The 144,179-nt window shown below is 39.2% G+C and overlaps 1 protein-coding gene and 2 long non-coding RNA genes across 7 annotated transcripts; 1 reads left to right on the top strand and 2 right to left on the bottom strand.

Annotated features, from left to right (window-relative positions):
- Window positions 1-30,326: 30,326 nt before the first annotated feature.
- Window positions 30,327-35,750, bottom strand: LOC119149302. The gene is made up of 2 exons (XR_005104645.1): window positions 31,864-35,750; window positions 30,327-30,771 (listed from the first exon to the last, which is right to left on the bottom strand). It is a non-coding gene; the product is annotated as an uncharacterized LOC119149302 (long non-coding RNA).
- A 380-nt stretch (window positions 35,751-36,130) lies between these two features.
- LGR5 (leucine rich repeat containing G protein-coupled receptor 5) lies at window positions 36,131-129,315 on the top strand. 3 transcript variants are annotated; one of them, XM_037389391.1, is made up of 18 exons: window positions 36,132-36,562; window positions 74,578-74,649; window positions 88,047-88,118; window positions 89,712-89,783; window positions 100,553-100,768; window positions 103,521-103,592; window positions 106,191-106,259; window positions 109,537-109,608; window positions 110,391-110,462; window positions 110,571-110,639; window positions 110,784-110,855; window positions 113,762-113,827; window positions 114,039-114,110; window positions 114,746-114,817; window positions 117,331-117,456; window positions 122,280-122,425; window positions 123,426-123,509; window positions 125,327-129,315. In XM_037389391.1, the coding sequence occupies exons 1-18, from the start codon at window positions 36,339-36,341 to the stop codon at window positions 126,415-126,417; spliced, it is 2,739 nt and encodes a 912-aa protein (XP_037245288.1). In that variant the 5' UTR covers window positions 36,132-36,338; the 3' UTR covers window positions 126,418-129,315. The 3 variants fall into 3 exon arrangements, with proteins under 3 accessions (XP_037245290.1, XP_037245289.1, XP_037245288.1); XM_037389393.1 differs by lacking the exon at window positions 100,553-100,768 and having other exon boundaries at window positions 36,131-36,562; XM_037389392.1 differs by lacking the exon at window positions 109,537-109,608 and having other exon boundaries at window positions 36,131-36,562.
- Window positions 117,467-135,349, bottom strand: LOC119148820. Of its 3 annotated transcripts, XR_005104498.1 has the most exons (6): window positions 134,925-135,349; window positions 133,053-133,180; window positions 132,860-132,959; window positions 129,363-129,432; window positions 121,671-121,881; window positions 117,467-119,763 (listed from the first exon to the last, which is right to left on the bottom strand). It is a non-coding gene; the product is annotated as an uncharacterized LOC119148820 (long non-coding RNA). The 3 variants fall into 3 exon arrangements; XR_005104497.1 differs by lacking the exon at window positions 117,467-119,763 and having other exon boundaries at window positions 119,770-121,881; window positions 132,746-132,959; XR_005104496.1 differs by lacking the exon at window positions 117,467-119,763 and having other exon boundaries at window positions 119,770-121,881.
- Between the last annotated feature and the right edge of the window lie 8,830 nt (window positions 135,350-144,179).

Here is a 144,179-nt window from a genome sequence, read left to right as displayed (position 1 = left end):
GAAGTGACGTATTTAGGGAGAAATGTATGAACCATGGACATGCTGAACCATGGACGCAGACGATACAGTGGCATTTGGTTGACAGTAAGCTGGTTGGTTAGATGTGCCTCCTTGTCTGGCATGAAACATAAGCCCTTCATTTCTGACTTCCATGTGACAGTCTTTTTTCTCCAGATGCTCTTTTAATGGTTGTTTCCCCCTTTCTTTTGTAACCTATGGTGTGTTTTGTTTAAGTTGATGCCACTTGCCTAGGAAAAATGTTAGGCACAGATCATGCAGATCTGCTGTATATGGCATCAGTTGCAGGGAGTGCTATTCAGCTGCAGCCTTACTGTTTACCTTCTTCATATACCCAGGAGGAGCTGGGGCAGTGGGAAACATCCGGGCAGAGAAAATCACTTTGTTTCCTCTGCCAGCAAGGAGATCTGTAAACTCCCAATGGCTCTACCACTGCTATCTATCTCAGCTTGCTTCCGCTCCCCTTTGGAGCAGCAAACAGCAAAGGTGTCTACATTTCTCAGGTACTCTGGGCACTGTGGCAAAAGGTATTCCAAGCCAATGCTCGCCTTGTTACACTGTTAAGTACATTTTGCCTTCCTCTCATTTTCCATTTCATCTGTCTCCAGAGCCTTTCATTTGTAATTATGTTTTGGCCACTGGTTTAAGTGCGCCTGCCTATATAGAGCTAGCTTACAGCTACAGTTTATAAAGAAGTGGAGTTCAGATAGCAGCAGCTTGATATGTCTTCAAGTTGCAGTTCCATACAGTAAAACAGCTTTTACAATGGTGTTAAGTATACAGGATGTTATTTTGAAGGCAAGGTTTCTATTTCTACATGGTGTATGTTTCTTGCTATTCTAGCCTTAAGTTCAGTTCATAGTAACTTACTGTTCCTTTTTTCAATTCACATAGAACTAACTTACAGTAATTATTTGTTAAGGACCTACTAAATAATTTCATTATTCATAGTGCTAGAAATTTACTAATAAACAAGATCAAATTATCTTAATCTTGGTGCTTTATAATGGGGGTAACTGTATGAAGACTTACACACACCGGTGCTGGTTTTTTTAATGATGTATGCATAAAATACATAAATACATAGCTATATATGTCCTCCAGAGATATATATACATGTACATATACATATACGTATATATATATATGTATACAAAAGAAAGTGATAGATATAGATATATAGTTAATTGGTACATAAACATTTTCTTATTGAAATGATATATCTAAACCCCCCGCCCAAAAAAAAGTGTCTGTAAACAGGGATCCTCACTTCATCACTGGTAGGGTCAACTTCTAACAAAGCCAAGAAAATTCCCCCTATATTTAAGGTGGTATTTTATTTATCACATATATTTGTAGACAACCTCCTGCTTGTTACAGGAATAACAGATAAAAGTAGTTTAAAAAACCCACACCTATACAGGCTGGTCTTTATTGCTTGGTAAAGAAACAAGTTATTTAGTATGACTAAACACAAGGACAGAGATAATTAGGAATGAAGACAGCAAGTCAAATTCAGAACAATGAGGATACTATCCTAAACCACAGCATCACTGGAAAACTTGTCAAAATCATAATTATTAACTACTATATGTTTTCTATATGGTATAGACAGAGAATATAATCCTTGAACAGAGAGATGTGTCTCAGGAATAGTAAATTCTTAGTAATATGGTATTAATGAGGTTATTGCTGAAACACACTGCTGCCTGCACTTTTAAAGGGATTTTGATGGCAGGGACTCAGAAAGAATAGCTAGGGGTCTGGGAATCATTCTTTTGTAGCCAGAGAGGTGACAAAAGCTCTATTCCTTTAGTTAATTAAGGAAGTGACTGGATCATGTTCTACAAGTACCCATGTGGGGAAGACATTTTTGATAAATTGATTTTTAGCGCAGCAGAGGAAGGCATAGTAAGACCCAAAGTTCATACTTAAAATGAGTGGTGTTTTCTAGCCATCTAATAATCAGGCCTCTCATAATCTCTGGTTTCAGCTGACGAGTCCTCAGCTCACAAGATTTTGTATTTTCTCTATTGTATCTTTCTGCAATGATTTGCAATTCTTACTGCTGATTCTCATGTTTGGTTCCCCAGTCCTCAAGGCAGTGCAGCTCTTTTCATCAGCTATCCTGAGCCTTTTCTCAGTTACCTGTTTCCCAATACTGTACTATCAGGAAGTTTCAATCCCACTTCTTTTAAGACTACCAGTGAAAAGATTTCTCCTAATACACCTTCTTAAGGATCAGTCATAACTACCTACCCCCCCAGCCTAATGGTTCTTTTTTCAATATTGCCCTAAATCACCTACCATGGTCATCTTACTGTTGCACTCTTAAATTCCACTTTCTCCAAGCAAGTAAGTAGTTTTCTTTTCAACAGCATAATGAGTGCATTGTAGAAGGACAGGCAGAATATATCCCTTTCATTTCCTTTCTCTAGAGAATTAAGTCATCCTATTGAAAAGAAAAGAAAAGAGGGAAGATCAAGTTAGTTTAGCGTATCCTGCTTTGGTAAGCCGATATTCCACTTCCCTTTATCTATAGCTTTAATGGTCTTTCCCTTCAAAACCTATTTTAAAACTAGATGTATTAATGAGCCAGACTCACAAGTCTGCAGTTGCATACAGTAGTTTCCTCTCCTTACACAAATATATGCAAAACGCTTGTCTTCAGTTCTAGTACTATCACTAACTCAGTAGGATTGATTTCAAATAATTACTATTAGACCTGTATTTCAGTGCAAATCTGAAAGAGGACAGCCACTGTTGAGTCTGTTACCCTTTCAGTAAAATCACTTGTAATATTTTTTTACCTGTTATAGTTATTTCCATTATGTCATTCCCAGTTATACTTTACTTTTGTAGCTAGTATTAGTCAACTTACTATGAAAAAAGCAGAGCAAATAATTTTTTCTTTTTGTGTCAATAGCTATAGTTTCTTTAACCTCTTTACCATTCAGCTACTTATTTTAGGTCTTTAGCTTCTGTCTTCATCCCTAGGTAGCTCTATCCTTGTGTTTAATGCATCAACACAGTGATTAATTGTTGCAGAGTAATCACCATCTTAACCTATACTTTGTCAGCTGCTTCCCTGTGGCCATCTATGCCCGTCAAATGCAAGGCAACAGACTGCTTCCAGTGAGGTTTGAGATAATGTCTTTTTTCATGATTGAGGTTTGCTTACAGGTAATTTCTGTACATCAGCTTACATGTGGTCACTTGTAAAGCTGTTACTATTCATCACAGGCATGTACCTGTACTTGTAACTCAGTAAAGTCTGGCCTTTTGAAATTCTAAGTCCATTTACAGGTCTGAATCTCTGCATCCTCTAACTGAACTTCCAATTGCCCAGTCCAAGGTTACTTTCTACAATGTCTTCCTTAAATAAAGACTGCTTCAACTACTTATAAGCTTATAAGCCTTTCTAGTGCCCTCCAGTCATGTCAGAAATTGTTGGTGAAGAAATGCGTGTGCCATAACAGCATAGAGATTTAACTCTGACTTCAGAATGATGTTTCCTAAAATACAGCTGCAAAATAAAAGCCTGTCATAATGGCATATTCCACTTTTTTTTTTTTTTTCTCTAGTATAAGCAATGAACCAGATTATTTCAGTAAGCAATTATATTTTTCTGCATGTAAGAGTGGGGGAAAATGAGATTCCTTGCACTTTTGTTTAAAATTGTGGGAAATATGAAAAAAGAAAATCAGGCTTCTGGGGAGATGTTTGACTTAAATTCAGTTTTCTAAATGTTTTGACACCAGCAGTGTCCAGGAAGTATCACATTGCACGGAATAAAGCACAGCCCATACACCAGCGTAGAAGCTGCCTCCTTACAGCAATTATTCTCTTTTGTCACCTTTGCATGCTTATGCATGAAGTCTGTGGAAACCAAAACTCATAAGTTGTGAACTAAAATTCCTGCCTCTTAATGTGATCCTATAATGGGATGTCTCCCTGCCTTTCATTTAAGTGAAGCGATTTCAGCCCAAAAGCTGATCGAACTTTGTCCACTTTTTAACTGTGGAAGGTGAAACACATATTTTAGGCTGTAACTTTTAAGCATAACCTTGATACTGACTCCTGTTTTTTCCAGAACTAAAAGAGCTTTCAAGAAAATGAACTATAAAATTTTATTACTTTCCTCTCAGTTATTGGCTAATACTCTCCCCAGGCATATGTTTTCTTGTATTTTGACAGAACTACCTACCTGAGTGAAACCATGGCCCTTTTGACGTCAAAGGTAAAACTCAATTTCATGACTGGATTTTACCCTCTGGGATATATATTTCAAAGTACACATTTCAACAGTATAAAATGTCCTGTAAGCCCCATGCCAACACCACCAGTACCACACATAGTAGGACATTTTTTCATTGGCATGAACAATCCTGGCACCTCCCTTCCTGTGGTTTTGCTTTTTCTGTACATAGGCATTTAGATTTAATTTTTGGGAGAAAATGTTATTTATACATATATCTACATAACATTTCCATCACTGCTGGTACAATATAAATAACACTGTTAAGAAATAACAATAAATTTATGCTCATTTGGGGTTTTACATCGCTTTTATGTTAACCCTAAACAATTTTGTATTGATTTTACATTTATTAAATGCTTTTCTATTTTAAAGTCCATGGCAGTGTGGGGCCTCTATTATAGCAGAGCGGTTCTTGATCCTCATCGTAATGGGTATATTTTCAATAGTGGTAACCTTTCTGGCACTCTCACCAGATTACTCATGATACACTTACTACAGTGCAGTGAGTAATACACATTTAGAAACTGTTTTTCTCCATTCTATTTCATATCACTCTGAAAACCACCAGACAATACATTGTATTGTTTCTATAATGTCAATTTTTCTTGATAATACATTGTTTCTTTACCCCGTTAGGTTGAAGGATTCCTTCTGATGGGAATCCACTCCCGATTTGACTTAGAGACCCGTACTCACCGGAAATTCTCATTTGCTTGGTTCTCCAGGATGTCAGAGAACATAAACCTTCCCCAATACATTAAAGATGCAGTAGCACAAGGAATAATCAAAAGTATATGTTTTCAGAGAGGAAATTCAGAGAGGAAAATTTACAGGCTTTAACACAAAGATCACATAAAAATAGCCCCAGAGATTTAGGGATGATGGACCAATGCTCTTTCTCCAGTCGTTTTTGATAGAATCCTTGTACTTAGCAACAGCTATACCTATTTTATGAAAAAGTGCTTTTATTCTATCAGAATGATTATATTTTCATAAATAGAAGTTGAATCACACATAACTATGCTTCTTTAACAAAATCAGCATTTGAAAATTATTCTAAAATAACCGTCTCTGGTAGAAGACCTCTGCAAAACTACAAGTGAGTAACAGGCACAAGAACTTTTGGCATAGACAGAGCATACTTACAGGAACAGAGTTGAAAGGGCTACTTGGCTTTTGAGAAAACTTGTCCCTTGCAAGCGTATATAATCCTCACCAGAACTGAATAATAGGAAAGTTTATTTAATATATAATCCATGGTTCATAGGTTTGAAAATGTTTTCTTTTATCACAATCACCTTGTCTGAGCATGAATATATGAAAAAGTTTACATGAAAAACGTAAAAACTGAAACTGAAGATCAAAATTATCCAGCCCTTTATAACAAACAAACAAACAAAAATTATACATGGGATTTAAACAGATGTCTTCCATGTACAGGCTGCTCATATTTTCCTGCTCACTGTAGTGTTTCTGTATACAGTTATACTGCATGACATACAATTTTAAAATGCCAGAGAACTGTCATACACTACACTTGTTTTCATTGGGTGAACAACCTGTGCCAGAGCTCCTTGATCAAACACATGCAAGAGTCACACAAAATTCTATTAAATAGAACAGAAAAAACTTCTATCAACACTCACACTTATTGTAAATATTATTTTCCTACTCAACTGATCTGCTTCCTCTCTGATTATTAGGTTTGTATCTACTGACTTTATTGACATAATAACCTTTGCTTAACTTTATTTCTATAAGCCCCATAGAACCATCACTAAAAAGTGCTTATGTTTAGATTTACTCCTATTTGTGGAAAACTGCAGAGCTGTTTGCTAATTCTAAATAGCCTTTTTTTTTTTTTCGCCCTACTGAAGAAAACAGAATTTCATGGAAACCACCAAGAGACCAACTCACCATCCCCAAACCTTTATAACTGGTGAGAAAATGTAGTCAGGAAAAATCTCATTTTCATTATTTGCTCTCACAGGGTATTTGCAGCATTGGCACTTTACACAACACATTTTTTTTCTCTGTAAACTGAGCTTTTTTACCTTTTGAATTGTTGCGAGTCAGCAAACATGGCACATAGTGATATCAGTTTTATTCAGTTTTCAGATTAAAAGTAAGCTTTAACTGTTCTTGAAAATCCCTTCTCAATTCTATGGTTCACAAAGCACAAACTGCCCCACCATGTGAGCTGTGCCTTCAGGTACACCTGACTGACTCCAGTTTTCTGGCCTATCTTCACAGCTCAAAGAGAATTATAGAAGATAAGTTCTGAAGCAGTCGAGTGGCTACAGGGTACTAAAAGCGACATTAAATAAATGAACTATTGTTAGCTATCAGTTTGACTCTCTGCCAACCAGTTAAATGAATCACTTTGAAAAATTAAACAAAAAGAGGTTTAATTTGACATGACTGTTGTTTGACTTTCCGCTTTATTGTTTTAGTAGGAACCCAATGCCGATGCCATGCCATGCCAGCCAGAGAATAAGCACCACATATCTGTCCACTGCCAACCCATAACTAAGGCATTAAACCCCTTCATTTTTCACTTCCATCATTTGCTATTAGGAGTGAGTAATGTGGACCCGTAAGTCTACAATAAAGCTCCTGGATATTTCACAATTAAAATTTCTCTATCCTTTTAAAATGTTTAGCTGTTTTTATTTTCTCTTTATGTAATAAATAAGCCTGGAGGGATACCAAATACAGATAGCTAAACAACTTCAGTTCTTCTAGCAGTTTATATGTGCCCTTCAATCTCTTGGAAAAGGCAAAGGGCAGGGGAGGCAGGATTGTTGCAGTAAAATGATTTATGCAGTGAGTTTGGCTTGGTTGTATAAAAAGTTAATATTGGTATAAATCATCAGTTTGGCAAGTAAAGTTAGCAAGAGGCCTGCTGCCTGACCATTTACAGTTTTTTGTTTCTTCTCTTCAATAGGTTTCTTCTCCTTATTGCTACTTACAGTAAACACTCTGGGCCAAATTTTCCACCCTGTTACAGCATGCGACCGCACTGGCATTCATTCAGTAACACTGGTGTAACCCGGGCAGAAGAATTTGCTCTTCACATTTATAGGCTGACTTTCATCTAAGGATATCAAAGAACAAGCCTGACCAAAATCAAGTTCCAAGATCTAAACACTCCCAAACTTTGGGAAAGTACAGAGCCAGCCTTTGCAGCCAGATCCTTTTCTGATCCTTATTTAAGGCACTTCTGCCTTGAACTGAGAGGTGCAAATTAGTTACAACACTCCCCACACAGGGAACATTGTGAGTTATTAAAACCTGTGGTTTGTTTCAAAATCAATTTCTCATTTAGAGACGTAATTGTGGTTCTAGTGAGCATAAGCCCAAAACCAGTTCTGAATATTTTATTTTCTGCTTAGTGCTAACTCAATTGCATCAATAGTTTTGCCTCACAGAAAAAAAAAACTATCTAAGGAACTCGAAAGCTTAGTTCAAGTTGGCTGCAGGAAGTATTAAACAAAATGAACCTTTACTATGATACACGATATTTCATGTCTTCTGATCACAACAGCAGAACACCATTTCAGTTTCTTAAGTCAATCAATCAATTCAGTCAATGCAATATACTTCATGCAGTATTCAGAAACTGAAAAGTGAAAAATACAAAATTTTCATCACTACGGAAATGAGAAATAAATCATTATTTTAAAAGAACCTGCAGTAGGGGTCATTTGTATGGATGACAATTGGCTTCTGCTACAAGAGTTGCTCTAGGCATGCCCTTGCTTGCTTATGGACGCTGCCAGGTACTGAACTCACCTGGGTGAAGGGCCGGGCTGTGGCAAAGACACCACAGCCTGCTTCAGCGTGCGGTGGTGGGAACAACGGGCACAGGTCTTCTTCCCTCCCCGCAGAGGAAGCAAGGTCATGAAGCTCCCTATGACTTTGTCAATGAGCAGACACTAAAAGAACGACTTGGTAGAAGTAAATCCTAAACTTAATTAATTGCCTTCAATTTTTTCTCATTGTTTTCTAAAAACTATCAGGGCGGGAAGGAGGAGGAAGAATAATTAAATAGAAAGTACACAGCCAGGAAATTGAAACGCTCCAGCCTTGGCATGGGACAACACCCTCTCTCTACACAGAACTCTGTGGAGCAGATTTAGATGAGAGCGAAACAATGTTTCCAAAAGCTCTAAGTCTGCCCATGTTGTCCTAAAATATGACCAGAATGCTAATGTAGCCGAGTCAAGCTCTGTTTCATGGACCTCCCACTGAGTTCATGCTTCATGCACTCCACAAAAAGAAAAGTTTTGCATGTTAGGCTAAAATTAACTCTTCCTTTTCTCCCCTCAGAATGGAGAGGCACTACACATGGCACTGTGGGCCAGGGAATCCGATTCCCTCAACTGCTGTCAACACCACTGGGCAGACTGTGAGGAGCAGTGCAACTACCAACAGCAGATTCTCTGCCATCAGTGCTGCACGTTGGGTAGTCCTTCCAGCAAAAGGATTGTCAGTCACAGGATTTCTGTCTGCCCAGATCAACCCCGTGAGCTGCTGAAAAGCTGTGTCAGAGCTGACTTCTCTGGCACATGGTTTTATGGATATCCATCTGATGAATCCTCTTGACAGACTGACCTCAACATTTAAGTGAGTTTTAATTTGGGGTTAGAAATGAATGGATGGTAAACAGTGTAAAAATCAGACACGCTCCTCTCTCAAAATGAGGGACTAAACCCAAGCCACCTATCTATCTGCAGTCTTTTCTATGCCTCAAATATCTGTTCCCTTACCACTCATATTTTACAGGCTGAAATTATTCACTCAATATTTAACAGCAGACAACATCTACTTCTTTATTTTCTGTGGGCAAGAGTTTTATAAAGTGAATCTGAGCTGTAAGCTCTTAAACCTCAAATCAACTACTTTCATGTTTTCTAGTGTTTAGCATCAGAGAGCAACCAAAAAAGTCAATAATAGCTGTTTAATGCTTTAATGATCTTGACAGACTAACTGTAAGTTCTGTTTTGAAAGGAGAGAGAGATTTACAGGAAAATTTAAAAGCAGGAATATTATTTGCAAATTACTGAATGTACCACTTTTTCCATTTTAATGTATACCAATATAATTTTGAATAGTAGAAATATGATTACTTGAAGTTTCCCCTGAGAAAATATAGAACTATTGTATTCACTTTTTAGAACATTCCTTCTAACAAAAGAAATATGTTTACACAGCTTCTAGGTCAACATTCTTCAGAAGAAAGTCCCTGTGTATTTTTGTAACAATTGCCTTTTCTTTCCCTTTCATTCCTGCTACAAATCTCAGATTAGTATGCGCTAAAAGTGGGGATTTTGTGGGGTTTGAGATTAGATTTATTAGCTTTGCAAAATCTAATTAACATGCACAGAAACACGTATGTTACAGTCTACTAACTTATACCTTATTTCACAAAAGTAATAACAAGACCTTAACAAAATCACACCGAAGAAATCAAAAAAACCCAAACCCTTTGTTTAGAGTATCTGAGCCCTGAGAGCAGGGAGAGAAGAAAGTTACATTTGAGATCTGTACACACCATCATGAACCTATACATTTTGTTTACTCAAAGGTGAAAAAGAGACAACACACACCATAGTATGGAGTCTGACGAAGACTAAAGAGTATCATCTTTTCCACAGGGGCTCCATGCAAAAGCACACTTGAACAAAGGCACTAGCATTCGCTAAAGATTTTGTGCTGTATCCAGAAAGGATGCAGGCATTTAAAGCAGGACTGAAGCTGGAACTGAGACCCTTAGATCAAAATTGGGATCCAAATACAACCCACCAGTTGTTGCCCAATCTTGAAGTTGCTTAAATTCACTCAGTATATATGAGTCAGTGCTTTCTCTGCCATTGCCAGCCTAGATATGGTCAGGATCAAGAAAAAAACGTGTTCCACTAGCTTAAAATTTCTGAGTAACTGAACAGACATTCAGGGAGACATTTAACACATATTCATGGAATTGGACTTTCTAGGTGCAGCAGTTGTGAGCCATCAAGTTTATTTTTTTTTTAATAGCCAGAGGTGGGAGCACCCGATTTTACAGATCTAATAGCATTTACCCATGAAGTGAGAAATGCAAATTTAACAGCTTAAGGACAAATTTTGAGAGGACTCAGATTCTACCTCTGATGGCTAATATGGAGGCTTATAATGCAAAAAAGATCAGTTGTGATGCAGCAGTTTACAGCAGAGAGTATTTTTCTGAATGGGAGCAATACAGGCCGCTTGTTAACCAGATGGGGTATTCTAGGTTCTGGTGCTTGCTCCTGAGGCTGGAATAGAGACAACAATCAAGTCATCACTATGAGGTATGTGTCCTAAACAGAAGGTACAGAAACAGGTTTCTTCTTGGCCTTTTTGGATCAATGAATTTTGAATGCTTTTCTGGATGGTGTCCCAACTTCAATAGTATGGGCAGGGTGTAATTTAAAGGCATCTTTTGGGAAGTAAGAAATGTGCATTTCCTGCCCTTGGTTATATGAGACTCATGAATCTTAGTAAGTGCCCCTGCCACATCACATGACATCTCAATTTGGAACAACATGCAGGTCTGCACCATCACCACCACAGCACCCTGGGAGAATGAAACTGAAGTACGCAGCCTGAACTTGGAGCCTCAATGTGTTATGGCCAAGTCCCTGTTGTGATCTTCAAGAGACCAAGGCTGTGATGCTCACTTCAGAGTCCACTTTCCTGCATCCAGATTTGCCCCTCAAGCCAATAGCAGTGATCCCAGCTCTTTCAAGTCCTCAGATTGTTAGTCCTCAAGTTGTCAGTCTATTAAGAGAAGCAGAAGGCTGTTGCACTATCAGCAGATGTGTAATCAAAGTAACACACTGAACTTTGAGGGTCTCCCACAAAAAGTATTCTAGACCAGGCATCCAAAGGTAGAAGGATACATCTTTTGCAGCTGTAAGTCAAACTGACTCCTTCAGGAGAGAATCAAGATTCATAAGATGTCCTTCTGGCCCTGTGTGGAAAGTCCCCTGCACAGGCCTTTTGCAGATGTTCTTGGTTCATCCTCTCCCCCCATGCTCAGCACAGCTAACACTACCACTCTCCTCAGGATGTGGGATCCAGTCTAGGGGCATATTGCCAATTTTTTAAACAGCCTTCAGTAGGGCTGGTCCTTAGGCTCTGAACTGGACAAATTGCTCAACTCTTATGAGAGTAGAAGTGTGTTCAAAGACACTTTTTAAATAACAGTCTGTGAATAAATTCTATGCTTTTCTTTTAGGCTCAGCTTGGTAGTACTGACAGTACTCTGGGAGGCTTCTTATACAAAAAGCATTGCAAACCTTGCCACTTCAGGTCAGTTAGTCAGGAATCTATCTAACACTTAAACTAAGGGAGCCATGTCCTCACAGGGTGTTTAACTGAAATCTATTTAAACTTTTAAGTTAAACCAATGCAACTTGCTTCTGCAGGCAAACTCAGGGCATGCTGCCCTGTATTTATTCTGCATATGCAGATCCTCCAAACAGAGTACAGGGTGTAAGTTCACAGGTTTCAGAATAGTCCGTTCCATATAATCCTGAATTAACTTGCAAAAAAAAGGCCAGCTTGTGTTTGTTAATGCCATTCCGGCTATAAGTTTAGTACACGTTGTTCCCTCTAATACCCTCATTGTTCCACATTCTTACTCCACTTGAGCACTGTGCTCACTTTTGGTGCAACGTTTATATCTCACCTATCATGCAAAACTCCTCATGCCATCACTAGCAGACCTACCAGGAGATCTAGAGACATTATAGCCCTTATACAGACCTCTAAAAAAAAGGCTTCTTCATTTATTGCTCTTTCCATAGCAAAACCTTTTCACTCAAAGCCAGTACAAGCCAGAGAGCATGAGCAAAGCTGACTATCTTTATTTGTTATAGCTGCTAAAAACCAAAGAGTAGGGTTGTTGTATGAGGAGGGAAGTGAACTGAGGTAGATACAGCAAAGATTGCCTGTCCTCTTGTACGTGTCACTAGTCAGTTATGCTTCCAAGACCTGAAACCCAAATTTTAAGAAAGATGAATATTTAAAAATTAAAAATCTGGTCACTTTTTAACTGAAACTTAACTCGTGTTTCATGTGTGGAATTAGGAGACCTTCACAAAACCTCTTGTCTGGCCTTGGATGATTCTGAGGTATTTTTGTTGGGCCCCAACCTCTATAAACTAGCCACTACTAACAACTTCCTTCTGTGAGAGGCTCTGTTTCAAGCTACAGCAAAACTCAAAGGTTGAGTCCAAAATAAACAGTTCCTGTAAAAGTAAATTGATAAATAGCTCCCCTGTAATCATATAATTAGTGGTACAATGTGTTAACCACTTTTGTGAAAGCAATTTAAATGCCCACTATTCACATTGTTAAAAATACCATTGACCCAGTTGCTTAAAAACAATTGATGAAATGAATGTTGGGCTTTGTTGTGGTTATTAATGTTGGGGCAGATCTTGCTGTGTACGAAATTTGGAGGTTGGGGCAGGGTAGCAAGGATCCACATGTGGCCTACTCACTTATCCCCAGTCATCGAATCCACTAGCCAAACTTCCAATATACTCTTTTCAGTGGAGCCCAGTGACAGAACAAGGGGCAACAGGCACAAACGGCCACACAGAAAGTTCCATCTGAATATGAGGAAAAACTTCTTTACTTTGAGGGTGATGGAGCACTGGAACAGGCTGCCCAGAGACGCTGTGGAGTCTCCTTCCCTGGAGACATTCGAAACCCACCTGGACATGATCCTGTGCAACCTGCCCTAGGGGAGCCTGCTTTAGCAGGGGGTTGGACTAGATCTCCAGAAGCCACTTCCAACCCCAACCATTCTGTGATTCTGTGATACCAAGCATCTGTAGCTATTAGGAAAAATTGTACCTCAACAAATTCAAAACATTTGATATCTAAAGCTTTAGTAATACAATCATACTTCATAGAACATGAACACCCAAGTCCAGTGATTTGGTCCTTGAAGGCTTTCACATCAGAGAACCCTGAAAAAAACCACAGAGTCTATCTCTTATGTTTGCAAACCAAGCAAAACTCAAGGTGACAACAGGGGGTTTAAGGTAATTTTCCACCTCTCCTTGGGAAACAGAGATCAAGATGATTAGGGTTAAGTATGATTAGGTCTAAATTAATATTGGAAATCAGTCAACAGAAACAAATACCCTCATTTTAACCTTACCCAAGATTGTCACCAAGACTGCAAAAATTCTGCAGTCCACAAAATGTTTTGTCTTTGTAAAAGGTCTAGTCCTTATGTGTGAAAACAGTTTTCCACTTGCCTTATGTAAAGCTAGTTATTATAGAATAACATTTCTCAATATGTAGAACATTCATTAAAATATGGACATACTTTGGTGGGCAACTCTCCTAAACAGAGGCTGAGCTGCCATTATTAAAAATCAAAGCTCTAACTCTTGTGCTTGTGAAAGGTGCCCACAAACAATGGAGCAATTGGTTCAGAAGGGTCTACCTGCAACTTATACTCTTAGACATGCACGAAATCCACTGATTACAAGAGGTGCTAATGCCAATACTGCTCACTATTCACTATTGATGCATGTACAAAGCACTTCAGTAGGAATCCTTAACCCAGTGTTTCTGAGAGTAAGCAGGAAAAATGGCATGTAATAAGGATAAACTAGAATATACATATGCTAAGGTGTTTGACTTTAAAAGCTCGTGGAAAAGCAATGGGTTTGATTGATTTCATTTTGAAAGTGAGCTCAGCTTCTAAAAGACTGAGAAGTACTGTTACAGGAAGTTGTAATATTTTACAGTAACAGCAGATATCCAAACAGCAACTAACCACTGCACACAAAATGCCTGACTTGCTAGTAACAGCTGTGCAGCCCATGCCTGTTTTTCTAAATTTTCAATTTTCAATTCTTTGCCTCATGGTCTTAGAGGAAGATTCTTTACCAACAAACAAATAAACCTACCTATATATTATCTTCCACTCAAATGTCATTTAACAATAGTTTGACCCAGATGAGCTGCTCCCAAGCTTTTATATCAGCACATGTAGTTTCAGGAACATAACCCCACTTCTGGCTGATGACCTCCTCATGAATGTTACAGCCCCCCTGCCTGTGAAACACTAACCTTGATTGTTAGTCACTAACTGTGATTCCACAGGAGAATAAGCAGAAATGTCAGCACCTTCACAAATAAATGTATAGTCAATATACTTTTCACTATGAGTTCTCAGTATGAATACAGACACAATCACGTACACAGGTATACAAATGTCCATTCAGGCAAGCCATTAGCTAACGAAGATATTTTTCCTACACCCTGGACAAAGAAAAAGGAAAAAAGAGAAGCTTATATTGTTACAGATATTTCTGTTTTTAAATACTCCAGAAAAGCTTTGAAACTCCAGTAATGGGCCAGTTCCTAGATGGACTATACAAATAATTGTGCAAAGAATCATATCCAGGGCAACAGTGTCAGAGTTTGATGTCTACATAAAGCAGTATTCTGGCACACATGGCTCCTATGATAGACTTGGAAGCAGACAAACTTTTTTTTGAGGAAATAGCAAGCCAAAGCTATTAAATAATAGACATGGTGTTGAAGCCAGTCATTCAGTCCCCACTGATTCAAATGTTCTTCCATACTAACAGTGCTTGGAACACAAGTCATACGGAAGAATGTCTTTTAGCGTCAGTGATGAAAATAATGAAAATTTAGACTGGAGCTGTAAAAGCAAGTGGAAAATCTTGATGTAGGATCAGTGTTGCCAACTACTGTTTGTTGTGGAAAATACCTAGAAAGCGACTTTGTCTATAAAATGGACAATGTATATACTTTTACCAGGAGGACATGATAGAAAAAAAATAGCTCTAGATCAACAGGAAACACTGAGAAGGCTGGAATTTGGACTTTAGGAATTCAGCCTTTTGATGAATTCCATTCTACAATTACTCTTGTTCAGAACACCTCCTTTTCTACAAGTCCTTACTATTAAAAAGAACAATCACTTCAAAAGACCATCACCTGTTTGCCGGGTGCTAGCTCCCCTCACGGACTGTATAGTGCAAACACAGTGATTTCTGCCCAGCCTAGAGAAACGCAGCTTAGCACAGACCTAGGAAGAGATGCTAAAGGCAAAACCAACACACTGTTACATCAAGCAGGTAATATTTCTGTTCATTTGCTTTCCGCTCCTTTTCTCACTTTGAGCGTGTATTTCCTTTTAGAAAATGGAATCAGGATGTACTCGATGTTCATATTTTTGTACTTTTAACAGAAAACAAAAGTTAAATCCTTCCATGACAGCTGCAAAGAACAGAGTAGAAGAAAACTTCAGCATGTTGGGAGAGGCATGGGGGGAAGGGGAGGCAATAGAGTTTCATTGCGTTGTTCCGGACACGCAGGAAGAAAGACAAGATGCAAGGGATGTGGTTTATTTTGGCTGCAGCTTTATTAACTCAACTCCTCTGGGAACAACCATCAATAACTTGTACAGTACAGGCCGTCATTCTTTTCATAATCATTCCCACCTGCTGGAGAGCTGCAGTTGGCCTCCTTTCTCCCATCACTCCTCCCATCCCTGCTCCCCCCTCCACAGCTGGTCACCAGCTCACTACTGACCACCGTATCCCCTAAAAAAGGGTAAAGGGGCTGGAAGAGGCAATTGTCTCCTCGCTGTTACAAACTTTAACAATTCCTACACCCCCTCAGCTTCTTACCTTTCTCTAAGTCCTGCTCCAGTTCATTTATCAGACATTCAGATCTTCATGGAGCAAATACCTGTATTGCACATCTGCCTTAGGGAGGGCAGAGCAATTAGCTCAGCTGAGCTTCTCCATCCCTCTGCCCTTTTTCCCAGAGAGTTAACAGTTCACATTTGCTGCTACACATAAAACTGTTATCAAACTCTGTGTATACAGACTCAGCAAAGTGCCTCAAATAGAAATAAATGCCATTTATCCAGAATGCTGATTATCATGATGTTTAAGATTGCTATAACAATGTTTACTTAGATCATTATTTGAAAATAACCATTTTAAATAGCAAAGGAAGTGGGTTTTTACACTGGTCAGAGAAAGTGAGAAGCAGAGAGGAATCTAATTTCCATGGGGTTTATATATGCATCAGATGATCTGCTGACCTCACTTTCTCAACTTTGTTTTTCAGCTCTAAGAATGGGCATGCATGATAGCAGCAAAGAGAGAGCGTTGAGGGCCTGGAATGAGAGGGACAATGTGTTTCATGAGAGCTGTGACAGTATGGAAGTGGGGATGCACCTACTGACTATCTGCACATACAACCAACCCCTTGGGTTGCTCACACATGGAATTTATATGAAATGTGTGCCTGCATGTATACCTGCTTCCCATCTTCCCCGGCAGAAAGATGGGCCTTACGTGTGCAAATCACGTGTGGAGGAACGAAGTATGAACAAATACAGCAAGAATTACAGTCCTATCAAAAGTCTGTCATTTAAGAAAATAGCAAATACACAATCAAAAGCATGCACAGAAAAAGTTTTACAATATAATGCCAGCCATTTATCAGGTAAGAGGCACAGAAGTGCTGTGGAAAATTCCATCTGGTATTCCAACGGTATGACCACTGCACCTTAAAAAGTGATCAGTTTATTTTTATACTTCTGGTCCTCTAACATTTTTTTATTTGTTTTGGCAATGTATCTACATTTTCTAAGAATTATCAGTGAACATAGGAAAGGCTTTCTAGGATCTTCAGTGCAACAAATGTGTTTGGAAATACTTAAATTTCTTAAGCCATTAAAAAGCAGTTGTATGCAGTAGCTATGCTAACATTGTCGTGTCATTTCAGGTAATTACCGCCCTTCTATAAACAACAGCTAATGCAGATCCAGTGACCCTTCCCCCTTCTAAACTGATTCTCTTTTCTCTCTTCTTATTGCTTCAGTAAACAAATTAAAATAATTAAAAACTATACCAGTTGCAGATGCAGTGGTGTAAGACCAGAAATGGGTCCATTCCCATAGACTTCAGAGAAAATGGGTCATTGGTATTCATGATGCTGGCTCCAGGAATACAAAATTAGGAGGACTTTGCATTTCTGTTTTGGTATTTATTTTTTTTTTCGCACCCAATTAATAAGTAAAGTCAATTGCATAAAGGAAAAATGCATGTATCAAAATGGAACACATTTTCATCTGGCTTTCATATTTTTTAAATGAATTCCCTTGAAAATGAAGTATATAATTGAAACAGAAATTATATATTTATTGCTCATAAAAATCTATCATGTGCAAGATGTTGAATGTTGAACTACTTAGAGAAATTTACTCCTTTGCAGTTTTCACAAGAAGTTCCATTATGGGAACTGATGGATCTTTTCTGGAATCAGGGATATTTGTCTCCATTCCCAAATGCAGAAGAATAGAAATATGGTATTCTATCATTTTGCTGCACTTGGTCCAGGTCCATTCAATTTTTTTCCTAATGTTTTGGAAACATACAGACATGAAAACCAATGTCTGCCTGGCCCAGCAGGAGACAGTAAAATACTTCACAAACACCAGATGGGATTTTAACAATGTTTGTAAAATATAAAATGCTTGAAGCGTTCTCTGCAAACTTAAAACTGAACGTTTCATCTCATTATAAGTCTTTTTTTCACCTAGTGAATTCCTTTACATTTTGTGTTAGAAGACTGACACTAACAGACCTCTGACATTTAAAAAAAAAAATAGAAAAACACCTCTTTGGAAACTAATATTGATACATATGATAAAACACTCGTGTGATGTCACCAGTGTAAATCCTATGTGATCGTCATAAAGTGACTGCATGGTGTCTCAATGCTGGGAAAAAACATAATGACATTTTTTGCTTCATTCTTCTATTAAATAACTAAGGCATTCGTGGGTTTTAAGATATTGTATTATGTTTATGTTTCTAACCATCGGATAACACTTTAAAAGTAAAAAAGCAGACTGCCTATCCATCATCACATTGAAAGAACTAATGAGTCCCTACTCCTCCAGGATTAGGAATGCTGTTGAATGGAAAATTTTAAGAAATCTACATTTGCCACAAGATACAAAATGATTTAAACTGAAATTGTTTGGGGAAGATGAGCCAGCTGCACTGAATTTCTTATAAAAAAAAGGGAAACATTTCAAAAGTATTAAGAAGAGTTATTTAGATGGTTTTCTGACTAATTCTCTCTTTAATCAGTTTTCCTTTCAAAACTTTACTTTCAAAATGTAAGGCAGTAGCAGCTGAAATAATACGCCTTAAAAATGGAATTATACATTTATAAAAAATAGAAAAGAATAATTCATGTCAAACCCATAGTCAAATTCACAACCATTCTGAAACTTCAACGTATTGCCCTGGCAAGGGATGGACAGAATCATCAAAATCTTGAAAGCTTTCCCAGGAAGAAAAGTAATTTTAAACTCTGAAAAAATGAAGTTAATTTACATGCAATAAAATATAATGGTCTAGAAGGAAAACCTGTCTATGTACAATCAGCCTTGTAGCCTACTTGTTCTGTTAAATCCAAGCAGTATCTGAATCAACTGAATATTTTGAAGTGTATTGTACAGAACTGTTCTTATTTCCCTACGAAACATTTCTGCTTATAGGATACCTGCACTTTCCCAAACAAAGGATACACAACTCGCACACAGTGTGATAATTTTCTGCCGCCATCAGACAAAGCAGTTACTCCGAGGTTAGATCTGTAGCTGGCATTAGTAGGCATAGGTGTGTGCTTGCCTGATCCAGGAGCCCTGGCCTCCCTGACTTGGTAAGCTGCAAAGTCAAAGTTTATGGTTTCCTTTTGACAGCAACCTCTTGTGTTCCCAGCAGCCTCTTCTGGGCATGCACACAGCTGGAGCTGCCACCATCTTAGGGCAAGTGACAGCCAGTGACACCAGAGCGCCTGGAGCTCCTTCTCGCTTCCTGGCAGAATACCGTGGTGCCAACGGGACAGTGGCACCGGCATTGCCCTAGAAGGTGGGTGGTCAGGGCCTCACTACTGAGTGCAAATACGAGCTTGGCTTTGGATGGGGGGCAGTATTCCAAACCCCTGCAACCCAGCAGAACTCAGGTGGGAGAAGAGGGGCCTCTCACCCACCCGGGGGCACTTCTGCATGGGCCTGGGGACAGCTTCAAGGCCAATCAGGATCACACTTGAAAGAATTTTAGGCAGCACCAGATGCAGGTAATGGTGGAAAATAGCTTTTTTGGCTGCTGCTTCTTCAGGAATTAGGTAACTCAGTTCAATGCAGTTTCAGCAATCTTCAACTTCAGCTTAGGGAGCTAAGTGGTAGTAATGCAAAATAGCTTGGTTTAGAAAGATTTAATTCCAGAAATGCCTATTAGCATCTGAAGGTACTTAGTAGAGTCTAGATATTTTTGCATCAGGTTTACCAGATTCTCTCAGTTGCGACTTGTATTTAACTTTAAAGAGGTGTCAAAGGAATTGTGGCCCCCTAGAATATGCCCCTTTTAGTTGTGACTCTTGGATGACTTTATGCACAGAAGTGCAGGGTGTCGACTGAAGTAAAGCCACAAATGAGTTATGCATGGCCATCTTTAAATCAGAACAGTATTAAGTGCCTTTAATTTTCCCTGTCCCTTTGCATTGTAGGCCAGGTTTTCACAGGGTGAAGCCTGATAGCCATATATTTTATGAGCCTAAATTTTTCACCAGCAAGTGCTGCAATTGCATCCTCAAGCACAGCCTTATTTTGAGAAAAAAGACAGTGATATTTGGTATGACTGAGGAACTGGTGAGGACCTACTGAATTCAGTGTAAACTATTCCACCAGCTTCAGTGGGATTCATGTTAACAGTAGAATTATAATTTTACTAAGAAATGAAAGATTTCTTTAGCTAATTGCATACAAGAAATAGCAAAAGGATGGAGTCAGGTATGACCTCTGGCTTGCTTTGTGAAAATCCCACATCAAAGGTCATCCAAGGAAGATTTCAGGAGAGCCAGTGGTGGTATAATATTTTTGTTATGCTTTCTGTAAAGTTGCTTGTTCTATTAATTTAGTAGCAGATATTACCATATCTACTGAAATGCTATGAATTATTAATTAATGATTTTTAGTCTCTTCTCCTGTGGTGTATTATTGCACTTCCTGAGGGTTTCATGTGAATTATAGTTTGTGCTTTTGAGTTAAATATTTTTAAAACAGTAACACTGTCAGGATAAAGAAAAGCCAAAATAAATTCTACTCATGAAAATTTTATTTTGGTTAAGTAATGTATATGCATTGCCTACACATTTGGCTGCATCCATTTACAGACAAAATCTGCCTTCATAGAAATTTATGTGCAGAAACAAGGGACAAACTTTAAAAGCTGAAACACTTCAGTAGAGATCTTTTTACAAGAGTACTATAATTTGAGTTACTGAGTTCCACATGTGGCACCCCCTTGAAAACTACAGTAATTGTGAGTGTACAGTCACAGAAGAACTGGGTCCTATATATTCCTTAGTGAGAAAGATATAAAAAGTCAGTGTCCTGAGGGAATTCACAGATTTAAACCTATCTCACTATGCAGTTGTATACTAAAATACTCCTCTATGAAAGGGTGGTCTTTCAGTACTTTTATTTTCCAGTGATGTCATAGATTTTGTATCAATTTTACTCAGTTTACAAGTTAAAATACGCTTGTTCTTCCTCCTGTAAATGCCAACCCTCCAAACTAGGCCTGAAATGTAAAAGTCAGGATAGGTTCTCTCAATTTTATGCTCACCAGCATCACCAGTAAAAGATGCTCCACAGCTGGAGCTCCATTAGAAATGCTATTGTGCAAGACTGACAATAAACCAAACCACTCTCGCTGAATTTGCTGGCTCTCCAGAAAGAGAAAAGCAGCTATAACATACCGGCAAGGGCTCTGCCACCTTTGCAAGAGCTGCAAGCACTGTGTGCTCCAGCTCCCGTCTGCCTGCTGCTCATACACAAGTGCTGAAGGACAGGCTGCAGGCTGCTTCCTAAGGCCCGACTAGTGGTACATCAGTTTGTATTTCGGCCTGCACTGGCTCGCTTTCTGTTTGATTTTACGCTTCAGGGTTTCTTACCCTGAAGGCTTGAGTGCCTTCATGAACTCTGAAGGAGCCCATAACTATAGCCCATGAGTCCTGTATCTCTCCAGGTTACATGAGAACTGCCATCTAGGGACTCCACTCATCGCTAGACTCACCACAGTAAGCTGGCAAAGGTCAGCACACAGTGGAAGCAAACAATAGAAGGATAAATGTGCCATTTTGAGTGGGCACCCTGCCTTTATTCACAGTAATTGTCCTTAGAGTCACCTACAAGGTGAGGAGTTGTCTCTGAATTCCAGTGGGAAATAGGAAGGTGAATCTCCCTTCATCTCCTTTGAAAATAGTAACCTGCATGTCAGGTTTGATGCTGCAAGAAAAAAGTCTGATGGAGAGAATTTTTTTTCCAATTTCTTTTTGGCCATGGAATAAAACTGTCAGTAATTTGTGCTGGTGCGCATGTGTCCAGATGCTGCTATTCAAGTAACACATCCTACCCAAGCTCCATGTTATGGCTCCATCCGTGTCTAGTGCCTTCGGCTGCACTAGGTTCTCATTCCTGTCTTCCTCTTCTCATCCAAGGGGAAGTATATGAGGTTGAATGAGTCCTGAATTATACTGCTTTTAATGGACCCAAATGCTAACAGCCTTTTCTGCGTTTCAAAATTTACATCTGGAAACAATAATAGAGCCACTTTGCCTATAAGTAACTTTATCCATGCTACTTACAACTTCACATTTTCTTTGTATTTCTATTTTAATAATTTGACAAAGAGATCTCTCAGATGCTGGCTAATTCTCCTTGTCTTGGCTAAAGGGTGCAGTGCACCCTTTCAGCCTCCAAATGTGATCTTTCTGTCTTTTCTGGAAAAAAAAGAATTTTCCTTTGAAGTTACTGAGGCAAGCCAGTGGTGCTGGTTCACCCGCCTGCTCCATAAAACCTATTATTCATAAACTGGAACACCTACTTGATGACTGCAAAGGCACAAGCTACAGGCTGGGATTCAGTACATTTCAGTAAACATTCTCCCATGTTATTATTACAGAAGACAAACATAATGTGTAGAAGAAATTATTTTAAAAGAATTTGTGCTTGTACAACAAATACACCTAATATAAAATGAAGATATAAAAAAAATAGATTTCATAGACTATAGACTGTATTTTAATGAACAATGCATGCTTCTCCTAGGATTTTTTAGGCAGCATATGGAAGATTTTTTTTCTTTTGCATTTTGTGATAGGATCAAATAGGCTAGAACTCAGACCGAAATGAGAGTAGGGTAATCATATTCATATTTTTACATCTTGAAAATTCACACATCCATATCAACAGCATAATCTGTTGGCCAATATATTGAAAATGTGCTAGAAAATAAAAAGCCTAATAAACCTAATGGCTAAAGCCATGCCCTTTTTTGGTTTCAGAAAGCAATTTCTGTTTAGCAATGGCCTTGATTCTTCAAGTGCATCTGTGCTGTGCAGTACCATCTCATGCAGCCACTTGGCTATTCACACGACTTGGGCTAGATCAGCTTTGCCTTTGTCCTGGAAGATGTATCCACTGTCTCAAAGCCAGGTCAGCTATATCAATACTCATATATAAAGGCATGTAAAAAACCCTGTTTTGTGTCATGATATAGCTCTTGTGAGTCAAAATTTCCGCTGACTTAAATTAAAATTAGCAAAATAAGAGTAAGAACTGAAAGATTAGTCCCTACAGCTATAGAGTTAAGATAACCGTGGAAGGGAGTGAGTCCCTGAACTTATATTCAGCTCAATGTGAGCTGGTGCCTCTACCATTCATAACTACATCCTAGCTCAACTAACAGACTTTTTTTTTTTTCTCTTGTGGCAGAAAAAACAAGTCTTGAAACCTCACCCCTCAAAGCCCAGTATTCTCCATCATGTGTTTCAAAGCCAGGTATAAAGGACAGAGAAGTTCTTAATGTAGGAATGCTTGCAAAGCAGGTTTTTTGCTCCATTCATTTGCATGCATAGAGTTTAGAGTGGTAAACAGTGTCTACTGAGAGTCCCTTAACAGGGAATGTAAGTGAATTGTGCACAGCCATCTAATAAATGTTATTATATGGGGTGCTCCTAAAGTAATCACATAAAAGCAGCTATTTTTAAAAATCACCAGTTTATTGACTCTGTATATGTATCATACAAAGTCTAACTCTATCTGCATTCTGTTGTCCTGGCAACCTCTGTGTGACTGCTGAAACACTGAAGAGACAGATTGTTCACAAACCTGAAGGACTATTTTCCTGTTTCTGTGTATTACTACTGTCAAGCTCATTTAAGTATCAAAAGAATAAAAAAGTTACAGATGTGTTATTATAACTGAAATTATGTTAAGTAAATGTACAACATGCTACAAAGCCAATCTAAGCTCTATTGTGACAAATATTACAACAGCACCTGGAAAGAATGGCAATATCAGCTACACACCTTCCTTCACTCTTCTGACAGGCTCAGTCAGGGGCACATGCCAGTACTACAATTAATCCCTTGGACTACACCATTGATTCAGCATTTTCAGCAAGTATCACCGAACCAAACCTGTAAAATACACACTGACTTCAAAGCCAGTTTTGCCAAAGACACTGTCAATGCCAGTTCCTCCTGGTAAAATAGAGGGGCAACGTATAAAAAGAATCACAAGGCTTCTCCAGGTTATGTCTGTAGCTTCTGACTATGATTTTTTTCTATTTCTTGAAAAACTGCCTAGTAAATCAAGGGTATTTTGACCAGGGAGGACTAACTGTGAATACAGTGTCCTCATCAGGACTATCATCATAGAATTACCGGAGTGCTTTTTAACCTTCCTCCTTATATCAACTTACATTGTAGCTGGGGTCATCACTGCTAACATATGATTTATGTGGTCACCCTGTTTTTTAAAATTTCAGATTGTTCTTTCAGAATTGCCCTTTGTATATTGGGCTGTAGTAATGCCAGAAAAAAAGTCCATCCTGAAATATGTCTCATAATAATTCTGGTATCATGTTTGTAAAGGCAGTTTTCCAGAAGATTATTAGAAAAAGCATAGTCCCTTTTTTCTGATAGCTACCTTTAACTGAAATCACAACACAGGCCTCAAACAAATCTTTCATCTGGCACGTTCATGGCAGGGTGATGGGAATCTGTTGCAGCAAATCCATCTCACCACTTTTTCACATACCATTCAAACTGATCGGATAAAAAGCAAACTCCATGTCCATCCATGGCCTAAAGAGCTGAGAAAATCAGACTGGAGACCGGAGTGAGGGAAGGAAGTATTCACAAAGGCTATGTTTAACCTTCAAAGACCAGACTTGCTAGGCTACTTTAATTGTTGATAGAAGGAGATAAGCTCTACTGGGGGAAAAAGTCAAGAACGCCTAGATTGTGGCTTATACTCCGAATCATCTTCTAAAACAGCTTCTGTCTCTCGTGCATATTGTATGTTTCCCTGTTTTCCTCTGGCATTTAAACTTCTCTTTCATATGACACATGTTCTGCCGTTCAGGACTTTGGGGAAGGACGGAGAGTTCACATTCATCCACTCTCTCTCCCGTGAATGGTTGTGCCAAACAGCTCTGTGGTAGCTGTTGGTCACAACACAGAGAGGGTGTTAAAAGCATTCCTTACTTTCATATAGCCGGTGCGGCCTTCCCTCATTGTACAGGCATGTCAGAGGTGATCACGTGAGCCCTCAATCTAAGAGATGATGTCCAGGATTCCTTTTGAAATCATTTGTATGTGGGTTTCCACAGCTTTATTAATAGCTATCGGTACAGGGGACATTCAGTCATTTTCCTCACTTCCTGAGGAGCTCCCTAATCTGCAGCCTTGTACTTTGCACCTGTATCACAACACTTCTCCTGCAAAGGCCTGGCGGTATGCCAAGGGTGAAACTGCAGAAGGTGGATCCAGGTCCCTTTCTTTATACAGGTAGAATGCCATTTTTTACCTTGGAATATAAAAGACCTTTCAAGATGAACATGGGGTTAAAGGCTATATTATACAAACTCTTTTTCACAACTTTAACCTTTCTCTCACATTTAGGACAGAAACAGAACAATGTACGCTGGAAGGACTTACAGAGGTTATCTGGTTCAACCTCCAGCTCAAGGACCAACTCCAGATCAGGTTGCTCAAGACCTTATCCAGTTGAGATCTGACAAGAAACCAAAGTATCTTGAAATAAATCATGCCCCAGGCTCCAGAGATAGCCAAGAAGAATTGAGACATGGAATATGAAGTATACTGGAATAGTGAAATGTCTAGATAACAAGACTTATGAGGAGTGGCTGAGGGAACTGGGGTTGTTTAGCCTGAAGGAGACTCAGGGGGGACCTTATCACTTATCTGTAACTACCTGAAAGGAGACTGTAGGCAGGTGGAGGTCGTTCTCTTCTCCCAGGTAACAAGCAACTGGACAAGAGGAAATGGCCTCAAGATATGCCAGGGGAGGTTTAGATAGGATATTAGGAAAAATTTCTTCACTGAAAGAGTGGTCAAGCATTGGAACAGGCTGCCCAAGGAAGTGGTAGAATCATCACCCCTGGAGGTATTTAAAAACGTGTAGATGCAGGGCTTAGTGACATGGTTTAGTGGTGGACTTGGCAGTCCTGGCTCTAACGGTTGGAACTGATGATCTCAAAGGTCTTTTCTAAGCTAAATGATTCTGTGACTCCATGATTCTATAGTAGTTTTCTGTTGAGTTTTACACAGGATCTAGGATTGGTTAGACTGCACCCTTGCTTTTCCACTCCCTCTATCTCTTTTCGTACCTGAAATCACAGAAAGCAAAACTTGTTCCTGCCTAGTATTTTCTTTTCTGGTCTGTCTGATGCCCTTTCATGATAAAACTATGAGTACTTCAGAGTGCCTGGACATTTCAAATGCAAGTTTTATATTGCTGCTCTATTTTCAAGGCTCGATTAAAACTATTTTAATAGCCACTTGGTTACATTTTTGCCTCAAAGTGTAATTGTTTGAAACAAGCTACAACTCATGTCTTCTCAGTTGCCTGGAGCGCCTGCTGACCGTGCCGGAGCAGGCTCCGAGAGCGGCAGCAGCCAGCAGAGGGAGCCCCCGCTTTTAGCTTGGTCCTCTCTTCTGGCCAGTGAGCGAAGGCAGGAAGGCAACACCACGCGTACAGCTTCCACGCAGATAAACTCAAGCGTTGATGAGAGACGGTAGCCAAGTTACTTTTTAATTCAAGCATACGCATTTATCTCTTGGATGTGCGTGCGTTTGGCAAAACAACAAATAAAATCTATACCTTCCAGTAATAAGCAGTAAAAATCCATCCTTGGTGTGAATATACAAATGCACGGGAATCCATTCAACTTCTTGACAGATCAACTTGTAGATACGCTTGGAATCTTTTAATTAACCCTTGGCCTCATATGCCTCTTTGTATGTCACTGCTTTTTCAAAAGTCAAAATGTCTTCACCTACTGCTTCATCTTCAGTTCAATCACAGCTTTAGACTCCAACCTTGCAAACAAGTATACGCGCTTTGTCCATATGAAGAGTCCCAAAGAAGCTGCGCAATGTACAGGAAATAAATTTATTATATATCTGTCACTCTTCCAAAGAGTAGTTTGCCCTTTTAATGTCTTATTGAAATTTAATTGTTTGGGTTGTTCTGGGTTGTTGTGTTTTTTTCTTAACAGCTCTGTTATAACTCATGTTAATAACTCTTGTGAAAACATTAATAAAAGGTACCATATTTTTCATGCGTTATGGATATGTTTTTACAGAAATGTCTGTAAACAGTTGCAATTCATCTGAATACAATTCTAAACTTGTTAGGTTTTACTCTGGTGAGGTACTGAGATAGAAATAAAAAGAATAACTTTGTATGCCAAACGCAATGGAACCAACAAAAAAGCCTCTATTATTTGGACAGACCGCAATAAATAAAAGCTGTACTTGAGAAACATCTATGTACCTGTTAATAAGTTTTCTTTGCATCTATCAACCCACAGCAATTGTAAGAGATGAAGCTTAGTCTTACCAGATTACTCTGAACTTCTACACCTCAAAATAATTTAATGGTAAAAGTCACTTAATGTTGAAATTAATGTTGTCTCTCAGATACATATTCTTAAGAAATATAAAGTATGAGCTCTTACTGTATGGAGGAAGGTTCTCTTAAAAATCGCAGCATAAAAAACTTTGCTGATATACTGCTGGACAACTGTAAAAGTGGAGGAAATTCTAAATGTTAAAGCTCCAAAGTAAAATATACCATAAATAATCTTTGATCACCACTGCAAATCTGAATTTAGGATTTCAAAATAGCTTACTTAGTCTAACTTTTCAAACCATTTTTAAGTTGTTCTCAATTTGTAATTAAGTTGTGCAAAGTTAGAACAGCAAAAACTACTAGTGTCTCAAAATTAGCAGTTACAGTTTGAATATGTAAATAAATAGGAATACCACATTCTGAAGATTTCTGGGCACAAATGAGCATTACTAAAGAGTAGTATCTGATTTGACTGAAATTCACCTGTGAATAATATACTCCTGCCCTAAAAAAAGTTGAATACAATGCTACTGTATACACACATACATATACATATCATAATGCATTACCTGACAAATCCTAAAACACTGTATGGAAGGGGCAGATTTTGCTCTCTGTTACAAATGGGTCAAGCTGCAAGCTGTTGAGAGGACAGAATTCTAAAGCAGAATAAGAGGACAGCTGAATTCTGCATCGCCACCCACGAGCAACGCAGCATCCCTTATGAGTTGTCTTCTCTCCCCAAATCATTGCAATTCTATTAAGCTCCCATGTTCAAAGAAATACTCTGTAAAATCATCAGACCAACAGACCTGACACATTTAACTTCTTTCCATAATAATGTTTTCTAAAATTCTGCATTAATCATTATTATTCTTAATATTAAGGGCATTAAGTGTGTATTTGTTCCACAGATGAAGTTGTGTTCCCTGAAAAGGAAAACCTATAATGGCAATTAAAGTGAAAAAAGTAAAAATACACTGGTTTTGACTTGGTTCTTTTAAATCCACTCCAAATGGTCAAACTCAGAAGTAATTATTTTTCAACACAATGTATTGCTTTCTCCTTTTGTCATTTTCTTTCATTTGTATTTTTTAAATTCCATCTGTTTTTACCATAGAAATATTTAAGAGAAAAATTAAACTTGACCAAATGCTGCTTTCTATACTACTGCTGCTTCGGACCCATTCCAAGTGGCATTAGACTAAAATGATTAGCACTGATTTACTTTCAATCTTCTGTTTTACCTGTCTCATGGGCTCATATATTGAGCCAAATGCAGACCAAAAAATGTTCGTAAACAGAATATACTAAGCCTGGCCTTTTCATATTAGTCCTTGTTTGCCAGAGTTTCCTCTTTCCTGCATATAACTTCTCAAGGCTGTGCTGTACTGTAGCAGCAACTCTAATCATAATCAATGCAAGGATACTTTTGCACAGCAACCTTGATTTAACTATCCACAAATACATAAAATAATTAACATGGGTGCTTTGAATCACTTTCTAGATGAGTCTATTACTCTTAATCAGCTTCAGAGAGATGCCTGAGAGATTAAATTTGGGTGGTATGAACACTCTCCCCTCATCTCCTACTGTCTCCATTAACTACTAAACAAAAGTTGCCAAACCCTCAGAGGCCTGAGTTATTAACAGAAATAGATATATTGGCTTCCATGACCAGGTCTATGAACTATGAATTTGAACTTCAGACGCACTTTAAAAAGAAATTCCTGCAGCAACCATGCATTTGGAAATTTCAAGGTTAATGACAGCAGCTGGAGGGATATTCAAACCATCCAGGATGGGCAACTCTATTAGCCTTATAAGAATCTTCAAGGTTCCCTGTGTGATCTCCATGGGCAGAGATAAGAATACTCACAGCTTGAAGCCAGAGGCCAGCAAGTGCCTTCCGCAGGTACCTCTGTCTTCAGTGATGGAAGATGAAGCTACAAGATGCAACACCCTGCTCTCCGCTTTTGTAAAGATGTTACGTGTCATGGGTCTATGCTGACACTCTGTTAAGGCGAGGTTTATAAATATAAAACTATTTCAAATAAGTTGCTTGCCTCAAAGGCAAACAAATCCTAAAATAAACGTTCCTGCCTTCAAGCCAGCTAACCAGCCTTGCCAAGGAACAGAAGAGCAATGCAATGCATGTTACAAATATGTTAATGTTCTGTAAGTCCCCAGTTCTGACATTCAGCCCACAAATGTATCTCTGTATCTTTCAGAAACGTTTAGTGCAAATATATAGCAACTCACAGAGTATTAACACTATGAGGGGCAGTGTTTGTAGAAGAAAGGGCATATAAACTTCAGAGTTGTGTATTTCAGCTGGCTTAGTTTATTGCAGGTACCAAGGCTTCTTGCCTTTTCTCCTGCAAATTTTTTGTGTGCCACCTTCCCTCCTCTTCGCTGTAAAAAAAACTCCCTGTCATTCCCCTGCTCAAAACCTCCTATTTGTGTCCCTGTTCTCTTTGTTCAAATACAAGGGCTCCTCCAACTCAGCTGCTCTCATCCTCCTATAAACGTCTGTGCTGCAGTCATTCTTCCTTTGCTCCATGCTCCCCTGCATAAGGCTGCATAAGCTCCTTGGCAGCTGTAAGCGCACAGTTTCACTTTTCATCCCTGCTGGTTGCTCTGTCCAAATTCTTGAACAGTTCCCTTCTTCCACCTACAGCAGGGGCCCTGCGTGATTGCCAGCCACGCAGAAGAAACAGCATGTCTTGTACACCCATATAAGCATTCTACATGACCTGTGCCACTGGCAGGCTCTGGCAGAGGCTTTGTGCATGTGTTGAAGGTCACAAACCTGTATTTTGCTCCTTCCCTCCCTTTGTGTCATTTTGCATTACTGCAGAAGGGACTGTATCAACTCAAGAGAGTCAACAGAGGTGGGTAACATGTCCTGCCAGTTTATCACCATGGTACAAAGTGAGGATGAAGCACATGAGTCACAAAAACGTAAGACACTTCAGCATCTATTCTGGTTAAGTATGTACTAAAAAGCTTTATTGATTAATTTTGCCCGAGGAAATATGCAAATAGTTTTCAGAAACTTGTAGAAAAATGGAGTCCGATAAGGTATTTCCTGCTTGATTTTTCCGAAGTCCTAGTCAGGAACAGGAAAAGCACTGCTATCAAGATGATAGAGATGTTTGAAATCTTTTGGTCTTACTAACGGAAGATTCTTGACTTCCCTCTCTGCAAAGAAATCTGCTCTGTCTGTGCTTACACCTCAGAGGCCAAATACACAGACAGAAATAAAAATACAGACCCCTCCCCCCTTCTAGAGAGGAATTTACAGGAAAACAAGGTATTACACCATATTTAAAGCCTTTTGACAATTTGTTACAATTCTGTGCTTCTTAGATACATTTATTTTGCATGGCAGCTCATCCCAAAGTGACTGAAACTATTACAACCACTACAAAAAAAGAAAAAAAAATCCATTATTGTGACCTCCTTCAGACAACTACAAAACAATGCAATCACTCACTATACAGTATCATGTAAATACACTTCAAAAACCACAGGAACCCCAGGGTGTTTGCCACACAGACACAGTGAGAGAAGGAAGGATGAAAGGATTGGACAGAATTTCTACACAAACTGCTAAATTAAGAAATTATTCTATGCTTGCACGTGGTATGTATCAACTCTTGTCTTTTACCCAGAGAAGAATGCAGATCACCACAGCACATAGAGGACACAGAAACAGATCATGTGCCTCCACGCGCACACATATTCAAAGGTTTTATGTTTTACAAGTGTTAAGGAAAAAAAACCCACCTGCAGCCCTCTATGAACTGGAGTTCACTTCCTCACAGATGTGGAGGTATTGACTTTCCACAGGACTCCTGAACTTTGTTGCATTAAATGAACAATATTTTGGAGACCTTCTTCAAAGTCCCACTGACAAGCGCCACAGAATGTAGCACTGTCTGGACTTATCACTGTGCTATAATGCACAATAATGCATTTTTAAATGTTCAGCTCTGACACGTGCTATATATGGAAGAAGTAGCTATTGATTGCTTTTGTGAGGTGAGAGAGTCCCAAGAATACGCAATTCAGGAAACAGTGAAAGGGTTCATCCAACACAACATATCCTTCCAAAATTCACATCCTTCTTTCAGTCCTTCTGAGAAACAATTGAGCTCACTTGCCATTTGGGTTCAAACCTACTACGTGGCTTTCTGTGCATGTAAAATCAGGACAAATCAGTTCAGAGACCTGTTGCAATGATTTATTGATCAGCAGAAGGCACAGTTAAGACTACAATATAAATACCCGACTAGAGGAATGCTACAGGTGATTTGACCTGCCTTGCTGCCACACTCCCATGTGGTACAGTTCTTAAGAAACTGTATCGTAGCTGTACAAGTAAGAAAAACTTTGAATGTGCAGTTAGATACAGCTTGAGAAAAAAGACTGATGAGCCAAAATGAGAGCTCTTGTCTGTTTTCAAATATTAGTCTTTCTGATAAAAAGTATTATTCATCATCTAATGCCTTACCGTTCTTCATGTACCTTTAGACCTAGCTTACGCGTTCTCTTCTTTCTTCTTTTGGCTTTACGTGAGACCTACAAGGATAAGGCAACAAACCAGTAAATGTTAAAGAGTTAAAAAGCATCATTTAAAGTATTGTTTAAAGTGCCCAATTCTTATGTTGGTGAAATACCCATTTAATGCTTTTGCAGCCTGGCTGTAATTCCCTGTCACATTCACCTCAACTCAAAATAATAGAAGGTTCTCTTCACATAGTTTATTTCCACATCTTCACTTTAACACATGGATTTTATTTCCTAAACAGGGAATTGCTGTAATGCTCAGCTTTCATTCCCTCCAAACAAACATTCAGTAAATCTGCATCCTACGTATTTACATTTTTTCCTTGTTTCTTCTCCCGAATGCCTAGCTATTAAAACGTGCCTGGGCAATCCTGACTTTTCCACTAATGTTGCAAGCTTTCCTATCAGATATTTTCAGACTAAAAATAATGTTCATACCAGCATTTGCTTCAAAATTACATGGATAAGTCAACTGTCACTGTATGAATTGTGATAGTAATAAGGTTCTTCTATTTTTGTCCCTTCTTCCCATCAGCAACTTGACTACTGAATAATATTTCAGGTGAACCCAAGTAAATCTTACCTGTCAAATGTTTCATCTTGGTCACAATCGGCATACCAACTACAGAACTGTTGAGGGAAGAGTGCAGCTAGGTGGCACTGTGCCAAACAAAAGAACCAATATAAAAAGACAATTTCTAAAGATGCATGATATGGCGTGCATGAAAACCTGAACAAAAACAAGTTGATGACACATAATCCATAATATTATTGCGACTGACAAGCTGTAGCCATGTGGTAAATTGAGCAAGGGTAATTAAAACTCCTGTATTTCTTTCTGGTTCTAGAAGTGACTCTACCCTAATCATCCTACATTTCAGGTACCAGCATTTATCACTATGTAAAACAGAAATGGTGCTTGCCTTGCTCTGAAGAACATTGCATGGCTTAATACAGTGATGTACATACACATTAGGTTAAGATCCTCAGTGAAACATGATAGACACATGAAGCAAATGAATGTCAACATATATTGATAGGTAAATATGGAATCAAATGAACACAGTATATAAATACCCTTCTGCTGTATGTATAATAACCCTATATAGTGATAAATCTTAAAAGATGTGCACCATGCTGTAGGGCTAACCAGAATGAAAGGACAAATCAAGTGTCATGCAAAAAGGAAAGGATCCTTCTGCACAGATCAGTGGGCAGCTGCAGTACCACTCTACAGTAGCACAGCCTAAAGGCTACTCTTTCAATATATGACTTCAACACATCCAATGAAGAATTTCTTCTCCCAATGGGCAGAAAAAGAAATTCCACCCTGCACAAGAGCTTTATTTTCTCTGCAGCCTAACCGCATGGTTGTAGTGCCTTCTAGGAACTTACCCTTCATCCATAGCCAGAAAAGGGAAAAACAAGCTACAGTCAACTGTAAACTACCTTGTCCTTTGTTGCTATGCTTTTTACTTCAGTGCTGTATTGGACTTGCCTTAATATTTAAGCTGGTGCAGGATCTGTTAATGTTTCTGCTTCAAACTCCATTTCGGCTGGGACAACCGACCAATTCAGCATAAATTTCCATTGTTAAATCCTGTAGCCACACTCTTTTTTAAAATCAGTTCATCCAGTTTAAGCTTACAAAACAGACATAGCAGTGAATATTTTGGATACCTGATTTTCTTTTTACAGTCCATTATTTTAAAATCAGATTTCACATAACGTCTAAAATCTGTCATGCCGTAAGTAATGAACTAAAAGATGCATGTTAAATATATATCTGCTGTGCATTCTTGACATGAATTGGTACGCTTTTGTGTGCTAACAATATATAATGCAACATATCATTTTGTTTTTTCATACACAACATTCCATAAAGATATCTTTTATACTGATAAAATTTAAGCTGGAGGGTTGTCACAGTATATTTCACATTCAGAAGACAGGGTTTTTTGCCTGAGTATCCAGAAGTCAGGAAGAGATTAGAGAGCTCTCTGCTGAGATCCCTAAGGGGTTTGTTTGCTACCTTGACAAAAGCTGAAGACCACGGATGGCTGTACCATGGATGTCACTTCAAGCGACCAGGACATTATGCTGAGCTGTCAGAACCTGCAGGAAATCTTACAGTTACAGTAGCCTTTTGGAACAGTAACAGCACCTCCTAGAGATGTTACCAAACTGACAAATGTTTTTCCTTTTCTCTTTATGCAGAACCAGAGATCTATGAGAAACATGAAATGGAAATAATTGTACAGCCTAATTTAAATGTACAAAGATAGGAATTATCCATATCCATTCCTACCAAATCCTTTTAATCCTCAAGCTACTCTTCTTTCACAAAATCTTTAAGTAAAATGGAAGTACATTACACATTTCAAAGAAAGTTGCTAGCTGAACAAATGCACTTATGCAAAATAAACATTCAAAGGAGGATTTTTACAGTTAAACCCTCACTACTAATTAATCTATGTCTAACTTCAGATAACTTGCACAAGCTGATAAATTCTCAACACAAAATGAACAAACAGTATACACTTTGCTTTCTAGAACAAACAAATTAACGTGTGCAATAGTCCCAGGTTATATAAATACTGTTTCAATACAGTTATGAAAAATATTTGCTTATTTGTTAACTACAACTATTCTGACTTTTGGCAGCACACAATAAGGACTCCATCTTGCAGTACAGATGCCCAACAGAAACTATTTCACCCTAAAAGAAAGTGAAGTATTCACAATTTATCAAACCATTAGCATGTACGTATTCAGCACAGAATGAAACTTCTTAAAAACCATGAAATTCAGTGACAAAAGTATTGCTGTTTTGCAGTGATACTAGACACGAGTAAGTAACAGTCAAAGTTTTTCGGGAACAGATCTCCTTGACAGGTATCACGGTACATAATGAAAACTCCACTTCCTGCAGAATTTTTCTCCTCAGGCATTTCTTCTGGACAATCTATGCTTTCAACCATTGTTTTTATTAGCTTAGGATAAGGCGATGCTTGGGGAAAAGCTTCCCAGCAGCCCCACAGGCCTAGATATACAAAACATTCTGGCCTGTCTAACCAGCCAGACAGCAGATTCCTTTTTTATTATTTTAAATAAAGCACTTGAGCTCCAGTACAAGATCCTTCTGCAGCTCAGATTACATCAAATGATGGTCCAGAGGTGGGAATAGGGATTATAAACTGGGTAGAATATAAAAGCATGCATTTTGTCAGCCTTTTCATTAGGCTCTCATTTCAAACTTAATTGTAAATTCAAAGAGAGTGTAGCAGAAAACCTTTAACTAATGCTCTCCAATGCATACCGAGTAGCCTGACCAACAATTTAGTCACCAGTCTAAACAGGAATTGGGGCTGGGAGCGGGTTATTAAACCAGCAGCTACTCTCAAGTCTGGAGCTTGCGGTCCACTTTGTTCACACTGAAAACTGGAGGGAAACAAAAAGGTTTTAAGAAATCGGCGTCCTCACCTTTCCCTCATCATTGGCTTTGGCATACTCGGCCACAGAAGAGCAATGCGAAGGCCAGTTTTTGCATGATAAGGAGCGGAAACCTCTGACAAGACGTGGGGCGCTGGGCGAGGGACAGCTCAAGAGCTTTCAACACCAGGCGTGCTGCAAAGGCAGTTTCCCTTGGCAGCCGGGCTCCTTCCCCTCAGCAAGCCTGCGATTTAACCAAGTGGGATCCAGGGAAGCGAGTGGATCCCCATCTCCAAATGGTTCACTCTGCAGCCGGGCAGCTGCTAGCTGACGGGCGGGTTTCCTGGCGGGAATTAAGGCCTGGGTTAGAGCTCCCTTCCCGCCCGAAGGTGCACCCAAGCCTCTGCCCCAGCACCCCAGAGACACTCCGCTAACCCCACCGGCTCAGCACCGTCCCCCCTTCTCCGCCCCAACCGACGCGCTGATTTCAAATGGAATGGCGGGGGTGGTGGTAGGGGGCGTCCCGCCCGTCACGCCCGTCCCGCAGCCTTCCAGAAACGTCCACTGCGCGGCCCCCTGCCCTGAGGGGAGATCACCGCCCTGAGGCGAGACCAGAGGCGCAGCAGCCGCGGGCCGGCGGGCGGCGGGGAGGCGGGGGCGGGGGCGGGGGGGAGGGGGGAGCCCCCCCGCCTCCGCCTCCCCTCCGCCCGCCGGGCCCGCGGCCGCCCCCGCCCGCCCGCTCCTACGGCGGCGCGGGCAGGGCCCGCCGCGCTACGGCGGGCAAGGCTGGGGCGGCGTCAGCGGGCGCGCGGTGCCGGCTCCAGGGCTTTAAAGCAGCGTGTAAGCTGAGATGCTACCACAGACAGCGGCGCGGCGGCGGCGGCCGCAGCAGCTCCCCGAGCCCAGACGGGCGCCCGCCTTTCGCCCCCGCCGCGCCGCGGGGCATGAGAGCGGCCGCCCCGCAGCTCTAGGTATCCCCCGGGCCCCATGGCGACGTGCCGCGCTGCCCGCGCCCCCCCCCTCCTCCTCCTCCTCCTCCTCCTCGTCTGCCTGCCGGGGCTGCGGCGGGGGGCGCGGGGCGGCGGGCAGCGCCCGCGGGGCTGCCCGGCGCCGTGCCGCTGCGAGCAGGAGGGCGTGCTCGTCCGCGCTGACTGCTCCGACCTGGGGCTCACGGCCGTGCCCACCAACCTCAGCGTCTTCACTTCCTACCTGTAAGTGTGGGCAGCCGGCGCGGGCGGGCCGGGGAGGGGGCACCGGCGGCCGCCCCTGCGCCGGCAGCGGCGGGGCGGCCCCGCGGGAGGGCCCGGGCCGGCCCCCGGCGGTGACTGGAGGAGCGCGGGGTCGGTGCGCTGCCGCGCCGCTGCCTGGAGGCAACACCCGACTTCAAATAAGATTCTAATCGGTTTTTAATCAGCGGGCGGGTTGTAAAGCGTTTATGGGTATCTCGCTATCTCGGTGCCCGGTCCGGCGCCTGGAGGATCGCTGTGAGATGTGCCGTTTAGAGGGTAATTAAAAGCGATTGCAACAGCAGAAACTCGATTCGATCTGCAGGGACGTTATCTTCACCTTTGCTTCCCGGGACAGGGCTTTGAACTGCGGTTGCTGCCAATTTAATCTTTAACAGATCTCCCCTTGGGTTGAGGAAAGGCAATAAATAAAGCGAGCTCCCGGGAGGCGGCCGGCGCTCGGAGCACGGTGGGGAGCCCCGCGCTGCCGCCGCGGCGGGCAGGTGCCTGTGGCCGAGCCGGGCCCGGGCCGGCGCCCCCCGCCCTCTGCCTCCGAGTACCGGGCATCGCCGCCGGGCCGGGCTGCGGCGCGGGGAGCTCCGCTGCGTCTGGGCGCGCCGCATTACGTGCACCGTGTAGGGACAGTGACGGCGTGAGCGGAGTTCTGTATTAGGAAACACCCAGAATCGTGTGGAAACTTTTTCTTTGTTTCCTTCTCTTTGGCAGAAGGGTCATCGTTTAGCCTCTCTTGGGTTTGTGTGTTGAAAGTCTTGGTGCAGTACAAGTGTTATTTTAGTGCCCTCCTTGCTGATTTTATACACTTCTTTATGGTTGCATGTCCAGTAGCTTGTTAATTTCATGCTTATCTTCCATATTCAGCGTACGGTGCATCTGTTTCTGAATGTGCTTGTCCGTCTGTCTACTTTGACATGCCGTTGACACGCTTGCTGCTATGGTTACTGTAAAGATGCTTTCACGGTACTGTGTGTCTGGGGTACTGAAGTGATAATTCTGAACTCACTTATCTGTTAATACCATACTTCAAAGAACATAAAACATATGTTGTATCTGAGAAAGCAGATGAAACTAACCTAGAAATGGCCTCAGAGAAGTACAATGTGACAGGATAGGCAAAGTAGAAATGAAGTGTAACCAATAAAATCTTAACTACTAACTATATGTTAGGAGAAAGTTTAGTTTAGTGAAAGTAGCATTGGTTTAGAAAGAGGGTGTGCAGCTGACTTTTCTGAATATTATACATGTAAATACTGTTCTGAAATTACCTTAATAAGATCAGTTTTAGCTTATTTTGTCATAAACATTTCAAAGTCAAAGCTATTAGTAGTGTTACGAGGCAGGAGTCAGCATTACTGAATGACCGCTTACAGTACAGCAAAACTTCAGCTATACATAATGAAGAAAACAATATGACACATTCGAGGTCTGCCACTGGTTTCAAAAGTAGCAGGTCAGGATTTGGGGTATACACAAGACGTAATGTTTTCTGGTGCCTTGGAAAGTAATAAGCAGAGAGATAGTTAATGAAGGTATAAAGGCATACATAAGCTGTACATAGCCTGTGCCAAGAAGTAGATGCCCTAAATTCTTGGTTGCTTGCAGGAATGCTAAAAACCAAAAAAAACCCAAAAAAAACCCCCGTAAATATGCATGATGATGTCAAAAATACCGCTGCTGTGGTCTTCTGCCATTGAAAAGATACATACTTCCAGTAACCTGCTTCTCGGTAGGACTGTGATCTGGTCTGCACTTTTGTTTTTAAATCCTCTTGTCCTTCAGCAGGGGAATGTCTTTCTCCAGTCAAGAATTCCGTGTTGTTCAGTAGTTTATACCCTGAAGTAAAAAAACACCACTGGGACAGGCATACCCAGTCCGCGCACAGGCAGTATAACAGTGTAAAATACTGGTTCATACACATAGGTAGCTACACTGACCCTTTTTCTAAATTTACCATGCTGTTATCCTTGGATTGATTAGTTATTGCCTAATTATGCAGACTTGTAGCTCCTGCCTGCCTTCCAATAAAGAACTGTCAAGTCTTATTGTCTGTAGATGGCTAAGCAGTGGCAAATTTTAAAACACGCCTGCCTGTTACGGAGATGTTTACCTCCTTGAGCTTGGTAGTGGGCAACAAGATGCTCCTTAATTATTTTTTTCTGTTCTTTTCCCCAGAAAAACAGAAATGTCTTTTTGTGCTGCGACAATTTTTACTTCAGATCAAAGCAGGAGATTAAAACTGTGTACTCACATTAACTCTCTTTCCAGCAAAACCTCCATCTACTCTAGTTGATTCTGTTCTTGTACAGTAGATATATCTGATAAAAAATGGTCTGTGGTACTACCTTGTGTTACGTTTGGACTCAAAAAGTTTTTATCTAATTTTCTGTCATTTTTATCTTACCTGGACACGCATAGGAAAAAAAACCCAAAAGGTAAAGGTTTTCTTGGTATGCACTGGAAATTGTGTGAAAAGTTGAAATGTCGAGGCCATTAAGATTTGTTTTATGTTGGGACAAGTGTGTACAGAGCATGATATATTATGGTGACTGAATTTTGCATGGTTTTAATGATGGTGCTCTTGCAGCAGAGCTAAATGTAGTCTACAGATGGACCTGCTACACAATTCTTCATTCTTATTTATATTCCCAGGCAGGATATCTTGCCTCCCATCAAAAAAATCTTTTTATTTATGATTATGTGTCTGCTGCCGTAAACTGTTAGACTTCTTAAGGACAGACAAGGAAAATTCAGGAGTTTCTTTCTGTTCCTTTTTCCTCATTTACTTTTAGGCTAAATAATGTACTCAATGTATTTAATGCAATTTCTGTTGAACAAATGAGAATTCCATGTGCTGATGAAGGGCAGCACTGAGTCTCTGTTTCAAATTAAGAACATGTCATTTCCTTATCAGTACACAGTGAAAAGAAGAAGCCAGGATCTACAGGTCTTTTGCACATGGGACCCTCATTAATTCTCAAACCAAGCCTGTGAGTTGGTGAAATATTGTTACCACTTACTGTGATGTGGAAAACTGAGGCAAAGAAAGGCTTACTCAGTTAAAGTTTATGACAAAGCTGGTAATTAAAGACAGAATGCCTTATCCAAACTCCTTTCTTTAACCATAGGCCCACCTTACTTCTCCTAAATAATTATTCATTAAAGAGAATGTAAAATCTGGCAACTCCTGTTCAAGAATATTTGCTATAATGTGTATAAAACGAAATCTGTTTTCATGTCTCATGTGATGCCAGTATCAAAGATAGCTCTTGAAGATTTTGAGGGTCTCTGTTACACGCCTGGATAGCACCGAAGAGTAAATTTGTTGTAAGTGCCAGGGCTGTCTAGTAGTTCAGATGTTGTGTTCTATGTGATGAAAAACTCTCAGTTGTAAACTGAGTAGAATATGAAAACATTCTGCTTAATATTCCACTTAAAATAATGTTACTAGCTTAGATTGACATAGACATGCATGCATAAATATTGCAGCATATAGTATGTTGCCTTTTAAATTGTAGTTTACTTAGTTATTTGGGCTATGTGTTCACATTTAAGAAGTTTAATTTTGCATACACTATAAATATGCATAGTAATATTTGGGAAGATCTGATTCATATAATTTTTAATTCTTCATAGAACTAATTGAAAAAATATTTTTCTTAATCTACAATAACATTTACAGTATTACCGTAAAATCTATGAAGAAAAAATCAGTGCATATAAGGTTCCAAACATAATGGTCTTGGAATAAATTTTCTTCTGCTTCATTCATTGCCATAATATTGTATCGGGTGATAAATACTCTGTAGAGCACACTCAAAACTCTATAGGGTATCTGAAAATGTTTAAGACTACTAAACACACACAAAAAAAAGACAAATAATTTGGGAGAAAAAAATATTTACTTTTTGAAGGCTAAGAAGTATATCTCCAAAAATTAATTACACTTCTGAAATAAGACATATAGTTGTTTCTGTGTCAGAAGTACCCAAAACCGCTAAGACCAACCCTTTGAGGTAAATTTCCACTGTTTTATTTGTTCTGATCTCACAGTGCGAACTCAAGTCTTGTCTGCATCCTCATCTAAGGTATCTTGGGAAAGACCATGGTTTTTCAAAGAGATCAAACAGCAAAGTACCTTCTTATGAAGAAGTAAACTTTATGAAGTCTCTTACAACTTCCAGATCCCTTGACAAGATTTAGGTGTTAGGTAGTTAGTAAAATATCTGCTGCTTCTTTAAAAGTACTTCTTTACATAGCTACAAACTTTATAAACCATTTTTGCCTTTCTAGTTGAAAAAAAAATTGATTGCTGTGTGGTTTCTGTTAATAATCTTGTCTTATCCCAGTTGAGGATGAAGGTGAATCCAGGTTCTGGATTTAGAATTTAGTATCAAATCCCCCTTTTGGAAAGAAAACTGAGTATTTCCTCTCTACTCATGACAATGGTAGGTATACAAAGATAAAATGTACACCTATATAAATCAGAGGTACATAAAAACTGAAGAAGTAACAAACTATGTAAAGTTCATGTTTACCAGTTTTCAAGGGATTTGCTTTAAATTTCAAATCATAACTTGTCAACTGAAAGTCAGTTTCCTTGTGAAAAAATTGTATTAACAATTTTTTTAAAAGGAGAATGTCACTCTTCCCGCTTGAGAATACAGTGCTAAAAGTAACTCTTTACACTGCTTCCTAAAGAGCCTTGTGCTGCTTACAAGGGGGGGAAAGACACACACACTACCTCTGTCCTTTGTAGCATTTGCTCAGTGGAAACGCTGCATAAATTGACAGGGAAAAGGAAGCCGTCTTTAAGCTGGTAGAATATAAGGAGTTGGCAGGGTGAAGGCACCTTCAGTTTGGTTTCATATATGGAGTGCATAGGACAATTGGCAGGGCAGAGGGAGCCTGACTCCAGCTGAGAACGCGTGCACTGGGCTGACCTTCCCAGTCAGCATGCCAGCAGAGATTAGACTTTCCTCAAGTGTTCCCTTGTTAACCCAGTCTTTTGTCCGATGTCATTTCAGATGCTTAAAATTGTTACCTAATTTTGCAGCAGTCCAGATCACTTTCTTTTATTCTGTTTATTGGCTGAGATAATATTTCATCTACATGCACGGCTTTCTTAATTCCCTGTTGGTTATTTAAATGGTCTGGATTGGTACAATTTATGGTACTTTTCCCTGACTTCCTTCCTTGAACTGTCCAGCAGACCTGATCCTTTTCCCAGTAAAAATCATAGTAAATAAGGTGTGGTTCCTTTGGCTCCAAGTAAACTGGCTGAGGGCAGAACATGATGTCTTTTTGGCGTACCAAAACAGCTTTAGGCATCAGTTAGAAGAAAATGCCCTAACATCTTTAAAAAGAATGAGATGTGATCAAAGCATTCTTAGTCCTCAGAGATTTAGCAGTTCATGTGGCAAATCCTTTTGCTACATGCTCTCTACTGTTTGCTGAGAAGACTTGAGAAGCTTCTGTACAATTTTACTGATCAGATGTGATAAATCTAATGCCTAGAAAATTATAAAATAAATAAATGTAGCTGGGGAGGTGTGTGGCCTGAAATTATGTTACTGTTACTTGTTGGAGTACTGCCCTCTTCTCTCTCTCGGAATCAAGGTTGAAATGAAAAGTCCACAAAACTAAGACAATAAACAGCTTTGACTATATATGACACTGACTTATGGTACCCCTGGTTTTAGTCCCAAGAAGCATTTTTATTTTTTTTTCTGAAAGCCTATGGACAGCAGCTTGGAATTTTTGAATTACAGACCTTGGAATGAGTACTACAGCAGCAGCACCCAAATAGAAAAAACATCCTGGAATGTCTTTGCCATGGAGATGAAAAAGACCTCCATAATCTGCTGCTCAGAGAGATGTCATCACTCAAGCTGAGAGAACACAAGCCAGCTAGTATTATACTAGGTACCAGCAATACCTGGAACTCCAACCAGGCATGAAATGGGATAGCAGTGCAGATCTCCAGAAACGAGTACAGTATGTCCCCAGCCTGATACAGCCTTTGCTCAGACAATGCATTCTGTGTCACCTTCCAGTTTTATTATTTTGCTATGTTTTACTAATTTTTAGCTATGAGCTTTGGGTTTTGGGTGTGGCAGCCACAGCACTAAGGTCCATCCAAAAAGGACAACTTGTATTTTCATTGCTAGATACTGCTGCAAAAAACAATTACCTGAAGTGTAGTGTTATCCAACAATGACAGTTACAATAATCAGCCGCTCCCAAATTAACATTTTATTGGTAACAAATGGGTTCTTTGGGCTCAGTTGTGTGATTTGGCTCCAGTCCTGCAAGTACTTACCCAGATAGTAAACTTTAGTGTCAGGGGTGTTCCACTGAAATCACATGTGCAAATGTTTGTCTGATCATGGCTTTGAATAATTCTAAAACAATTGGCCTCTTCCCCACACATCAAATTGTTTGTGTGGAATAGTTTCTCTAAGATGTTCTGCTACATTGTCTCATTACACAGCCTAAAGCATTATGTATATAATAAATAGTTTAAAAGCCTTTCTTTCAAAAATTTTCAAAATCTTACATGAAATTAATATTTAGTTTAATCTGGAATGCACTGACTTTCAACAGTATTAAGTTCTATAACTGCAATTAAGTAATTTTAAGGACTTTTTTGATAAAAAATGCTAAAACTTTTTGGATTACAGCATAAAGTATAGTCTTTTGGCATGTGAGGTATGGTATTGTGCGTTTGTAGATGTGTGTGTAAGGATAGGCTTTGGACAAATAAAAAAAGTATCTGTCAGCCTAAAGCAGTACAAACTATAGCTCTCACCACACAAAATCTCTCCCCTCTTTTGCAGACACTTGAATAAATGCTTTTTTTTTCATTGAGTTTAACTATGTTTACTGAGGTTACCAAACTTAAGCATTAAGTACTTAAGTAATGCAGAAGTATTTGCTGGATTGGGACTTAATTTGTGTAATGGTTGTGTATAAAATTAACCCTTTAAGTCTTACAGGGTTTTTTTTGTGCTTGCATCATAACTTTTTCCATGAAAAGTAAATAATTTGATGCTGGTATTTATGAAGGGAAGGTAGGAGGCAGAAAATTAAAGCTGCTGTTCAGTACTACTACTTCTCTATTTTCTTCAGGTTTTTGCTGTTAGCTCCTCTACCAAACACTTCAGTCTGCCTTGCCTGAGGATGGAATAGTTACATCACTGGTATTACACAGAAATAAAACTTTCCTAGCCCTTGTTTTTGCAGCAGTAGGCATCTTATGATGCCAGTTATACCGTGTCTTCTGAATCCTGTGATAATATAAATGCTAGTCTGAGTGAATGAGAGAACAGATGTGAGATGATGTCAGCATTCAGGGAACAGTAACAGCACTGATTTGTCATTCACTGAGTTTGTAAATGAGTCTCTGTATACCCTGAGGGGAGAAGTAGGTCATAGCTGGCAAAGGAAGAGAGTAAGATAAGGCAGAGCTCCCTCTCACCCCTCACTGAAAGTTACCTGTTCTGAACTACCTTGATGAGTAACGTGCCTTTGGGCTTGATCAGTTTGGCATGGAGGCTGCCTCAGAAATTAAATCTTTTTCCTGTTGGTCTCACACGTGATGAGGTTGCAGTTATGTTTTATGGTGGAGAGCAGACCAAGTTGTCCAGTGTCCAGAAATGAGATTCGGCCTTATGAAGGCATAGAAACTAAAGTTTCTCGTGTTTCTTGAACACCTTGGTTCACAGACATTGCCATTTTGGAAGCATGAGAAAAGGGCAGGAACTACTTCTGGGAACAGGGAATATGATCAGGTAGTTGTAGGTGGGATTCAGGTAGAGAGATCTTTGAGTTCTGCTCATGGGTACAGGTGATGAAGTATTTCACACATTTAAGCAAATCGTGTAACTTTCCTGTAGTCTTGCCCTATATATGTGATGGCTGGAACAACGACCTGCGTCTGAGTTTGACTCATTTGGTAATAGCTGATAAATGCTGGAGATCTGTAGATTAAAAACACTTAATGAGGTGCTAATTTGAGTATGACATGGCAAAATAAGGTGAAATCCCAAAGGATTTTCTTCCCTTCATAAGGGTGTATGCCTACCTTTCAGTTTTGCTCATGGCTGTCTATGTGGGCTGAACTCTGTGATATATAAGATTCTTATTGGAACAAGTGAAATTTATGCAGGTGTCTGAATGCAGTATTTGACCTGCTGACAAGAAAATACAGGATCCATATGCTTGGTGCAATATGGAAGTACTGCCAGCACTCATGCTGAAGTTGTGCAAAGACAAGGATTTGGAAGAGGGCCAAAAGAAGTGCAGGTTCAACCCTGCGACCTGACAAGGGTCTCGGGGAGTAAATTCCAGTCCTACAGTTTCCCTACATAAAACCTCACTATATTGACTCTAATCTGCAACAGGCACACACAATTACAGGAAGATTAGCAGAGAAGCAAAAAGTGCATTGTGAGGAGGCGGCAGGTAGCTTGGGAATCCAGCTGTATTGGTGCTGTAGAGTAGTGAAATGTGGCTCTCATCAGGCAGCTCAACCAATTTTAAACACTCAGAAGTGGCAGTAATGCAAATCACCATTTACTTTTGTGCCGTGTGTCTGCAGTAAGACTTTGTAGGGTACGATTACCTTGGCATAGTTATTACCAGAAACGTTTGTTACTAACTGGCTCTAGTGGAGGTAACACCTAAGTATATAGTTGTGACAGGGTAAAGAGTAAGGGTTTGCAGTACTGCCGCTGTGCGCATTTAAAAATTGAGTGTGGAGCACTATGGAAGAATTATTTGTAGCAGAGTAAGGGCTTTATGTGGTGTTATTTAGGCCTAGCACTGAAAAGGAACAATGTGAAAGCTCATGACCTGAGAATAGCATCTGGGAAGTTTTGTAAGTTCCTCAACATATGGAGTCTTCACGTTGCCTCTTACTTGTTGCCTGTACACGTGCAGAATAGTGTGAACTGCCGAGTACCAGAACTTTACTTCTTTCTGGCCGAGAGGAGATGTGAAAAGAAAGGGCAGGACAAGCACCTTGGAACATCCTGCCTGTCTGAAGCCCAGAGACAGTGCGGAACATAGCTGAACATATTCTTGAAATCTTGAAGTACATGTTTTTAGAATAAAACAAATGCTTACTGAATACTGATAAGGTGAAAACCTTTCATCTGGAATAGAAAAAAAACATTGTGTGGAAACAGATATATGTGGAAGAATATTGTAGCAGACATATTTAATAGGTTGTTTGGATGGAATATTTAAAATAAATCATTACAATGAATGGAAAAAATAAGACCCAGTGCCAGGTTCATCTCTGTCTGTCATGCCATGTGTGTAATTTAATAGACATGCCAAGAAAGACTTCAGGTAGTTTTTGCTCTGCTTATACTAATGGAGCTAGCTTGATTGTGTGGAATTGGTACTGCTAAAATAAATTTAATTTGAAAAATTTGAAGATCCTGGAAAAGCATTAACTAATGTAATTAAAATGAAGTATTCACTTCAGTTTTAATATGCCAGCTCTTGACAGAAAAGCTTCTAATATGTCATTACTGTGCATGGTGGAAATGAAGTCAATATTTTTTTAGAAAAAAAAAAAAAGATGTTAGGTATACAGTCCAGTGATCATTATTGCCTTGTTTGTGTCAGGATGTAGACTCTAGCAAGAGAGTTGTGTTGTATCATGTCAGGGAGTTGTGGTCAACTGTACAGGCTTTCCAGCAGTTTGAGGAAGGAGGGATGTTCTTTTGTCTTTCAGTTTTTTTGTTGTTGTCATTGATAGCATTCAGTGAAAAGAGGTTGGTTTTTTGGTTGGTTTTTTTTTTTTGGAAGATGCTTACACAGCGCTGTGATACGTTCATTCCAAAGAACCATCACATCAAATAGAGTTATCAAAATCACATTTCTGTACATATCGGTGCCTCAGCTGTTCTGCCTTTGATGGCTGCCTCCAGTCAATCTGTGAAGAATCCCTTAAACCTGAAGCCAGATGTGGTCTGTTTTCTACATTTATCATCAATCATGGATACAGCATCTTGCAGTCATATAGCTCTGTGTTCCTGCCTGTCTTACCATAGAGCAGTGCTGTAAGAGCATCAGATTTCACAAGGGATCTGTCATGTCCAGATTCACTGGATGGTATTATTTACAGTGTTGTATCTTTGTGTGGGCAGTATATAGGGAAATGCTGCATGCTCAACATGGTGCTAGTTTAATCTCCTCTGATAAGGGTTTTTGAAAACTAATTAAGATCCAATTTGATTCCCTATGAAACTAGAACTGAGACTCCTTTTAATCATATAGATTGAGCTTCTAATATGTCACAGTTAATTTTATTGTAGAGGTGTCTGTTGGGTCGTGGTGAGTCTAAAATAAGGGAAGTTACTCTTTATTCCCCATCTATATCACTGTATGTTGAATACACAGATTTGTTTTTCATATTTGGTGAATAAATAATTACCTAAGTACACAATTATAGTAATTAGTTGTAAATGACATTCATTAGTGGTTTTGATTATCTCAGCATGAAGAGCTTCTGTTAAATTGTTCACAGCTTTTACAAGGCAGCATTAAGGTGGTTGCTGTGATGTACTGACCAAGATTAGACCAAATAAATAATGACTCTGTGTATCATCATGTAACAATATGAATTTGGTAAATGGATGGATGTCCTAGCCACAGGAGAATTATAACAGAAAGACATAAAGGGAGAGAAAAATACACCTTAGCAGCAAAGCATTATGCCTGTATTCTTTCTGTCAGTAGTATCGCTACTACGTTGAAGATAAATTAAATACATGTCTAGCTGTAACAGAATGAAACAAAAATCAGTCGTGAAATAAGCCTTCTGTTTGTTCTCCATGTGTGAAAAGGCATTGTTTATCAGAAGCAATTGCAGCAATTAAAACATTTGGTAATCTAACATTTATTAGCAGGTTCAGACGTTAATCTGAGTGTTCTTCTGTGCTATCAAGACTGTTCACAATGAAGTGCCTTGGACCAGTACTAGTCAGTGTGACTGTAGAAGATGGGTAAAAGAGTTGATAAAGCAACTAGTGTATTTGTATGCTGTTTAACTCATGGAGCAGCTCTTGGCTTGTTAGGCAAACTGTGGTCTTCAAACAGTATGACAAGCAAATGCCTGAGTCAGTCCACTTGGGTGCAATTAAAGCAGGCCTGTTGCTACTGCCGTGACCTTGGGTGCGCTTCGGGAACGCACGGATCAAGACTATATAAGCCGACCTGAAATAAACAGCCCAAGGCTGCACCAGGTAGGAAGAATGACACAGAACAAAGGGAGCTCAAAGTTTTTCTTTATGTGCTACGGCACTGTTGTTGACGAAGATAAAATATGAAATAGAATTTCTCAATAGTTAAAGTATGAGAACAAGGCTTTGAAGATGATTCTACAGTGCTACTTCAGAGCATATAATTGTTAAGTATTGTAGTGATGTCATATATATGTTTTTCACTTCTAGTAAAAAAAGACAGGTTTTGAATATTTTGTCTTGTGTCAGGGCAAGTGTAAAGAAGTAACTGTGCACAGAGATTGATCTCAGTGCACAGGGTTTTAAATGTGGAGAAAGAAACACCAATAACATTCAGGCATGTCTTTCCTTCTGTGCCGTCATTCATCAGAATAGATAATGCAGCTTACGTGAAATCAAGAGGTTTATTTCCTATTATTTTTTTATTTCTGTCATATTCGTAATAATCATGTTGACAGGTTTGTCTCCAACTGCCAAATTTAGTAAAAATACATAATTAAATGTTCTCATAGGCAAAATGATGGTTAGGTTTACTGCTGGCATGAGATCATAAACTAATTTTAAAATTGTTGTAAAGCATTCAGAGAACAGATTACATTAACATAATATATTGAGTATTAACATATTAACACCTGACACAGTATTGGTGGATAAAAATTCCAACTAGACAAATGAAAGTACAGATTAGACTATGTAATATCTTCAAACATATGACATGAAACAAACTTGCGGTTTTCTCTAAATAAATAAATAACATTTAAGCATCCTGCTGTAGAGAAAGATGTTTGAGATGTCACAGTATAAGTATATACATAAGGCTCAGTGATACTAAAATGAAAGAAAAGTTGATTTTAATACCAGTTCTGTACCTCGTGCTACTCTTTTAGTATTTCACAAAGCACATGATGCAGTTGATTTTGAAAGATACTAATTAAGCAGAATTCAGCAAGGAGTAGAGTTTATGCTGCTTCTAAAGTCCAGGGGTGGGTTGGGGTACCTTTTGTCATTTTAAAATATTTTATTTTATAGATTACTTAGGACAGCAACACTGCTCACAAAGAAAGTAGCAGAGAGTTTTAAGCCTGTTTAGAAAAGCAGTCAACTCATAGATGTCCTGGGAACTGCTCCACTAGTCAGAACTGTCATGCAGAGAATGTGAAATGTCTTTCTCTGACTCCTGAGGGTTTGCTGTATAACATTGCCTTGTCCTAGGGAGGGCTACTTAGAGGCAAGTGAGCCCCATTTGGACTGATCCACAGCTGGGTCAGTGAAGCACTGTTCCCCAGTTCTGTTAAAAATGGTGGAGATCTGTCAGAACTACCCATTTATTTCAGTAGTTGAAATCATTGGCTTTTCTGGGATCTTAAAAACCTTACATCTGTGTTCTTAAACTTTCACGTGTAGAAGACCTGACAATGTAACTACAAGCTTTGCTAGTTGTAGGTCAAGGTAAAATGATTTGGTTTATTATACATATTATGTTTTCTGGAGACATAAATATATGCAGGCTAATGCAAATGTGTGCATCTTCAGGTTAATGATTTCAGCTGCAGTGCTGTACAGTGCAGAGCCTCCATATACTCATTAAGGCTTACCTTTAAAGTGTGAAATATACTAAGATGTAAAAATAAATGTATTTTTTCTCAGTATCTGAATTTTTCATAATGTCAAAGTGGAAATACTCTTGAAGTTCTGTTATACATTAGATTTTTCCTAGGTATCCTATCTTCAAGGGAGTTTGGCAGTTACATACTTTTGGATACAGCTGCAGATCTAGCTGTTTTGTATTTGGAAGGAAAGACAGATCATGGTGTGACTGGTGTGACATCAGGAAAACAACAGGGGGAACTATCACCTCCATGTCATCTACTTAGTGCCTGGTCCCTTCCTAGTAAGCTTGTGTTTGCTGTCTGCATCTCTAAGTGCCTATACAGCTTTTAAGACCTCTATCCTTACCATATTTAACCTATTAAAGTAGGAAAGAGATGCCTTACACTGGAAAACAAAGCTTTTTGAAGCTTCTCAGCTTACTATTCCAGATCTGGGAACAAGTTTTTCATAAGATTTTTCTGGCTATTGAGTCTGAATTACATCTCTCACATTTTAAGACATTAACTGATAAAATGAAGCAGATTATTTCCTTTCTGAGTTGCAATTAGTAGAATACATACAAATATTGTGTGAGCCTGTATACTTATTTTTTACATTATTTTTTATGTGCTGTATCATGTAAATGTGCCTGGCAGCCACTTTTAAAATCTGCAAACCTATATAACTGTACTAATGAACAGCAAGAGAATGACTGGAAGTGTACAGGCATTACGGAATAAGACAGCTGTCTGAATTCAATCCTCAGATCACTGACTAGACTTCTGTTGTGTTCCTAGGTCCATCCTCTTTGTGGAAGTGGTTATTCTCAAATAAATCTGAAAAGTGAGTGGTCTTGTTATCACTGAACTGTGTAAGCTCTGATGAAATACAATCAAATTATTGAAGAGTCTACAAATTATAAAGCAATTAAAATGGGCAAAATCAGAGTTGAATTATTAGGCAACCTGTATTCTGAAGGGCAAAGTAAGAGATTGCAAAATGGGTGAGACCAAGGTGATTATATCTCATTCTAACAGCAACCGCACCTAGGTGCTTTGGAAGATATTTAACTGCTACCTTATAAATGAAAACAAATCCCTGTTCCATGCTATTTTAATATACTTGTAAAAATTCTTACTCCTGAGAGCACACTGATCTTTCCTAAATGCTGTCAAAATACCTATTTCAGCTGTCTCAAGGCAACGGTTTTTACAGGTACAGATAGAGTGCTTTTTAATAAAGCTATCAATATTTAATATTTAGTACAGGAATCTCTTTATTATGAAGAGGATTGTTTCTCATTTTGATGAAGAGATATATCTATGGTCTAACAATTGTATTCATCTTCTTTCTAAACAAAACAATCTTAATCTTTTTTTATTGTTGTTTTATGCTCTTACGGTAAGTTTTAAAAAAATCCTTTAAACTAGAGTTCTCAAATCATGGATGTTCAGTCAATACGAAATTTCTTTTTTTCCCCCCAATTCTTTGCTTACTAAAATAAAAAAATGCAGAGTAATCAAAAATCAGTGCCACTGCAGAAGCCAACTTTGAGAGCCAATTTTGTTCTTTGCTCTAATTACTGTGCCTGAAAGGACAACAGAATGAGGATGTAGTGGGCATGCTGGGTTTGATCCAAAATTGTATTTGAGGGTAGGTCATGAAATCTTATAACATTGGTGGCTTAGTGAAAAAGATGAGAAGGGGGGCAGGAAAAGCTTGATTTATATGGTTTATTTTCTGATACATTTTATCTATATGCTTTCTCTTCTGGTCCTATCGGAACAGAATCTCCTCATACAAAAGCATAGGAAACCAAAATGGACTTTTTCTCCAAGCTGTGAAAGGTAACAGATTTAGGACTTGCTAGATCTATAAGGAAAAACAATTTAGGAGAGGTAGACCACCAAAAGTGATCTTTCAAGGTGCCAGCACATGTGCTGACTCCAGGCGCTCCCAGCTGAAGCACAATTGCTGATTTCACTTAGCAGGGCAGGGCACTGGGAAAAGAACTTGCTTTCTGCAGCTGAATTCTTTGAGTAGGAGCTGCTTGTCTTTGCTAGTTAAGTTTCTGAATTCACAGAATTGGAAGAAGATAGTGCACAGAATTTTCTGGCAGATCGGAGTTGGAATAGGAAGCTCAGAAAAAATGTGCTTCCATATTAAGAGTCCCACTGCAACAGAGACAGTTTTAGATGTTAGGGCTGGCTTTCCCCCCCTCGAAGTCAGTGTTCCCACCCTCCTGCTCTAGGCTTCCTCTCTTTTTGGCTGTGCTGACTCAGCTGTTTGTTGGGCTGTGCTCCTAAGCAGATCTGTGAAATAATCCAGTTTAAAAAGAAACACATTTCTGGTCTTTGAAAAATACGTATCCTGTTTCACTGATCGGTTTTAGAATGTAGCCACATAAACAGCCAAACCAGCACAGCTGAGGGGACAGGGACAACTTGACTGGGAGTTCAGTGAGCAGCTGAAAGGGAGTGGAAAACTTTTCAAGTATCCTTGTACCATTGCAGTTTCCAATGCAAAAATGAACATACAGAAAACCACAGGGATGGAATTTTCTTATCTTTGATTTAGTTGTAGTCATATGCTCATTAGCAAAAGTCCTTTGCCTTGATTAATTGGGTGTAGTCAATAAACAGCTTTTTGTAAAAAATCTATTGAAGATACTTATAATAAGCACAATATAAATTCTTTAGACTATTCCTGATGAGTCTGAAACTCAGCAAAACTGAGCAGGTATTCTCATAGAACTTGAGTTCCTTTACTGTGGTTCAATTTATTAGTCAACCGAAAGAAACTTTTTCACCTAGACATAGCTTTCTAAAAACAATCACACAGAGCAGTCCTTGAATTTGTGAGTCAAATACAAAGTTTATGCACCAAATAATTTAAAATAATGACTGGGTAAAAATCTTTCCCAAAACTGGAGAAAAATACCCCCTCCACTCCCTGTCAAAACACCCACATGTGAAGTGTTTTGTCTGCTTAATGTAAACTTCACCCAAGGCATATGTTCTTAGCCTGTAGACCACACAAGACCATGTTTAAGAGAGTGAAAGAAGACTCGTCAAATACAAGCTTACAGTTGAAAATGCCACCTTACTCTTCAATAGCTATGAAATATATCATCCAGAGCACAGCTTCAACAAATTATTAGCAACAAGACTCTAATAATTATTATTGACCCTATGAAGAGCAGGAGAGCTTTTATGTATATACTTGACATCTTTCCACAAGAATAATTTCATTCCTTTAGACACCGTGGCACTATTATGATGCAATAACAGAAAAAAAGCATTGTAAGAAGTGATTGCAGTAGCCAATTTCAAATATATTTGCTGGTTTTACCTTATTCCGTATGTGGAAAGGGATTAGTCTCTTCTGTCTCCCAGCTGCCATTGATTGCTTTGAAAATCAAGCCACTCCGAATACCAAACCAATGCTGAACAAGTAAAACAGATAAAAATACTGCAGTCATGTTTAATAGGTTTATTATCTCATATATCACTTTATCCAAGAAATCCAAAGGCTAGACATGTTTGTGTTTTTAAAAAACCGTAAGCGTTCTCAAATTCAGGGATGGAAGAAATGGTACACTTGGAGCACTAAAGAAAATACACCTTTCTAACTATGAATCATCTCATTGTGTGTCTGTTAACAGTAGCCAAAGACTGCACTTTACATGAGACATACAATATGACATTGGTCAGAACTTTGTTTTGTTACTGAGATTTGTATTTTAACATTTTCAAGCCAGTTCAATATTTCTTGATTACCAAATAACAAATCCCCAAAATGTTTTATAATCACATTCCATACATATAGCATTAAAAGGATTTATATTAAACTTACAGCAAGAGAAACAGAATTTCATTTTAAAACATTGCTTCTCCTACACAGTATTTAAAACAAACCTGTTTTATATACTTCTGTAAAAAGTGTTTCTTAAAATTTACTTTTATTTGTTTTACAGTTTAGAAAACTCTGCAGGTAGCCTTAAGAGCCTGTTCAATTCATTATCATTAAATCAACAACCAGAGCTTCTTTCTGCCATTCCCTGGCAGGATTAATGGATTTTGGCATGATTTGTGCATTTAACAGTGAAAGCTCTTGCTGGGTAAGCTAGCAAGCTTGACTAATTCTCAGTTGTGCTAACTTAATAAACCTATTTTAAGGTTTTAACTTTGACTAAAGATTATAGGTAATGACTTCATGCTACTACTTTGAATACATGATACTCTAATATGATTATGATTCATAAGTGTAAATAAAATATTGAATATATGTTGTGTGGTACATGTGTGAAAATATGTATGTAATGGGTATTTTACAACATCTGTAAACTGTCATTTTTGTGGTTTAAAATGAGATTCTGCAAAACAATTGATGTATTAATATTAAAACCCCTGCATATATTTAAATGATTGACATATTAAATGATACACAGAATCGCAACAGGAACAGATCATTTGTATTTCGAAACAACTTAAATCAGAAAAGTGAACAGTTATGATTTGATGTGATTTAAAGCTGGCTTGCTCAGCAAAGCCATTTTAACCTGTAAAGCATTCCAGTTACTATCAGGTTTTTTACCTTTCCAGACAACCCTAGAATCAGTATTCAGAAAAGCCTAAAGGAAGGAGAAAAGAGAGGAAAAAATATTTTCGGCCTGTCTGACAAGACTACATAAAAAGCTGGTGATCAAAGGGTCTTAAATACATGTTACTGGTGTGACAAACAACATTTTTGTCCCTTTATTAGATTTATTTTTCTTCTGAAAACTGCAGTGGCTAGTGTATAGTTTGTGAAAGAAAGCTGGCAGGGTTGTATTCTTTGATTCCTAATTAACACCTTCAGCCTCAAAAGAGAAGGAACAGAAATACCATAAAATGTTGCAGCTGCATTGTTATTCCGCTTGGTTGGTTTGTTAAAAGTCGGCTGGGCATTGGCAGCTGCAATAAAGGAAAAGCTCAATGGATGTTTTGTATTGTGCCCACTGAAGTGAAAGAAGGCAACCATTTTATTTTCAAATAGGCAGCTGCATAGTGATGTTTAAATGGAGCTAAATGTGAGATTTACTGTTAATTTATAGTAATTGGTTATAAATAAAGTAGCAGTATAGCTTGGCTTTCATCTGTTAAAGCCATAGAACACAAATTGAAGGGCGATGAGTTATGAAGGGTAAAAAGCAAATAGTAAAATACTGGAGCGATAGAAAATGCTGCTCGTAGCAGTTAGGAGTAATGGTATTCAGTTTTGCAATGTAATGCAGCAGCCACCTTGGAAGCAACTAGCCTTTAGATCTGCTTTGAGAAGTAAAGGTAGACATTGCTTTGTCCCACTATAGTGAAAACCAAAATTTTAATGTTCAGATCAGAACCAAATGCAGCTCTGCCTGGAGAGCATAGGTTTGTATTTTGGGTAGTGGAATAAAGGAGGCATTTAACTCTGGTCAGATAAATCTCACTCACATTCAAAAAATGCAATTAGGGAAATATGTAAATCTAGATGTTTCATCACATGCTAGCTAAGGGGTTACCAGTTCTTTCCTTGCACAATGACTGAACTAAAGGACTTCAGTGTCTGTGTAAGAACCATTGTCCCAGCCCCAGAGCCCATTGGAAACAGAGTCCAGACTGGCCGTGGGAAATACCTACATATTTGACACAGGCCCCATTTCTGAGAGAAAAGGGGGTGGAATAGAAAGTATGGAGATTTTACTGTTGCATTCTAATCAGCCATGATCTGCCTAATTTGCTTTGATCAGGAAGATAAACTAATTTTCCTATAGGCTGGATAAAAGTAATTAGCAATCCAATGCTTTCATGTTTTTGAAAAGGGTGAAGAAAAGAAGAGCAGAAATTGTAATGGTGGGAGCAAAACACCCCTTTTCGGCTCATCTGAAAGCATTGTTAGTTGAAAATAGGATGGTGCCATAGGAGAGAGGCCCCGATTAAGGTGGTTTTATGGGCTGGGATGTCATTGTACACCATGATCTATGATACTACGCAGCTAAACATTTCTGAAGATTAATTTCATATGAGTTTTAGTATATTTAGGTTCCATTCTTTTTTATGGAAAAAACATGTCCCGTATGAACAGTGTCTGCTGTTCTCTGAGGTCCTGTTTGATTTCACAAGGTATTTTGGTATCTTTCTCCACATCGCATTAGAATAATTCCATGGTTAATTACAGTCTGGATCTGCTGCTAGCATAAGGCTTTAAGATCAGGGTTTCTAAGGCCACACAGTGAAATCAAAAATGCCAGACAAAGCCAAATTACTGGATATCCCCGTTTCCTGATTCTGTTAGGTAATAACTGTGCAGTTCTGTGGGTCTGGGCTGTGACTGTTAGCCTGATGCACGTGCCAAGGTGTGCTGTGCCTCAGCTAAGTTTTCTGGGAGCTGTTACTCCTTGGCTTTGGCCATTCCATTTAACTATAAATCAAGATGCCTTGAAAGATACAAAAGTTTCACTGTAAAACCCTTGATATACAGACATAATGAAAACGTCAGGACACAGAACTGCCACCTTTACCCAGGCAGACAGTACTCAGCCTTACTCAAGTCCATAGGCTGCAGAATCCCCCATTTTTAATCCTTGTCTTTAAAATGAAGATTGCTTTGGAAATATTTATTGGCCATCTTAACTAGTATTAAACTAAGAAGTTTTCAAATAATATGTGTCCCTGTAATTTTTTATGTTTGCTGCCGATCAGCAGTCTGGTGCTCTGTGAGTAACGTGCCTATTATCATAAGGGAACAGATCTCTAAATTGTCCATCACACATGAAGAAATTACTGGGCTGCATTGTTTAGCTTTTAGCTATCTCACTTTCACAGGCTTGACTTACAAGGATATAGAAGATATTTCAGTGGTGGCGTAGGGGCATTAAGGGCCTAAATTAACCATTCCTTACAGAGGCCAGACAGAACTTCCATGAGCATTAGCGCCTCACAATTGTACATACTTCTGTGCTATGCAGTACTAACACAGAGAAGAATCATGTAACCTTAGGCTGTACTAAATGAAGGTTAACATCTTCCCCAGTTTTCCCCATCTTTTGCATGAATTGTGTAGTTCAGCAGACAGTTACAGCTACAGTCAGCCTGCTTAATAATTCTGCCTACATAGTGCTTTGTATTTTGAAAATTATATTTAAAAAGTCAGATAAACATAAGGACTCTGTTTTATCATTTGTGTTGTGCTTGTATTGTAGTCCACAGCCATAACTGGGATTGTGCATTGACTGTGTTAGGAACAGTTAAAATACAGAGGCAGGCTCTGTAAAAGCTTTTGCAGGAAAAGAACAGCTATTTCTGATGAATGGGAAAAACATTTTATGGTGTGGATAGAGAAACAGGGGCATATGTTCTATCTCAAAGACGCTCCTATTAAAAAAAAATAATATCCTTTAAAGACTGAGTTTGGAAAATTAATTTCCCCTGCCAGCAAGATGCATTGAGTAGTATTTGGGGGACACCACCACCCCCCGCCATGTTCCTGTATGATAGCACCCTTAAACTGAAGTATGTAACAGATTTTTCAGTTGTGTATGTCCTAAAATATGTTGGCATTGTGAACATCTGCAATGTTTGTATTCCAGCCCACATGATGTCAGCTGCAAAAGCTATGTTAGTTTGAATGTGAGAACATGGTCACAAAAATAAAAATTGATGGAAGAGTTATAAAGAAAAGTAGAAGCATTCATTGTAAAACCACTGAGAGCTGCAGTTAGCCTGGGAATACTGATTTGTTTTGCCTAAGAAGGCAGCACCACCTCATAGATAAAGCATTGATTTCAGATTCAGTCCTGTATTTTCTTCCATTTCCTTATTGCATTGCTTAGTGTCACAGCAAAATTAGTTCATCTCCCACTTTACGGTCTCCTCAACTCCTCAACAGTAGTTAACTCTTTATGTTGTTGTTTGAAAAGTAGTGTATAATGGAATATTGCTGTACAAAATGTGCAGGAGGGAAAAGCCAGCAAGCACACAATCACTTCAGCCCAGAATATTATCCCTCTACACCTTGCCAAGACATATCCTTCTTGGGTATGGATGGGCAGAAGTTGCTCCCCTGGCACTCTCAAGAGCAGAGACAGTGATTCTGTCTCAGACCTTTGAATTGCATCACATTTTCTGTAGGATGTGAGCTAGAGTGCAGTTCCTACAGCTGTTATTCACAAACCTGAGGAAGGACAGGGGATTGCTTTTGTCCTTCTTCAAATTGCACGGAAATTCATTTACTAAATCCTTAGAGCTTCTCAGAATGAAAACCATGAGGAATTCAGAGTAGCCATGACTTACAGGAGGAAAACACTGACCCCAGTTATGAAAGTTGTCCTTCTTCCATAGCATTCTGTTCACTATAAACCCAAGGGTTTTAAAGATGACATTGTCATGGTAATATGGAAATAGATGACTTTCAACATAGTACAGAAAAATAGTTCTACAAGGAGTACTTCACACTTTTGTGGTATCACTCATTTCTAGTCCCAAAGGATTCAACGCACATATGAAGTCACATCTATGTAGAGCTTTTTAGGAAGACGTGTGTGAGCCCTACCCATGTTCTGAGCCATCTGGAAACCATCAGCAAAGCACTGAGCCTGACCTTACCTGATCACTAACGTTACCAAAAAGGATGGTTTTTATCTAGAGACACCTAAAAATCTGCATGGGAGAGAAACCTGCTCCATCTCATTGAACCTAGAAAAGTCTGACTACAAGATAGAAATTCGTGTGAAGCTGTGCTCCCTACGCTCTACTTTCATGAACACATCCTGAGTTACAGAGAAGAAGTATTTCAAAAGTGTTTGAAGTGTTATTACAGCCTAAAGTGCATTCACTTTCATTAGGTTTTTAGTAATTTTTAGTAAACCATACTTACTAAGTAATCTGTATTTTTAGGAAGACTTACCCATTCATATTTTATAAAAGAAAGCCCAACAATCAAGTTGCAATGCTTAACATATACTGGCAAAAGTAAAGACAGCTTCTTACTTTCCCACATAAAGAAAACTAGTTTCTTTCATTAAAATAAAAGCTTGAGTAAGCAACCAGGCATTACAGTATGCTTTGCATGTCAGAAAACTTAAATTGTATTGCTGTGGAGAAGGAATCAAGGAAGCATATTTCATCATCTCATTCCTTGCACCACCACTAGTACAATATTGTGCATACATTTTATCTTGTGATTTAGTTGCTCCTGGAGTCTGAACTACTATTCAGCTCCAGACTCACATGCTGATCTAAAATGCAGCTGTATAGAGTAAGCAATGTCTCACTCTCCCAACAGTCAGTGTAGTCCTAAGTCATTGGAGAGCATTGACCAAAAAGTCACCTATCTGAAGATTATATAAATCTTTCTAGATTTATCTGCCTACACTAGGAGCCCAGAAGCCTGTTTCACATGCAAGCAGCTAACTTAGTGGTGTTAGGAGCTGAATCACAGCATCAGAGGTCAATGCAATCACCTAAGCATAGGCATCTATCTAGTGCACCCAACTTGCCTTAGGGTGTCCTAGCTGGCGTTCAGTTGTCCCTTCAAAAGGCAGCAGGTCATGTCATAGGTCATAGTAAATACATTTGCCAGGCCCACATGGATGTCTCTGGTAACCAAGGATGTTTCAAATGACTCTAGATGCCTATGTTAAGGAAGCTAAATTGAGTCTCCATTCTTTAATGCAGCTGGAACTTCATTTAGATGCTCACACATACCAGCCTTATGCCGTTTAAGGTGCTGCGAGTTATCTGATGTGTCTCCAGGGGGTACATTTGATACAGCCTCTACAGAAAGTGCATCCCCTACTGTGTGGAGAGTTTTGGTTGGAAGCCAGGCAGGATACTCTCAGTTGTCTCAAGAAGTGGCCCACAGATAAAAAAAATCTGGCCTAGTTTACTTTTAATCAGCCAAGAACCATGGCATATTTCCCCTAGAAATCTTTAAGACACATGAAGAATTGCAGTATTATTAACACAGTAACTTGTAGTGGGGGAAAGGGGCAGAGTTGGAGTAGAAAAACTCTTCTGTTTAAACTTCTGTGATAGGCTTCATATTAGTTTTACAGTGAGTTGGGCTGAGCGTGAATGATCTGTTATGCCGTGTCCAAGCTGCGGAGAGTTTTCATATTTAAATTATGAGGTCTCTTCCATTGATAGTAAAAAATGGGTAGGACATGACCGCATAGATGGACAATAAGGCAAATGAAAGAAGCAGATGCAAGGTGTGGCCTTCAGCCATAGTTCATGTGATTTCACATATATAAATCCTTAACTAAGTTTATCCCTTTCAACAGTACTAGAGGGAAGGGTAATCTTTGTGTATCCTTGTGAGGATTGGGCATTCTTGATGTTCACAGGAAGTTGTCCAGTATGGTGGAAAGGTTCATTTGTTCAAACAATGTGATCTGTCTGGATTGGGGAAATTTGACAGGGGTCTTTTTTTAATATATTTTTAATAGTATTAAAAAATTTGCCTAGCATTGCATCAGTGGCACCTCCAAATTTGCCTAGAGTCTCCAGTATGTGATCTTGTTCTGTTTTTCTTCTTTTCTATGATGCATAAACATTTTAACCTGATATAATAATATTATTAATAATAATAATGGAATGCCTTGTGTCCTTCTAAATAGCTTATACCTTAGCTTTGATACAATAACTTACTCGATGCAAAATGCAGAGAACACAAACATTATTAGGATATAAGAACAGCCTAAAAGAAGAGTTTGTGTGTTTAAGGGGCAGAGGTTCTGAGGCTTTAAAGTCTATCCATTTGCTTTATTTGGAGAAAGGTAAAATAATACAGTGTTGGCCTAAAATACAAACACAAGGTAGTATGTAGCATATTATAAATTATTAAGCCCTCTAAGTGTGTAAAGTTTTTATAAAGTAAAATTGTTGAATAATGATTTTTATAAAATTCTTGCCTTTCAATATAAAACAAACGAAAAGTCTCCTGACATCTGATTAAAGGAAACTTTAGACTGTTTCATTAGATAAAGCAATCAGGTTGTGCTTTAATCAGTTTCATTGTTGCATTAGAAGAAACATACCTTCCACTCTTAAAATAGTAATGTAATTGTAAAGTTGTCAGTCGGGGGTTCCTTTTTGAACTGATTACACTTGATAAAAATAACAAGCCATGACAAATAGCAAGGCTAGGTTTCAGTAATTCACTGAAGAATGTCTCTACCAAGTCTTTGTGGCAAAATGTCTTGTTTGCAGGACAAATGCAGAGTTGAAATAACAACCCATGAATACCACTGGTGAAATGGCTATGTACACAAGGTGAATGCTAAAGTTTTCCCTTCTGAATGGACCTTTTAATCCAGGCATTATCTAGGCTCTGAAAAAGTCTTCAGTGGCCTTACGTACAGATTAATGGGAAAAGCTGAGACTCAGAGTTGGGCTATTTGCAGAAACAGTTTTCAAGATTTACTGATGGTTGACAAATGCCATTTAAGCTTTCAAAGCCATCAATATGCTATTGAAAGGGATTTAGAGGGAAATCCTCCCACTATAGAAGACGAGGACTTTGAAGGATCTCGGTGGAAGCCCTTGGTCTCCCCACCCCTTCAAACCTTTCACTGGCTTCCTTCAGCATATAGAGCCCTGAAACGCGTGGCTATGGGAAAGGGGGGGGAGGTCCCTTTCAAAGGCGTTTGTCTATAACTGAATGTGCCAATCTGCTTTTGTTCGGGCATGAGAACTGAATAGAAGTGTTTCCAGAAAAAGTCTCTTGTGCTCATGGTCAGCTTTTCAATAGGCTTTCTGCTAATAGATTTTTAATATCAGGGCTGGAAATGGTGAAATACAAGTTTGAAAATTTTATTGAATTGAAAAATTGCCCAGAAAAGACTCTCTGCCCTGTAGCATTTCTTAACGATGCTACCGGTTCCTTCTTTAATACTGGCTTTTAAAGGAAAGTAACCTCATACATTACACATGTGACAAGACAAATCACCTGAGCTTTGAGTTTAATTATTTAAAATAATGCCCTGTCTTTTTTCCACAGAATTTTAAATCCTGTTTCTATGTTCTTTCTTTTCTCTGGTTATTTAAAAGCTCATTTTCAAGTTGCATGCCTTTATTTAAAAATGTCCATTATGGGATTAGGTTAGAAAAAAAGACACCTTAGATGATCATGTTTTTGTTAAAGGGGTTTTAATTCAAGATCAGGATGTCTTGAAGTCCTGTTTTTTTCCTGTGCTGTGCTGAATCTGCAGGATTTAAGATGAGAATTCTGAAGGGCTTAATAAAAGTGCACAAATTAAAAAGTGGCAGAACCCACTGGATGGTTCTGGAGATGTGATCTCTCTGGAATCTCCGGTGGATCATGCAAGGATATACTGGGGCTTTATTCAGGAAGTTCCCAACAGGTTTGTGTTTTTCAGGCAGAATGAATGCCAACAAACCCCTCTTTGCCGTCCTTTTAATAGCAACAGTATTAATGCATGTAGAGCCATGTGGTGCTGTCTTCTCCAGTCTGCCACAGGTATGTGAAAGTTGAGATCCAAATGCCAACACCATGACTGAGAGGGGCATCCTTCAACTCTGTAATCCTAACATCACTCCCCACATTGGACAGGAGAACGAAGCTAGCATGTGAGCTGAGGTAGTCTCTTTATACCTTGCGTGTGGTGTGAAGAACACTAGTCTGCATCCCACCAACTTCAACCCCCCCCTGAAGGGAAAACAAGGCTGACTGGATTCTGCAGAGTGTGGAAAATAGGATAACACCTCTCAGCAGAAGATCTGCTTCTGCTTAGTGAGTGCCTTGACTATCTCTGTCCTCTATTTCATTTCCACCTGCACCATTTTCAAGCTGGCATCTGTTTTGTCACCATTTTGGGGAGGAGTTTAACAGTAGCAATATGTGGCAGGTGCTGTCTTGTGCACTCTTGTGCAAGGTGAGACTAGTGGTCATCAGCAGTTGCTGTCATGTAGGAGGTGGGTGTTGCTGTGTTCATTTGTGCGTCTTGTTCATCTCAAGACAAATTAAGCCTGTAAGAGAGATTGCCTAAGCCTTTTAGTTCCAAAATGTTGATTCATCTTTGCCTAGAAAAGAACAATCACCATCCAGATTATTGTGAGTAGTCCTTCTGGTTTCCTGATGGAGCTGACTGGAAAGCTGAACTTCATATGAAAGAAAAAATGAGCAAAGGCTATGGAAAAGAGAGGGCAAGAAAAGAAAAATGAGGAGAATCAGCACACTGCTTTGGAAGCAGGATACCAGGAGTGAAAAGTTAAATACCTGAATAATTGGAGCATGCATGACAACCAAACAGAAAAGAAAGAAAGGCTGTAACAGTGAACAATACAGAAGTAAAAGAAACTGAAATAAACCACTTCCTTAGATTTTTGAACCTACTCACTTGAAAAAAAAGGTATAAGGATGATTCTGTCGGCAGAAAATATCACACTTTCCTCTCTCAGTGACCCAAACTAATGGCATCCCACCTTTAACTCAACAGATTTTAGAAACGATGAAAGGGCTGGAAAAAATATGTAGAAATCTTTCCAGTGAACCCAGCAGTACTACATTCACGACTCCAGGCAAAATGATGTGCTGTTACATGATTTCCAGAACTGTAAAATACTGCCTATTGGGTAGAACCTGGCATTAGGCACTCATAGGCCTGGGATGACGTCCTCCTCCCATGGGAGTCAATGGGAGTTTTCCTACCGGCATCAGTGGAGCCAGGTGTTTACCCCCAGGCACTGTTCTAGTGCTGACATTGACTTGCTGTGTTACAAGTTTTAAGACATGTAAATAATAGGGCAGCTGATTCTTTCCAGCATTTTTATAGCATTTGGAATAGCTAAAGAAAAGAGATCTTGGAAAATTCATTTCATGTGCAAAAAAAGCAGAGCAGACAGGTGTAATATAGGAGATGCACTTCATCATAGGAGATCTACATATGCACACAGGTGCAATACATTTGGCAGCAACAGTTTACATTTGTTAAAGGCTTGTTTTAGTTTGTTTTAGCTACTGATGTTTTGTAATGTTGTTCAGTATTTTCTCCAGGAAGACCCAAAACTGATGTTTGAAACCTGAAACTGAGACACATCAGTGAATTTGAACAGCACCAGCTAATTGCTTGCCCTGAAGAGATTTTCAGTAACAATCACAAGAAGTGTTGGGTCACTGGCCTCAAAATGAGGTTGCCAAACAGTGGACTATGTAAACACTGTGAATAAAAGGAAGGAAACAGGGATCATTTATTCTGCATCAGAGTCTGCTGCCTCTACTCATACAAATATTAGCTTATCCTCTGAACAGTCCAGCTGATCTCAGTAGAAATAGTCCTGAAGTATTCTGCTTCCATGTATTAATTGTACAGCTCTGATCCCAGTAATTTAAGTATTGGAAAGGGAAATATTTTATACTTTTATACTAGAAGGAGCATAGCCCCTTTCACTGAAGATCGTGTTGCTATAACCACATGAAAAATACATGCCAGCCCGATCTGACACATGAGGTCTTTGCCGAAGATTTCTCCATGGTGGGGTAAGTTATCTCAATCCTGCTGCTTGACCTGAACTGTTTAAAGCTTGCTCAGGTGTTTCAGTAGTCTGCCTATCTGAAGGACAGCTATTTAGCTACAAGCAAACAAAATGTGTGGAGACCAGGTACATGTGATGTCAGTATAAGATTTAAGGATGTGGTGTTTATGTATATTGAGACTATTTCATAGCAGCCTACATGAAGATATCTCATGATGAAAGAATTTTGAAAACTTAAGCAAAATAGAATTTACCTGATGGAGAAATACAGTGTTTTTAAATGCATTATCTTTGTACGAATCAGGCTATACATATTTTCTGGTGCTTACTGTTGCAGAATTTTGGGCGTTCAATCTGTCAGTGAAAAATCTGACAGCTTTGTCATTTCTCTGAGCTCTGTAGGAGGTGTTGGAAGAGGCTGTCAGCCAGCCAAGAGCTGGCAGATCTGGAGGCCCATTGTATTTCAGCAAACAGGCTTTGTCAGGCATAAAGGGAAGATGTGTGTATAAAAATAATCTACAACTTTGTATATCTGAAGAAGATTTACAGTATTTACATCCTAGGTATAGGATCACCCTGCACTACTCTAAGCCAACTGGAAAAAATCAGTTCTACTTCACCTTCCTTGTTTGTTTCACCTCTATACTTCAGTTTGTGGTGGCACAAACAGCAACAGCTCAGGGAACTGAATTGGATTAAAACCATTTTTTTTTCCTGCTGGATTTGTTTTAATCCAGATCAGTTGCCAACTGTGGTTCAACAGCATCCTCAAAAGGAATGGGCAGTGCTGGGGTGGGGAGGAGATCAGGAGCAATTCTTTTGGTAGCAACACTGGACAAAACTAAGTGTGCTGGTAATATGACATCAGTTGGGCTGTCCATGCAATAAAGAGAAGATTCTGTAAAAAATCATTTCAGATAAGCAACAACACAAAGTTGATCAAAGTAGTAATCCAGAGTAGAGCTCTAGTAGATGTGATACAGCATCATTTTCTCTGCTGATACTCTTCAATTACTCTTCAACAACACAAGGTACAACTAAACTACAATAAAAGCTGAAGTGACACTGCTGTGTTAAAACAAGTCCAGTCATCTGTGAGTGTTGATCTGCTTGAGGGTGGGAAGGCTCTACAGAGGGATCTGGACAGGCTGGATCAGTGGGCTGAGGCCAACTGTATGAGGTTCGACAAGGCAAAGTGTCAGGTCCTGCACCTGGGTCACAACAACCCCATGCAATTCTACAGGCTTGGGGAAGAGTGGCTGGAAAGCTGCCCGGTGGGAAAGGACCCAGGGGTGTTGATCGACGGTCAGCTGAATATGAGCTGGCAGTGTGCCCAGGTGGCCAAGAAAGCCAACAGCATCCTGGCTTGTATCACAAACAGTGTGGCCAGCAGGACAAGGGCAGTGATTGTATACCTCCACTCAACACTGGTGAGGCTGCACCTTGAATCCTGTGTTCAGTTTTGGGCCCCTCAACACAAGGAAGACACGGAGGTGCTGGAGCGTGTCCAGAGACGGGCAACGAGGCTGGTGAAGGGTCTGGAGCACAAGTCCTATGAGGAGCAGCTGAGGGAGCTGGCGTTGTTTAGCGTGAAGAGGAGGAGGTTCAGGGGAGACCTTATCGCTCTCTAGAACTACCTGAAAGGCTTTAGCCAGGTGCGTGTTGGTCTCTTCTCCCAAGTAAGAACTGATAGGATAAGAGGAAGTGGCCTCAAGTTGTGTCAAGGGAGGTTTGGATTGAATATTAGGAAAAATTTCTTCACCAAATGGGTTGTCAAGCATTGGGACAGGCTGCCCAGGGAAGTGGTTGAGTCACCATCCCTGGAGGTATTTGAAAGAGATGTAGGTGTGTCGCACAGGGACATGGTTTAGTGGTGGACCTGGCAGTATTAGATTAACAGTTGGATCTGAAGATCTTAAAGGTCTTTTCCAACCTAGATGATTCTGTGAGTCTATGAATCAGCACCAATGCATAGCAAAATGGGAACCTATAGAATAAAAGTAGTGAAGAAGCTAACCAGAACTTTACTGAAAACTGTTCTGAGATAAAAAGATCAGTCGGGATTGAAGAGGTGGACTCTTGTCTTTGCTGAACCGTTTTTGCCATTTCCTTTACCAAGCCAGAATTTCCTCTACTCTAGAGTATGTGTATTTTGCAGTGAACCAATTTGGGAATACTGGGTTTATATATATGACAACTGCTACATTACATCACACAAAGCAGCACTGTGCAGAGATCCTGCACTGGGAAATTAGTACAGTCGTAGCAGCATCCTGCTGTACGTGAGATAATTAGCCTTTCTGAGGGCACCTAACATGGTAATGTAACTTCCAGCTCTGGACCCAGCGCACTCATCTGTACCTTGGGGACCTTCGCACTGTGCATTGTAGGATATATGTTTCCTGCTCTAAATGCAGGTCTCTTACGCACAGATTTCCAGATACTCAGACTTACACCATCAATGTGTTTGTAGCAGATGCTCTCAAAGCTGTTTGCTTTTTAATTCTTCAGATCCATGCTGTGGAATTGAGTTGAGGCAATTTAAGACCAGCAGAATAAATAACTCACAGTGTATCTTGTTACAAATGAAATCAAGCTGATTCATTTCCACCCTTAGCAGCCTCACTGAAGTAATATTGGATATTTTTGTGAGGATGAGTTTTAAAATTGGTTTGTGTAACAATCTGTGCTGTGCATAACTTCCCATTGGGTATTCAGCCCAGTTGGCTGTGTGACCCATAATACTTGATTTAGGAAAGTTGTATTTCATGACTTCAGGGTTGTATTTTGAGTCTTTGTCTACACTCAGATATATTTTGAATTAATTTCTGCTGTAATCAAAATTAGTATGCTAACAAGCAAACTATACTGTGCTTTTCATAGATATTCTCCTCTCATATAAATAACCATAATTTAGGAACAGCTTCATTGAGTTCAGAGGGATGAAATTGTAGACTTGGAATTAGAAGGAAATTGGACTCCCAGTTTCTAAAATGGATGAATGTGTCCATTAATTCAGAAAGAAAGATGTTTTCCTATGTTTTTGTCATTTTTGTAACAAATAGTTGCAAAAATAAGCAACTTCTAGAGCTGCAGAAAATATTCTGAAACTAAGAGAGACCAAGGGCTTTTTTTCCTAGACTTGATCACTTCTAATAAATATCTTTTCTCAATTAACCATACTGTTCTTTGTCAAAAATAAGGTAAACAGTACCTGATAAACAAACAGGTAATGATGAAGAGCAGAACAAATATTTTAGTAGTTGTCTTAATAAATTACAGTGAAAACTGATATCTTTTCTTGTTGTGGGGTGGGGGTTTTTTTGGTATTTGAACAAGATGAATCAGATATGCAGTACTCCTATATTCTATTTGAATTAGTGCAGCAGAAACAAGTAATAACTCACAAAGTGAAATAATACTAATACAATCTGTGGGCATGGGAGGAAGAGGAATTCCATTCAGTCCTCTTTTTAATTGCTCCTGCTGGCTTCTGTACTATAAAATATTCCTTTACTTATTTAAGCTTTAAAATATGGGAGTTAAGTACAGTAAATGATTGACATGTTGGAATGTTTTTGTAACTTACCCTGGTAATTATTACTTAGCAAACTGAGTCTTCAGTGCCAAATGAACAGCCATGAATCAGCTTTGAAAGTAAATGGAGAATTTCATCTAGGGAGCATTGTGAATTTGAGATACAAAAAAAGCAGAGAGCCAGAATCTTTGTACCTAAAATGAAATGTCAGGTACTTGTCAGATTAATTCAGCACTGTGTGTGCTTGATCTGATCTTTGATCTTTACTTTCTCTTTGACCCTAATTGTTTGCTCTGGCCTGCTCCCTCTGCTGGAGTCTTGGATAAACTGAATGGCAAAATTGTTTCTTGAAAAGATTAATCATGCACGTACTGTTTGCTTTACAAATGTTCTGCAGTCTAGATTTAAGTAAGTCTTTGATGGCAGTTTATATGACAGAATTGCCTACTATGTTCAAGAGTAATGCATTCTGTTTAAAATGACTGTTACAGAGCATCTGCAGTAATAGGCTGTATTTTGGTGGCTGGTGACATTAGAGGAACCACCCACTGACAGGTGTTGGGAGTGCAGAATTTTGGCTAAAGCATTTTGTTAAGTTGTGTTGAATCCAGACATGGCCTATCAGCCTGGTTTGCTGGGATCTGATGTTTAATATTCACCCAACAGGTTATGGGCCAGTATACGACAGCAGCAACGAGGTGTAGACATAGCCCTCCTGACCTTGATGAATTACCCCTGAGGCTTTCCTAAGTTCAAGGTGCTTGATCCTTCCCACAGATACCTATTTGGAATTGCAGTGGTTATATCTTCTGAAAGCAAAACACAGTGCTGGAACAAGCATCTCACTGGTGTGCCAAGGAAGGAAAGGACAGTGCAAGGGGGACAGTGGGAATACTGTCCATTTACTGGAATAAAGCTCTTTGTGAGGTGCACAAGCACACATACTGTCTTACTGCAGGGTCTTTTCTCATTAACTACAAAATGTCATTTGCTTTTTGCAGGGCATGTTTTAATACAAAGGTGTTTGGTCTCTGGAAACTATGAACTTCAATGTCAAGTAACAGAAATTTTCTGTAAAAAATAAGTAACAAGCAGTCCTTTTTAAGCCTTGCATCACTTCTGTGTTAATTTTAAAAGCATAGAATGGGATTAGTTGCTGGTAATTAGCTATTACAAATAATATGACCAAGGATAATGTTTTTTAAAATATTTAATTTTAGAACTTCAGAATCAACATGCAGAAGGGCAGAAATATCCATGCTGTTGCCACTGGTTATTTATTGTGAATACCCTGATAAGAGAGATTACCTATTCCATGTAATGTCTGTTATAACTCTTTCCCTTTACTGCTTCTTCCAGCAAAGCTACCACTTTTTTCCATAAGATTTTTCCAAACATAAAGATACGGTGCTTCAAATGTGAATTATACTAGCATCCTTCAAAGAACAACAAATTAAGTTTGAAGGTAGTTGTGAGAAGAAATGCTGATTTAATTGTCAGGAAGTGCTTACAATGCTTATTTATGTATGCTTATACTCTGCCCCGTGCTGCCCTGCATGGGTGTATTAAACATGCAAATACTTGTCTACCGATTTTCATGTTGATTTGGGAAGATAATGTAATCTAGGACCATTAAAATGAAAATATGGTCATTGTCTTCTGAGCCTATTGACAGCTCATGCATCACCATTTGGAAAACCGGTGTAAATGCCATGAGGCAGACAATATGATCTAATGAAAAGGGCACTGGACAAATAATTCATCGGTGTTTGATTCCTCCATGGCATACAACCTACTGTTTGGCTGTGAGCATGTCACTTCACCATTAGGTGTCTTAGTTTCCCTTCTGTAAAATGATGGTAATTCTTATTCTGTTTATTTATTAAAACCCTTGAATGAAACCATGTGATAGGAATTTAATTGTAAGAAATAGGATCTACTACTACTACTACTACTACAGTGTTGGCAAATAGATTTATCTCCTTTAAGTAGCTATAGCAGATTAAGTTATTTTTAATATCCATAATGAAACATTTTCATTAGTAGATGGCATGCACTTAATAGCTAGCATATTCTTCCATCATATAGTGGACTTAGTAAAGTATTCTGCCAACAGCAGAAGCAAGAGTGCTGTGTTAAAAAGATAGGCACAGCAAGGGAAGAGCAGTAGTAATTCTCACCCCTTTTCGTTCTTTTATATTATTACATGTAAGATAATGTCAAACTGTAGATGGATTAAAGAAATGGTCTTAGTTTAGGAGCTGTTAGCAGCTGGTAAAGAACTCAGGGCGTGCATTTAGTCTATTGTCAGTATTTTTATGTGAGTCCTTTCTCTTTCAAAGACTTCCATAAAAATAATCATTAATACATCTTGTTGGACTAAGGCAGGCCTAGAAGATTCATAATAATAATCCTAATAATAAGTCTTAATAATTTTATAAAAACCAAACAGGTTGCAACTTTTGGAAAAAAGATAGGCTACAAAATTAATTGTCTTTGGTATTGGATGATTCTATCAGCCCTGCAATGGGTAGACAAGTTTGTACCATTCAGTATGATAGAAGTTTAGCCTAGTAGTAGATTAACAGGTTGCTGAAAGCCAATAGAAGCCTTGCATATATCCCAAAACATATTTTTATTCTCTTTCAAAGGACATGAATGTAATATGGAAAACTGATCTTACAAGACGAATAGTCAGTGAAACATCTCATGTAATAACCACTAATAACAGGTTGATAACTTAGCCTCCAGATTCATCTATTATATGTTAAGAACTAGTTCACTCTAACTTGTTTTACTGGCTTTCGGGAATTCATTGTGAACAACTCACTTTCAAGGTGGTAACTCGATATCTTTTCAGCATTTATATGCATGGACAACAAAACAGGGGTGAAAAAAAGACCTGTTGTATTTGCCTTCTTGGAGTGTGTTTTGCAAATGCTCAAAATTTGCCCATACAGTAACCAAGAAAAAACAGATAGATGCATGGTGCAGTTCACAATATTTCCGTTCTTCAAAGATTCCGTCACAGATAGGATTCCTTCTGCAAGGCACCAGAGACACAGCGTGGTGATTGATTGGCACAGAGTATAATTAAAATAACATTATAGTGAGCTGTGTTGCCAATGCAGTCATTGAAGCAAAACTTCTTATCTTTTGGAAAGCTGGAAGTTTTGTTCGCTGTTATGTTGCTTTTGTAGTCGGCAGTTGGAAACAGGCTGCAGGAATGCTGGTGGGAGAACAGACGATGTGTTCATCTGACTGTTCAAAATAATGTATCGCTTTTCCAATACAGTACATCAGCTCATGGTGCAGGTAGTTTTTATAAATGTAGATCTGGTACTATTGCTGTTCACATTAGGAGCATTTTAAAACTCAGAATATACTCTTAGAATGCCACTTCTGCTGACATGGGTGGGGGTTGCACATGTTTTGGTGGTGAATTACAGGAGTAGTTCTGTTATACTAACTTATTTGAAGATTTTCAGTATTCTGATAATTTTAAGTTTTTCATCACTGTAGCTTGTGACAGTCTACCAGGTTTGACAAGAAACGTTTGCAGTTTCAGCTAATTTGGTTCTGCATATATGTGCACTGGCATAGAAAGGAAATTGGGGAATGGATCTGATTTAATATCAGAACCATTCTGCTGAGGATAGTTAAAGATATGGTACTTTGATTTTAATGTTTTTCACCATTACGCTACAAATCCTGATGTGCAAGCCATTTTCATCCCCTTCTCTTTTCTAGAGAGAGCAGATTGCAGATTTTGACAGGCTAGCACTGAAAGGAGAAATCAGAAAACCTCTTTGATGAACCTTTTGGAAAAAACCCATTGCAGGTGCAGGACATAAGACATACCCTATCACAATTGTTACTGTTTTTCATAGTAATAATATGTAAGCCTACCGTTTACCTACTAGCTCTCTCTGGCTGTTAGCTGTGCTTGATCTAGCTAATGGCCATAAATCTCATACTAGCTATGTCTTCTTGGCAGTATGGTCCAAAGGCTGGCAAGTTTGTTGATAACCTCCTTTATTTCTCTCTGGAGCACCGTGAGAGATTTCTGCTTCGCAGCCCAAACTTTACAGTATTACTGACCTGAGATCCAGTGACTGATTGCATTGCATTAACTCTTTTTGCTTGTTTCACATCTCCAACATGCCCCCAGAAGTAGCTCTTGGTCATGGGACTTCTCTCATAAGTCCCTTACTTAATTCAGTGAACAAAAATCGGATTAAATGCATCTGTGGTGATTCTGACCCAGAAGATTATCTAAAAAATGTAAGCACCGATGAACTACCGCTTTGCCAATCTAACCAATGTGAGGTTTTTAGACAGAAATAATGTCACCTATTTAACCAGCTGGTACAGTGGGAAGAAGTAGAGGTTTTGGATTTTTGTGCCTGAAAGTTTCTGGGTTTCCAGATGTATCAGCTAGCCTAATCAAAGATATTAACACTCCCTTCATTAGTCTCTCTTATATCCTTAAACCCTTATAGCTATAGCAATAACACATCACCAACACAGACTGGAATGGTCTGTGTGTTAGTTACTAGTGTGTTAAAAACTAGTTACGAACAATGTTATTGTTGAAATTTGGAAATAATTACTGTTACTTCCACCATCCGTAGTGGTATTGGAAATAATTTCTGTTACTTCCACCATCCCTGGTGGTATTTAAAAGATGCGTAGGCATGGTATTTAGGGACACGGTTTAGTGGTGGACTTGGTAGTGTTAGGTTAATGATTGGACTTGATCTTAAGGGTCTTTTCCAACCTAAATATTTCTATGATTCTACAAAATATGCATAGGTAATGTTTAGTAGTTCTGTTGACAAAAACATCTTTGTACTTTATGTGGCAAGAAAAGAATAATCTGGGAAAAAAAGAACCTGTCTAACAGAATTAGATTAGACTGTTAAATTTTTAAAAAGCTAACAATTGCTGCAATGTAGACTGGGGAGGTTCTCCTCCATCATGTGATGTAGGCACATACTTTACTACAGGTGGAGTTCAAAATGGAGACTAGGACATTGGAGTTCAATGTCGGTAAATCCACCTCTGGGGTTGAAAGATGTTTTTAAGAGAAGTGCAGGTATTGTTGATTTTCTCATTGTGTTTCAAAGCATGTAATGAAAGCCACCTTACATTATTCTGATCCTCTTAAGATGTTAGGGTCTGGTCTGTAGATTGCTTGTGACTGGTGTCATCATGGGGTCCTGTGGGTGATACAAGCAGACAGGTACTGCTGACTACTAATAGAAATTAATATGCTAGAAAAACAGGCTTCAGGTTTCCCTGAGCACTGTTTAGTGCTGGTTTTGCAGAATGTGTCTATCTGAAGATGAATCACTCCCATGTTCCACCAAGGCTGGCTTTTGAAGTCTAAAATGTGATACGTTGTGTTTACAAAAACCCATTAAGACACGTATTGAAAATCTCACGATCAAAATGATAATTGTTAAAATACTGGACTTACCTTGATAGTCAGTAGCATATGATTCACTACTTGGATGAGTTTTTCTTTTGCCAAATAAATCCATGTTTTTGTTCCTTTGCCAGAATAAATTCTTTGAGTCTTTATCAAAGTGAAAGGGTAATAACCTGCTAAACAGTATGAAAGAATTAGGTGATAAAGTATTACAGTAAAGAATGAATTTAATAAGTACACGGTTCTCAAATTATACCTTGATTTTGAAGTGAATGCAGAGACCTTAGCCAACAATTATTTGATAATTGTTGTAAAGTATTAACACATTTCCTTTATTTCAAAATCTCTATGTGAAGTACATTTTTAAATTATCCATTTTAAAATTCAGCAAAAGGTCAAACATCAAAATTAACAATGCTGACTAAAAGCATATATTCTGTAATGTGAAACAGACTGTGAGTAATAAGAACTAGATGGAATAGGAATAGGACGTCTACCCACCAAAGTACAGATAACTTATTTACCTTGTAAGCTCTCAACAGCTGGAAGAAATAAAGTTATGTAAATACTACCCAATGTAGCTGGAAACTATAAGCGCTGCTACAAACATATATATGTTTAAATAGTGCCCATTATTAAATTATCATGTAACATTTGCATAAAATACGTGCCTCTGATATTTTTATTTTAACAGTTAAAGGAGTTTTGGTAGGTGTGTAAGTCGCATCTTCCACACAGGATTGTATTATGCAGTCTTTTTACAGTTCTTATACTTAATGCAAAACAATTATAATGATACTGTAGGGCATGGGGAAGACAATGGAAAACAATGAAAAAGCATGTTAAGAATAAAATGGTATTATATGAAATTTAGTCTAAAACATAGCTTGAATGAACTGTGACAGAGCTGATATGGCTGGTTGTTTCCTGTGCCAGGAACTACCGTGGAACCCCATCAGGAAGTGTGCTACAGAGCAGGATCACATTACACCCTTGTTTTATGGTTCATTTCACTTATATAATGCAATTTGAGTACCTGCAAAAAAAGAGCACTCTAAAAAGGGGATGTTTATTATCTGAAAATATGTCATTTCTTTGACTCAAGTAAGTTGGATTTTGGGGACACCTGATGTGCCTAATGTAAGGCAAGGCAAATCAGTATGACCGTGCAGCAGGTTGTACAGCAAACGCAAAATGTATCCATATTCGTGAAATGTAAAGAATGATGCAGATAGATAGTTTATATCTGTATGCTTTTGCCTGTCTGCTTTAGTAAACCAAGTGTGCTACGGTGCTACAACAAAAGTCATAGTAGTTTTCTTTTACTACTCCAAGTAAATTTGTACAGTAGAGTGGTTTATTAAAATTATGTGAACTGAAAGGTTTGTTTAGTGTTCCACCTGATTTATAGAGCCTGATAAAACATTCCCAAATCTTTGGAAATTAAGAACATGCTACAGCCTGTATTTGGGTTGACAAAGCTGTGTTCATACAAAATAATGTTTAACATGCTAACTGGATAACAATTCATCAATTCTGGCAGAGGAACTATTTTTTGTTAATGTGGTACTTAAAAATGTGTGGAATGAACAGCTGGACACCACAGTTGTGGCATGCCATATTAAGTCTCTGTCTGTTTTCCCCTACAGTGATCTCAGTATGAACAACATTACTAAGCTGCCCTCAAACCCTGTGCACAATCTCCGCTTCCTGGAAGAGCTGTAAGTATCATTGTATCCTTGATGGGCATAGTCAGTACTAGACACATTCCTGTGCTTGTCTCTCATACGTACTGTGGGAACCAGATAAAACAGTGCAGGAAGGCTGTCAGCCTGACACTTTTGGCACATGCGGAAACACTTAGTTGAAAAAAAAAAAAAAACCCACCACAATTGCTTGTGATTCTGGAAATGAACTTGTAAAAAGAGTTACCGTGAGGCTACAACTTCTCTAAGCAGAGACAGAGCCAAACAAATTAAAATTTTTAAACAAGGGCTGTTTAAAAGAGCTGGATTGCTTTTTGGAAATAGTTAAGCAGCAGGATATTAAAAGTTTGAATACTGGCGCATGTTTATTAAAATGCAAGTAAAGCTATAATCAAAACCAAAACCTGCAGCCTTTTTCTGCCTGTGTCAAGGACAATTGAGTCCACATCTCATAGTATCAAGGCTTCTTGTCCTAATCACTTTTAATTACTGTTTCCTTATCGTTACATTTAGCGTCCCTGAAGGCTGACTGTAAAATGCAGAATCCTGCAAAAAGCTTAGTTGCGCTATCTAGTACGTTTACTGACAGGAAAAAGTACATTGCAACAACTAGCTAATCAAGCACAACATCAAAAGAGGAATGCTGTTTTGACGTGATGGTGACTAACCAAAAGTGAAAAGTATTGTGCATTCATGAGACCTGGATTTGGCAGTGACCCTAATTATAATGGCCCAGGCTTAAAAGAAAATTTAGGTTCCTGAGGAATGACGGAGACTCTATAACTGATGCACCGTAGATCTTGTGGGAAAAAGGTGGCACTGGCATTTGCATGAGTACCTCTACAAGCTGATTAAAAGAATTGTCTCGTTATCCAGCCTTTTCTGAAATGTGGTTTATAAGTTTTTAAAAGTGAAAGCCTCCTTTTTAAATAGTACTTCCAGCTGCTAACACACCATAAAACCCATATAAGACACACAAAGTCATGGTGCTGCTGTTCTTGCAAAGACAACAATCTTTTTAAGCTGTGACGTGTACAGTCCTCTGCAGTTTAGGTGGGTATTGCCCTGACAACTTTTGGTGTTCTTGCTAACACTCATTTGAATTTTGCCACTTGGTCTTTCCAGCTGGCATCTATGAAAAAGAAAAAGAAATTAAAACCATTTTGTAATGCTAACTTTGAACAATGCCCTATTTGCAAGCACGTTTTCCTGTCCTGCCTTATTTTTATTACTGGCAGCATTCGTATTTAGAAGGTATTATTTCTTTAAATTCTCCCTCTTCCTTTACATACATCTTTTATTTGGTTATCATTATCTATTTTGCTGTTGGTGCAACTTTCAAATAACATATAGATATGGACATAACAAGGAGAGATGTCACACACCAAGTGGTAACCGTACGTATCATGTGCGTGTGAAGTGAATCACTCCGCGAAGTCCCTGCTTGTGGATTTTTGCGTCATGTTCATGTTTGCTTGTCCAGTCTCCTGTCAACTATAATGACCCTACTGAAAACTTGCAACCCAATGATTTCTCTCCAGCCATTAATGAAAAGAAGAAAAACAAAAGTTTGGGCTTTTCCTGGAAGGAAATTCTAATACATTCAGCCAAGTTATCTTCACTCTTTCATTTTACAGTCCAAAGTTAGATGACCCAAATAGTAATACTTAGGTCATGGCAGCAATCTACTTCATCTTCCTGATCAAGACTTTTGAAAGTGTTCTTACCTTATTCTTGTGTTGGGCCTACTTTTTCCACCAGAAGTATTAAACTGTTATCCTTACAACCCTCTGTTCCAAATTAAGTAAATCCAGTCCTTCATTGCTGATAGTACCAGAAGATTATTTCTTTCTTTACTTTGTTTCATTTTACGTATACACTAGTCAGATCCTCCATTTGGTTCACAGAAGCCAATCATTTCCATTTCTTATTAATTGTGATACTGTTTTTTGAAACTCTTGCAGTTTGTATTCACTCTTCAAATAAGCATAGAAGCCTTTGAAGAGATGAGGCAACTGATTACCTCTTCTTAATGCAGATTCAAACCCATTGTGCTGAGAGATTCTTCAGTGTTCAGAGGCATGTAATACAATTCAGTCCAGTATTACACTGAAAAAAATATAGACAATGAAAGGGGAATTGGGTATTCAATTTTAAAGTAGGGGGTAGCAGCCATTGTAGTTCCCATGTTTCCCTATGTTCATTTCTGAGCAGTGATTGTACATATGAAAATTGTTTTGCCCATCCAGGCATTGCCACATGATTTTTATTGCCAGCTTATCTGGGAATTCTTTGTTTTGTTTATGTGGCTCAGTTAAATGGGAGTATTGCAAAATATAAGTTGGCCTATAAGGCAGACATTGTAAAAATAAGAATTTATGACAACTTTATACCAAAGCAATGTTTCCAAGAAGTAAAAGTACATCTTAGAAATGTCTGTCTGCTCTTTGAAATACAACAGCAGGAGCTTAAAATGAGTTTTTTATGGTTTTTTAGTGTTGAAAAAAAGCGTTACTAATCCCTTTATTAGAAGGCTGGTTCAAAAATCTGATAAAAGCTAACGACTGATCCACTGAGTTTTAGCTTGGATGTTATGTCCTAGATGCATGGTTTGGCAATACTGATAACTCAATACCCAAAAGCACTGAGATTTTTTTAAGACAGTTAAACCGATTGTTTTGACTCCAAAGCGAGGATGTATAAGCTGAGTCTGTTCAGCCAGTTCTGACCTTCTAGGCTGAATCTGACCCACTCTTCCAGCCAAGGTTAGACACCTCTGCAGGAAGAATTCTGGCAGTCCTAGTGATCATGCCTGGTATTTATCCTTAACCAAACAGTTTGATCACCGAAGTACAACATATTGAAACTATGCTGTATTTTTGAGGTGTATGGACCTTTAAAAATTGTGGGCAATATTGTGGTACTTTGAAAACTGAACTGTTCTAGCTCCTAAAAAGTTTAGTTTTGAGCAAGATTTTATTATTGTTTGGGGTTTTTTTGTGAAAATGATGGGCCTTTCAGGCCTGATTTTCTCTTAAAGTGCATGTGATAGAACTCCCACCAAGAAAGAAATATGCTTTGGCTGCTTGATTATCAGCAAGTTGCTCTGCATGAACTTGTACAACACCATTAAGTTAAATTCTTCATTATAAATTCAAAATAACTGCAGATATTTATCAGTCTGACTGAGTCCAAGACTCAATCTTATGCAGAGTATTTCTAGACACATGTCATTCTACAATGTGTAAAATGCCCATATTAATAAAGCAGTAAGTTAGAGTAATGCATGAAAACAAGGGTTTTTTAAAAGTGTAAAAAATTACCTATGATGGGTTTCTTAAGAGTTTAAGAGGCAGCTCCATCTGAGTGTAGACATAGCATTTTGTCATTAGTAACACTTCAAAGCAGTGCCTGAATCTGTTTTATCTTATAAATTAACGTCTCTATGAAGAGTGAGGAAGAAAGCCAATAATAATTTAACTATTTGAATCAGACCTAAGTACAAATATCTCCAGCTAGATATATCTCCATACATACATACATATGCATATGCATATGCCTAAATATGTGAACCCACACCCACATATGCACATATATGAGGCTTTTATTTTAAACACTGGAACATTCCACAGGTAAGCAAAACTCCAAGTGATTTGTAGTACATCACTATTTTTACTTAAAATAGGGGTTTTATTAAAACAGCAACAAAGGACTGATTTATTACAATTATTTTACCTACAGAGTAAGACAGTTCCAAATAAGTTCCATTTCACAAAATCAAGCAACGAATCTACCTTAAACTAATTGCAGCCTTCATACAGGTGCAAGAAAGTTTAGTCACACCTGTGATACTTCTTAAAATAACCTTGAAGGGAATTAAATATATTTACAAAGTTTTTGAGATTGATCATGGTGTTAATACAGTGGTTACTCAGGCAAAAGTGCCTTTAAAAATGCATTTATTGCAATACTGAAGTGCAGAATTACAGATACGATAAAAACCAGACGTATTATGTGAATCTCACCATGATTTATGTGGAAATCCCTTTACACTGCAGAAGTGGTCAGGAGGCCTCTGTATACATGAAAATTTAGTCCTAAATTACCAGGCACAATCCATTACCATCTGTTCCTATATATTGTTTTCCCTTTACTTCTCTCTCTGTTTGTTCTTCCTTCCTGCAAAGAGGTTTTCAAAACCGTTAATGGGAGTTAGGTGTTCTTTTCCCCACTGACTTTGAGTGGTGGGACTGAGCTCTCCGGTCATTTACATGTTTGAAAACTGAGAGCATTAGCTCCTGGGGTCTTTCACGGTCTTTTATTTTTGTGCTGGTGCAGGCACATTGTGGCCAGCACTGAAGACTGATTCTGTACATTTTTACTATTATGTAAGCTAGTAGAAAACATGAAAGTGCTGCAGCCATAGTGCAAAGCATTAAAGTGAGGGAATCTTGTAATTTACTTCAGCAATCTTTGGACAGGATGCTTAAATACTAAAATCATTCCCAAACATTAATCTGCATAGATTTTAAAACCTCCAGGGCAAAAAAGTAAAAATACCTGCAACTGACATGAACAACAGTAGTAAAAATAGAGTATCATCTAGTGGTCTTCAACTGTCCACACATGCTTCCTTTAGAGGTCACTTAAATACTGGTTTACAGTTCTTGCACAGCAGGTTTAGTGGAGCTGTTCCTGGTGGTAATTTCGTTGTGCCACCTCTGTCAAGTAAAGTTTCAGCAGTAACTTTCATTGCTAAATGACTTACGATCCCATAGGTAATTTCAGAGCTGCACACAACCTAACACTTAAGTTGTGAATTTTATTTATTCACATAAATGGTGAATTTGGTCTCTTCATTTCATACATGCATACATGTAGAGACTTACCTATTCAGACTATGCCACCGTGTTGGATATGTGGTGTTTGTCAGTGAGAGGTACCAGCCAGGCAAGCGGCCCATGGCAGCTTGTAAATTCTGTTGCCGTAATACAGTCTTGTTGATAACTCAGGGCTGTGGCTCCCCAGTTTTGCTTTAATACAGCAAGGGAGGCACTCAAAGTCCTGACAGAGGCCAGTGCACTGGGTCAGCTTGAAATTACCCATACATTGGTAAAAACAGTGAGATGTTTATCTAGTTAATCGGTCGGAAGCAATTACAGTAGTTTTCTTCCCTACTTTATGCGTATATGGTTAGTTTGATTTACTAGAAAAGAACAAACACAGAAAATTCCGACTGTACAAGACAAAAACTTGTAAGCTCTACATTCACAAAACAAGGGCCCTGGTGTTCTAGAACTGTCACTGCCTTTGTTGCTGTCCCTTTGATGCCACCAAAGCAAGCAATAACAAAGAACTCTCCCATGTGGATGTGTCAGCCTGACACCCTCCAAACTGCCTTTTTTGCTCTCTTATCAAGAATGACAAGATGAGGGGAAAAAAAAAAAAAAAAAAAAAAAAGAGAAACAACAGAGCAAATGCCTTACTAAATCAGAGCTGCTTGCATTGCTTGTTGAATAGCTTGTGCTGACAGACAGTTACTCTGGAAATGTTACGGCAAATTGCACAGAGCAGCCTTGACACTGGAACTACTGTACATCTGTGGTGTAAAGGGGCAGAAGGGGAGAAGATGGAGAAAGAAGATAAAAGAGAAATGAGAAGAGTAAAGATACACATGCAAGCGGAAACAAATGTTCTAGGTTGATATCCAAGAAACCTTGTCAGTGCTGCTGCATTGGTCTTACTGAGCATGGGTTGAAGTTTATTTTTGGCTTGTAGCTTGTAAATGCTTTCTGGAACTCGTAATTTATTATCCAGCAGTATTAGTTAGGAACTAGTTTAGAATATCAAAAGGAGTCATAGAAAGAGTTTTTTGTGTTTTGCTATCAATACAGATAGTGACATTATACTTAATTAAACCAAGGTGAAACAATGTTTTATTAAACGTCCTATATATCTGTAGATCCTGAGGCCGGATTTTAATTTAAGTCTTAAACACCCTGCGTGCAGTGCAGTAGCAAGCACACAGAAATAATTTCTTTTTTTGTCAGTAGAAGTTCAGCTTGTTTGTAGATTGCTTGATTTCAGTGCATTGAATACTTCTGATACTTCCACGGTTCAGTTTTCCACTTCCTTAGGATTATGGGTAATGAGTTAAGCCAATATCACATTTATATCTAATAGGTTCGCAAGCTCAATAAAACCAACTTCTCTCTAAGTTGTTTTTTTGAGTTTCCAAACAGAAGTAGCAATAATTTTTCCAGTAATTCTTTGGTGTTGCTTCATTGTACCACTCAGAAAATGGTAGTAACCTCGAAAATTTGATCTACACAATTTATGTCCCTTGCTTATCACCCAGGAATGACAAAACAGCTAATACATTTTTCATTATTGACAGTTTGATCATGTTGTGTTGTACTGCTGTAGACTTCTGCCATTTTCTGTTATTAATGATGATTATTATTAGTTCTTACTCTTTCTGGTGATACTGGCACTACTGGGAGAAAACCAAAACCAGCATCAGAAGTGTAAATGACACTTGGAAGACCCCAGCCTAGGAAATGTGATGTATATGGTCCACCATTTTTTGCTTCATCTTGCTGTAACATTTAAACACTGAGAAAGGAATTTTAACAAATTACAGGTTGTTCTGGGATTAGTGATTTGGTGAGAACATTCCTCAAACACAGAAGTAAAGTTATGTCTCTTATTGGTTGTATCCTTGGGATCTGCTGCTGGGAATCAGCATGACATTTCCTGGCTGATGTTGGAGTACCTCCCAACAGTTGGCTTTCCTACAGTCAGAAGGTCAGTGCCTGGCTACCTCTTCAGCAGAAGGACTCTGTTGGAGCCCTGTAGAAGGGTGCTGCCTTCTGCAGTGCTGAGAGCAAAACAGCTTGTTCTCAGCGCTGGCTGTGGACGGCTTTATGAAAGGTGAGATCAGTTGTCTTTAGCAGTTATTGGATCACACTCATGCCGGCTGCAGAAAGAGTCCCTACCTTTTATAAGTGGAGGAAGAAATACTACATTTTAGACTATACCCTTAACTGACAAAAATCTATGATCTGTTTTATCAAAGCCGGTTCAAGATCAAATACACACTGATTTCATTCCAACTGCTTGAGGTCAGTTGGAGTTATTCCAGTTTGCACCCTATGAGAATTTGGCACATGCATTTTAAAAGGCAATTAGGCCCTAAAGCAAGAGCAGACTGTGTTATGTTTGAATTTCCAACTAAACTGTAAGTAGCAATAAATATAATATACAGCCCAATTACGACTTGCACGCTCTCCTCCCCTTTTTTAAAGAAAGGAGAATATCTTTACATTTTCTTCTTTGATCTCTCTGAGCATCAGATTTTTTAATATATCATTTGACCCACATTTATTTTTATATTACTATAATGATTACAGTTTTAATTAACATGACAGTTTGAAATATAAAAAGATAATTGAAATACAGAGTAACGCTTAAATTGCTAGTCTAACAAAGTAATATCTCAAAAACATTTTGAAATACGCATGTTGATATCATCCATTAATTAATTAACACAGTAATTAATCATCCATTAATGCATACATTTCTATTGCATTGGCCCCAAAATAATCACTAATAAATATCAAATCAAACCCTTATATCAAAATTTTAGTTGACTTTGAGTAAGTGCTTGAAGAATATCCATATTATCAAAGTATTTTTCATGTAAGAAGCAAGAGCATGTTGTGTTACTGATCTATAAATGTATATGTAAGCTGAAAAAAATTATGGTCATAGGGATATATGAGTTCTATATTGGCTATATTTTTATATATTTGGGCTAAATATATGTGTAGTTGTGTGCTTGTGTATCTTTGGTTAAGTTTGACAAGAAACAAAATTGCAACAAAAGATTAGAGATCAGTAATTCTTGAACAGAGGCAATTTTTTATATCCAGAACAAGTTGGTTTAGAAAAATATTTGGAAATTTATGTTTTCCTGTTAAACTTCCCTGTTGCTCCTCTACAAACAGCCATTTCCTTTATTAGAAAAAAGATAATAGTTTTAGGATTGGTACTAGTGCTACTGGTACAACTCCTCAGAAAAGAGTAAATTACTGGCAAATACGATACCCGGGTAGGCTGCAAATGAGAGTCCTATTTCTACTTGTGTCAGCACAAATGCTTCCACAGACATCAATGAGACTAAGATTTCACCAGGGATCTTTATCAGTTATTCAGAACAATTATGGCAGTTGGAGAGGTGAATCAGGCTTCTAAGACAGAAGTTTCAAATTACAAAAGATGATTTCTTATCTGTACCCAAGGTATAAAAGACACAATCCATTATTACATGAATTTTAATGGAATTTTCTGCATGACATCCTAGTAGTTTAGCATCAAATTCAGGAAGATTAGTGCCACATAGCAGCAGAACTGTCCCAGCTGTTGGGGTTTTTCACTGTCCCAGGCCTTCTGTACTTTCAGTTTCTTTTCACAAAAGCAAAGTTTTTTTCACCAGTATCTAGGTTTTTCTGTACATTTCCTTTTTCTGTTTCCTTTCTGGAGAGCTTGTTAGTTGTAGCATGTAATGTAGCAAATATGGAATGAAACATCTGTTTTCCAAGAAAACCGGCAAACATAAAGCTGACTGAATTTTTGTGACATTATTGATGTTAGCCTACTCATCTTTAAACATACCTATAGATATATGTAAGCAAATTCATGATAGCATTCTCCTAGCATGTGTGGTCTTTACTCTCATTCCTTAAATAAAATCAGCAAACCAGTTAGTGAACAGGGAAGTAAAATGCAGAGTCAAAGGGACATTAAGGCAAAATAGTAATTAATGGAATTATTTTTGTAGAAATCACTCAGTATCTTTGCACAGATTAAGGATGATTTAAGATTGCACTCACAATTACATTCTGTATAGATACATGTGGACTGATTAAATATAATGCAACACAAATGATGGAATGCTGTATAACCTAATCTGTATTAAGGGGCATGTGCTGGCACTAGTCTAGAAACATTGAGTCAGTCTGGTATTGATATTATAGTTTATTGGCATGATACTAAGTCTGATATATTTATCACGAATTTGAGTGTAATGAACTTCTACCTAACTGTATCTGTTCTGAAATAGAATTACAACAGATTTCACTGGATTTTCACTTCTTAATGGCGGAGTTTGACTACTTTCACACTGCTTATTCCTGTCATATGTTGAGCCACACCAAGATCAGCCCATCTATTCTCCTACACTTCAGCACCTTGCAAGATATGATCAGTATGTTGTTCCAGAAATTTCCACTGTGCTAATTCTGTTAGAACACAGCATGAATATTAATTAATGTAAACGTATGCTTTTTCCCAAGGAGACTGTTGCCTTCCTTTCATGTCCTTCCTATAGCTTTGATACTACTAGATTTTGAAATACACTTTACAGGTGCTTATTCAGCATTTGCTCAACTAGATCTTACTCGGGCAAAGAAGAAACACAGTCACAACCCCTATCGTACTGCAGACAATGAGGAGTAGCTGGGTTAGATTTGACACGGGTTCTTTCCACAGTCAGTGGAGAGTTGCTTTCTTTTATTAAATGCCACAGCTTGTTAACTGCAGAGAGAAGACTTTTTAGTGTTTCAAGTTCACCCGGCCATCCCAGCAGGTAATGAGGAGACACTTGGTACCAGGCAAGGCTTGTCCTGGTGCGGAAAACATCCACACACAAAGCAGTTTTGAGCTGGCAAAGAAAAAACATTGTACTAGAAACATAAAGGAAAAGTTGACTGTGCTCAGTCACAACTTCATGTTTATTTGCTTCTTGCTGAGGAATGAAGTTTTTCTTTTCAGACACAAGCAACAATTGCAAGAAAAAAAGTTTCTGATCATTTTGAGAGCCTTCTGTGAGCGCCTCATTATTTGTATTGTCTTTGGGAATGTTCTCCTGACCTGGTCACCACCATTTCTCAAAACTCTTGACACTGCAGAAGAGGTCAGAATACACCAAAAGGGTAAACAGATGGGGAACAGTCAAGGGAGAGCATAGACATGTCTTCTCTCAGATACGACCGTAGACCATGAACTTGACCTGCAGCACTGCAGCTATTCAAGGCAGTGCGCAGAGATTGCTAGCTGGGCTGGACTGCGTTGAAAGATATTTTATAAATAACTGCCGTTTGAAAGGATGGAGGCAACATACTTTCTTTTCAGCTCATTTATTTTACATCTTTTAGAAGGAAACATGCAGTAGTATAAAAACTTAACCTATGTTTAAGTCAAAAGTATCCCAGTATCCTGACTCCAACAGTGGCAGGAAGCCGGTACTGAGGGAAGCATGTGGTAACACTTCACCATAAACTTTTCCAGCCTCCATGAATTTGCAAGATTATATGAAGCAGCATAAGTAAAATCTAGTTCTAGAATAATGTACCTCAAAAAATATGGTCCAAAGTCAGTAACACTGTGTCCTCTTGATTACTTTTTTCATTAAAGAGAGGTGATACATTTGAGCCTGAATGTGCCTAATGAGATATTTCTAAAATAATGTCAGAAATGCTGGAATTCAAAGAAATAACTTAAAAATTGAAAGTCAAAGTTGTTCAAACAATAGAAGCCAGCCATTTGGTTATGTAAGTGCTATAAACAAGCTAGTCCATTCCTGCTTTCAGAAATGATTAACTAAATACTGAACTGTAGAGACAGATAGTATGTCCATCCTCGTCTGTTCAGGGAAAGCAACATTTACCCATCCTGACTAAAATCACTTCCCAAAGTCCATCCAAGGTTCAGTAAAATAACTGGGCAGCTTTCCTCAAATAATTTAGAGTAATGGAAAACAAAATCCCTGAAGTGGAGAAGAGTAAGCCCTGATAGATACTTGATAGGTACTGTAGTGTCAACAAGGGGATTCATTTTCCCCTATGCCAAGACTGAGAATAGAAACACAGTAATAGCAGGAAAAACCTGCAAGGAAGGCATTAAAAATGGTCAGGAACAAATAAGCCAAACTTAATGAGCTTTGCAGCATGCCTTAAAGAACTGTTGTGCTAACTTTCATCCAAGAATATTGAAACAATTAGATGATCCAAATGAATCATTTTTGCTGATTTTTACCAAATACCATAATGCTGGGGAATTCCAAAGGGCTGAGAAGATGCTACTGTTGTGCCAGTGGTCAGAAGTGGTCTCATGGAGCGTGTTGGGAAAAGATAGGTGGTTTGCCTGAAGTTAGTTCCACAGAAAATCATGAAAAAGGTGTCATGTGGAAGAATTTAATATGGTACCTGAAGGTCAGACAACATCATTACATAGAAAATAGTTCTTGCCAGATGTCTGTCTACCTTTTCTGTCATTGTCAGTTTGCTTGGTGAGAGAACTACATGGATGTACGTGTATTTTGGCATTTGTGATACATTTGATGTAGCCCTCTACTGAAATACGTAGCACTATACATGGTGAGCAAGATCTTCTGCTCCATAAGGAGAGGAGTATCATATAATATAGTATTAACCACCATCTGCAAAATTGGTGCAAGCTCTTTCCAAACTGAAAAATAGTCAAACCAGAACTTCAAGAGCGACCTGAGGTTTGAAAAACTCGTGAGAAGTAAATGCAGAAGCTATGTCTACCAAAAAGAAGATGAACATGGTTTCATCTGTCTAAGGTGTTGTACAAGACATATTTAATAACTGAGAATTTCACACATCTGAAAAAAAAAATAGGCTTACCCTGTGACTGCCTCACCTTGGAGCAAGAGTGAGGCAGGTTTGACTCACTCATCTGCCTGCAGGAATTTGGGTGCATATGCCTGATTCTCAGATGTCTGGACATCAGACTCCAGTGTATTTCAGAGTGAGAGACTAGCTCGGCAGCTCCGTCTGAAGCTGAGCGCCTCTGCAGAGCACATTTAAATTCGTCGAATGGAAAGAGGATGAGCCACTTGCTCGGAGTTACAGGTCACGTCATTCAGCAGGTGTGTGTGTGTACAGGGAGGAGCCTTTTCCACAAATTGAAAATGTCTGAAAAGTCTTTGGAGCTGGGATCTAGAATAATGTTTTCTTTCTTTACGGCCCAATTTTTATTTTTACTTTTTGTATGAAAGAGGTATCTAAAGAGAAGGTGTGCACAGGACCCTGTAGGTAGCCTGGGGCAGCTAAACTCCTTAGGAAGACAGTGTTTAAGGGTCAGTCAGTGCTGGATCTTTGGGACTGCAGTCATAAGCACTTGGCCTTTTCCATGAACAGTATTGGCAACTGGTGCTAACTTCAGTGCTGTAGATTCCTCTCTGGCAGCTTGACACCTAAGGCATTTTCCGGATCTAGTCCTGTGGTCTTTCCTAAGGGGCCAGAGGCCAAATGAAATGTCAACTCTGTTATCACATCAGCTGGTCTATCACAACTGTCTACAGTTTTGGTGTGCAGTATCTTAGCTGATGAGAAATACCAATTCCCCCTGGCTTAATGTGGTCTGCAAAGAGGGTTACATCTTATCAACCCGCATTTGTTGCCAGCTAAGAGGAGACACTGGGGCTCTAGTGTCACAGAGTAACTTGGCTGCGAATCTGACCGCTACCAGTCCATTTTCCATCTAGGGTACATTCATGCTGAACTGAGATGTCAAGAGGCTAGATGCAAGATGCTCTGGAGTTGCACTGATGGAGAACATGGAAATACCATTATTTCACATCAAATACATGGCCTCTTTCCTAAACACAAACCTGACAGAATGCAGTCTTTTTCTCTCGAGAGCCACATGCTTTACCAGAAGTATTTGTTGTACTTACCTAGGTTTGTAAAATACTTTCAGGCATTCTGAGAAGGAAGGTGCAATAGAATTAGGGGGGAAAGCCTCATATATTTTAGCAAATACCCATTATGCCAGCCTATTACACAGGGAAAACTATGATTCCACCAGTACAGCAATTTTATGTGTAGTTATTTTAAAGTAGACTGTGGTCATTAATATGTGGATGTATTTTGATAGTGCAAATGAGTTAAATATTCACAGATATCACACATGGACAATTCTGAAAGTGCATGCCTTTAAATCCAGTGATGCTAATTGTTGTCAGTATATCTGTATTTTAGTTGCCGATGATTAATCCTTAAAAAGAACAATATGAAGAATTCAACGTGCATTCTAAACCATAAGGTCAATTTGCAATGAAATCACATTTTGCCTCTGCAGTGCAGTCCAGCTGTCAGTAAATCAACTGTACAGTTAAGGACTTCTCTTTTTTTTTTTTTCTTTTTTTTTTAGTTTTTTCTTTCTTTTAAAAGTGTATTAATGACAAAACAAGGCTATTAAACTACTGCCTCTGGCATCAGTCGCTCAAATGTAACTGTGTTGCACTTTTTAACAACCAAATTAATTCCACATGAAGAGAAAAAGTATTCACTCTTTTTCTTTTCCTTTTTCAAACTTTACAGACGTCTTGCAGGAAATGGCTTGACATACATTCCTAAGGGAGCATTTGCTGGCCTTTTCAGTCTTAAAGTGCTGTAAGTAAACTGTGTGTTGTTTGATATATTTCTGATTTCCTAAATGCTCCAGGGAAGTAATTAACCAGTGAAGTTTTGATCAAGTAAATTACATATTTTGATCAGCTCATTTTGAACAATTCAATTGAAGATACATATGAACATCATTAAATCTTTGTTTTTTCGTATAGAAAGTACCCTAAACACAAAGGTTGGAAAACATTAATGCCATTCTAAAAACAACTTGCTCATCAAGTAGATGTCTCTGTACGATATCAAAGGTAAAAATTGGTTCAGTTAATAGTTTCTTTGTCTCAAAAGTTCTGATTTCAAGTCTAAAAAACTTAGTGAACTTTTCGTGATCACACAAAACTGGGGCAGATTACCTTTTTCTTTTCTTGAGAGCCAGAGGGAAAAAACATTATTGTAAAACACCATGTAATTTAAAATTGAGTTCATATTTTATATCTTGTTCTTTGTGATGTAATTACTATAAGATAAATTATAAAAAATATGACAAAACCTTGTATTATTTGGAGTAGTAAAACAGTACATATAGTTAATAAAATTATTAGCAGGCCACATCTCACGGTATTTATACTAGAGGGTGTCTTTGCCTATGTAAAGTTCACAGAAGCTGCATTACTGGCAAGAACGCCAACCTCCTAGGCAGCATCAAACCAAGCCAGATGCTACTGTAAGAGTATACAAAGCTCTACTGAAAAAATACGTAAGTGGGAAAAGAAGTATGAAGAGCTTCCCACTCCATCTACTCTTAAGTTGGCCAGCTGTAGCTCATGTTGGCCTAAGGAGATTTAGGCCTGCCAAAAATGATTTACAGTGTCCCATCAAGTATGCCTTATTTTGAAGGCAGCATGTACTGCTTCAGTTTTGTCCGCAGAGAATCCTTTTATATATGCAGGAGTTGGTCCAAACGAGGATATGAGGCAGTATGAATGAAACCATATTCAAAGGGAGGAAAAGATTCTTTTGGAATCAAAAGTGATTTTTGAGTGTTTGCAAGCTAAATGATGTGATATTTCAGAAAAGATATTTGTCAGGTCATTGCTATCAACTATCCGTTTGAGAAAACTGATTTCATTGGGAAAAATTCAGCAGTTTTTACATAGAAAAATTTATTCAAACCAAATCATAAACTCCTTATACAGGTAAAAATTCTGTTTGCCATAGTAGCATTTTGCTGAGTAAGGATTTGAAAAGTCAGTCCTTCTCAGCTTTATCAGAATAAGAAAGTGAAGCACTTCAGAAGGAAAACAAAATCAGTACACGAGGATGACAATTTCAGAATCACTGGAGGCAATTAGGGGCTCAAGCCCTATTGAGAGCAAATCGGATTTATTCTTTTGACTTCCTCAGCTGCTTTGAAAATCCTGCTCAAAGCTGATGTGTAGCTGTTCACAAAGCTAATATGCTGTAAGTATTTGTTTACTTTGAAGAGAACTGGCATTTGACAGGGGTGGAGTATTTGTGTACTTTCCTTTGTAATCTCGAAGTAGAACCAGTACAAAGGAGGTAAGCTTGGAAGAAAATTTACAATAGAAGGAAATTATCTTTATTGAGTTGATTCTGGGTTTTGTGCTACCCAAAATGTAGGATGCTGCAGAATAACCAGCTACGCCAGGTTCCTACTGAAGCACTCCAGAACTTGCGCAGCCTGCAGTCTCTGTAAGTATACTTGATAAAACAACTTGTAACCTTGCATGAACAATAATGTATGATTACCTATTAATTACCTGTTAATATCATTTAATAATGTGCTGAATCAACATTTTCTTTTAACTCTCTTTGAGCTGCTTTCCAAGAGAATTGTACTCTCAATTAAACATCAAAAGTGACTGATTTCATTCCAGTAGTTTCATGACACCAGCAGCTTCTTTGCAGTGTTATAAACTGGTTCACCGTCTGAGAAGACACTCCTTGCCCTGCAATGCTTTCTGTCTGTCAAGAAGAATATAGTCCCTTGAGCACTGGTCTTTCCCATGGTTTCTTGTTAAGATTCTTTACCAGGGAAAAGAAAGAATCCCAAATGACTCCCTTGGTTTTTTTCATTTGGTGTAATTTTTTTCTGTTTAAGCAGTATGGAAAACACTATTAACTCATGAAACAAAGTGTACTAGGGGATGCTTAATTATATTCTGTGCTTCAGGCAGGTCTCCGTATTTATAGTTCTTGACTGTGCTGTGCTGACTCAGTCCACAAGCCTCAGTTTTAACAGAACTCCTGCCAGAACTGCTAGACCAGGAGTGAGGATTGGCTGCTTTGTGGTACGAATAAATTATTTTGATGTGCTTCTGCCCCATACATAAGGATGGTTGTACGAGGTTGCGCTGAAAGCTGACCTAGCCCAGTATACAGTCTTCAACAGCAGATGCCAAAGGAAAACTAGAAGGCAAAGAATATAATAATATTGCTTTGGTAAACTGTCACAGCTGCTGGAGGTTTGCACTCAGGGACTCACTGAGCCTATTGCGGCTTCTTTGAATTTAATACCTCTTAAGGAGTGGTGTTCTATGAGTTTGTATAACTGCTTTTTGACGCAGTGTAAAACTCAGAATTTTTTGTGCCAGCGTATCTGCTGATCAGCTAGCCCTGTGTAGCATGGTGAAGTACCTCCTGTTATTTACTTGGAACTTCTCATCGCATTTGATGTCCCATAAGTGCAGCATCAGAAGAAAGTGGAAACAGTAGTTCCGTATTGTTGAACACCAGATTCATAACCTCTGTTGCACCTCCATTAGTCATGTTTATCAGACGTAGGCTGTTAGGACTGTTTCTCATGTGGGAGCTATTCCTTTCCTCTGGTCATCCTTGTCACTCTTACCGAACTTCTTTTCAGTTCCCATATATTTGATTTGAGATGAGTCGAGGAGGGGGCAGACCTGCACAACATGTTTAAAGCATTGGCACACCATGGATTTATAGAGGGGAAATATGGAAGCTTTTTTGTTCGCTTTCCTACTAACTCCCCAAACTTTGTTTTGCTTAATATTTTTAACCTGTACTCAACACTGAGCTGTTATTTTCATGCTTATTACAACTGTGGGATCTCTTTCTAGCATGTTAGTAGCTACTCAAGAGTTTGGCATGTAAAGTTTAAATTGCCTTTTCCCTAAGTGCCTCACTTGACACCTGACTGTACCTACATTTATCTGCCATGTTCTTGTTCAGTCAATTATCATGAGTTCCTTCTGCTGCACATGCTGTTCAGAGTTTGCAACCACAAGGCCACTCTTGCTGTCTCAATGCAGCATGCAGTAAATAGAGTATGTTTCTGAATTATCCGTAGAATTCCATTCTAACCTGATACAAAAAAAATGACTAAATTTTCTAAAGGATCTACCGATTTTGAATGTGCAGCATAAAATATCTAGATGATTGAAGATAGGCAGGCAGGTTGTTTGGACAGAGAAAAATGTCAGCTGACTCTCTGTGCTTTAGTTGGCCATCTTTTTCACAGAATTACTTTGAAATAAAACTATTTTCCTAACAAGTTCCAAGATCCAAATTTGGAAGTTCAAATAGCTGTCACAAAAAATGTTGCTGTAGTGTGCACTGATCACCAGCGTCACTGGTAAAAGTCTTAACAATGGCAGGAATCGAGTGATCACCTATACCAAGATGTCCAAGTTAAGATGTATTGGTTGAGAAATGCACTGTGTTGAATATCCTCTTCTTTTTTGTATATCAAGAAGTTCCACCAGAAGGTTAACATCTTTTGCATATATTTAATTCAGCCAAAATCTGAAGAACAGAATTAATGTAATGAATTGATTTTCAGCAAAATTATGTCATCTGTGTATAACTTACCACTACACAGACACACATTACATTGTATTAGCTCCCAGGTTTTATGTCCATCTTGAACAACATTTACCTCCTTAATATACAAAGCATTCATTAAGGTTTCTAAAGGTGAAACAGCCCTAAGAATTAATTATCTTTTAATTGTTATTTGGTCAGTACCTTTTTTCTTTATTGACCAGACACAGACTGAAATATCTTAGCCATATGCTTTTGAGGTTACGGTTCTTTCCTTTGATCTTTGAAAAAGCCATGAGAAAATGTTGGTCTAGTGACTATATTAGATTTTCTTTCTGCTAAACAAACAAAAAAAATCTTGCTGAGATCACATCACTCTATACACATGCTGGACCAAAACACGATAAGCCAAGCAAACAAGAGTTCCTTTGTTGCTCTGAAAGAGACTGTTGAATTTTCAGCACAGTTTCTAAACAAAATGACAGTCTCACTCAGTCTTTGTTGCAAACATTTTTTTCCTTGGGTGAAGAAGTTGAAGAAGTAAACTAAACATAGTTTGTGCAGTCTATGTAAAGGACTGATATTTTGTGACAGAATTAAAACAGAGGGAGGAGTGGTCAGTGGAAACCTTTAGACAGCTGTGTAGCAGACCCAAGATGGAATGATAGGAGTTGTACAGAAAAGCTACTATCACCTGAAAGACGATCACCAGCAAGAGAGACTTCTTTAGGAAAAGAAAACTATTATTCTTTTGTTTGCTTAAACGGGGTTGTGCCTGTCAGATAAAGTGGTGCACAGATTCAATTTCTTCTTTCATATACTCTAGGAATTTTCTGTTCACAAGGTGGTTCTTGCATTGGCTTCTGATTTACAATAGGAATTATTTCTTGAAACCTTTGAAATAGCAGGAGTCTTTTCAAGAGTGTAATTAAGAGGTTAAAAGCCTTCACAAAGGCAATTCCTGTAAGACAGCAACTTCTTGTATTTATTATGTTTAACTATGCAGGTGGCAAAATTTCTGAAAGCCTCATTAACCCTTTGCTTTAGGTTAGTATAGATGCAAAAAACTGAAAACTGGTGACAGGACTCAAATCTCTGCCTGTTGTGGTTTTACTCAAGAAAGGCAGTCATGTAAAGGGGCAAGTCATAGTAACTGCCTTAACCAATGTGAAGACGATTACGTTAAAATAATTTTTATATAAATATACATATATAACTCTGTGTGTGTGTGTGTGTACATGCACAATACACAGGTGCATATATATGCACGCACAAGTTTTCCATGTTTACTTGGAATGCAAATTCATCACAAATTTTTGCACAAAAAGGTATTTCTGGATTATATGCTGTCCTTATTATCTAGTTCCAGGCTGACTATAGGTATCAGTATTAATAGATACATTAATCTATGTTAAATGACCTGTGGTACGTTGAACAAGAACTGATGCATTGCAGGAAAAAGCAACAATTTCTTACACTTTCTTATCCAAGTTGTAATATTGCTGGCATGCAGAATGGCTTGACAAATTTGAGTGATAAATATTCATAAATTTCTTAAGGTTTGACCTACTTCTAGAATAGACCAGTCTTCTTTAAACTTTATCCAAGAAATACTATAAAATGAGAAATAGGCACAAAAAAATTAACCAAAAAAACCTAGAATTCATGAATTTCATATTCAACCGCAAAAATCTATGAGAAAACCCTTATACTGCTGCCTCAAAACAAATAACAATATGTTTATTTCTGCCACTGAAGAAAAAAAAAAGGTTAAACACTATTAAAATCTTCTCCCATTTATAAAAGTCTTTGTAGTTCAATAGGCAACAACAGTGACCAGGTACTTTGATCAATAAGTAAGTTCAGCTGTAAGAGCTTGGACAGTGATTGCACAGGACCCCAGTTCCCTTTGTGGCAGGAGGATTTAAGGAAGTAACCAGAACATGTTGATTTTGAGATGTGGTTTTGATCTCCAAGTTCAGCAGAAAGATATCTTCAACAAATTATCTCGATTACTAGTCCTAACAATTCAAATGGCATTTAGTTCTGTTAAGACAAGAAGAGAAAAATAAGTTCACAGGTACTATGGTTGAAAGGGAGGAACACACAATCACTGAGGTGTCACAACTTAAATCTTGGCAGCAGGGTCTGAAAGCCACTTGAATGCTGTCTTCCCTGTTACTCAGCTTGAGCAAATGTATTTCTTTAGAACTGACTATAAGCGGATGGTCTCTGGATTTTGTGTTTCCCACAGCATCAATACCTCCATTCTGCTTTTAAACCAAGGAGCCTTTTAATATACCTGTATAGTCAAAAAAACTTTTACATATGTATATTGATTTGTTTCTCAAGTATCCTTATTAACAGCTTGTTTTCTGTCCCAGCTATTTTCATTTAATGTATGTATTTGTTTAAATAGGTGTCTTTTTTTCTCTAGCAATTTCTAATTACATCCCTTATGTACCAGAATTGGCATATAATTTAACTATTTTTGAATAAGAAGGGATTGGAAAAACAGTCAATGACATAACAATACATACCAATAAATTTATTTTTTCCCTGAACACATTAACACAGATTTTTTATTACTAGCAAGCAGTAAGTTGCAGATCTCCATTTGTGAATGTTGCTAAATATAGAAGGAAAGCATAATTGGTGTTGCTGATGGAAAAGCAAAGCTTCTGCTATTCTTTTACTGGGACTATTGTAATACAACCCTTTGCAGTGAATACTACAGATGAAACTTCACTACCTGTTTATTTCTTGTTTAGACATCATTGTTAATGAGCAGCTTTTACTGCTGCATTGTCAGACACAGAAACAGTAAAAATCAAGAACAGATCGGGTACTATCTCATTGCCCATGCCAAACCAGTCATCAAGACCATTTAAAAGCAAGCATTATTTACTGTATCACCTGCTTTCATTCCTGTAAAATTTAACAGGACTTGTACTTTAATAGTGGGAAATGGGGCAGAATACAGCATAGCCCATCTTCCAAAGCACTGGCAGCAGTTGACAGAGGGAAAAAAACCCTGTATTTTCTCCCTGGACAACCTGCAAAATTGGAATTTACTGAAGCAACTTAATTTGACTTTACAAGTAACAAGTATCAATGAAGTTTGTTTAAGATTTCCTAATAATTTCTAATTCACTTAAATTTTATTTTTAATATATTTTAGTAATACTGGAGCACCTAGTAGTGACACTGAGTTTTACCTGAAAGATTATCTAGAAATCATCTTGGATGTTTTTAATAATTTCCTGGCTGGAACAGGTCAGCAAATGGATATTTCATCTTCTCCCTACTTCTCCAAATATTTGACATTTCAAGAGAAGTTTCCATTCTTAATCTTTAGATTCTGAATCCAAACATAGAGTTCAAGACTTTGAAGGCACAGAGTCCTGAAAAGCTTCCAGTTCAGGCAGTTTGCCTTTTTTTTCAGAAATGTTAACTTCAAACAATATTTTTCCGTTTTCATGCTTGTGTTAATATTTCTGATTTTCAGTTAAATGACAAAACAACTGATGAAATCACACCCTCCCAAGAGAACTGTTTTCATGAAAAGACAGGAGCTTTAGCTGTGGTTTTCCACATCACACCCCATGATAATGAAGCCTGCAGAAGGCATTACCCTTCTTAGGAAACCCAGTACCTCAACAGGTGCCCACAAACTCCGTGAGGAGGCATTTCCCACAGCTTAAATCAAGGTTGTGTGTACCCATGCAGGTGTCTGTACACATATGCAAAGATGTCTCAAAACTCACCATTGCAGTCTCCTCATTTTATTGCACATCTTAACCACCCAAGCTACTAGAGTCCTGGGGTGCACTAGGTAGAAGAGTGACTGAAAGATGGAGCACTACTACAACGTCATACCACCCCTCTCAGTCACAGACACGTTTCTAGCTTGATAAGCAGCTGGGAGAAGGATAGAGATATAAGGTTTCTTAAAATCCGTGTGCAACTATTTTTTTGGGGTGCAGTCCCTGGCTCAGCCAGCCATAAGGCCAGCTGCTTTCACAGGGTGGTGTAAATAGGCTGAGCTAGAGCAGCAATTCCAGGCCACTAGCTACTAGGCATTTGACTCTTTTGTCTTCTGAGTAATCTCAAAACAGGGGTTTTTTTTATCACATTTGTAAGGGGCAAACAAATTTCTCAACCTCAGAACTGCTAGCCAAAAATCATCCTGCATGGCTGAAGCCCACCAGGACGTACACCACACGTGGGAAGAGGACAAGAAGCCACTGTTCGAGTGTTCAGCAGTACAGGGGCTCACAGTAGATTTCCAAGAAGCTCCTCCTGGGCACCATACAGTGACAGACTGTGGCTGCAGCCAGCCTAGCGAAGCAAACAGTGCTTCAGAGTGCTCCCAGGCACTGATCATGACTGTCTGTCCTCCTGCGCTGTTAACAGGGTCCTTGGCACACTTTTGACCCGTGCCAACTAACATTTGCCTGAACTGTTCCCGAGAGCCATCTGGCAGTTTGCACGCCCCTGGGACTGTCCCCAATAGGCGCTTTACGTACAGCCACCTCGCTTGGGAGGCTAGGAGAGGTCACTAGCGTCACACAGGCCACTCCAAGCCAGTTGGCTGCAGGATCTGGAAGCGTTCCCAGCCACACCAGATGCGCTGTGGAGTCCTGATCTGAGTCTGCAGCCAGATTCCTGGGATAACCCAACAACTCCTGCTGGCCCTGACTTTTTCCCACCCAGCATCAGAGCCAATCTTTCTATAAACGTAGCACTGCCAATGGCTGTTTCACTGGACACGGCGTGCTGGCATCCTGGCCCACCATCTCGAATGCAGGTTTGCCAAAACACCTGAGCAGCAGGTTTGGATATGAAGAGAAGCACTAAGGATTGAAACTCCCAAAGCTGCAGAGATGTCCTCATGTAGGACTGAGCAGTGGGACGGAAACAAAAGCTGCTAAACTGTGCCTTGTAACTTTTCTGGTTTGGTCTTGCTGTTGCCGCACAGGGTGCTTTGTATCAGTCCTGTAGAAGACCATACAAGGGCAGAATTGAAAGTGAGCTCTGGGAACTGCTGTGCCGATGTGTTGTAATCAAGCTTTTACAATAATCCTAGCATTTTCCCCTGTGGACTGAAGGGGATATCCTGCATAAAGGGCCATGTTTGAAAAACATGGCTCGCAATAGCCAGCTATATTTTCATTGCATCCACTTCTCAGAGCCAGCTTCTATGTCACTTGCCATTACTTAAATGAGGCTTTAGTCAAACTCCTGTGAAAAAAAACATGATAGGGTCCATGTCACCACGTGCTAGCAGAGGTGGTGGGGCTGCAGGTGACTCCCTGCTGCCCCTTATATCGTCCCCAGACAGGCTCTGTCCCCAACTCCTGCCCGTCATTACCCCATATCTTGTGGCAAGGCTTGGCTGTGGCTCCCTGCGTAACAGAGCCGGGTCAGAAGAGGAACACGATAGGAGCGGGAGGAGTGCGCCCCGTCTTTAATCCACCATGCTCCCGATCAGTCCTCATGTGCTCTCACTTCTCTGCCTCCCCTGCCTGTTATGTGTAGCCCCTTTTCATTTGGTTTTACCTCTTCTATTTTAAACTTAAATGTCAAGAAACATTTTGTCCTTGACTTCTTTGTCTGTGGTCATCCCCTTTGGTCCCTTCATTGTATTCAGGCCCTCATCCATTGCAAGAAGAGTCATGTAATAGCTATTTATTTCAGAGGAAAGGATGACCTGGGAGAAATCTCCTTCCCAATACCATCCCTAACATTTGATTTAAAGATGAATGAATGAGCAAGGCATTACAACAAGATACTTAGGAATTCCTTGATCACAAGGTACATCCAGGTTGTAGCCGGACTTGTTCCTGAGACAAGACTCAGAAAAAGGAAAAAAATACATGCTCCCTTAGAAACCTACCGGTGGCATAAAACTAAGTATCCAGTCATATTTAATTGATCAAAAAGTGCAACTCAAATGTTTTTCAAACATCTAGCTTCACTCATTTTAGAGTACCAATAAATTAGTCCTGTTTACAATTCTGTATGAATAATATCTTTTCATAATCTATGCACATGGTCATACCATTCACAGTATGTCACAGGAAACGCCAGTGGGATACAGTCCACATAGCTCAAGCATTTGCTTTGAAAGGTTTAGACATTTTAAGTGAGCTTATGGTGAATTTCATACTGGCTGTTTTATTTACATGCTGCCTATCAGAAAAGATCAAGCATTTCTGCTTCCCTAAACTAGCGCTCTCTGGAATACAATAGCAGCTTTCAAACTCACCACATGTTATCTATATACTTTCAATTATAAATAGGGTCATGTTCATGAGCTAATGGGTTTAGTTCTGGAAGTGCCAAAACTTTGATCAACACATGTAAAACAATTGGCCACAACCAGCAATTTGATCAATGCTTTATACATCCGTTTGCATTACCTGCAGTATGGCAGGAAACATAACTGCTGCTGAAGCCTTTTTAATATCTGCAAGAGGGAAGACGGTACTTGGAAATTTGAAAAAGATTAGATAACAGAAGAGCACTTTAGACAGTCATTCTTATGAGCACTTGGAGGATACATAGTCCAGTTATAGGACCTGCAGCACAAGTTGTAGCTTCTTGATTTCTTCCAAGCTTTAATTAAACAATAATTCAACTGCCTAGAATTTCATTTATGTTACGGCAGTTCTGTTTTTCTTTCTATGTTTTGTATTCTGTTTACATAGCCAGTGGTGGGTTTATATTTGGAAACTTCAGCTATAAAGAAAATCAGTTCCTTGATTTGCTACCAAATATTGGTAAGGTAAAAATCCTGGTCTCTTTGACGACAGCAGAAATAGTGCCGTTTCAGCCACAGGATCGCACACAAACAACCGGCTGTTGGCTTCACTGTGCAGCCAGGCATCCTGTGAGTAACTCCTGGGGAATCAACAGGGACATCAGAGCTGCTCAGGCAGGCTTCCTATTCAACAAGATGTTAAATGTAATACAGTAACACAGTTTGAATAAAGCCTCCATTCTTTAATCAATGTAACTGTCAAACTAAGGCAACTGTAACTTCTTAGTTTACATACCAGCATCACCCAGGGAAGAAATTTACTTCTGACTGAACACAAAGAAACCTCATCTACTCATTCAAATTATACCTTATTTGAAAACACAGGCGTAGCATGGTTGTTGCCCGGGGAATGGGGGAGGTACAGCATGAGTATTTCTAAACATTTCCAGCCTCACCCATTTGTTGACAGACCCTTGAGTTATTTTGGAAGCTCTGTCTCTGCTGCCTGCCATGTCAGTTATTATATTGAAAATTTAATTGTACAAGGGCTTTGACACTGAACTTTATAAATTTGTTCCAACTGACCTTGTCTCAGTTATTTGCCAGCCTGGCACAGAGCCTTAGCAGTCATTATTTGTTCTTGTGCAGTAGGTAGGAGCAGCATGGAGCAGAAGATAGAATGGACCTGACATTTTACATGACTGCAAATGAGAAAGCAGCTTTAAATAAAGGGATTAGTATACCCGCCAAAAGAGTATGGCATTTCTCTCAAACAGACCAAATTTAGGTTGTACAGAATTACTGCTTTGTACCCTGGGTGTGGCTGTTTGTTTGTTCTGTAGTGTTTTCAAACATCTATTTAAATTTATTTCTGTTTCACCGTTCACTTAATTACTCCTCTGTACAGACATCTTCAAGAAAAGTTTCAGAACGTGGCTTTCGTTTTCTGAACAAGGCGCAAGTCAGTACAATGCATTAAAAGCAGGAAAAGTGTATCAGGGTACAGATAACCACCTGGATGCTTCACAAAGTTTCCAAAATCTACTTCTAAATAGACTTCTAAATCTTTCCTTGAAAGCATCACAATGGGAAAGCAAAACAGCAAAAGCAAAAGCCAGTGAATATATGACATAATATTTCTATCACCACATCTGCAAAAGATTCAGTAGATTTAATCCTTATTCACACAAGTGTGAGTGCAAGATATCACCTGCAGATTCTGAAGAGGTATGATGTGCAGTTGGGCTCCCTCTGTTGGCTCTGCAGCAACTGAAGTGTATTTAATAACTTCTTTTTCAAAATAAATACATTGCATTAGCAACGCTAATCTCTATTTAAAAATACATTTTGCTCCCCTACTAAAAATTGTCAACTCTAGTGCTCATTAGAATCACTAGAATAAACAATATTTAAGAAAAAGTAAAATGGGAACAAAGACTTGGAAGTGAGTTTTATTTGTGGCTTTTACAATAGGTGTCTAATGTAGAGAAACACAAATCATCTTGCAGCTCAGTGATTTATAGGTTCTGAAAGAGAATGTGGATGAGTTTCTTGTGCTTTTTTATTCCATACTTTCAAATAATTGGAAAAGGAAATCAAATTCATACCTGGTCTGTAGAGAGGCTCTGCTCAAAAATTATCAGTGTGTGCTCCCACTGAGCTGATGGCTCCAAAGGAGAGCTGTCCATGGAGAAACAGCTGACAAGGAGACTTGTAAACATGATTTGAGGTCTCAGGGGTGAGGCTGCAAGCAAGATGGAAATGTAGAATCTCTGGGAAATTAAAAATGAATGTGGCAACCCATGTCCATGCCTTGGAGTTGTATTCTTGGTGATAACTTCTGATGGCCATTGTGTTAAGTCCACTGTTCTTTTCTCAGAGTCAATTTCTCTATTTCTTTTTCTCCTAGACGTCTGGATGCCAACCACATCAACTATGTGCCCCCGAACTGCTTCAATGGCTTGGTCTCCCTTAGACACCTGTGGCTAGATGATAATTCTTTGACAGAAATTCCCGTCCAAGCTTTTAGAAGTTTACCAGCACTTCAGGCAATGACATTGGCACTGAATAAAATTCATTACATACCAGACTATGCTTTTGGAAACCTCTCTAGTTTGGTAGTTCTGTAAGTCTTATTGATTGCTTTTTTAGACACAATCTCAGCTTCTTTGCAGGGCTTTGACCTCTTTGTGATAAATTACTTGAAGATGCAATGTTTAGTTTAAATGTTGCTTGAGACAACCTTTAATAATTAAATATTTCCCTATTCCCTCCCCAGCTGGCAAATGACAGGTAAATAGGTATATAGATGGGTTAATTAAACGTCTCTTTTATCTTACAGTCTTAATATTAAATTGATACCTTGGGGCTAGGAATCTGCACTTTTCCTTCTCCATCTGCACTAGGCTTAGTGATACTCCTTTACCAAAAGTTCCGTTTCATTTGTTGCAGAAAATGTTCTTTTTTAAGCTTTCTGGACTGTATATGTACTACAAACTAAAGTTTTTAAAAAAATCATCTTGGAGAAACAGATTTTTTACATCTTTTACATCTTCCTACAGTTAAACTAGCATTTTCTAGTTTTGATCTAGCACTTGTTTTGATCCAGCTTAAAAGTTTCCATCTCCAATAAAGAGCTATGTAAGGGAATTAAAAAATCACCTTATCTGGTCAGCAAAACAAACAGGAAGGCATGAATTGTGTGCCCTGTAAGACTCTAAGGCTGAATGAGGGAAGATTAGAAATAGGAAATGAACTGAAGCCTTTCTGGATGACTTGGAAAGAATGCTGTCCAGCAGAAAAAGTATGCATTTCCCTTCACAGAAAGTATATGTAGGTTTGCGTTTTTATGTTTGCATAGCAGTTCAACAAAATGAAACTTGCATAGTTCACACCAAAATCTGGAAGGTACACAGTTTCAGCTTTTTATCTTCTGGGAATGTACCAAGTAGAAAAAATTCTAGACTGGCTGGAGAAACTGAGGTGGAGAAGTTATTTCAGGATAACTTTGAAAAATGCTAGCATTATTAAAGAGAAAATAACATATTCAAGCTTTACAAGCTGTCTGAAACCACAGTCTGTAAAACAGTGTATTTTAGCATATTCTAGCACCAGTCTAAGCATTGAACCTGACATACGCCAGGGTTCTTTATTGGCAGTTATAATCACCATCTCTGCCTAGTGCTTGATGTATTCATATAAGCATATAGGGCATCAAAAATGGGGGTAACAGCTGCTTTGTGTGGCAAAGCCTTTGTCTTCTGTTTACATGAAGTATCAAACCCATTCAAGGTAAAGAGTAGATGGATTTGTCATTTGACTGAGCTTCTAGACTTATCCATGCTAAAGACAAAACACTGTCTTGAATGTTGCTCTCTAGATCCCAGCCAGTAATACAGTGATAAGAGGACAGTTAAGAAATGCAGAAGAAAATAATTTCTTTTCATGCCCTGATTGCTTCTGCTCAGTTAAATTTTCTTATTTTAGATCTGGCTTGCTTATTTCTAATCTCCTGGGCTTCATATTGATTAATAATTGAATCATTCCTCATGATCGACAACATCTGATATTTTTGGCCCATCAAAATCTTTATGTGTAGCTCTGTGTTCTTTTGTTTGCTATTTTATACAGTCTGGCAAATTTTCAACCCAGTGCAAAAATGCATGGCAAATTGGAGCAGGTTTGAAGCTTTATCATTAGACATCCAAACATAATTGGAGTTCAGAGGTGTGCTGTTCATGCTAACTAAAGCAATTAAGTCAGTGTAGTAAAAAAAAAAAAAAAAAGGTTGATTAAGTTTCTTCCTTGGAAAGGAAAACCCCACAGAACATTTGCATTTTGCCGTTAGAATCCCTGCCTTCTATGGGCAGGTAGACTCAGTTTCTGTAGGTTCTGCAGAACATGCAGAGACCCTCCCTCTGATCTTTAACGCTATTTTCAGAGCAGAATGAAGCATTGAAAGGAAAGTGCCTGGCAGCCCCTCTTTCACAGCCCTTCTTTTCTTTTAAGGTGCTACTCCTGTAGTTTCCCTCCACTATAAGGGTAGAGTGTCAAGAATAAAGTAAAAGGAAAACTGCTGGGAAAAAAGGGCATCCTTTAAAAAAAAAACCCTGAATTGGCTCCAAGTTGTATCTTCTCACATTAACTCACGGACTAGGTTTTTTCCATGTTGGTTTAAAAGACTTAGAAATAGGCAGTACTCTGAGCCTTTGTGCAGGGGGCTGGTTTAAATATATAACAAAATTACTTTCATTTGCGAAACGTTTGAGAAAGTAGTTGATTTTTATCATTTCAAAGGAAGTCAAGTTACAGCACTTATAAGATTGGTTAGTTTACTCATCTCAGTGAAGCTGACTTTTTTGTCCTATGGCTTTGTGTCTTCTTTCATTCTGCAAGCCTAATGCCCATTTCTTGTCTGCTGTATTAACCATCTCCTCACCTGTGCCTGTTCTGTGCCATACCCTCTAATGCCCTCAGAATATACATCTTCCAAATATACACCTCACACCCCACACACAGTTTTTAAGACAACATGTTAAATAACCACCACTGAGAAGACATCTACAGTTACCCAGTGTTCAATATACAAACCCAACCTGGAGCTCCAGGACATACCGTTTTTAAACAATCTAGGTGGTTGTAAAACAAATGCCTTCTACGAAACCAAATGGAAGCCTGCATGGGTGGGGAGATACCAGGAGAAAGGCATGGAGGGTGGTAGAGGTGCCTCCTAAACATGCTTTTGCAAAAGCATGACTTGCATATAATCAGTGCATGCCTGAAAATAAGTTCCTTTTGATTTAACCATCAAAATGTTTTGCTTAAGTCCACTGTGTGCAGTGTGCTTTCCTGACTGTGTGCTTAATGTTCCCCTGCAGACATCTCCATAACAATAGAATCTACTCCCTGGGAAAGAAATGCTTTGATGGGCTCCACAGCCTAGAGACTTTGTGAGTTGACCTCTTATTTGTTTCCTTTTTTTTAGAGTGTTTTCATTAATATTCTGACAGAATAAAAATAGCCTAAAAGCCAAATGTGTCTTTTGGCTTGCCTAATCACTACAGGATCTAAGTAATGGTTTGCAATGACTCTATGTAGCAAATCCCATTTTTTACTAGAAATTAGTTTGCCTTTTTAATAAGCATTGTCCATTGATAAGTTGTTTGAAGGACAGTTGAAAACTGTACTAAGCATTGAAAAAGAAATGGCTATTCATAAACAGTTATATTTTCCTAGTTTAGTACTATTTGTTTGTCTTGTTTAATCAATAAAGCTAATAGCTGCATTGGGAAATTGTTGCAATGAAGAGCTTTAACATTAAGAAACTATCTCATCACAGAGGAGAGTTATAAAATTAGATTGTTTGGGGGTTTTTTTATCCCTGGAAAAAGCAAAAGTACCAGGTAGCCAGATTATGCATGTGTTTTACAAGGGGGAGGAAGAGGAATGTTTCAGTTTTTGTCTTTAAAGAGGTCTGATAAAGAATAGCACTGGCAAAGATTGACATTTCCTCAAGTATTCACCATAGTTCTGTTCAGACCCATTCAAATTTTCTTGAATTTTCCAACAAAAAATAATTCTACAGAACACCAAACAGGAACACAGTGCTGATGGTTAGTGCAAACTATTTCGCTAGGGTTAGTCAAATAAAGATGTCTGCTAGAGTAGCCCACAGACCCCAAAAATGCTACAGGGATAATAAAACCTTGTATGTCCTTCCCCCTGGCACCTGCCACAGTCAGCTGCATCATCTTCAGAGATTTCTGATATTTTACCCAACCAGGAGAGAGGCTAAAAGGCCTGTTGAGAGGAACAAATAGACAAAGTTTGAAACATTAAGAATGCTCATCTAAAGGTGACTATTTGTTTTACTCATCCACAGAACTATGTACTGCCCACTTTCATGTTTCATTAAGATCAGAAAGCAAGAAGTTTTGGGCTTTTTTTTTTTTTTTTGTCACTAGTTTTGATTACATTGATCCCTTGCCACTGAATTACAATTTTACAATTTTGACTTTTAGCTGGCTGTGAGTTGAGAGGAAGTCCCTTAGTGTAGCTCCGGAAAGGGGGACGGGAAAGGGAGAAGGAAAATGTAATTGTTTTGGTTTGTTTTTTTAAGTGAGATTCACATGGCACTTGGTCAAAAATGGGGAAAAACAGAACAATGGAATAAGTAATTGCAAACCCAGTCCCAGCCACCTGGCATGAGACAGATGAAAACATAAAGGACAGTCAGGAAGCTGGGGATAAGTGTAGGTGCAGCCACTTCACTGCAATAAGAGAATGCAGCACTTGCCTCAAGCGCAGTAATTCCATACTGTATAGACCAGTTTCCAGAGAGTTTCAAGATAATCTAAAGAGATCTTGGTATAAGCATTGGACGCCAGCTTTAAGATCATTTGTTTGCATCAATGCATAGGTCTGGAAATCACATATCACTGGAGGGCAAAACCAAACTGTACATGCCTGTAATCTCTTTCTGTCAATGAGCAGGAGAGAGAGATTTACAAGCAGGAAGGAAAGCCTTGTTGAGTTCAGACAGCAGTTTCCTGCCTGCATTACTTCAGCCTGATACTATTTCAATTTCAATCTATTGTAAACTGTGATTTGTGTTTTGACTGTTCAGAAGGGCTTTTGCTCAAGTTTTTCAGACTATTCTTCACAAAGCAGCACCAGAGAGCATCACACTAAACTGGCATACCTCAATTTTAATTTCAGCGTCTCCTGAGTGCAAAAGGATGTACATGTCATGCTGAGGGCAGAAGCAAATTATAGTCCATTTCAGCCTACCAGAATAAAGTCTAATTACCCGCAGCACAAGCAGTTCTTAAAGCAGAGGTCACTACCCTAGCTAAACTACTGTTTTTACAATTTGTGTGGTTAGAAACATTCTCCATATGAATACTGATGAATCTTAAAATAACAATACATTTAACAGTAATTTAATGAACTTACTGTATGTTTTCACACATGTTTTAGCCCAAGGAAGATTTCTGCCAATCATTTTTACCTTCCAAACCCCAGTATCTCTTATTTTTACCACTTCTCTATTGGGAAAAATCTCTTCAGAGATTTTTTCATCAGCAAAAAGGAAAAAAGAAAGACTAATACAGCTAGACAGTGAGTCAGAGGCGAATGAAGCCTTTATAGTGAGATGTATTTGCCATGTAAAATGCAGCTCGCCATACCAAGTTGTTGAATATTCTGTGTGATTTTTTTTTCCCATTAATACTTTCAAAGAAATGAAAAGGATGGGCAATTTACAAAACAGCAAATCCCTTAGTAGTATCTGAATCCACTTAAGTTTTCTTTATTGCAGAATAGCTAAGATATAACTAAAAATAGGATGCTGATAAAAAATAGGAATGACAATGTGCCCTAAATAGAGTTTGTTGGAAAACATCCATACACTTTTGAGGATTTCCTGGCTTTGGGCTGTATGTATTTATTCAACACATGGAAGATGATATTTCATTACAAATTCCAACAATTCTGTGTTATCCATTATGCAGTGAATAACCTAAATAATGCAATCTATTTTCACACAGAGATTTAAATTACAACAGTCTGGACGAGTTCCCCACCGCTATCAGGACACTAACCAACCTGAAAGAACTGTAAGTACAGAGCTGATATTAGGAAGGAGGATGTTTTGTCTAGTCTGTGATTATTTTTTTTAAGGCTGGTGATTTTATCAGTAATCCTTAAAAACTGATATCCTAGGAAGAACTAATAAACATGCCGACATGCATAAAAGATAATTTTCAACATTCAGTTTAGAGCATTCAAGTTCTGACAACATTTGCTTTTATACTGCATTGTTCAGTGTTTTTTTTTCCAGGAACTTCATCCTTGGAATACAGTAAATAATAAACACAGTTAATTTAAGTCCCAAACACAGCAGTTGGATTTTGCAAACAATCCAGACTGTCACAGTTTCTAGTCTTAAGAAGAAGAAGGCGTGGCACCCTTTATTAGTCCAACAGGTTTCTATGTCTTTACCTCCTTCCCTCCCTCCCCCCTATTAAACTATAGCAGTTTCTTTTCAATATAAATAGTCCTTTGTATGCTATAAATACAGCACTTCTGGATGCACAGACCAATGAAAAGAGCTAAGTTTCAGTTATAAAAAAATGAATGAAATTATATTCACACATCATACACACAGTGTACACATCAATGCATATGTTCAGAATTATTTCCATTTGAATAACTTACCGTGTTCCTGGTTCCATCAGCATTTTTTTTTTTTAATAGGTAATTATATACTATTTGGACATGGTTGTACTCCTGCTACGTCACAAACTGATCTTAAAGATGCTTTAAGTAGCTACCTAGGATTTTTTCCGAAGCAGGGATCCCCAGGTAGTGTGGACTCCAGCTCAGCACCTGCAGTGTTGGCAGACTGTGGCTCTGGAGGAGGGAGTGGGGCTATGAATTTCCTAGCCCATCCGTTCTCAGTTGCAATTTTGTCATCTTTTGGCTAAAATAGTTGGTATGAAATCTAGTGGCCTCAAAGGATTGCCTTTTTGCTGACCTCTGGAGTCAGTAGCCAAACATGGTTAACCCAGGTTTGCAGTGAATGCACCTTGCCCAGTCCAGCAAAGTGCCTGATGTGCTTCAGATTACTTACTGGCCCCCACAGGGCTTCACCTCTATGTATCAGTTATTGTTTTAGATAAGCTCCTGGGTGCAAGAAATCTTTGGAGTGTGAAATTGCAACCTGACATCCCAAATCCAGCACGGACCATGAGACTATGTGCTTCAGTGCTTGCTTTGGGCTCTGGAGGCTGACCTCATAAGTACAAGAGGTTGTGCACGCCCTGCTGTTCCCATCCAAGTGGGAGCCCAGGAGCCCAGGCCCACAGGGATTTATCTCACTGCAGGACCACCATAGTAAGGGTGTTTCTGGATGAGACCTCATTTCTCTCTCAGAATTTGTGCCTGGGCTGAAAACACAGACTGACTTTTTGTCTACAGCTTGGAAGCATCCATGACAGCAAGTCAGAGCTGGAGATCTGCTGGCAAGTGACCGGCGAGTCAGAGACATATCTGTTTGATGCTACAGGGACACCATTGTCCCAGATGCTCTGTACTATAAGGTCTCAGCTGTAGGAGTAGTTATCTCTCCAAAGTAAGTGGGTATAGCTGCTACTCAAAATCAATGCTTACGTAATGTTTTCCAGACTAGATTTTGAAGATACCTGTAGAAGCATTTTTCCCAGTGTGGGCTTAATAAATAAAGTCTTTTTACCCAGGGGTGCAGATAGATTTTACTGCTCTTTGGCTCGGTATGTGAACTGGCAGGCTGTAAAGTGCCTTCAGTTCAGATGGGTTTGTATCACTTGGGTAGAGTGCCCCAGGACACGGGCTGCAGCCATGAGCATGCTCTCTTCTGACCAGCTCAGAAGTGCTTCAGGCTCTCTGTGCATAATGCACTGGAGTCAGCTCTTCATCAGAGTGATGATGGGGCTGCTCCCTCACGCTAACTCAAGTCAACATGGTGATGAGGTGTAGAGGAATGAAGCTGGGTTAATTAGCATTGATAATATACAGCTGTGGGCTGGCTTCAGGGGCGGTGGGTTGGCCGATGTAGATAAGATGCAGCTGTGGCTGGTTAAGATGTTGGGCAGGCGATGAAGAGAGAGCAGCCAAGGAAGAAGTGAAGAGAGAGGAAGAAGCAGAGAGAAGAGTGAGCACGCATGCCCTGGATGAGGCAAAGGCAGCAGAGGGACTGTATGAAGAGTACACGGGTATGAGATGGTAAAAGACCTTATTGCAGCTGGATGGTTGGGAGAGTGCTGCAACAATGAGGGGCCAGATACTGCCCTGGGAAGCAGTCATGCCTTTTTCTTAGCTTTTTCTGCCATGCAAGGAAACCCATTCCATACAGCCACCAAACCAGTCTGTTTACTGGTTCTAGATTAAATGGGATCCTCATATTGTTTAGAGTCTGTGTCTGCATGTGATGCAGTTTTTATTGCATACAAAAGAAGCAGGGATTTAGAGCCTTGCTCTGTAGCTCATCAGCAGTAGCACAATGCCTAAACAAGTAAAACCAATAATGTGGGACCTGTTCAAGTAAGGGCCAAGTGTGCTTGCATCAGTGAACAATTTGAGGCTTTCTAAGTGCATAAATTTAAGCTGGGAAGCCTTTTTCATACCCGACTGAACTAATGGGAGTTTCCCACACAAATCATCATTGTTCTTTTGAAATCTTAGTTGTTGCTTTTGTTTTTCACAATGGAGAATTACTCATATAAATAAAGTGCAGTAATTAATGATGAGACAGAGATTTGGCCTTCTATCCGGCCAGCACAACTACATTGAATAGTTCGTTCATGTCCACATTTGAAACATTTTAACAAAAAGGTGGTTATGGGAAACTTAACATATTACAATATAATGTATAAAATCATTTACTTGATAAATTTGTGCAATCCATTATTATCCCAGCAAAAGAAATAGTTATAGTTTAACAAATACGGGGGGAAATATAGATACTAGCTTATTTTATTTAATTATTAATATTGAAATATTAATGTTATTAGTTCATATATGTGTGTGTATTTACATTCTATCTATATACATACTCACATAGATTTGTAGATACATGACATACAGCTAAGAAGCAGTTTCCTGCTGAGGGCTGAATTTTAAAATGCCATTTTGCAGTTTACTTCATCTGAATGGTTTTCTTCATTTAGAAAAGTGGAGAATACCAGCTTTTTCATTGCTTTTCTTTCGCTTTTTTCAATTCTGCCTTATTCCAGTAAACCAGGACATACATACAGACACTTTTATCACAAACAAAAAAAATTACTGTGCATTGGGAATACAGATTATGCCTTCACTTTCTTTTTCTTAATGTGTAAACCGTTTTTCCTTTTGTAGGGGATTTCATAGCAATAACATCAAGTCAATACCTGAGCGTGCATTTGTGGGTAATCCATCACTTATTACAATGTAAGTGATAAGAGTCTTTTCAATGACTCTTCTTATTAGAGAATGTGAAACTAAGTATCATATTTGTGGCTAATTGTCAAATAGCTCTGCTTGTAAGCACATCATTATACAAGCAAACAGGCTTATGTCTTGCCAGCTTCATGGGAAGAATGGCAGTTTGCATGCTCTATTTAAGCGAAGTGAGGAGTGGTCTCTGGCTTTGACCTTTTATTTGAACTATTTCTTCTAGTCTCCTAGCATTACTGGCGATGTAGAAGCTAGCAAAAAATTACTCTTGATGGATTCCAGTCTGAGTTCCCATGGTCATACATGAGGATGCATTCAATGGGCAAACCTCAAAATAAGATATTGTAAAATAAATGTAAGAAAAATAGTGACTCATCTATGAGCAAAAGCAGCATGACTTTAACAGTGCAAGGGAATCTGTTCTGACTTTTTCACCTGCTAACCGTAAATTTGTCTTAGATCGTAACAAAGTTCTTCATATTTGGATTTCTGTCTTTGCAAACCTGGGAGGAAGAGGGAATAATTTGTTGACTGGCTTCTGGCTTTACAATCAAGAGAACAGTTACTACTTGCGTATTTAAAATGTGAAATGTGATTGATGGATATATATTGGTGGGTGAGAAAATCCCTGAGGTATACCTCTGCTATAACCAGAGGTGCATAGCCTGTGATTCATCATAGAGAGTTTACTCATTTGCTTATTGTATAATCATGTAATATATTTAGAATTGTCTAAAATATTTTTCATAAAATGTCTTTTTATCCTCTTTTTGCAGACATTTTTATGATAACCCTATCCAGCTTGTTGGAAAATCTGCTTTTCAACACTTACCAGAACTCAGAACTCTGTATGTGTTTATTTTTTTTATCTAATTGTCTTTATACATTGCAATATTAAGAGTTTTCCCACACTTCCCTCACAACAATTGTATTGAAATGGTGCTTTTAAATTCTAGGACTTTAAACGGTGCTTCACAGATAACAGAGTTTCCTGATCTGACAGGGACCACAAGTCTGGAGAGTTTGTAAGTGCTAGAGAAGTATTTTTGCTTATTTTTTTTTGGATGCTGTCTTATTCTAAGGAATATATAATGTCCTAAAAAAATATACTTGTTTTGCAATCTTTAAAAATTTATCTTTTTTTTTCTTTCAATAAATACTTTAAACAGGACACTCACAGGAGCACAGATCACCTCTCTCCCCAAATCAGCTTGTGACCAGTTACCTAATCTCCAAGTGCTGTACGTTTCAGTAAGATCATTAACTTTACACTAATGCACGAGATTAATGGACAAATGAAATCATTATGATTTCAAAATTACCCAATTACTGCTATTTCTGTATATCATGTTACTTCTTAGAAATTCATCTCGGGGAGTGTGCTGCCATGTTACTCAAAATGTTCACAACCCACTTATCAGTCAGTATTTCCCATATGTTGCTGAAAAAGACAATTACTTTGCATATTTTTAGGAAAGGGTAAAAGAGTTTTTGTTCAAAAATTGTTTTTTTTTCAAAAAACAGCAGAACTGCCTGATTTTCATTCATTCTGTCTCTCCTGCAGTAGTCTGGGTTTTTTTTCCTTACTGAGGCAGATAATGCAGTGAAGCGAATGGAAATTATAATTGGGTAGGGAGTGCAGTTTTGTGTCCTTATGCTCCTCTTGTAGTTTCTTTTCCAACCAGACATAAGTAGCTGACTGAAATTTTAATAGACTATTCCTTAGCATAGTTGGGGAATAGTTTTAAATATTCAATACTGTTTTAGCTTGGAAATTTCCTTGGAGTTTGCTTAATCACTAACGAAAGTAATCATTGTGTCTGCTTCTTTGAGAATGAGCCAACAGCACTTTCCTCTATGTATTACATCACTAGGAATGTATTTGGTATTAGTTCTCTGTCCAACATTGAAATAGCATTAATTATAACACATTATTTGAATGCCAGCGTGGATGTCATGAACACTTCCATAAAAAATCAAGTTTTAGTTGACTTGATATAATTCTTTCCAGAATGATAAAAGACTGAAAGTGCGTTGCCAGAAGAAAGTCTGCACACAGACTTGTTTTAATATGTCCTGTATTATTAAAAAACAATAAATAATATCAAAACAGAAGGCAAATAAATACTATAGTAATAAATTTTACAGTTCAGAGTAGACTAGGACTGTCCATCGGAAATTCACTTTTTTTTTTTAGTACCACCCTGTATTATTAGAGCTGATATTTAAAAGGTTGAGGAGCCAGTTTAACAGCAATTTCATGTACTTGGTTGCTCTTTCCCCATGCCCATCAGATTGGAATGAGCCTGCCAAACCCATATTTTGGTTTGCACGTGAGTTTTGCTGGTGCCATGAAGCATGACAGTGCACTGAACTCCACAAGTTTCTTGGACACTGCCATCTTGAAGGGGCTTCCTGGCTCAAATGCATGCACAAACACTACAAGCACAAACACTGCTTTGAAAGACAATTTGTGCATCCTACCTAGCCACCAGTACTTCCAAATGTGAATGAGTATGCACAGAGGCTTCCTGGGTGTCTGCACTCCTGCAGTAAAGGTGTATGTGAGAATGCGGGCCCAGCAGTCCTCAAGAGGCTGCCCTCAGCACAGCTGGGTATGCAGCTCAGCAGGGGAACTAAAACCACTTGCTCTCTGGTGCTGCCAAGAGCCTCATGTATTAACAGAGTGCGAAAAAAGTCCTTAAACAAGTAAAATATTTCCTGGAGCTCTTAACAGAAACCAAGGGGAGAAGGGTTTGGGGTTTGTTTTCTTTTTCCTGTGTGTGACAAGGTAGTGTCAGTATGTACAAAATATAAGCTGATAACATACTTTTAAGAAGACCTAAGTCACAAATCTGTGCGTGACAGAATAGCCACAGTCCCCCAGACATACCAAACATTTTCTACCTTGGCCCTAAAGCCTGCAGCTCACTTGAATTCTCCTGTCATGCCTGATTTGGACCACAGAGTACCTGTGAAAAGTAAAAAACAGAGGCCATAATCTTTCCTGCTATAACAAAATATATACATATATTGATGATAGACTTTGTCCGTATTAAAAGCAGAGTAGTATACCTTAAAAACACACACGGCCATTACTTGCACCGCTTCCACAGATCAAATATATAATAGTCTAAATGGCTCTGTTGGAACAGTAACAGTGAAAATATATTTTTACCAAGGAATTAAACAGGTGAAGATGAACCAGTTTTAAAGAATTTGAAACAGGAGTGAAAAGAGATTACTCTTTTCATGATAATATTGGATAACTGTGGAACAGGACATTTATCCTAATTACAGGCATAGGTTATTTTTTCTGTATTCTTTTACTAGCAAATTTCCCATTCAGTTTTCCCTGAGCAACATAGGATAAGACTGTTGGGTGGTGGGGGTGGGTGTTTGGTTCATTTTTTTTTTCCCTTCCCTTTTTTTTGCAAATTGCCTGGGTTTGGTTTTGATTAGTTATATTATACTATAAATCAGTCCAGATGTTTCAGTTATTCTGTAATTTGTTGAGTTTTGGCTCAAGTCTTTTTAAGTTTTTTTTCCCCCATGTAGTGATTGATTTCAAAGCCAGTTCCAATATTTTTTTAACCATTTCCCTCGGTTATAACAGCCTAAGGATCAGAGGCAATAGTACCTAATTAAAAGTGTATAATGGAAAGCTGATTACAGTCCATTGTGATTGTTACCAGAGAAATACAGGGTCTTCTCTGAAAAAAATATAGATATATGTATTTTGTAGATTATTTTAAGTGGTTTAGATATTTGTCAGAATTTAAACATGATGAATATGAAGTCTGTGATGTAAATCCAATACTCCTTATAAGCAGATAGCCAATATCATTACTGTAAAACACTCAGCAGAAGCCTACACTTCAGGCAGGAAGTCTTCAGACAATGCAAGGGATTTGCAAAAGTAGGATATGGAGTTAATACATCTTGTCTTTTCTCCTCTTCTCGTCTCCTCAGTTAGAAATCAAAATCTGACATCTGAGAGATGATAAATGAGTTTGCACATTTCTATTCTTCTGTGAATGTGGATAAAACAAAGTTATTTTAAATTGAGCATGAAGGTAGAAAATGAAAGATCCTTTTCTTTTAATGTTACTTTGATGATAATTTTTACTTTTCTTGTGTATTACAGGGATCTGTCTTATAACCTGCTGGAAGATTTACCCTGTTTTACTGCATGTAAAAAACTCCAAAAAATGTAAGCATCAAACTACCCTAAAAAGCCTAAAAAGAAGCATCTATATACAAATGTGGTTGAGCATCGTTAGCTTGGTTATTGCTGGCTGGTTTGACATATCCCAAGTATATACCCTTAACACTGTATTGAAGTAGATCATAGACAATCTAAAACACCCCAAAGTGTCCTCCAGGTGTTTTTGAAACTGAGGAGATTCTTATTGCTATTTCAGTGACTTGCATCACAATGAAATTGGTGAAATCAAAGCAGACACGTTTCGGCAGCTGGCTGCTCTTCGATCTCTGTGAGTACAGCCCTAATAGCCATTCACCCAGGTTCCAAAAAACATGTGCTATGTACTGTTTGCTCGCTATATACCCCAAAACAACCTTGTTCCTGTTTTTCCTCACTTTGATCTTTCATCCATTAGGTTATAACTGTGAAAGGAAAACAAACTTTGTGAAGTTTAGCATCTGCAGCAGTTAATTCAAAGATGCAAACTTATAGCTATAAAAGCTGTTACTTCTAAATGTTTCTGATGGAGGTGGAGAAAGATACTGAGCCAGAGCTGATATCTGTTGGCAGGTTCACATAATAATTAGCCTTAGGGAACATGAAATCTTTTTACAGAGAACAGTTTCTTAAGAAATAGAGTCCAGTCATGTGCAGGCTTCTAGTTTTCACACAGACAGATGTGCTAGCAGAGTAAATTTTTCAAGTAGATGTTTTCAGAAAGTTTGTCTGTTTAATAACTAACACCATTAACTAACATAATTTTAAAATGGAAAAAAGATTTTGCACTATGAGAGATGCAGAAGCATATTGCAAATATTTGCATGTAATTAATACCTTTTTTATATTTAGGCCTCCTAATCAAGTGTATGAAAACTTCCATATTCACTCAGTGGGTATGTAATTTTCCACTCACTTTTCTTGTAGGGATTTAGCTTGGAACAAAATTAAAATTATTCACCCCAATGCCTTCTCCTCTTTACCATCTCTGATCAAACTGTAAGTATTCGTATATCTTTTACATTCCAGTTTTCACATTTTTCTTGCAAGAGCATACAGAAATTTAATAACTTGCTGTCCCAGCAGAAACTGAGGATTTCTGTATTCTGGTCTGTTGAATCCATATCTAAATGCCTGCTTTCTTGTACTTCACCAATTCCCGTAGGTATTATGGCAAAACTACATATAACACTATGTAATCAGAGTCATTTGAGGTCCATGAAGAGTATCAGTGCATCTGCCTTTCTTCATTCAATTTGTTAGTAGTTTAGTCGCTTGTAGCAGTGGGGAGTATTTCCTGTTAGCTGTGTTTCAGGACTAAGGAACTGGATTAAAAAATAAATAAGAAGCATTTTCCAGTATGCATCTTTATTTCGTCACTCCTCATTTGACAAAATAGTCTTTCTTCTTTTGTAAGTTCAGCCAGAGTAGTTAACGATCAAAACATCAGCAGCCAATTTTTCAGGCCTTGTTCACAAACACTTCTCAGTCCTTACTTTTTCCTACTTCCCACTGTCATTTTAATGCCTCTTCAAGGTTGTCATGGTTTAACCCTGGCTGGTGACTAAGCCCCACACAGCTGCTCACTCATTACCCCTACAGTGGGATGGGGGAGAGAATTGGAAGAGTAAAGGTGAGAAAACTCTTGGGCTGAGATAAAGACAGTTTAATAGGTAAAGCAAAAGCCCCACACACAAGCAAAACAAAGCAAGGGATTAATTCACTACTTCCCATTGGCAGGCAAGTGTTCAGCCATCCCCAGGCAAGCCGGGCTCCATCACGGGTGATGGTTATTTGGGAAGACAAATGCCATAGCGCCAAATGTCCCCCCCTTCCTTCCTTTCCTCCAGCCTATATACTCAGCATGATGTCCCATGGTATGGAATATCCCTTTGGCCAGTTCAGGTCAGCTGTCCTGGCTGTGTCCCCTCCCAGTTGCCTGTGCCTCTCAAGCCCTCTCGCTAGCAGGGCTTGAGGAACTGAAAAGTCCTTGAATTCATACAAACGTTACCCAGCAGCAACCAAAACCATCCGTGTGTTATCAACATTGTCCTCGTACCAAATCCAAAACACAGCATGGCACCAGCTACTAAGAAGAAAATTAAATTTATCCCAGCTGAAACCAGAACAGAGGTGAATCCCTGAGGCATTGGTTGTTTGGGGAAAACATGGAAAAAAAATGCCTCTGGAGTCGTCCTGCTGTATGGCTGTCACAGATACCTTGCTGCGCATTTGCTCACAAATAGTCCAGTAGCTGCTGGGAAACCTAAATTTGGAAAGGGATATTCATTTCTTTCCATGTGCAAAGCCCTCTGAATGGTGCACTGAAAAATGTCCATAAAGACAGTGTTGTCCATGACATCCCTTTTGGGGCCACCCTCAGAACTTCCCTATTTTGTGAGGTAAGCAGTAAGTTGTACATTTGGTCACTAGCACAGAACAGTCAGAGAGGGTTAAAGAGAAAAGCTCTTTAACACACGCACCGTAACACAGCGTTCCCTGAAACGCTAGTCTCTAACCACAGTCAGTGGTCATTTTTACCATTGCGGTAGAACCAGAATTTCACCTTTGGTAGTTAATTGTGTTGGGAGCAAGAGGACACACGCTAAACCAGACAGAAGACCAGTCCATCAACATACTTTATCTTATGTCTAGCCCTTAGATTTCAGCAGATAGTCCAAGAGACAGGAACTTTGCTGTTCAGCCTTGGGCATAAAAGCATTTCAGCAGCATTAGACTCCCTTCTTCCTCCTTACTGACTGTTGACCCTATTTTTATTTTATATATATATACACACACACTTAAGTATTTCAGTGTAGACAATTGTGAAGAGGACTGAAAATGTTCATAGAATAAATGGAAGAGAGAGTGAGAAACAGAGAACAGAATACCTCTGGACTTCCTGCCTGATTACTTTACCACATCTCCTTGATCGCTGTCTCTTTTTTCGTTCGCCTGTTTTACCTTCACCAAATTATGTATTTGCATCCATCTGCGCTGTCTTCCCTCAGCTCCTCAGACAAAGCTCAGCTTAGAACTGTCACCTGAACCTGCTCCAGCCCAGACCTGTCCTACCCTGTAACACATCTTCCCCATACACCTGATCTGCTCCCTGTGGAGCTTTCATAGCAGCCATGCCATCCAGCATCCCACTGGATCTCTTAAACCGTGGGAGGCTGTTCTGGTGCTGGCTCTCTTTAATTCAAAAAATCTAATTAACAGATTTTAAATTCACTTGCTAGTCTCAGAACTGGCACTGTGAATGCTTGGAGTCCAAATCTGACAACAGACTTAGCTAACCGCTCGATATTACTGTTAGCTTTCTGCTAGGCACATAGGTGCAGACTCCTGAGTGGTGCTGCAGCTTTACTCTGCTGACTGGGGCCTCTGTTCAATGCAGTCATTTTTGATTGAGTTAGAAAAGTCTAACCTGTTTTTCCAACATGACGCTTCTAGTGCTGAAGGAAAAAAAATTAAAACCTGTAAGCTGATTTTTATTTGCTGTTATGCAGGGATGTGTCATCCAACCTTTTGTCCTCTTTTCCTGTGACGGGGCTACATGGTTTAACTCATTTAAAATTAACAGGAAATCATGCCCTACAAAGTTTGATATCATCTGAAAATTTTCCAGAACTCAAGTGAGTATATCATTAAAACTAATAAGTCACATTTGTGTTCATGTGCAATGGAAGGTGTGTCAGTGTGTAACGCATGTTACTTCGTATTGTCAGTCTTTGATGTGTGCTATTAAAACTGAAGCAAATATGACAAAAATGATAACTTTTTTATTATGCTTACTTTTACCTGAAGGAACTATGAAGAGTTTTGACATATTAACTCCAGTACTTTCTTAATACGAGCCACATCTGCTTCCTAGTGATATGTTTCAAAAGCTGTTAAAACAATATTGCTAGAAGCTTAGTGATATGTCCTTCTTCTACTGGATTGTGCTTACAGAACTTCCATTATTTTTAATGGAACACAGCAAATACCAAGGGAAGAATATACTCCTGAAGTTCCAAAACATTTGACCTCTTTTGTTTGAACATGTTTTTTCTGTAATCTTTTGATTAAGATTCAGATAATACTTTGCCATTATTACTAAAACATTTTGATGCTGGTAATTTTCTGCTGGATGCTCTGTGATAAAGGAAGGAAATGTTCTCTAGAGATCATTTGCAGCTCTGCCAGTCACTAGATGACTATAGAGAAATCACAGTAAAGACAGTTTTGCCTCTGACTTCAGGGTACTTGGGAGTGTCCCCTAACTCTGCCTTGATTTTTATATTTTAATTAGAGGATGCCAAGTGCAACATGTTTTTTGTGTATGTTTTACTGTAAAAGGTTTGAAATCGTAGAATTCAAAACAATTAAACTGTGCACGTAATTTCAGAATCATAGACTGGTTGGGGTTGGAAGGGACCTCTGGAGCTCATCTTGTCCAGCCACCCCTGGTAAAGCAGGTTCATCTGGAGCAGTTGCCCGGGACTGTGTCCAGACAGCTTTTGAATATCTCCAAGGGTGGAGGTTCCATCTTTATGTCTTTACTAGATTTGCTCTTTGCACTGGAAAAGTCCCATGAGTCTTAGCCAGGAGACAACTCAAGAAGATGTTACCACTAATGAAAAGGGGTGGAGTGTTTGGAGTTATCAGTAAGGGAGTCATCAGCAGAAGTGCAGTGTTGATTAAACCTCTGTGTACAGTACTGGAGAGATCCACACTAGAACACTTCTATGATGGCAGGTTGATATAAACTGAGACAAGAGCTGCAAAAAGTGGTTCCAAGGTTACAAAACAATGCCTTAAAAGTCTTAAACCATGTATTTTTAGTTTGTCACAGAACAGATTGGGCAGTGACTTCATCACAGTGTATGTACTTTATAACATGAACATTCAAAGTTCTAGAGGCCTCACACCTCTCTTACACTAGAGACCTTCAGATTGCTCTCAGAAGCAAGTACCATAAGAAATCATGAATGGCTAAGACTGAGCTTCTGCCATAATTTTTCTTCTCTTACTGACTGCCCACATTTTGAGGCAGGTGACAATTCTAAAATACCTGAAGGTTCTTTAAAAGAATGTGAACACAAGAAAATAGATTACTTCAACATAGTAAATATATAGTGATGTATATACCATGGCCAAAGGCATGAGAGGTGCTGCAGTAGTCCTAGAATAAGCCACTATTCAACTGAATTACGTAAGATTAGATTTTTTAATTCTCTTTTCAAAATTACACTTTATATGACGTTTCCACCAGTAAAATTATGTACATTGCTGAAATGCAACTACAGTGTAGTTAGTCTGGGTAAGTAGTTAGCAAGGATGTGTCAGACAGTAGCTTAAGTCTTAAAAAAAGGTGTAAAAAGCATGATTAATTTATCTAGAGTTGATTAACATCTGTAAGAACCAGTTATAGCCAGTCAGGAGAGAATGGGGTAAAATTCTGACCTGGAGTCTATAGGGCTTTGACCGTAAATCAAAATGAGGCCAGGACTTTACACAGGATCACCGCACAGGCAACGCATGAAGCCCCAAACTTGAACAGAGATCTAAAACAAAAGGAAATTTCACCCTTTGTAACTGTTGGAACTGGACTGGGTTACAACATTAAACAAATTCCTGTGTAAAAGCTTCCTGCTCATCTAAAGGGGTCATTGCTGTTCAATACATAGACACATCAAAGAGCCGAGCATCCTCTGCCCCACCTTCAGCAATGGCATGAGAATGCTCTACAGAGCTGAGCTGAGCCTGCTATGGCAAGCTTTGGGGCAGTAAAGTCAGGCTGCCAGCCACTCCTTCCTTCTTTATCTGATGCTTTGATTCAGCGCTGTAAAGAACTCCGTGATTTGCTCGTATTTTCTTCATAACTGTCCCTTCCCATTCACCATCAGCCCCACACCTTTGTGAGGTGGAAAATGAGCTTGTGATCTCTGCTGCTTAATCTAAAAACAGAAAAAAAAGAGGCATTACTTGCTGCAGGAAGAAAATTCTCAAGGCTACAGATATCATCAGTAAGATAAGCAGAATATAAAAATAAATTCAGCCAGTGTTTCTAAAAGAGTTTAATTTGACAAAGTCCAAATCTAATCACCCACATCAAATAAGCATCATTCGTAAAAAGGACTGCTTCCAGCACTATATAGCTGACAGTTGTGCTTGGGGGTTTTTTGTGGTTTTTTGTTGTTGTTGCTGTTAAATGTATCTTTTGCAAGAAAGAAATTCCTCTGTCACCAAGAAACGCTGATAGTATTTTTTCTGCATTGCAAAGAATGTTTTGTCCTCTGTGTTCTGGGTCCCAGTCATTCTGTGCAGTTACACTTCGCACACAGATTCAGAAGCATTCACCAGTTTGAGACCTGTATGTATTACTTAGTAACTCAAGGGAAAGAAACTCAAAGTGTTCAGTTTAAGAAAGGGTGCTAGAAAGATCTAGAGAGAGGTTAAGAAATGGGAGTCTTCCTCTTTAAAGATAATTTAAAAGTGGGGTTTTAGGGGTTGGCTATTTCCTTGAAGTAGTGGACCAGTACAATGTGAGAGGTCCTCACTTCCAGCGTATGACAGACCAGCAGGCTGGTCGGAGTGCAGCGGCGTCTGGACATCTGTCATTATTAAGCACAGAGGGCTGCTGGAATAACCAGGGAATACATCTCCGTTAGTCCCCTGAGCCTAAAAAAGCCCCAGCTGTGTGAATGTCTTCCAAAAGGTCTGAAGCCACAAGTGGCAGTGATCACCTTCCAGAACTGTCAGTGTATCTTCTCATAATTTTTTGGTGTTTATGGGGATTTTTTTTCAGAAAAGGGGCATTTCTAGTTGGGGATTGAGATTGTTAGTCTAGTAGCCTGTGGGTTTAATGATAATAATATATTTAAAATCGCTTCTGGGAAATAAGTTCAAAATGTTTAATCAAGACAATTCCTTATTTTCAAAGATGGCATACACAGAAATTAGTTAGAAATTAAATATTTAAATCTGCTGGCATGAGGTTGCTTGATAGTTAGATCTTGGTTTATCTTGAACTTTTATTGGACTGAGTACCTTAAAAATACCTTACGTAGCTTTTTGTATTGGGTACAGTATCTGTACCTTTTGTATTTCTGTTGGGAATTAGCAACAATATTGTAAGTATATAGAATCTAAATACCCCAGAATGCACTAATTTAAAAATCACTTTAGAGCTTGGGGTTCTGTTTGTTTCCCTTTGTACCAAGCTTTTGACTGGCACGCAAGTTTTAAGTCCTGTTGGCACTGGGCTCGATTCAGACTGATTTCTTGGAGGATTTTTCAGGGGGTTAGACGTTGCTTGCAATGCTCATTATGTTAATTTATGTGATTAACCTGTTGAAAGTAATGTGATAGGAGGACCTAGTTCTGGTTTATTCCTTTTAAGTCAGAATAACTTCTAACCATTTCTTTATCTTTGAATTTTTTCATTTATTGGGCTTTTGGAATTAAGGTGAGTTGTTAGGTTTTACTGTGTACTATTGGTGAACTCTGCAAATTAAGTATCTCTGCTTCCAAAGCATAAAATATTTTTTAAGGAATAGAAGCAGTACTCTACAGAACTTGGATATATGTAGTTCTTTGCTACCCCAGCATTTGCACATCTCCAAAGGAATTAAGTTCAGAATATACTAGAAATGAGCAATTTTCTGACAACAGAAACCCTCAAAATCATTGAAACTCACTGACCTATACTCAGCTATGTGTTAGGAATAACAATGATCTTAAAAGAGTTAGGAATGAGCATCCAGTGTCCTGCAATGACCATGCTCATTTCTAAGACAATTAATAAAGTAAAATATTTTCCTCAGTGATACCTGTTTTCACACACAGTGCCCGATTCATTCACCTTGTGGTTTAGAACACTGCTTTCTTGATCCATGCACGAGAGACAATCTCTTTTTTGCCGTCTTACTGTGAGAACAGTTGGATGTGGAAAGATGTGGATAAAGTTTGAATTCCAAAAGATCTCATCCTCCCAAAACTGCAGAAATTCCATTTGGGAAGTTATGTTTTGGTATTGCCTGTTAGGAAGGTGGATGCAGTTGTGATCTTTGGATCTGCTTTTTTAAGAGAAAACATTAAGAAAGTAACATAGAGAAACTGTTGAGTTACACTGTAAAATCATTCAAAATCATATAACAGAAATACAGCTCTAAGAGTAACATTCGCTCATCAGCAAGGCACATGTCTCCTACCTTCATATCTCCCATGAAAATGCATAAGAAAACTTCATTGTGCCTTTACTAAAATTAGCCTAGAAATCACCTGCATTTGTGATGCGGAATTTTATTTCTGAGTCCTCATTTTGTATTACGATGACTGATTTTTACCCCTAGGTATTTCAGTCGTGGTTATTTCACCAAGTTCCTTTGTGCTAGCAGTGGAGGAGTAGTACAATCCAGTAACTCTGGTGCTAAACTAGTATCATGGCACGCTTCCTTTTTTTCTTCTACAGGGTCATGGAAATGCCTTACGCTTATCAGTGCTGTGCCTTTGGAGTTTGTGAGAGCCACTACAAAATTTCCAGCCAATGGAACAAAGATGAGAATAGCAGCATTGACGATTTTCACAGAAAGGATGCTGGGTTGTTACAAATTCACGGTAATTGTCATCATTGGCTTTTAAATATACCTGAAGGCTGTGAGCAGCCCGTGATGTTAAACAACTCCAATACTCTTTTACAGTCACAGAGGCAGCCTTTCCCTCTCTCTTGCCTGATAATATGTTATTCAAGCATTCTTATACTTAGCAAACTCATTTTTTCAAGTCTGCCTTTTCTTCAGAAATCTCACTTGTTCATCTCTCCATCTAAATAATAACTATAATAATGTGGGAAGTGAAATCTTCCCTTTATGTGAGAGACCGGGAAGTGGTGCTGGTATGTAACCCCATCCAAGAGCAGGCCAGCAAAGATCTAGTTTCTCGGCAGTCTTGGAAACAGCAATGCACCCTTGGCTCTCCTGCTGCCCACATGCTTCAGGATGAGTCGTGGAGCTTACATGGCTACTTTGGCATAGCTGTTGATATTTTTCTTCCCAGCACTTCCTGGGTACCAGAGAGGGCATCTGCTCTCCAGGGCAGATGACTACTATATTTTTCTTCCCCTTCAGCACAAGGTCTGTTAATTGACCTGTTACGTAGGTACACTTATACATGTTATACCATCCTGCTGCTTTCTGTGCCATCTCTGCTCCTGCGAACTAAGTCTCAGTTCAGGGCTAGCCCCAGCAAAAATAGAGCCAAGAATATGTGGTAAGGTGTTGACGTGAGGAACACAGAAAAACTTGGGTTAATTCTTAGTAGCCTGGTGCAACAGCAGAATTCATATTTTGAACTCCTTCCTAGGCAGTTGTCACACTGCAAATTAGGTAATAGAGACCGTATCTGTAAGTGATTATTTTCAGAGAAGTGATGTAACCTTTTAAATAATCCTGAGTACAGTATTTCAAAACCAGGTAGGCATGCATCTGCTTCTGCTCGCAGTTTGGCAGGCAAAGGGACAAGACCAGGCCTTAAATATCACAGATATTTTTGCAATTTGTACTAAAAGAAGTTTTCCTGAAAATTACAAAATCAAATCTGGGTATTTTCTCTCCCACAGATGAGCGTGACTTTGAAGATTTTTTTCTTGACTTTGAAGAAGATTTGAAAGCTCATCATTCAGTGCAATGCTCACCTTCTCCAGGTATGAAACTGCCAGACAGATAGGAGTCCAAGCACAGTATTACCAGATACTCTAAATGCAGCGCAAACTCTGAATCTGATACTAGGATTGTAACATGATGTTTTGCAATAAATTGATGAGATTAATACAAATACTTGGCACAGTAACATAACATTTTGCATTGCAGTCCAGAACACTATGCAGCTACTAAATCCATATAGGAACATAACAAAAGTTTTACCCAGTCCTGAAGCAGATCCTCACTCTGGGCCCCTTTTCACAGGAACTGATCCCCTTAAGGGAATGAGAGAGCAAAGACTGTTCTACCAAGACACAGATGATAAAGGGGAGCAGAATCTGCTCAGTCTTTTGCAAACCTGAAGTAATTCATGTGAACTTCACTGAGTTATTCTATAACTGAGATTCCTGAACAACACACAGTTTAGTTCAGTGTCTAGGAAATACCAAGCACTACTGTACTGGCGTACACAGTCCATCACAAAGGACCCCCAGCACTGTCATTTTTCTTACGGAATGGTGCATCCCTGGCTTCACAGTGTGGCAGAAAGGAAAAAAAAATGCATTGATTGAATTGCAAAGCTACAAGTCACCAATTCCACTGAAACTTTCCTTTAAGGCAAGGAAAGAAACATGTCTTTGAAAGGTCACTTCTAGCTTTAACAGCCATGGTCTTAAGTTTTACTTGCTTGATTCAGCAAACATTTTCTCTAGCCAGTCTTTCATTGTGAAACATGAACAAAAAACCCCAAGTGACAACTCGTAAGTCAGCATTCATTCCAAGCCAAGATCCTTGTTTGTAACAGCAAATAATAACAAAATTTTTAAAGTTATGTAAAGAGGAATAGAAAAGGCAGGAAGCCAAAGAATTTAGAATTATTTGACCATCACATATTCTCCTATGGCCTAAATATAACTACCGAGTTCACAAAAACATTGCTGTCTCCAAGGCAGGTTATCACCAGACCCAAGAGAAAATTTAGCTTCCATGCTGATCTTTCTAATGGTATCTTAGAAAAACATGCAAACTGACACAATAGAAGCCTACTTGATGGCAACAGCTGCAGTCATATGGAGTGCATCTCAGCTGAGGACTTTGTGTCTTCATGGAGAAGCACAGACCACTGTGACGGACTTGCTTTGAAGGAGTATAGCTGGCTCATACCAAGATAAATAATGTTTCTCAGACTGCAGAGCATTCAGCTTCAATGGCACAATATATGCACCTCAATTCTATGAGAATACACAGCAGGCTTCTATCATAATGACCTGACTTTAGCCACAAGTCACCAGAAGACCCTCCAAAAAGGCAGCACTTCCTAATGCAAAGGCAGCCTCAATTTTCTTGGACTGTGTAATGACGTGTTAAAAGGCGGCCAGAGTGCATCTGTCTGTATCCATTACGTCACACTTCACCAGGACTCATTAGCAGCTTGTCCTAGTTTAGTGAGAGGTGGTTTTTTTCAGCTTTTTTTTTTTTACACACCAACAAACATCTCAGAATTTCTGGAAACTACAGAAAGTTCACATTGCACTTGTACTGCTAGGCACAAAAAGAAACCCATAGACTGTTCGAGTTGAGGAGCAAAGACTCATGTGCACCAGTAATGCAACATAAAGCATGCATTTAGCAGCATGTTGTCAACGTCTCAGATTACTCCAAAGGAAAAGCAAATTTCCAGCTCCCCTTTTGGACTGAAATTCACTGCTTGGCTGTGCTGAGAACCTGCAAGACACATGAAATTTAACGTCTTAGAAAGCACAAAATTACTTTTCAGTTTACATGGGTTTCCCTTGCCCTTTCTATTTTGTCATTTCAGGTCCCTTCAAACCATGTGACCATCTGTTTGGTAGCTGGCTGATCAGAATTGGAGTGTGGACCATAGTGGGTTTGACCTTCATTTGCAATGCACTGGTGTCTGCTACAGTTTTCAGATCTCCATTGTGTATGTCCTCCATAAAACTTTTGATTGGTTTAATAGCTATTGTAAATGCCTTGATGGGTCTGGCCAGCGGAGTGCTGGCTAGCGTGGATGCATCAACCTTTGGGAGCTTTGCTCAGTACGGAGCACGGTGGGAAAGTGGAATTGGTTGCCAAATAACTGGCCTTCTCTCCATTTTTGCTTCAGAGGCTTCCATTTTCCTTCTTACCTTAGCTGCACTTGAACGTGCATTCTCTGTGAAGCACGCTACAAAGTTTGAAACAAAATCCTCCATTGCTAGTGTAAAATTTTCCATTTTCTTTTGCTTTATGTTGGCACTAATCATTGCAGCGATACCACTCCTCACTAGAAGTGAGTATGGGGTTTCTCCACTTTGTTTGCCACTACCGTTTGGAGAGCCCACTGCTATGGGCTACATGGTAGCGCTGGTATTGCTGAACTCCCTTTGTTTTCTGGTAATGACTATTGCTTACACAAAGCTCTACTGTAGTTTAGAAAAGGGAGAACTAGACAGCATTTGGGATTGCTCTATGGTCAAACATATAGCCTTGCTACTTTTCACTAACTGCATTCTTTATTGCCCTGTGGCCTTCTTATCTTTTTCCTCCTTACTAAACCTCACTTTTATCAGCCCAGAAGTGATTAAGTCAATACTGCTAGTGATTGTCCCACTGCCTGCATGTCTAAACCCACTCCTTTATATACTTTTCAATCCACACTTTAAGGAGGACTTGGGAAGTCTGCGAAAGCAAACTTTGTTATGGAGGAGATCAAAACATGCTAGCCTGATCTCTGTGAATTCAGAAGACATAGAAAAACAATCTTGTGACTCAACACAAGCATTGGTAACCTTCACAAGTGCCAGCATATCATATGATATGCCTACCAGCAATTCACTAATGCCATCGTCGTACCAAATGACAGAAAGCTGCAATCTTTCATCAGTTGCGTTTGTTCCATGTCGCTAGTTTCAGTGGCAGTAAAGAAAATACCTGTTTACAAAGTTTTTAATCCTGAAAGCAAGTATTGATGTGTGCATATAAGCTAGAGAGTGCCTCTGAATTATTGTTACACACGTCAGAAAACAGACAATGACAAAACTTGCAGCAGGCTGAAAATCCAATACATGAGCCTTCTCAGCCTACTTTGGAAATGCTGGGATGAAGAAACTGAAAGCTTCTGCATTTTGTCCAGTTGTATCAGCTGCTCTCTTTTAAAGTAGAACTACTCAGAAAGGGCATCAGTTGGTGAAGAGCAAAAATAGCATATTAAATTGGTAAGACTTTTTTTCAAAGCATCACCTGATACAGTTTGTTTTCAGGGACTGGTGGGTTTATTCCTGTTTATTGTAATTTGGTTTTAATAATAGGTTTTCAGTGCCATGGTTGTTTTTATAAGCATCTCTGTATGGCCTGCATTCAGCAAGGTGTCTAAATGGAAGAGTAGTCCTGTTCAAGTCCTAAAGGTTTCTGCAGAATAGATTTTGATGAAGTTCCATGTTTGATAAAACTGATTTAATAGTTTAACTGACATTTGGTTTGGTTTTTAGAAGCCGTCTGACTTGATAAAGCATTTTTAATTGTCAGCTAAACCTACAGAATTAACATGATGTGAAAGAAGTTAATTAAGATCCTGTTAAGTGCTTGAAATGTAATTGTAAATGGCAAGCTATTGTCATGTGGATATTTTTCCAGTGAGGTTCTGCACAGTTTAGTCCTGAATTGCTACTATGCCAGTAGAATTACTCCCAGAATTACTGCTGATAAAATTATCAGATGACTTATAGAATTTGTGGGTGGAAAATACTATACAGAAAGTCATCAATAAAAAAAAGACTGGCATGCTTAGGGCAATTAAAGGACACTAAAGGCACTCACATAGAAACATTCACTTAAGGTAATTTGTCTAGGAACAAAAAAATGTCGTCCTGTTCATGGCATGATCTCTGTCCTGCGAAACAGTGATTCTAGAAACCTTCTAGTTCATGGTCACTAGCCAGTTGAAGATTTAGAGGCCACTGTGTCCTTTTGGCCAAGGACAGCCAATATCCTTAGCCAAGGCAATATCAAGGAGTGAAGAGACTGTATGATCTGTGTTCTTAGCACTGATGCAAGCACTACTGGGATATTTCAAACAGTTCTTGCATTCACATGCTGTAAAGAAGATTGTGAAATTGAAAAGGATATGAATATCATAAACTTAAAACAGCTTAAGAAAGAAGTGATTTGATCACAGTTTACAAGCAGCTACTTTGAGAAACAGAAGTTTGAGAGCAGAGGACTACTCATTCAAAAGAAGAATCTGGTAAAATAGATCGGAATTAGACATTAGGGATATGCAGCATAGAAATAAAGGTGTGAATTGTTGGCAGTGACGGTCATCAGCTAGTGGAACTCTGTCATCAAAAATCTCTAAATTCAAGCTGGATATATTGCCAAAAATTGTATTGGAGCAGCTATTGGAATTCAGGGCCTTCTAATGGCTTTGGTTTAGATTAGATTAGCGCAGAGTTCCTGTCTGGCTTTAAATCTGTTAATACTTTGCTGAATCAATGCAGGTATGTTTACACATCAGAAGCATCCCAGTTAGAGAGAAGAGATTTCAGGTCTTTGTCAAGTCAAAATATCTCAGACAACACAGCCACCTTCACTTCCCTGGAATATCAGTCTTTGACCTCAACCAAGCCATCAGGGGATATTCCAGTATCCTTTTCTCAGGCCTGGCACCTTCTGCTCAAGTAAGCTGATCATTTAAGACATGAAAGTGCACAAGTTTCCTTTTTTTTGTTGTTAAAAATAGCTCCCCGAGGAGTAACATTTAATAGCCTAGTCCTCACTGCTCAGTTAATGGCCATTCAACCTCCAGGTGAATGAGACTAATTTTTTAACATTACCAAGATTAGGCTAGCCCAGTAATTAAGGTAATCAGTTACAGATGATCTCTGTTGTTCATCTGTTACTGTATATAAAACTTCCTGGGACTCAGGATGGATTTTCACAATGAAGAATTTGTTGCCAACGATAGATACGCCTTGATTTTCTTGTCCATTCACACTGGCGTATTTTTAGATTTGCAGTTACAGATGGCATCAGTTGACTTTGGCTGACGTGTTCATCCTTCAGGAAAAGAAAATGAACCGGTGCCGAAGTTATGTATGATAAAGTCAGCTGAGTGCTTATCTTAATCCTTTATCTCCTGTGGCTTTTTAAGCAGTGCAGCGTACAGCTGTAGAACAATGCCTGAAACCACTTTGGATTAAACAGACGATCAGTCAACCATTGCACAATAGCTATTACCATGTTTACTTAGCTTTAATTTAACTGGGGTCCATCTGTGCTGCACTGCTTATGTCAGTGAAATTCCTTTCAGCTCGCTATATTTAAGAAGTTTGTAAAGTGATTTGAGAAGCAAAAGAATGTTATAATTCTAAAGACTAGTTAAAGAAAGCCTCTTTTATCAGAACTGTTTTAGCTTGCAGAAAGTCCTAAAGGCTTTGTGTCTTATTTTTGTAAGCATGTTTGAAATATTTTGATCGGATATTGTAAACTTGAAATTGTTAAAATCATTTAATAGATTTTTAAAGTAAAATGTGTAAATATAGAACTGTATTTATTATTACAGTGAAATGCAACCACAGTAAAGGACATGAGATTAAGCCCTGTACAGTTTCATATTGATATTTACTATATTTTCTGCTCATATATATTACTAAATTCATTATCTGTAAATAATATAATGTAAATGTATAGTGATTGTAAATAGGTGACATGCTTTCTTTTCTATCAGTGTTCAAAACATACGTAAGTTGTAATAAAATGTGACTACACAGTAAAGAGCATTTAATCAGGACCTAACACCTCACAAAATGGCGTGCGTCCTCAATTACTCCTTCCAAAGTTATTGTAATACTTACACTAACTTCCCTAGTTTTCCAGAATTCTCGGTGAAGTATAAATTACAGGTTGCATGCTCCGTTAGGTGTCCTGGGAGAAAAAAAAAAAAAAGAAAGCATAGTGTTTAATTTCAAGACAGACTAAGTTTTTCACCAAAACTTTGCTCACAGACCCTTATCAACAGATACTGCTCCCTGTGCACGCTGTCCATATCTCAGTGACGGCCGCTCACCATTGCCACCTGCGAGACTGGCACCTCCGACTGTGTGATACGGGCATGCACCAGGCCAGACGACGAGCACGCATGCATGAACAGCAGGTCTCAGACCGCACTGAACCACGTAAGGGATGAGGTTCTGCTGCACTAGGCTGCTGCTTCTGGTGAGGCAGCAAATTCTCCCACATGCTTCCCTATTTTCTCCCCTATCCCTTATGTGGCAGGTGAAGCAGGACGGGGGATTACCAAGCAGCTGGAAAAGTTCATCTGATACATGGAGAGAGGCAGTAGCACATCATGTATGAAATCCATAGGATGCAGATGCTAAGGGCCAGTGAAAGGGGGGCCCTAAAACATAGGACTTGGCAAGAGTCAGGTTGCTCAGGCTGCGCTGGCAGTTACGGCTCAGTTGAACTAAAGACAAGCAGCAGCTAAGCACAGTCATGTCATCATCTAGGCATCGAGGAAAGGCAAGACAATGGATGCATTCCGTTAGGAGGGACAGCAGCACAGGGCAGTTACATGTGCTTTGTTTGTCAGAGACTGTAAGTCATCTCTGTGAAGTATTTGAGGGAAAGAGGTAAAACACCAATGACGTAAAAACTCTTGAGAAAGCAATTGTTTGGTCAGGAATTCGTTCCATATGGTAAGTAACAAATTAGAAAGATTTTGAAAAAGTAAGTAAAATGATCCTAGATGTAAATTGATCTTAGCAGGGAGTGTGTAGGTTCTCAGCGTAGATGAGGAGGTTAGAGAGGATGGGGTTACTTCAGCCAGAAGGGCCCGCAGAGAAGTAATTTTATTGGGCGAGTTTCAGAATAGCCTTACTGAGGTGGGACAGAACCAGCAGTGAATGGGGATGAGAAAGGCATTAATTATCTTTAGGAGTAAAAAACCAGAAGCATGACAAAGACAGCACAGGGGAGTTCATAAGCCAGGGAGGAGAGAAGGCTTCAAGAGAGGATACAATAGGCAGTTTTATGGGATATTGAGAAGGGTGGTGAAGTTTTGTGAAGGATGAAGAGCTCAAAATGGATAGAAAAGGATGGAAGCAGTGTGATGGCTGAGAAGATTTAAATGGTAAAAAAAACAGGCAGTAAAGATGCTTTCACATGCCCTTACTTGTACCAAACAGCATAAGCAGTATTAGAGCTGGGGGCCATAAAGGAGAAGAATGAAATTGTGTTATCTGAGAAGGGGAATACTGTGGCTTGAACACGGAAGGGGAAAAGAATTAACTATGAAGAATGAATGGGCTGTTGGAGAAAGCCTCACTGCGGAAGGGACTTGGTACGTGGAAGAAAGATTTTTATTAATTTATGTACCAAATAGTGAGCAGTAGTGCTTGTGGTCACAACTTGGATGTTCTGGGCAATGTACTATCGCACGTAAGTACAGGTGACTTCTTCCTTAAAGCACTCGTGCCACAGATATATATTGTTATCTGCAATAACACCTGTAGGAGAGTTTACTGCAGGCTCATGTGATGGGTTATTTAGGTGGAGCAGACGGAGCGAGCCACCAGCTCACTGCTCTGGTACGCTAGGTACATTACTGAGTTGTATCTGGGAACTTGTTCTCAGGGAAGTTGGAGATATGTGAATGGGCAGGGAAAAAGAGCTAGTCAGAGGTACAAGTGAAAGCCATAAAGAAGATGGGGTCACCTGTAAGAAAGGTGGATGGGGATAAAGGCCAAGCCTTAGCAGACACTAGCAGAGAAGCACAGAGAATGATGTTGCACATGAAATGCTGTATCAGCTGGGCCTGTGGCTTCAGACCTCATTCCCAGAACGGCAGAGAACATCCCTGGGTAACCTGGTGGTCATACTTGATCATGAATTGAGACCAACCACTTCCTTGCTGTTGCTGCTGCTCCGCGTTTGCTTTCTGCCTAAGTGGCCTACATATACTGGACAGCAAGAAAGCTGCTGCCACAGCACAAAGTATCAAACTATCTCCTATCCATGTGCTCTGTAATAGGAATTCCAGCTTTACAGTCTTGAGCACCACTTATTTCTTATGGCTGTTGTATGAAACACTGGTCTAATAATCTCATCGTCCGCCATTTCTCTGTCATCAGTTTAGGTTGCAGTATGGAAGTCAAGGTCTTGCTGAAAACCTCATTACTCAACCACTTATGAAAAGCTCAAGTAATGAAAAATGTTTGTAGCAAAACTAATGTTCTTTCTTCAGGAAAGCATTGGAAGACAAGAAAGTGGAGACAGAAGAGTAAGAACACGAGTATGGGAAAGCTAGTAACAGAAGACCTGAACTAGGATCACAGCAGCAGCAACAGTGTTAAAAAAACCTTTCCAGATCCACGAGGCACGGTAGTTTTGCAGATGCTCAGGTACTGCAGGAGAACATAGCTCTCAAACTCCAGCAGAGCTGCACTGCTTCCACCAGCAAAGTATAGACCAGCACCTCCACCAAACAAAATAAGTGCCTTGTGTTCTCTTTACGTAAACTGCCAACCAGGGGACAAATCTCTCCTTCCGCCACATTGTTATTGTAAAAAAATAATGTGGCTATTATTGTACCTTATCTAAACTGAGCCTAGGAAATTGATTCAACTCTTTATCTGTCTTTGCTTGAACAGAGTTCCAGAAATTTTAAAGAAAATTTCAAATTTACCCATGCTAATAAAGTAGAAGGAAATCCATGTGTTTTACCCAACACTTGCAAGCGTAATGGAAAGAAAAGGCAGCGCCAACATTAAGAACATCTTGTTCACATAATGAGAATCACAGACTTGTGCTCCAGTGACTCTGGAGACATAGGAAATATGAGTATTTTCCCCCCATAAAACAATTTGTTGTGGCATTGTCAAAATTATCTAAGGATCCGATCTCAGTCACAGGAAAAAACAAACATTAAGAATATTCCTCTTGAGAGCTGGCCCACAGCCAGGATTTCTAAAAAACTCAAGTCACAAAGAGTCCACTCAAAATCCCTATTTAATCTTTTTACAGGTGGCAACATTTTCCACTTGTCAAGCAAAAAATATGCTTCATTAACAAGGGAAAAAACTGCCCATTGTGAATTTCAAGACTTCCACTAAGTATTATGCATGCATATACTAAGAGTCTTCTCCAACTGGCCTTAAAATCTCAAAACAAATACTTCAAGGAAGTTTCAAACATCTCCTTTATCGTCTAGTGTCATTCTTGGTATGTAATCACTTACGTTTTGACAGGTGTCTGCAGTTATTAATTTGGTTCCATGCATAACAACAGCTTCTCAGGACCATCTACAGATGTCACCGCATTTATTATCAGCATTTCCAGTTCATGAACTGACCTTTTCCTTCAAGAAGGAGCTCTCCTGGCCTTCTAAGAAAAAAGGTAGCCATAGTTCTACGTTTGCTCTTTTGTTTGGTGATGACGTGGCTATTTAATACCTGTTAAATTCAGTGTGATCGATCAGCAAGGTGGAAAGCTTATTTGTAGCACTAAGACAGACATTTCTTTAAAAACAGGGTTTATATACTTACCTCAAGTTTCACCTACAGCTGCTTGAAAATCGTAGGAAGCTTGAAGAAAACAATAAACATCAAATTTTCCACTGGACTTGTCTCCATTTTGCAAGCAAATTTAACACCAGCCCACACCTATCTCCAGTCTGTGGAATACAGAGAGGCTTAAGATGCTCCAGTTGCCAGAACAGTCATCACTTATGTTCACACTTGAAGATCTAAAATCCATCACACTAGGTCCTATGCCAAAATACAAGACAAATAGCAGGCCAAAGTTCACAAGACCTACCCTGCAAGAAAGCATGTCATTTCACAACTTGCAGGAACAGTCTTTAATCTAGCACTTTTCATTCTGACCCAATTTGCTAACTTAATATTTTAAAAGGCAAAAATAGGACTACATTCATGAGAGTCCATTTAATGTCATGCAACTTCAGTATGAATTTCTTAAGGCCAGGAGCTAGTTCTCTGCACCATGGGCAGGATTTAGGAACTTCATTTACAGTATAGTCTTAACTCCAGCAACAATTAAAGTCAATCAGCGTTTCCTGTTGGAGAACAGGAATCCCCACGTGTCTGTGCAGAAACTCCTGTTTATATTTTTAAATGTCCTGATATGATGGAATACGCTGACTGTGTAAGCCCGGTGCGGAGGGGACATACTCAGGAAGTATACCTTTTTGGCACTATCCCGTTCCTTTGTGGCTCACTTCAAAATGCTGTCGCCTTGAAGGCAACTGGACAATTTCTCTGTTCAGCCACAGATTCACCCGACACCGTTGCCCTCCTGTTCATACAAAAGCTGCTGCTCTGGGTGACGCTGCTACTTCCCCACTGCCACCTCTACCTCCTCTGTCCCACTCCTCTCGTGCTGCTGGCTAAGTAATAGCCAAGATGTGCTTCTCACATATCGGTTTAGATTCCAGAAAGCTTTGCAGTTTTGGGGACATGCACTCTTGCTTGCATTTATCCCGGTGAAGGGGAGTCTATATCAGCTCCTAGTTTCAAGAAACTTTCTTCCCAAACTGCGGAATAACGATATGAATTACTAGACCTATTGATGGTATAGGCTGTAGGTCTTGGTGTCCTGCACACTTGGAAATGGTACCATCATCAGTACAGAATAGGCTGATGCAGAGGCAGTGACAGGAGTTACCCAGTCATACGTTACAGTAATATACAACAACTGCAGTCACAGGGCAGTCGGCTGAAAATTTTTCACCTGCTTTTGTGGGCAAGTTTGCATTGCTACCTGCAAAGCCAGTCTAAAACCATTTCAGGGAGCCATGTACTCTGAGGACATGAAGACCTTTCTCATTGCATTCATTTTAAGAATTTTAATTTCCCCTGTGCACAGCATGACAACTATTCAACTACATCTCTCTGCCACCCAGGTTTTGAAAAATAAGATATAAAGAAGATCAGTCATAATGTCTTAAATTTTCTCACTCTTCTAGCACAGATCATTACAGTTAAGAAAACCATCTTAATAGGAGAATGAAGCGAAGCCGGAAGGGATCCACGTGGATGCACAGCACAGGGTCAAATCCTGCAGGAACATGGAGTCCCCTGCATGGGTTAAACACCCCCATCTTGAAATAATCTGCAAACTGCATGAGGAGAGCAAAGTACCAGTCTGCGGTGGGGTGTGGGGGTGGGGGTGTGGGTGATGGAGCACAATGGAGATAAACTGATCTAACTGGCTGGTTATTTGGGAAATAACCCCAGTATGCAAAAATGATTACTTTGAAAGGGAGACAGGTTACCAGTCTAGGGACTACATCACATAATAGGGTAACTGCAAACTAATACATCATTCCTACCCTTTGTGAGGAGTTATTCCTCTGTTACTGAAGGAGTAACTAGGAAAGAGAGCCCTCCGATGCCTACCTTGTGAAGCCAAGCACTTCAAAAGCAGAGGGAGTCGGATGTCTCAGTTCTCGCTGAGCTGATCTGGAAATAACAGCAGTCTTGAAGATCTTATGAAGGAACAGAGACCTGACACCAAAACTTCCTTAGCCATGTGCGATGACCAGGCCCTTCTCTTGCTTTCACCGGAGCGTTTTCCGACAAATACATCAAGGGAACTATAGCTGCCAGGCCGTGCTGATGTGATATGAAGGGAATACCTGGAGGAAACTTTGAGCAATGATGCCTATGCCAAAAAAGCAATGGTGCGTCCTGTTGAGGAGGGAAGCAATGAGGTCTACATTAAACTGATCGGCTCCCAAAAGGGCCATGTGTGAATATGGGAGCAGATCTCAGGTATGATGCAGAAGTCCACGGCTTATCTACCTGAAAATTGGCAGACTTGAGTGACGTGATACACAGCGTTGTTATTATTATTATTATTATTATTATTATTATTATTATTATTATTATATAGGCATCTGGCTGCAGCCCCCCAGCTTCCTGAACAAGAAGTTTCACGACTGAAAGGCCTGAGCCCTCCTTGCTCCAGGCTTAAAAGTACCGCAAGCAGAGCACTTAGCAATTTGCCCATCTTCAAGACAGCAGAGAGGTTCTATAGAGGCTGACAGGTGGAATTTGGAAGAGGCACAAGAAAAGACAACCTGTGAAGAAACTGGAGAAAGAACATTTTAAAAATCTCATTGTCACTAAGTGTCTCATTCCAAACAGCAGCAAAGGCAAACTGAAATGGCAGCGGAGGGCTGTGCAACACCCTTCACTGGTATTGCAGAAGGGGGGAGAAAGATCTCCAGTCTTAGATAAAGACATGTATGTGCACCCACAGTCTGAGACTATTTGCAGAGGATCAGTCAAAAAAGAGGATAAAGATTCTCACGCAGAAACAGAACTTTTCCATGAAAAAAAAAGAAACCATTAAAAAACCCACCTTTATACAAGGGTCAGCAGAAAACAAACAAAACAAATCATTGTGGTTTATTGGGTTCATCAAGGGTTAAATTCAGTGAACTGATAAGCTATTCAAAATTCAAATACTCTTTTTCTTCTAATCACTCCAGTTACACACGAATGAGTGATGCTAGCTTGTACAGAGCGGAAACTAAGTCAAAATAAATTACCAGTATTCATTATTTAGTTCTGTCCCTGTACACTGCTTTTCTACCTACAAGAACTGATAGGCTTTCCCTTGAAATACGTTCTCTCTCCCCATATTCTCGACACTCCTTTACACAACACTGCTGGTATAGGTATACATAGGCATTTCCAGGTCTTTAAGCACTTTTTCCTCCTCAGAGGGTTTTAGAACAGTAAGAAATCCATTTTATGAGCCACAGGTGAACTGTTCTCTGTATTGATCTCTCTCTACGTTTATTATTATCTGTGTTAGGAGAGCACCTTAGAGCTTTGGTCGTGGACCAGCATCCCACTGCTCTAAGTGCTGCATAAATACAAAAGGAAAAAGGCTGCTTGAAAGCTCTCAGAGCTAAACTCTGAATGCAAGTAAGCATAAAGAGAAGGGGAAAAATGGGTAAGAAAGCTCACAGGTGTTTCCAGTGTGGAATTCAGAGGCTTTGCAAGGACCTTCTATACTTCAGTGGACTTCAGCAAGCTTTCATTTCCATGCCAAATATTCCTTTTTTGCACAGCTGAACTTCTTACGTGTGTAGGCAGAGAACTACAGCATAGTCCTAAAAACTGTGGCTTCATGGTAGAGCGAAGCATTTCTCACCAGCTCTGAGACCTCATAAATGATATGCTAGGTCTGATTTATTTCTTTTTCAGAAGGTAAATAAATGACAAACAATAGAACCATTGTCCACTAAGTGCCATTCTTACACCAAGAGCCTTTCATAATGACAGCAGCATCATAAAAGTGCTTTGATCTACAAAGGATCAAATGTCTTTGTTTCCTATTAGCATAACTTTCTTTCCCAATGGAGCACAGAGCATTTCTGATAATGGCACTCTATTAGGATAATTAGAAAAAGATTGTTCAGCTCTCTTTCCCCCTTAGAGCTCCCTGGCAAATTTCTCCTTTTGTGTAGTTCAGATTTTCTACCCCAAATGAAATACCTCTGTCATAAGGAAAAAATTTAAAAGTTTCACATTTTATGGCTCAGAAGTTTAGGCTGCCAACGTGATGTTAACCAGCCATTAAAAGATTCTGAAGGACCCAGACTAAAAATTAAGCCATCACCTTTTAAAAAACTAATAATTTTTTTTAATGTGAGCACGATTTTTGATAACTATGTCATAGATCTTTTAATAAGCTAGCAGGAATGTGCCCTGGGTTTGTTTGCAAGGGAAGCATGAGAAAGCATTACAGGAAAAGCTTGCCCCAAGGGATTTGTGGGTGTAATATGACCAGAAGCAGAATCCATATGACAGATGACAGACGGAGGAAGACACTTGCTAAAAGAGTATTCCCAGACATCCTATTGGAAACCTAGGTTTCTTACTTTGTCTTGCCGTTCGTTGCTCAGGCTTTTTGCCTTTTCCATCAGAGATGCGGATCCGAGGGGCAGCTAGGGCCAGCTGGGGAAAGTTGGTCCTGTTTCACCAGGCACCTAGTGCCACCATGTGCCCAAATGTGCCTCACTGCCGCTGTAGAACATTTATTTCCCTTTTCAGTTTCTGGTCCAGTAAGTCATCCCTCTTCTGGAAGACTTAGAAGGACAATTTGAGGAAGCTCCCATTTTTTGGGACCCCTGGCGGGAGGAACGGTCCCAGGCTCTCCAGTGTTGGTGGTGATGGAGATGGGCACAAGGCTCGCAATGGGAGCCCTTAAGGCTTCAGTGGTTTTCCACCTAAAACACAGCATCTTTGATCAGCAGGATAGTTGCCAGTCATAGCAAAACACTTGCAACCGCAGAAAGGAAATAATCAATGAAGAGATCAACTAATAAAACTGATCAAAGGGCCCCAGCATTACAAGAGAAAAGGATCTCATCAGCCATGCTAAGGAAAATCACGGCAGGAAAACCAAAGGCACAGAAAACAGACCCCAGCCAAGCAGATCTGGTGAAAATGGGGCTAGGGAATCCTGTACAGAGGACTCTCATGTCTGTGCGGAAGAATGGTCAGGAAATCAAGGAAATCAAGTGTATTGAGACTTACTTTTTTCATACTTTATTTATGCATTTATTATTCTACCAAAAGCACGTTTCTTTTTGCTTCAGCTATCTAAAAAGGTAAGTTTTAAACCCAGAGTATTCGGAAGGGTAGAGATGGGACAGGGATGTCCTGAACCTGTTGAAGTATTACAGTTCCTGATTCCAGAATCTGAAGGCAGGTGGGGCATTAGAAAGCGTGCTGGAGAAGCTGAGAAAACAGTACAGCAGCCCACCGACAGCCCACGTGCACAACCTAAATACTGCAGCCCAGCAAGCGTGCAAATTACAGCAGAGACGTATGACAAGAGACGTACAGTCCTCAAGAGTGAAAATGTCCTAGCAAATACCACAATCTGCACACATTTGACTGTGTAGTCAAATTGGGATCTTCATTACCATCACTACAACAGTTTCTATAAGCCATATGGAAAAATAATCACTTTATTAGGAAAGCATCCCCTCTTTCACCCTGTGTAACTTTATATAACTTGCCCTTTAATCACGGCAGTCCTGAGGTTGGCATTTCACGCTGGCTCAGAGGACCTGAGGGAAAGGAGGTGTGAGCTGCACTGGAGGGCTGCAGCTGGAAGGGGCTTAGGCAGTGCCAGCGGCCCAGCTGCTGCCTCTTGCTGCCTTCTCCTTGTCCATAAAACGTATTGGGAAGTGTCTGATCTGCCCCGGTTACTGTTTGGTGAACTAATGTAGATGCTGTATGAGCCAGAACCATGCCAGGGAGCCTGCTAACAGCATGACGAACTGTTAGCCTGCACTTGGGTCCCTGTCTTGCCCAATCCCATTAATACAACCAGCGTTTCTGGAGTTTCTGGCACAAATCAGATTGTACAGAGGGATAGGGGCCAGGGTTTAGGATTAGCATTTTATGAGTGTGTCCAGCAGATCTGGAAGAACTATATCGCAGGCAGCTGGGTGAATTTCTGACTTTGCTTAGAGACTCCAGTTGCTCCGTTGTCCAATTGCCTGCAATCTAGCAAACATAAAAAACATTCCTGGATAAGGCCCAGTAGCCCATCAGTGGGTGCTCTGTGGCTGGATTAAGGCTTCTTGACTCCAAGTTTCTATGGACAATTCTCTATGGAGCCATTTGTCCCAGTCATGATTTAAGACTTCCACTACACCAGAAATCAGAGTGTGTACAACACCAGGAGTGAACTTGGGTTCTGGCATTGTACCTCCATGTTCTCCACCCATCCACATGTTGGTGAGAGAAGGTCAGGCTGGAACGCTTCTCACTGCTCCATTCCAAAAAAACACTTTTCGTAACTGAAAGCCTCTGGACTGCTCAGTAGGGTTGGACAGAAAAAAGGCAGAAAGGCACACAAATATAACAATCGAGCCTAACTTTGACTGAGGTCTATCTGCTAAAGCCCTGGCACAGGGCCTTCAAAAATAACTCAACATGGCACTTGGGAAGGATTATGCTGAACAAGTGATAAAAGCACAGGCTTTGTGTTCATTGGCACTTTACAAACACTGGGCCACTCACATGCTCATTTCAGACAAAAACATTGACTTTTTGCCTGCCAGATGAATTCCACTGGTCATTTCCCTATCTCCCATCATGCAATTATAAATCCACTTACATTATTTATGGTGCAATATCTTTCTCTCTCCACACTATTCTCCAGACGATCCGTCAGATTATACTGGGGCTTTACAACCAGAACACATGTGGAAGCTGGACTTCCTATTTACCAAGTCAAAACTCCTCCGTTCAGAGTTGGTGTGTGAGTGCCAGATGCCATGCCCCTAGACATTGCTTAGCTGGAGTAAACAGACCCACTACAAAAACAAGGAGCAGAAGTTCTTTGCATTCTAAACAAGATTGTTGCCCATAATCCAGTCTTCAGCTTTATCCAGCTCTCTCACGTTTGGCTTCTGACAATTTAGCAGAAAATATGCCATGGATGGATGGCTGAAAAATGGTTTAAGGGCAAGAGTCCTGCTTGTTTTTTCTGTATCCAGGAAGGAGTGGGGGAAAGAAAAAGAAAAAAAGAGCCTAACCTTTTCTGAGAGAGAATTACTGTCACCAACCCATGCTTGCTTTTATAATGTCCAACTTCTGCTTAAATATGTGTCTGCACAATGCTCTTCCAGTATAGGGCCTTGTATACCCAACAATGCTTTTATCATATATTTGTGCTGTAGGGAGCACAGTCACACACCACGAAAACCTTTGGTTTCAGACTGACAGGGAATGAATGCACCACAAAGACCAACAAAATCCTCTGGATAAGAAAAAGCACATTATCTTCTGCAAATAGGCTGAGCCCTTGCCAGTGGAGAGGGAAAGCTGAAGGCTGGTGTGAATGACTGTTCCCAGTGTTGCACGTGTATCTGAAAACGCTGGTCTATATATTATGAAGTTTATCATAGGTCTCTGCGTCCATGCCGCATGCTCCTCTCAAAGACGGCACAGAATGTCCTATTGACTGGTGACACCAAAAGCTAGTTTGAGGCACAGATGCTGACCTTTCCAGGCTCATTCTCCAGTAACAGAGACACACAGGCTCCTTTAAGAGAATCATTTCAGTAGGAAGCCCAATTCTTATTCTTTAATAGGTGCCTCAGAGTACCCAGGAACATCGGTCTTCTTGCCCGCTACCTTCTATTGAAGACTTTGGCTTAGGAGGCAGAGGTGTCTGTGCTGTCTGCACAGAACTGGAGCATGCAACTGCCACAGAACCTGGTCTTGCTGTACACCACCTCCTGCATCTCATCACACCTTCGGCATACCCTGCACTGGTGTCTTTAGGCATAGCTTCAGATATCTTAAGGCTTTGGGGCATATAATTTCTTAAACCACTGATTTTGTCCTCCATGTAGGCAGATTTTTAGCTGATCCTCCCTCAATCGCTTTACAGGAACGATGATTACAGATCATGTCTGTAACCATTTAGAGCCACTGCCCTTCTGAAAGCATGCTCCAGCCTTGTCGGTTTGTCTAGGGCCATGTAAGGAATACACCGGCCACCCTTTCCTGCTGCCTTAGCAGGAGAGAGAAGAGAAAGTTTGGCTTTTCTTGACTGTACAGAGACTTGAACAGTGCAGGTCTGGCAGTGACCTTCCTACCAAAATCTGTCCAACCACTCCTGGCAGAAAAAGGTGCCTTAATGTCTCTTCTAGAAGAGACAGGGAGTTCACAGAAGGTTTCAGAGGGAGAAGGAAGCCTCAGGAAGGACAGGTGAAAGCAGGTGGGAAGGGCAGACGTGATTACAGGGGATGGGCTGAAAAATAGGGGCTGTTCCCACATCACATCACCGTAACTGAAACTTCCTCACACAAGCTTGTAGGAGCAGTTCTGCCTTCCTTCTGGTGCTGTATTAACTCTAGTCAACACAAGACAAAACATTGTTGCCCTCAAGACCTGTACTTAGGAGTTCCCCAAGCTCCTTCCATCAGCCACACAGTTTTCTCAAACTGACCGGGAAAGGGACTGACCTAACTATAAGTATCACAAATGGGGGACAGATTCACAGTTGTCACAAAAATAAAGAGCAGATACAGAAATCAATGAGGATTATCATCTCAAAGAGTGAATGTTCCTCACAGATCACCTACAGCCATCACATGCTGCAGTAGAAGTGAGAAATTAGTTAAAAATCATTCCCTTTTCCAAAGTTGCAGTTTTCCCCAGCTAAGACTCTTTGAAGCAAGTCACTTACACAACAGCATCCCTGTAATTTCTGTGCTGTTTTCTGCTAGACCAGGCCATGCTGCCTGCACTGAAAGGCTTGTCCCATTTACTCTCTGCCAACATTTTACTGAGCCATGACATGGTCACTTCTGCCAGTACCCCAGGTGCAGCACTGCAAACTTTATGGTTGCATTTTATGTTCCCATTAACAGAGAGCAAACAGACACATAGGTAATTCATTGCCAACAATTTTACAAGGTTAAGTTTCAGTTACAAGCCATATTCTGCTTTATTATCTGCTACTCAGGTAGGACAACAAATAATAGTATGCAATAAAAAAGAAAAGTAGCAGTTAACGTCTATACCCTCTTTTAAGGCAAATTTTGATCTTGGATTCCTTGCAAACATTAAGCCACCTTACAGATAAGGATAAGCTAACACCCCTGCACTGTTCTTCAAAGCAACAGATATCCCCTGACATGAAATACTGGCCGATTCTGGAAAACAGACCTTTTCTGCTGTCATCTCATTCCTGACCGCTTCCTGAGACCAATGGTAGGATGATCCCAAGTCTCAGGTGAAACAGCAGGGCATGTAAGGACACCTGCTCGTTTTAGTCTTGATTCCTCAGGAAAGGTACAGATCCATTACTCCTATGCACTGTAACTACCTCAGTAACCTACTTCACATTTCTAAAGGACTTGAAAAATGCTAAAAAATTTTGAAGTCAATGCTGCTGCATCTTTGTTTGTACTTTACCCAGGCTAGTTAGGAGCATCACCACATCTACAATTACACTCCCATTGTGGGATAGATATATAACTAGTATCTCTAATACGTTAGATAAAGGAAGTAGAGATAGTCAGCCAACAGCCTTTTCATTGGATACATAACCCACAGATTTATTATCTTGTAACTAAATACCACAAAGACAAAGATGCTTACATTCAACTTACTTAGAAACTATCTTTGAAATCTTTCAGGTGCAAATATGTGACACAGCATCTAGCAAAATTATTCAGATTGTTTCCTTTTGAGATTCTCAGCACCAATAAAATAAATCACTTCATTAGCCAGGTGCTGAAAAGGAGGTTTTAAGCAACAACTTACAAGGAAGTTCCATAAACATAAATGGGCTTGATTACATGCAGTTTGTTAAAAATATCTGTATTCCCACAAACAATATAAATAGCATGCATTCTTCCTATCCCACCAAAATCTGTGTCAGTAAAACAGCCTGTGCTTTTCTGCGATACACAAATTATGTCCTTCAAACCAAGAGGATGGAGTTTTGTTTGTTCCACAACAGTTCAGGAAGCTGATGGCTGTCAGGGCAAAAAAACCAAGGCAGAACCAAAACACAGAAAGCTACCTAGCAGAGATATGACCAGAGTCAGTCAACATAAAACTGCAAAGGGAAACCGGTTTGCAATTGGTTTGACTAGCTGACCATCACTTGGGAACCCTGTCTTTGAAATTCATAGAAATATTACTAGTGGGGAGAAATGTCGTTATTAATCAGCTTGTGTTTCCATATTCATATGGAAGAAGTCTGCTCATAATCCTAAAGAGTCGATCAGATAACCAGTGTACCCTTTCCTTGGCTGAATTGTTCCATGACTTAAACCTGGGTGATCAGACTTACTTATTCACATAAACCAGAAACCTTCTTGCCCTGTAATCCTGAATGACGTTTCATGGGACGTGAACTCAAATTACCTTTGAGGTGGAAGGCGCTCAGTCAGGGTCTGACCAGCTCAAGGAGAGATGCAGGTTGATGAACAGGGACATGAACCCATCCCAAAGTTCTAGAGATGGGCAAGTCAAGAATTCGGGTTTTTTTCTTCTATCAGAAAATTCAATTCAAGGATATCCTATTAAATACTCTACTTGATAAATATAATATTTTGATGATTTTCAAAATCTTGAGGTGGTCTTCTTTATGGACCAAAGGAAAACCAAAACTGGGCGATGTCCAAAATTGCTAGAAAAGAGTAAAAGAACTAACAGAGTGGTTCTGAGGAACAAAGAACCCAGCTTCTGCAAGGAAGAGACTTTTATTTTGTGATAATTTTCTTCCTTCATTGATCTACCTGCTTCCATGGGGCAGCTTTCTGTGACTGCTCCCTGCTGTGCATGTTTCCGATCGTTCCTCCTCACTAGAGGCCAGCCTCTGGCAGTTCTCTCTGGGTGAAGGACTCCTCCATTTTAATCATTGTGAGAGTATCTCAGAGGGGAAGATTTCTCTAGAGATTTGCAGCTTTCAGATTTTGAAGAGTACCACCATCACAGCAACTGCAGTGGCAATGAAGAGTTTGCCTATCTTGCCCTATCAGGACCATCAATTGCTTCCTCAAACATGTTACAAGTGAATTTTCCTTGATCAAGGACATTTTAAGTCATCCATACATCGCTATCCATACATTGCTAGGAGAAACATGCTCATGA

This window comes from Falco rusticolus, chromosome 5 (assembly GCF_015220075.1).
Source record: "Falco rusticolus isolate bFalRus1 chromosome 5, bFalRus1.pri, whole genome shotgun sequence".
In the NCBI taxonomy this organism is placed as follows: domain Eukaryota; kingdom Metazoa; phylum Chordata; class Aves; order Falconiformes; family Falconidae; genus Falco; species Falco rusticolus.
This window is presented reverse-complemented; position numbering and strand designations above follow the sequence as displayed.

Coding starts and splice junctions, on each gene's coding strand:
- LGR5 (XM_037389391.1), top strand. CDS start 36,339: ATGGCGACGTGCCGCGCTGCCCGCGCCCCCCCCCTCCTCCTCCTCCTC. Junction 106,260..109,536: donor CTAACCAACCTGAAAGAACT/GTAAGTACAGAG, acceptor TTCCTTTTGTAG/GGGATTTCATAGCAATAACA. Junction 122,426..123,425: donor TGGGTTGTTACAAATTCACG/GTAATTGTCATC, acceptor TCTCTCCCACAG/ATGAGCGTGACTTTGAAGAT.